General features: G+C 36.1%; 2 protein-coding genes across 6 annotated transcripts in view; one reads left to right on the top strand and one right to left on the bottom strand.

The window, feature by feature from the left end:
- Window positions 1–37,675, bottom strand: part of C9H12orf40 (chromosome 9 C12orf40 homolog) — a 140,500-nt gene extending 102,825 nt beyond the window's left edge. For 4 of the 5 annotated variants that reach the window (XR_004176040.1, XR_004176039.1, XR_004176041.1 and 1 more), the window contains exons 1-7: window positions 36,960–37,675; window positions 20,257–20,296; window positions 17,321–17,459; window positions 14,478–14,610; window positions 14,052–14,100; window positions 12,953–13,138; window positions 10,579–10,694 (exon numbers count right to left, since the gene is read on the bottom strand). Coding sequence is in view for 2 of the 5 variants with exons in the window: in XM_021922184.2 (XP_021777876.2) it covers window positions 10,579–10,694; window positions 12,953–13,138; window positions 14,052–14,100; window positions 14,478–14,610; window positions 17,321–17,459; window positions 20,257–20,296; window positions 36,960–36,982 (686 nt within the window). In the remaining 3 variants the exon portion in view is untranslated. The remainder of the gene's footprint in view (window positions 1–10,578; window positions 10,695–12,952; window positions 13,139–14,051; window positions 14,101–14,477; window positions 14,611–17,320; window positions 17,460–20,256; window positions 20,297–36,959) is intronic. The other variant, XM_021922185.2, reaches the window with a different exon arrangement.
- Window positions 37,676–43,569: 5,894 nt separating this feature from the next.
- ABCD2 (ATP binding cassette subfamily D member 2) lies at window positions 43,570–110,991 on the top strand. The gene is made up of 10 exons (XM_003906202.4): window positions 43,570–45,089; window positions 46,607–46,787; window positions 56,154–56,269; window positions 58,942–59,110; window positions 59,868–59,962; window positions 63,447–63,592; window positions 80,962–81,107; window positions 87,844–87,928; window positions 93,609–93,734; window positions 107,434–110,991. The coding sequence occupies exons 1-10, from the start codon at window positions 44,151–44,153 to the stop codon at window positions 107,651–107,653; spliced, it is 2,223 nt and encodes a 740-aa protein (XP_003906251.1). The 5' UTR covers window positions 43,570–44,150; the 3' UTR covers window positions 107,654–110,991.
- The last annotated feature ends 33,188 nt before the right edge of the window (window positions 110,992–144,179 follow it).

Genomic DNA, 144,179 nt, shown 5'->3' with positions numbered 1-144,179 from the left:
AGAAGAAATGGATAATTTCCTGGACACTTACACTCTTCCAAGACTAAACCAGGAAGAAGTTGAATTCCTGAATAGACCAATAGCAGGCTCTGAAATTGAGGCAATAATTAATAGCCTACCAACCAAAAAAAGTCCAGGACCAGATGGATTCACAGCTGAATTCTACCAGAGGTACAAGGAGGAGTTGGTACCATTCCTTCTGAAACTATTCCAATCAATAGAAAAAGAGGGAATCCTCCCTAACTCATTTTATGAGGCCAACATCATCCTGATACCAAAGCCTGGCAGAGATACAACAAAAAAAGAGAATTTTAGACCAATATCCCTGATGAACATCGATGCAAAAATCCTCAATAAAATACTGGCAAACCGGATTCAGCAACACATCAAAAAGCTTATCCACCATGATGAAGTGGGCTTCATCCCTGGGATGCAAGGCTGGTTCAACATTCGCAAATCAGTAAACATAATCCAGCATATAAACAGAACCAAAGACAAGAACCACATGATTATCTCAATAGATGCAGAAAAGGCTTTTGACAAAATTCAACAGCCCTTCATGCTAAAAACGCTCAATAAATTCGGTATTGATGGAACGTACCTCACAATAATAAGAGCTATTTATGACAAACCCACAGCCAATATCATACTGAATGGGCAAAAACTGGAAAAATTCCCTTTGAAAACTGGCACAAGACAGGGATGCCCTCTCTCACCACTCCTATTCAACATAGTGTTGGAAGTTCTGGCTAGGGCAATCAGGCAAGAGAAAGAAATCAAGGGTATTCAGTTAGGAAAAGAAGAAATCAAATTGTCCCTGTTTGCAGATGACATGATTGTATATTTAGAAAACCCCATTGTCTCAGCCCAAAATCTCCTTAAGCTGATAAGCAACTTCAGCAAAGTCTCAGGATACAAAATTAATGTGCAAAAATCACAAGCATTCTTATACACCAGTAACAGACAAACAGAGAGTCAAATCAGGAATGAACTTCCATTCATAATTGCTTCAAAGAGAATAAAATACCTAGGAATCCAACTTACAAGGGATGTAAAGGACCTCTTCAAGGAGAACTACAAACCACTGCTCAGTGAAATCAAAGAGGACACAAACAATTGGAAGAACATACCATGTTCATGGATAGGAAGAATCAATATCGTGAAAATGGCCATACTGCCCAAGGTAATTTATAGATTCAATGCCATCCCCATCAAGCTACCAATGAGTTTCTTCACAGAATTGGAAAAAACTGCTTTAAAGTTCATATGGAACCAAAAAAGAGCCCGCATCTCCAAGACAATCGTAAGTCAAAAGAACAAAGCTGGAGGCATCACGCTACCTGACTTCAAACTATACTACAAGGCTACAGTAACCAAAACAGCATGGTACTGGTACCAAAACAGAGATATAGACCAATGGAACAGAACAGAGTCCTCAGAAATAATACCACACATCTACAGCCATCTGATCTTTGACAAACCTGAGAAAAACAAGAAATGGGGAAAGGATTCCCTATTTAATAAATGGTGCTGGGAAAATTGGCTAGCCATCAGTAGAAAGCTGAAACTGGATCCTTTCCTTACTCCTTATACGAAAATTAATTCAAGATGGATTAGAGACTTAAATGTTAGACCTAATACCATAAAAATCCTAGAGGAAAACCTAGGTAGTACCATTCAGGACATAGGCATGGGCAAAGACTTCATGTCTAAAACACCAAAAGCAACGGCAGCAAAAGCCAAAATTGACAAATGGGATCTCATTAAACTAAAGAGCTTCTGCACAGCAAAAGAAACTACCATCAGAGTGAACAGGCAACCTACAGAATGGGAGAAAATTTTTGCAATCTACTCATCTGACAAAGGGCTAATATCCAGAACCTACAAAGAACTCCAACAAATTTACAAGAAAAAAACAAACAACCCCATCAAAAAGTGGGCAAAGGATATGAACAGACATTTCTCAAAAGAGGACATTCATACAGCCAACAGACATATGAAAAAATGCTCATCATCACTGGCCATCAGAGAAATGCAAATCAAAACCACAATGAGATACCATCTCACACCAGTTAGAATGGCGATCATTCAAAAGTCAGGAAACAACAGGTGCTGGAGAGGATGTGGAGAAATAGGAACACTTTTACACTGTTGGTGGGATTGTAAACTAGTTCAACCATTATGGAAAACAGTATGGCGATTCCTCAAGGATCTAGAACTAGATGTACCATATGACCCAGCCATCCCATTACTGGGTATATACCCAAAGGATTATAAATTATGCTGCTCTAAAGACACATGCACACGTATGTTTATTGCAGCACTATTCACAATAGCAAAGACTTGGAATCAACCCAAATGTCCATCAGTGACAGATTGGATTAAGAAAATGTGGCACATATACACCATGGAATACTATGCAGCCATAAAAAAGGATGAGTTTGTGTCCTTTGTAGGGACATGGATGCAGCTGGAATCCATCATTCTTAGCAAACTATCACAAGAACAGAAAACCAAACACCGCATGTTCTCACTCATAGGTGGGAACTGAACAATGAGATCACTTGGACTCAGGAAGGGGAACATCACACACCGGGGCCTATCATGGGGAGGGGGGAGGGGGGAGGGATTGCACTGGGAGTTATACCTGATGTAAATGATGAGTTGATGGGTGCAGCACACCAACAAGGCACAAGTATACATATGTAACAAACCTGCACGGTATGCACATGTACCCTACAACTTACAGTATAATAATAATAAATAAATTTAAAAAAAAATCTACATAAAATAAAGCAATGAGAGAAAAAAGACTGGAAAAAACAGTAAACTGAGATTTCAAGTAGACTAATTACCAATCTGAGTCCCCCAAGGAAAAGGAAAGGAGTCAGAAACAATATTTGAAGAAATAATGGCTATAAAAATTTCAAGTTTGATAAAAATAATAAGTACGCAAATCCAAGATCAACAAAACCCAAACACAAGAACTAGAAAGAAAATTAATATCTTAAAGAATAGAAATCAATGTTTAAAAAATCATGATAGAAAAATCATAAAAAAGATAAAAACTATATTATATGTACAGATATTAAGATAATGACAGCAAACTTTCAGTTGGAAACTACACGAAGTCAAAAGACATCTTTCAAAAACAGAAGCAAAATAAAGATTTGCAAATATACAAAGATTAGAGCATTAATCACCAGCAGATCTATGATATAAGAAATGTTAAGTCTTTCAAACAGAAAATGACACCAGATGGAAATCTAGATCTACACAAATAATGCAGACCACTAAAAATAATAACTGTGCTTAAATATAAGAAACATATTTTCTTATTTAGCTTTCTTTAAAACAAAACAACAATGCATTATGGGGTTTATAACATACATATAAATAAATGTGTGAATATAACACGAAGGCCAAAGGAGAGAAGAAATAAAAAGTATACTACTTTAAGATTCTTATACTATACTTCATGCTATAACTTGAAGATAATCTGTGATACATTAACATATATCCTATAAAGTCTAAAGCAATCAATAATAAAACAGAATTATAGCTAATAAACAAAAAAAGAGATCAAAAGAAGTCATAAAAATACTTAAATCAAATAAAAGTAGAAAAAGACGCAAAGTGACAGATAAAATACAAATAGCAAGAGGACAGACTTAAACCCAAACATATACATTATCATATTAAATGTAAACCATATTCTTAGCCACAGTACCAGTCTCAATAAATTTGTAATGATCAAATCATACAAAGTATGTTCCTTGTCCACAAAGGAATTAATTCAAAAAGATAATGGGAAAGTCTTAGTTTCTGGGAACCAAACACCAAATCTCTAAATAACTTACAGATTGAAAAAGAAATCCAAAGAAAGATTAGAATGTATTTTGATCTAGGCTGGGCACGGTGTCTCAAGCCTATAATCCCAGCACTTTGGGAGGCTGAGGCAGGTGGATCACTTGAGGTCAGGAGTTCGAGACCAATCTCTACTAAATCCCAACTCTACTAAAAATATTTTTTTAAATTAGCCAGGTGTGGTGGCAGGTGCCTGTAATCCCAGCTACTTGAGAGGTTGAGGCAGGAGAATCACCTGAACCAAGGGGGCAGAGGTTGAAGCGAGCCAACATCACACTACTGTACTCCAGTCTCAGCAACAGAACAAGACATCGTCTCAAAAAAAAAAAAAAAAAAAAAAAAAAAAAACAAAACTATTTTGATCTGAATAAAAATGAAAACATAGTATTTCAAAATTTGTAAGAAACAGCAGTTAGTAGAAAATGTATAGCCCTAAAATATGTATATTAGTAAAGAAGAATGGTTTCAAACCAATGACCTTACCTCTTAAAAAAACTAGAAAACACAGAGAAAATTAAATGCAAAATAAGCAGACAAAAGAAAATAAATAGAAAAGCAAAATTCAATTCAATTTTTAAAAATAGAAAAATAAAAGAACTGTGAAACTAAAAGATAATTCTGTGAGAACATAAAAATGTTCTGTGAGAACATAATTTTTTTTCTGACTATTCTGATATTGCTGTAATCAGAATAGTCAGAAAAAAATAGAGAATAACTAGGGAAAAATCATCTCATTAATGAGAGAGAAGACAGTGCTACAGATGGCAAAGATTTCAAACAAATAATAAGAGAATGTTATGAACAACCTTATGTCAATAAATTCTACAAGGTAGACAAAATAAATACATTCTTTGTATAACACAAACTACCAAAGCTCACTCAATAACAAATAATCTGATTGACGAGCCCTGTGTTTAGTAAAAACTTAAAACTGTAATAAAAATCCTTCCTACAAAAAAGAACACCAGTACTCACATGGCTTCACTGATTAACTTTACAATTTAAGTTAGAAATTACAATCATGTATCACTTTACAACAAGGATACATTTTGATAAATGTGTCGTTAGGCAATTTTGTCATTGTGGCAACATCATAGAATGTACTTACACAAACCTAGATGGGATAGCCCATTACACACCGAGGCTATACAGTATGGCCTAATGTTCCTAGGCTACAAACTATAATTGCCTACAGCACAATATTGTAGGCAAGTGTAACACGATATTTGTGTATCTAAACATAGAAAAGGTATAGTAAAAAAATACAGCATAAAAATTTTTTTAAAGGCACATCTGCAAAGGACACTTACCATGAATGGAGCTTGCAGGATGAAAGTTGTTTTGGGTAAGTCAGTGAGTGAGTGGTAAGTGAATGTGAAGGCCTAGAACATTACTATACACTACTGTAGACTTTATAAACACTCTACACTTACGCTTCACTAAATTTATTTTTTAAAATTTCTTTCATCAATAATAAATTAATCTTATCTTACTGTAGCTTTATGTTTTAATTTTTTAAACTTTTTGACTCTATTGTAACAACTTAGCTTAAAACAAACACATTGTACAGCTGTAAAAGATTTTTTCTTTTACAGCCTTATTCTATAAGCTTTTTTCTATCTTTAAATTTTAAAAAATGTTTTCCTTACTTTTAACCTTTTTTGTTAAAAACTAGGACATAAACATACATTAGCCTAGGTCCATACAGGGTCAGGATCATCAATATCACTGTCTTTCACCTCCCCATCTTGTCCCACTGGAAGGTCTTCAGGGGCACTGATTCGCAGGGAACTGTCATTTCTTATGATAACAATGCCTTCTTCTGGAATATCTCCTGAAGGACCTGCCTGAGCCTGTTTTACAATTAACTTTTTTTTTTAATAAGTAGAAAGAGCACACTCTAAAATAACAATAGTACAATAAATACATAAACCATTAACAAGTCATTTATTATCATTATCAATTATTATATATTATACATAATTGTATATGCTCTGCTTTTATATGACTGGCAGGTTTGTTAATACCAGCATCACCACAAACACATGAGTAATGAGTTGTGCTACTACATTACAACAGCTACGATGTCACTAAATGGTAGGAATTTTCCAGCTCCATTAGAATCTTATGGGACCATATATGCTGTTCATTGTTGACTGGAACATTGTTATGCAGCACATAACTGTGTATGCTTTCTATACAAATTCTTCCAGAAAAGTAAACATGATGGAATACTTCCCAGCTCATTCTATGACACTGGCATTATGCTGATCAAAACCAGACTAAGATATTATAAGAAAAGAAACCTACAAAATAATATTCCTCATGAAGACTGATGAATTTCCTAACAAAATGTTACCAAATCAAAACCAAGAATACATAACAAGAGTAACATATTGCGAAAGGTGAGATTTATCCCAGGAATATAAGGTTAGTTTAACTTAGAAAAAGAAAAAAAAAAAAAAGCCTGATGTGGCGCAGGACCTTCCGGGATGACAGAGTGAGCAATTTGGCAAATACTCTCCCACAAAATGCAATGTTAAAACCAGACAAAATGTGCAAAAACAACCATTTCAGAATGTATGAAGTAACCAAAGGCACACGAAGTACTGAGAAGCAGTACTTCAAGAAAACTACTGAGCCTTAGTAGAAATAGTAGGTGTCCATAGAGTTTTAGCCTGGAGCTGTCCCTTCCCTCCACCAGCTACACTAAACATGAAAAAAAGAGAGAGGGTGCATATCTAGAATTAAAGAAGTGATATAACCACCAACCTTACAGAAACTAAAAGGATTTCAAGGGTATACTATAAATAACTTCATGCTAACAAATCATGCAACTCAGATGAAATGGACAAATTCCTAGAAAAACACAAATTACCACAACTGACACAAGAACAAACTAGAAAATCTAAACAGACCATAACAAGTAAAGAAAATGAACTAGTAATTAAGTGTTCTCACTAAAAAAAGTCCACGTGCAGATGGCTTCACTGGTGAATTCTAAGAAAAACTTAGAAAATAAATAATACCAATCCTCTACAAATTCTTACATAAAACAGGAGGAAACACTTTCAACTTATTCTATGAGGCCAGTATTACCCTGATACCAAAGTCAAACAATCACAAAGAAATAAAAAATTCAGACAAATATTCTTCATAAATATAGACACAAAAACCATTAATAAAATATTAGCAAACCAAATACAACAACATATGGAGAACATTATACACCAAGCAGTTTTTACCCCATCAATACAAGGTGGTTTGACACCTGAAAATAAATTATTATATATTAACAGGTTAAAGGAAAAAAACAACATCATAATTTCAAGAGACATGAAAGGAACGCTTGACAAAATTCATGATAAAAACTCTCAATGCTCTAGAAACAGAAGATAACTTTCACAACCTGATAAAGGACGCTTACAAAAACACCTACAGCTAACATCATACTTACTGGTGGAAGACTGAATGCTTTTTCCCTAAAACTGAGAAGAATAAGCACATCTGCTCTTGCCACTGCTATTCAGCATTGTACTAGAGGTTCTAGTTAGCGAAGTTAAGCAAGAAAGGGAAGTCAAAATTGCTCCCTGGCCTTTTGGCTAAGATCACATTCAAAACGAAAAAAAAAAAAAAGGAAGAAGAAGGCATCCAGATTGAAAAGAGAGAGGTAAAAATATCTTTACTTAGGGACAATATATTCCACCATGATTTAAAAAAAACCCTACTCAACTATTACTAGAACTAATAATGAATTTGTCAAGGTCAAAAGATATAAGATTCATATACAAAAATCAATTGTATTTATATACACTACCAATGAATAATCCAAAATGAAATTGGGAAAGTAATTCCACTTACAATAGCATAAAAAGAATAAAATACTAGGAAGAAAGAAACAAGACTTATATCCTGAAAAGCATAATACATTATTGAAGAAATTAAAAAAGATGAAAGAGGAAAAACATTTTATGCTTGTGGACTGGCAAACTCACTATGCTACAGATAGATAGCAATTCTATCAAAATTAATCTATAAATTCAACATAATCTCTTAAAATCCAAATAGATTTGGTTTCTGGTTTTTGGTTTTGTTGCAGAAACTGACCAGCAGATCCTAAAATTTATATGGAAATGCAAAGGATTAAGAAGAGCCAAAACATTTTTGAAAAAAAAATGTTGGACTAATACACTTCTTTGATTTCAAAACTAGCAATAAAGCTACAGTAACCAAGACAGTTTGTTACTAACATAATCAACAGAACAGAATTGAGATTCCAGAAAAAAAAAATCCTTATATTTACAGTCAATTGATTTCTGACAAAGGTGCCAAAGCAATTAAGCAAGGAAAGAATATTCTTTTCCACAAATGTAAATAATGGATTCAGACCCTTACCACACCCAACACATAAAAACTAACTCAAAATGAAACACAGACCTACATAAAACAGAAGAAAATCTTCATGACCTTGGGTTAGGCAAAGATTTGTTGGTTTTGACACCATAAGCACAATTAATAAATGAAAAAATTAGTAAGTCGGACTTCATCAAATTAAGCCTTTTGCACTTCAAAAAGGTACCAGTAATAAAATGAAAAGGGTAAACATTTCACCAAAGAGTCACAAATGGCTAACATGCACATGAAAAGATGCCAAAATCATTAGTCATTAGGGAAATGCAAACTAAAAACATGAGATACTACTACACACTGACTAGAATGGGTTAAATTTTAAAAGACTGATTGTACCAAGTGTTGGCAAGGATGTGTTGCAATGTTCACACATTGTTGATGGGAACATAAAATGATACAAATACCACTGGAAAATAGTTCGGTAGTTTTTGTAAAACTTAAACATGCAGCTAACACATGATCCAGTCATTCCACTTGCACCCAGGAGAAATGAAGTATATGTAAAAACAAAGACTTATACATGAACTGTCACAGCAGGTATATTTGGAATAGCCAAAAACTGGGGAGAAACACCAAATACCCATGAACAGGTAAATGAATACGTTGTGCTATGTCCATACAATGAAATACTACTCTGCAATAAAAAGGAATGAACTATAGATACGGGCAACAACCAACATAGATGAATTTCAAAATAATTACGCTGAGACAGCAACACAAAGCAGATCAGTGGTTGCTTCGGGATAGGTGTAAAGGACATGAAGCAATAGAGAGAAGGGATTACCAAGGTACCCAAATAAACTACCAGGCATAATAAATGTGTTCATGTGTCATTATCTTTGACATTGTCAAAATTTATTAAAGTGCATATATTCATTATCATAGTTAAATAAGTTTAGTTTATGTCAATTGTACATTCATAAAACTGTTTTTAAAAAATGTATCTCAGAACAAAAAAGAACTATTATGTGGCATTACAACTCTCCAGGCAAGAAAGAATGATGTCATAGACTGGGATGGAACCCACAGAAACAGAAATGTAAGTAGATAATTTTAAAGTTTATTAAAATACAGAATTGACAGCACCTTTTTGGTGAAATGGATATTGAGAGTGGAAGGAAAGGAAGGAATCAAGGACAACTTTTATTTTGGCTTTGGCAACTGAGTGAATAGTGGTGCCATTTACTAAAATAAGGAAACTAGGATAGTATGACAGATTCAAGGTTTCTCATCACATCACCAGGAGTGGGTCAAACTGGTTTTACAAGCTTAATAGATTTTAAAACAACAAACTAGGGTTCACAGAATTCCCTATTACCCACAGTTTCACTTTCTGCAGTTTCTGCTTTCCGTGGTCTACAACCCACAGTCAATCATAGTCCAAAAATAGGTAAGTACAGTTTATATAGTAAGATACTTTGAGACCAAGAGAAGAGACCACACTCTTATAACTTTTAACAGTATATCATTATAATTGTTCTATTATTAGTTATTGTTGTTAATCTATTACTGTCCCTAACATAAATTAAACTTTACCGTAGGTATGTATGCATACAAAAAAACATAGCATATATAGGATTTGGCACTGTCTGCAATTTCGGGATTCCACTGGGCGTTTTGGAACGTATCTCCTGTGGATAAGGTGGCACTACTGTACTGTATCTACAGACATCTAGAAAATAAAAGTGGGATTCTATTCAACTACCACAAATGTGAAAAAGAAATCACGATTTTTGCAGAAAAAGAAAACAGTAATTCATGGAGATTACAAAATGTGCAAAATACCTTTGTCCAAAATAATTTTAAAACTAAATAAATGACTCTGGGAGGCTAAGTGGGCAGATCACTTGAGGCCAGAAGATTGAGACCAGCCTGGACAACATGGTGAAACCCCATCTCTACTAAAAATTCAAAAATTAGCCAACTGGCTGTGGTGACACACACCTGTAATCCCAGCTACTATGGTGCTAAGGCACAAGAATCACCTGAACTTAGGAGGCGTAGGTTGCAGTGAGCTGAGATAATTGTGCCACTGCACTCCAGCCTGGGTGAAAGAGTGAGACTTCTCAAAAAATAGAAAATAAACTTAAACAAATTAAAGGTAGATGTTCATGTTATAAAATAATTACTTACACTATTTTAATTAAATAATACATTTTACTTTGTGATTTTTTTTCTAGAAGTATTACTTAGGACTGTTTATATTTTTAACTAAAAATATTTGTGTCCATTAAAATCAAATTGCTAAGTGAAAGTACAGAATGCTACAGCTTCTTTATTTCCTTCAGCATCTTTGCTTACCTGTTTAATCTTTCAAATAATGTCCCAAATTGTGTAGTTTTATGTGATGGACTGAGAACATCTTGACTTTTATTTAACTTGGAAAGCAAGGAATCAGAACAGTTAACATTACTGAGCTGAAAAAAAAAAATTGAAGAAACTGCCAAAATAGTAAATGTACATATATAAAATTTAAATTATTTACCATAAAATGGCATGTAAATGAACTGCATTTATATTTTAAAATTGTAAAAATAGTCCAAAAGAAAGTAATTTTACTACTTATTGAAAACAAAATAAGTACTTTCCTAACAAAAAAAGTCAATACCAGTATTTGAGTCATTGTTAAAATAACAGAGTTGATACTACGGTAAGCTAACCATTTTCTCCAAATTAAAAAATAAAAATAAAAGAACAAAAAAACACCCAGGACATGAGGATCTTGAATAACTGTAAGTTAAATTTCTCTGACAGAAAATAATAATGTGTCCCAAGACAAGAGCTATAATTATCTCAGTTCTTCTATTTATTGAGTAACTTTAGATTGCTACTTTAATTTTTTTGAATATCAACATTATTCAGTTCAAAAGGGGGATAGTGTGTGAAGACTATTGTGAAAAGAATATAATCAATTTGTTAATGTGGAAAGTACTCTATAAATGTAACTTACTATATTGGCCCAACACTAATCTATTCAACAATGATTTTTATCTGTCATACATTTGATTTATAACTCATGAAACATAAATGAGAAGTCCAAACACAACCAATGATAGAATTGTCAGAAAAAAAAAAAAAAAAAAGAGCGAGAGCCAAAAAAAGACACTGAAAGTCTTTGGGGGAAAAAAAATGTACTAAAGTCAGAGAGAGCTTACACTAATGTCTCAGCTAACTAATACATCTGAGAGAGAGTGACAGAGGTGCAAAACATTATCCCTTAAAATAAGAAAGAAATCAAAAAGAGAAGAGAATATAGTATTTCATATTCAACAAATACTACTTAACTAAGGATCAGGAAACCCCAAGCCACTTTTTCTTCTAACTTGTTTTTCAACCCATTTTCTTTTGTATTTTATAATTTCATTGTAATTATTTTCACTTTTTTCGAAATTCCTCAAAGTACACTATTAAGTACTTCCCTAGTATTTCATGATGTGACACTATGATTGAAAAGGGACATTTTCTCTTTCCAGTCTTTTACCATGTTAAGTATAACATTATTTACCTCTCTGAGCGCATCATTAACCTGCAGTGTATAATATGTATAGGCAAGAAAGTTAAGTAGAGATTGCACAGATGTTTTATCCTTTATCTTTAAACTATTTAATAGAGCAAGGATGAGTTATAAGCTGATCTAGAATGCAGGTTTTTGTCTTACGAAATACAAACTGAATGGGTAATAGAATGTCTTTCATTGCATCATTCGAAAAGTATTGGGCCTTTATAATAAGGCTAGCATGGGTCACAGAAATGTAATACTTCATTTTCCCTTATCTGGGAAGTCTTTAATAAAAACTTTAACAAAATGGAATTACATATAACTATCATATGGCATATATATAACTGATATGCTATAATACATAGCTATAACTATAATATAATTTCTAAAATTTAGAACTATAAATTAATTATAAATTGATTCATAAATATATAAATGTCATAAAACCACTGCATGCTAAAAATAAGATAAATTCAAAACTAAGTATTCCTATTAACAAGACATAGTGTTTACATAAGCATTTTCCTAATTACCATTTAAATTTCATTTTTAGTAGATTATTTCCTGGTATGCTTTATGACAGATGTATTTTAGAATTTTAATATTTATATATTTTATATTTTTAACTTTAGAGCACACAATGATTGAACAACATTTTAGCACTACATATCTCTACATATTTGTATAGTGTTGATCAAAAAACAAACATAAAAACTTGTCATCTTTCAAATTATAAAAAGAATCAAGCCATCACAATTCACACTTTAAGACTACTATGACATCTCTGAAACTATATATTGCTTTCACAGGACACTTTCCATATCATGCATATTGGGTCATCATGACATCACCAACTAATCAATTACAGTGATTATAAACATCAACTACTATATAACACACTGAACTACTTTCAATTCTACTATCAATAGTTTTCTAATAGAATGATAAATTCCAAGATTTTTTTAAAAAAACACCCCAGCTCTGGGATTCACAATCTTCTACACTGCAAAGAATTAAGTTTTTGATCTAAAGGGAATTATCCTTAATTTATCTCCTAATTTTTTTATATCTATAGCAATTCAAAATGTAAATATTTTAAATCTATAAAAAGAGAAAAAAAGAGTTTCATGAAAATATAATGATATAAAATGCTAAGAAGTAATGATTCAAAGGTACCTGGTCATTCTGCTTTTTTTCATATGCAAGTTTCTGAGGAGTAGGTGCTATTCCGGGTGTGAAATTTAGTTTTGAAATATGTCTGTTAGAAGCTAACTCCACTGAAAAAGATGTTGGAGTGAAACTGCAGTTCTCTATTTTGCTGAACTGAGGGTCAAGCGTACTATATGAGTCCATGCCTTGTGACTATAGGAAAGAAGATAAAATCATTTACATTACCAAAATATGTAAACTAGAGAAGAGAAAAGTCAAAACAGTGAAATTAAAATAAGTGAAAAGGGCAGGGGTTACAAAAGAAAAAGTCCTAAGGCAAGGCAACCCATCAGTAATTGACAGAACTTACTAGGAAGAGAGTGGTTATTAGCGAAGGCTATATACTCAAGAGCACCTTTCCCTCTGCCTACCCTACTCCTGCTCCTCTCCACCCTCCGTTCCTGTAGGCTACCTTCTAAAGACAGGAAATCTGAGTTTCATTAACCCATAATCCAGGTGACAAGATTTCTAAGGGATTTTAGTATCATTGCCATTATCTTTCTGATCTAGCTTAACTCTGGCAATTCAAAGGAAGAAAAAATGATAGCTAACAAAATGACATTAGATGTTAAAGTTTCAAGCTTTAATTATATTCAATTATAATCTATGCATTTTCTAATTGATTAAAATTTTACTTGCTAAGAAAATTATTTGCTATACTTTGAAAGAGAAATCATCTTGGGATCCACGTGAGAGTTGGACATCACAATTTGATATAAAGTAATCTGGTTACTATGTTTGAACAGATGAATTGCTCAATAATCACGTGAACCCCAAGTAAGAATTCCTAAGTGAATTGTCCTTGGCAGCTCATCAGTAACAAGCAGAATCAAATGTTATGCAAACATAGGCATAGTCACATTACCAGTAGTCCAAAGGGATTCTCATAAGCAATCAATTAAAATATTCTCAAGGCATAGATTTCCCACCTGGAAAACTTTTAAAAGAATTAAAGACTCAAAATTTTCTTTAAAATGATTTTCTCCAGTATTCAGACATTTAGATCATTAGGCGGCATGTCACAATTGCTGAAATAACTTATAGAATTTTTTTTTTTAAATCTCACCTGGACTGGGCCAAGATCTTCCTTGCTACTTAGTCTTTGATAGTTTATGCTAATGAAAAGAAAAATTTAGGTTAAAAATATAAATGAAAATAAAATTGACTGTCCTTTCCTGTATTTAAAATTCATACTGCTCTACACAAAACACACAGAAACCTACATAAATCATTACAGGGTCATAATATTACTCAGTTTTATAAAAATTATATTAATACTAGAGATAGATATTTTTATGATAAGGTAAGTCAAACAAAGTGTACAAAATCTGGATCATTTGATAAAGGTCTTAATCATTGTATAATACTGTTAACAGCCAAACAAACAAAAACTGGAGGTAGAAGGTAAGTATTTTATACAGTTTCCAGTGAGTAAAAGTATTGATAATAACCAGTTTAAACATTAATAATATAAATCCTAGCTAAAACCTACTTGGTTTCTGTATCATCAAGGCAGAGTTTAGAAGGTACACAGTGAGGCGATATTGGGAGTTCTAAATTATGCCTTCTTAGGGGCATTTTTATGCCTCCATTCATGTTCACATGGGTTGGTTTCCTCACAGTTTCTACAATAAAAAATATATAATTATAATTTTAAAATAAGAGTAATAAAATCTTGTAAAAGTACTGCTTAATATATAATGTTCATTACATAAATGTACATCTAAGAAATTTTACTAAAATATTTACATTCTGTCTTAATAAATCATTACAATATAAACAACTATCACAGAGACTTTAAAACATATTTTTCTTCATTATCTTATATACTCATTATAGGTGCCCTATTAATTTAGTTCTACTTTTTCTTCCACCAAGATTTCTCCGATCTCCAAACTATATTAGATACTATGTTATATATTCCCACTGTACTTTATATTTTCCCTTTCTTTGGTCAGTACTTTCACCCACTGTATTTTTGTGATACACCCACCCCAACTATATACATAGTTATAGTGTAGATTTTATATCTTCTTATAAAACCCTGCCTCAAGCCAGGCACAGTGGCTCATGTCTGTAATCCCAGTTACTAAGGAGGCTGCAGTTGGAGGATTGCTTGAGGCCAAGAGTTCAAGACCAGCTTGGGCAACACAGTGAAACCCTGTCTTTAAAAACAAAACAAAATAAAACTCTTGCCTCTCTGGATAAAATACGTGATTTGGCAGTAGCCATCTGACTAAAGATGAACCAATAATAGCATCCCATTCTGCTAGTTATAAATGAAATTGTTTCACTATGAGATTGGTACCAGTAGCACAAGGCAACATTCTTACAGTGAAACCAGAGAAACAATTCTCAGTATTTCCTTGGTGGCAAAACTAGGAGGTGAGTAATATTAGTTTCTTAAGGCCATGTTTTGAGCCTCAATGATGAAGACAGTCTGAGAAAATAAAGTTAGTAACTGAAGTGAAAAAGAATCTTGATAGTATCCAAGTTCCTGTTTCGAGTCGTCTCTGAGGCCCACTGCACCATCACTCTTCCTGTTAAAGGAGTAAAAAGGTATCTGTTTTGAATTTCTGTCATTTGCAGCCACAAGTCCTGACTAATAAAGTTTGCTTTCTGTTTTATCCTCAGCACCCAATAGAGTACTTACAGTGGGTACCCAATAAAAATATGCTGAAGAAATACATGAAAAGAAAGTGCAGGGGTTCAGGACATTATCCCCAAATAAGACATCCTGCTATTTAAGAAAATAGCAGAAGCAAGAAGGTTACTCTCAGCTTCCCCCTGAAGCAGGTCATAAAACCCTCATTTGAGAGGTGCCCTGGTTATACTTGGAAGAAAATAATATCCCTATCTCTGAAGACACAGGGTCACAAAGAAGAATCTGAGCAAAGAGGTCTTGCTAAGATCCCCTTAGTTTATTACTATTAGATCATTCTTTTAAAAATCCAATCATACTTCTTGAGGACTATCCACTTTTTCATCAAACCTGACAAAAAAAATACACAAGTTTAGCCATTTCTTCCAATCTTAAGATATTAACTTTTTTATCAAGGCTCTTGTGTCACAGAAAACTTACTAAATAAATCTGTATGTTTTTATCCTGTTAATCTGTCTTTTGTTATTGAAGCTTTAGCCATAAACCTAGCAATGGATGAGGAAATATATTTTTATTACCCTACAACTGGGAATAAATAAAGGTAAATACATCAAAGAGATTTACAACAAAAAGTTTTATTCTCAAAGTCCATGAACAATGTATTTATTCCTTCTAAAGTATAACTAGATTTACTTGTGTAAACTGTTATCTATGGAGGGAGGAAAAAAATGACGGAGAAAGGAAATGAAATATTAACAATACTCTGATGAATTTCTATCCCTTCCTGATAAATTGTCTTATTTTTATGCTCTCATTTTTAGCAGTTGTTTTAAAACTTAAATATCATACACAAGTTCCTCTGAGAGAGGAAAAATATACTCTAATTAAGCTTTTTATTTACTTGAAGAATCAAAATATATGACAAAACGGACTTTATTTTGCAGTATTAGACTGCTATGATTAACATCCCAGTAAAGTGTAATAAATAATTCAAGTGATGGCATAGGAAACTAGTCATTGAGGCAAGAATGTTTCCAGATCTTCCTTTCATACCTATCCTCTAAATATAAAGAATAGTTAATTTGTTGACATGTATTAACATTTATTCCCTGCTCTCTAGCTAAACTTTGGTAACTACCTACCTGTATAGAATAATATAACAACTGTACTATAATAAGTTTAATGACACCTAATAAATTAGGTTTTTTTTTTGTTTTTTTTTTTAAGACGGAGTCTCGCGCTGTGTCACCCAGGCTGGAGCGCAGTGGCGCGATCTCGGCTCACTGCAAGCTCCGCCTCCCAGGTTCACGCCATTCTCCTGCCTCAGCCTCCGAGTAGCTGGGACTACAGGCGCCCGCCACCACGCCCGGCTAGTTTTTCGTATTTTTAGTAGAGACGGGGTTTCACCATGTTAGCCAGGATGGTCTCGATCTCCTGACCTCATGATCCACCCGCCTCGGCCTCCCAAAGTGCTGGGATTACAGGCTTGAGCCACCGCACCCGGCCATAAATTAGTTTTATATAACACATACACAACATAAAAATAAAAATAAATGGATTAAGCAACAAAACATTTAAGCAGATATTAACTAGGCATCTAATTTAAGAGAGCAACCAAATTTTAAAATTAATTTTCCACATGCTTTGAGCTCTAAAATTACAAACTAATTAGAAGGCTAAACATTATTATGATTACATCAAGTTCAAAACAGAATGCAATTGGAATGACTTACCAGGGATTTTCTTCTTGCAAGATATCTGATTTACCATATATAGGTTAAGAATGTCTAAGCTGACAGCAGAATTTTTGACAGGAGATAAAACTCCGAGTGATTTCATTTTTGATTTTAACCTGTGTTTTTCAAAATATTCCTAAAATAATTAAAAATTAAAAATAATGCAGCAAATATGTGGTTTTAAACAGAATTATAAATAATAAAAAGCAATCCTGTTATTAAGTCATTGACTTGATATTTTTATATTTTGTGACATCTTTATAGGTTTACAAATAAATTATAATTAATCATAACTTGCAGTTTGCCTAAAGACTAAATTTCACAGCCTTTTATGATCTTAAGCATAACCTTTAAAACAGAATGCTATAAAGCTATTCTCTGAAATCAAAAGATTAGAAATTATCTGTATATACAAAGTTAAAAAAAATCTAGTAACAGAACAACAATTCTGACAGGCCAAAATCTTGTTTTTCTACAAAGTATGCTATTCTGCAGATACAGAAAACCTTAAAAATATGTACAGCTGAGTGCCATTGAAAGTCAACAGAAATGAAGAAAAAAAAAGCTATGTGCAAATTAATCTGCAACCAAAGCCAATTTCATTTATTTGTTATCCCTCCAGGATTCCTAGATGTTTGTTTTTTAACCAGACTTGCACATAATTATCACTTTATCCAGTTTTTATTTTCTTTCTGTTTGAATTATTATTCTTTCTTATTGCCATTCTTTCTCTTTCAGGTTACATCATTAATTCATTTAAATAAAAATTAACTATTTAACATTTATTTATCAAGCCACTATTATGTGCTAGATATTAAGACACTGTGAAAACATCTTCTCTTCCATTATATAACTCATAATATAATGCTATAAATGTAATTATAAATGTGAAATTGTCAGAAATGAGAAAAAGCCAAGATGGCAAAATATTTAGTGCAAGAGGTCATAATCTGAAGAGGTTACATATCATATTTATTTTCAAGAAGTTGAGGCTCTTTCACAGTAACATCTCAGAATATTGTTAATTATAACTTTTAAGTTTGTAAAAATCTTGTAAGAACTATAAGAGACCTGCTAATGATCACACAAAAAAGTAAATGTTTTACAAAATAAATAATAGATAAAAGGATTTGTTCACATTTCATTTGAGTGATCTGGAACCCCAAATTAGACTAAAATGTATTTTTAAAGACTACACTATGGTTAAGCAATGAAATAACAGGATCTTCAGGATGTAAATATTTTTCCCCCTTGAAACAATAACTCAGTCATTGCTAGATCTTATAATTGATTGTGTCCTGGAATTAAGAACTTGTTAGTTCATCTGTACAAAGTACAAAGGCACTATACTTTGTGGTGGATAAGACCATAATGAGGGAGATGATGACACAAATAAATACAACTGACTGTGATTGGGGATGGTATCAAATCCTAGGAAAGGTATGTAAATTATTGTTTGGGGGTAGGGTGGGTACAGGGAAGGGAGGAGGACAAGGAAGATTTCTTAGGAAATGGGTTCTAAGATAGATAGATGAGTCAGAGCTATCCAAAGAGGGTAGGCATATAAGGTTCCAGGAATAAGGAAGAACAACACAAAGACTGTCAAAGGGACTAAGCCTTTATTCCAGGAAATATGTTGAAGAAGTCTGTCCCATATTCTCTAGCCATCATGATAGCATCTAATACCTGTTCCAAGAAAGAACAGAAGTACGTAACTAATTGATTCACTTGACAAGACTAAGCTCAATTTTTTTGTCAAGTCTCACTTGGTAAAAACAACTAGAAAACAATTTGAAAAGAATCAGAAAACTTTCAGAAACCAAGTAATCAAATTTTAACTTGAAAACAGTCATTAAAAAGGAACAACCAGAGAGACAGAAATAAAATCTGGAGAATGTACCGAAGAAAGAACAGAAAGAATTTGTTTCCAGATGAAAGGAATGGCAAACTGTGTAGGAGGAGATGGCAACATAATAAAATGAATTGGACTGACAAATATCCTTTCAATTGAACAACATAAAGTTCATTGTTGATGTTAGCAAAATGACTGAGAAATGAATGAGATACAATATAAAAGGGGATAGCTTGGGAAGGAAAAGAAAACATAGATGGTCACTATCCTGCTTTTATAATATCACTCCGTTTTCTTTAAACTTTACTACCTTTGATCATATTAACATTATTGGGTTTTTTTCTGTTTTAGAACTTTATATAAAGGAATCTTACTGCTTATATTCTGTGAGTTTCTTCTTTTGCTCAACATTGTGTATTTGAGATTCATCTGCATTAATTATATGCAGCTTATACATTTTCACTGCTATGCTATTACTGGATATGCCATAGTTTGTTTAACCATTCTACTATTCTACTGCTAATGGATGTTGGGGCAGTTTTCTTTCCCTCTCCTTCCTTCCCTTTGCCTGTCTTCTTTCTCCTTCTCTCTCTCTCTGTTTGCTATTTCAGCATAACAATGACTCAAGCAAATCTTGTACATATCCAAAAGGGCACATGTAGAAGAGTTTCTTTGCTCAGTTGTAAAGTATATACATGCTCAACCTTACTATGGAATGCAATCAGTGTAATAAAAAATAAAGACAAACTAAATGGAAGTAGTACACAGGTTATGACACCATTACTGTACATCATTTATTAGGTAATAAATGATTATTTAAATTAGAATACCAATACTCAGGTAGTGAGAAGTGGTCAGATTTGGGATACATTTTGGAACTAGAAGGACAGCAGTAATCAACAATGATCTTTAAGTCTCTGACTGAGCAAAATGAGTGGCTAATTAAGTATCAACAAGGATGTAGAAGAACAAAGGAAGGTGGCCTCCAGTTTCACTTAGGTGAATGTATTGGTGGTAGAAAAACACTTCAAGGTCATTGTTCTCATCAGGCTGACAAAAATAAAAACATTTTTTTCTTTACCTTTTGCTTTCTCCTTTCCTGCTTGATCAGAACCCTGGACCTGAAAAAGGAAGCAGAATAAAATATATAGTGATTAAAGAAATGACCTTTAAGACAATTGCCAGTTTAGCTTAATAGAAGATTTAGAGTTAAAATCTAAAAGTGTAGTATCATTGCATTTTTTTCTGAAAAGAAACTATAAAAATATTCTTAAAGTATTTACAGTATGTTTCACAAAATTTTCTTAGATAGGAAATCCAAGATCTAATTAAAAAAAAAACTGCATACTGATGATGAATAATTAAGTATAAAATAAATTTAAAAAAATGCATTGGAAAGAATATATCCCTGAAACATTCTTATCTGATAGCAATATTCTTGGTCAACATTCTTCTTTTTCTTTGTATTTCAACATTCTACTGAAATCAACAGAGAATAGAGAGGAAGTTGAAATCTACTTGGGATCTAAGGAAATGTGAAGTGTATTGCTAGAGCAACATCAGTTACATTAATATATCAGCTGTATTTACTTGAAATCTCATATCTATGTCTTAATCTGTTCAGGCTGCTATAACAAACTACCATAAAGCCAGGGAGCATACCAAGAAGATAAATTTATTCCTCACAGTTCTAGAGGCTAGGGAGTCCAAGATCAAGGCACCAACAGATTCGATGTCTGGTGAGGGCCCACTTTTTGGTTTACAGATGACATTTTTTGCAGTATCCTTATTTAGTAAAAGGGGTGAGCTAGCTCTATGCAACCTCTTTCACAAGGGTATGAATCTGAATCATGAAGACACTGCCCTTGTGACCCAATCACCTTCCAGAGCCACCCCCTCCTAATACCATCACCTTGGGAGTCAGGATTTTAACATATGAACTTGGGGGAAACACAAAAATACAGACAATAGCATCTTCTTTTAAAAAAAAAAAAAAAAAAAAAACCTAGTAGTTCTAGATGTGTTTTGTATCGATAATCCTTGAGCCAAATACAGCACTGAATACCAATGATAGTGCAGTATTTAATGGTTATATTTGTTCTATTAATAATAGTGGAACACTATAAAATATTCACGACAATATTACCAGATTTACATAACTTTTAGACATGCATAACACTATGGCCTCAAATTCAAGATTTATGTAAAAATAAGTAAAACGACACTGTGTCTTAACTATATAATATCTAATATCAAAATAATCATCGCTAATACTAAATACCATATATCTTTCACCATTCTAGATACTTCAGACACCTTACATGTATAAGCTCATTTAATTCCATGGCAACTCTGTAAGGTAGGTTCTATTGCTGTACCCACTTTACTGATGAGGAAACTAAGGCAAAGACAGGTTAATTAACTTCTCCAAGATCACACCGCTTATAAGTGGTAGAGGCAGAATTCAAATCCAGGGTGTCTGATATTGGAGTTCTTAGCCAAAACTGCCTTTCAAGTATATCAACTGAGAATATACAAAGTTGTTCATTTTTCCCAGTGATTTTCATAAACTTTACCAATGACAATTACTAAATACCCCAGACTTTGCAACTTATTGAATGTGTTCTTTAACATACTTCCCATTAACTTTGTTCCCCCATGCAAGAACTAACCAGGCCCAACTCTACTTAGTTTCTGAGATCAGGCACGTTCAGGGTGGACTCATTAGAATCCAGCTGACTCATTAGCTATGTCTCAACTGACCATTTGAACTCATTGAGCAAAGAACCCTATATATTCTGCTGCATGCAGCATCATAAGTGTACTGCTGCCATTCAAACTTTACAAAGAAAAATTTTTTAAAAATTCATTTTACTGACTTATTTGCTAAGACTAAGGAGGACCTGAGAAATTAGTTTATTCTCCATCATTTTAAAACTCACAAAGCTTATGCACAGAAAGTAAAGTGACTTTTCAAAGTTCAGAAATATAAAAAGTATAACAGAGCTGGCAGTATTACACAATCCAGACTAAAAAGAGTTAACAAAAATAAATGTTTATTGTATAAGCAGTTTCCATGTTATAGAGCTCAGTAAAACTAAGACATCGAAATAAATATGGTCTTCATATATGTATGCATTGTGTGATTTTATTCCAGGCTGATTTTCTCTTATCCAGGACATTCATGGCTATCACCAAATGCTACATACTACTTAATGCCCATCCCTATGTGCCTAAGAAAAAAATTAATTAGGAAGTTAAGACCAATATCTACATCAGCCTAGCAATCACTAGACTGCAGTGAAAATGAAAAAGGATTCTGACATATATGTCAAAGGTCATTTCTTAAACAGAACATTTTAGAGTATTAAGGCTATCACTGTTATTAAGAGAATGGTATGTCCACATAAACTAAATATTTTCCCGAATACAGTCACTCTCAATTATTTGCACTAAAGAAGAAGAGTGCGTCCGTCAGAATTCTTATAAGCAACAGAAAGTACATTTGGCTGATTCAAACAGAAAATAAATTTATTAAAAGAAAAATGGATAGCCAAACAGACCTGCTGAGAAGGCATGCTTGTCAAATGGCAAGAACAAGGAAGTCTAGGCAGTTTTGAGAATATGGCCAAAATCATGCAACAATCAGTCTCATAAGGATACCACTGCTGGCACTGGTGAATACTGGATACTACTGACTATACCATTTCCACTCCTGGACAGCACTTCCCCTGGCATCCTTGTCCCTGAAAATTCAATCCTGCTGCAGCTCCTACAATTGCCTACTACAAAAACAGATGAACTGCAGTCCCTATTTTCTTGGTTCACTAACTCTTGATTCAAAGTACAAGACAAGAGCACCAAAATTGAGCTTAGATCATGTACCCATTCACTAGCTGCAAAACAGACTAGGAAACAAGTATCTAGGCTTGTTTATTTGTTGTTGTTGTTGTTGTTGTTTTCAGCTTTACTATAGAGGAAGGTGGCCTGTACCTATCACCAAAACTCCTAAGGTGGTAGACAGATATACCACACATAAACAGGGGCCTCAGATACTGGTATGCCAAAGAACACAAATGTCTACTACACTGCTATAATAAAATGAAAATAGGTAATGATCCAAAAGTCATTTTTATTTGGCTATGTCAGGATATATGTACTCCTTAATAGTTGCTTCTTGTGGTTTGCTTAGGCCAATATAAAAATAAGACAACAGTGATAAGAGACTATATTCCCTAAGTAGTAGGGGAAACTAGCTGGAACTTTATATATGACAAAAATAAATTATAATTAAAAGGGCTTGCCAATGAATCCCTAGTAGTCATTGCTAAAAGCATTCCACACTGACTACTGCAGTATTATGTATGTAGTCAACTGTCATAATTACATTGTAAAGGGTCTCTTTGATTTTATGCAAATGTTCTCCAATATATTTTACTATATAAGTAACTGCTTTAAAACACACCTCTGATCATCATTTAGGGAGATGACTTCCATAGCATGCCCCTACTTAGCTTTCAGTGTTGTTTTACATTCTTCGACTTATGTACTACAACACTCAACCAAACTAAAATATGTGTTTCGCTAATTTTTGTCTTGAAATTTAAATTACTAGTGAATTGGGAGTGAGCTAGAAAGTGGGAATGAGGTTCATCTTTTTTAAACAGTAATTACTACGTTATTCTGGAAAATGAATTTTTAAAGAAATATGTACAACCATCTCCTTCAATGAAAGTTTGAATGAACAATATTAGTTGTCATTATAATAGGTATTGATTCAAAATCATTTTGTACTTAAAAGAAAATTGGTAGGTCATAACCTCTTCATAGAATCCTCCACAAGTTATCTATTCTAGATAGTAGTAACGTAAATATTTGTTACATTATTCTTTGCTAAGAAAGAAAAAAATTTAAAAACAAAAAAGTATAAAGGGGTTAAAGGAGAGAAGGGAGGGAGAAGGGAAGAGAAAGAGAAATGAGAAAAAAGGAGTAGAGGGAGAGGGAAAAACTACCATGCTAATTACAAAAACGCATGAGGGCATTTCTGCTCCTTGCTATTCCTTCTAGTAAGGAAAGGTTTAAAGGAAAATGCTAAAGAAATACTTCCTTTTTAAAAAAAAAATTAAAAAGACACAAATGCAATAAAGTTGCCAAAGAAATGTTTAAAAAAACACTAACACGTACATTTTACATGGAGTATGCAGGAACTATTAAAACTGTATTAGGAATTAAAAACTATGAGTGTCATATAAACTGACAGTTAATACTGTCAGTATTAACTTGTTCTTTTTTGCTTCCTTTGTTTTGTTTTGCTTTTTAGTTTCTTGATCAGTTTGTTTTCTTAGGGGCATCGTGCCATGCAAAAGAGACTGCTCCAGACTGTTAAGCTCTTATAATAATATCTTAAATTTGATGAAAAGTGGAAAATTTAAAGAAAATTAATAGACCAATAATTAGCAAATGAAAAACAGTATTTTATGGTTTGTGTCACACTGAAATTAATATTAACCTAAAACATCAAAATCTAACATTGTTTAGCTGGTAGACTTATTAACATTCAAGACAGTAACTAGCCTAGAAAAAGTACTTACATTGGCTTTCCACAAAACTAAAGCAGGTTGACCTGATGTGATAGGAATAGTAATGATACATGTTAGAATGTTATGGCTTTTAAGTAACTTCTCTTACAATGCAAAAGAAAAAATTTTCACATAAGTATGAATTACCAAAGAAAGGTATTAAGGGAAAAAGAACGTTAAACCAATAAAGCAAAACTTCATCTAATATTTAGAATACAGAGCCTGATTAAAATAAGTTCTCGGAGACCACATTCTTGCAGTATTTTCACACAGAAAACACTGTTCCACAGCTATAAGCTGTAATCATAAACATGAACAGCCATTTCCTGAGTCACACAGTGGAAGATATTTCAGAATGCAAATGACACTCCAACACAGAAGTATATTTCAAGCTATTTGCATTATCATTAGTTCAAGAAGAAAAAAATGAATATACTCATAGTTCCATTAGTACTATCTCTAAAATTTAGAAGTAGTCTTGAAACATTTAACATATTTTCATCAAAATAACTAAACTGGTTCTTAGATGCAATTTAGCAACTAATTTTATAGCTACAAACTTTGTAAGATTTCCACAAAAACATTCCTGATAGTCTTACAGGTAGCTAGACGTGGATTTGAATTTTAGTAAGCAATATTATAAATACCATAAAACCTCTACATCCCTAAAACAAACTTTTTTAATACTTTAAGTTCTAGGGTACATATGCACAACGTGCACGTTGCACAGCTATACACGTGCCATGTTGGTTTGCTGCGCCCACCAACTCGCCATTTACATTAGGTGTTTCTCCCAATGCTATCCCTGCCCCAGCCCCTCACCCACCGACAGGCCCCAGTGTGTGATGTTCCCTGTCCTGTGTCCATGTGTTCTCATTGTTCGACTCCCACCTATGAGTGAGAACATGTGGTGTTTGGTTTTCTGTTTTTGAGATAGTTTGCTTAGAACAATGGTTTCCAGTTTCAACCAGGTCCCTGCAAAGGACATAAACTCATCCTTTTCTATGGCTGCATAGCATTCCGTGGTGTATATGTACCACATTTTCTTAATTCAGTCTATCATTGATGGACATTTGGGTTGGTTCCAAGTCTTTTCTATTGTGAATAGCACCACAATAAACATACATGTGCATGTGTCTTTATCATAGAATGATTTATAATCCTTTGGGTATATGTCCAGTAATGGGATGGCTGGGTCAAATATATTTCTAGTTCTAGATCCTAGAGGAATCGCCACACTGTCTTCTACAATAGTTGAATTAATTTACATTCCTACCAACAGTGTAAAAGGTTTCCTATCTCTCCGCATCCTCCCCAGCATCTGTTGTTTCCTGACTTTTTAATGATCGCCATTCTAACTGGTGTGAGATGGTATCTCATTGTGGTTTTGATTTTCATTTCTCTGATGAACAGTAATGATGAGGATTTTTGCACATGTCTGTTGGCTGCATAAATGTCTTCTTTTGAGAAGTGTCTGTTCATATCCTTTGCCCACTTTTTGATGGGGTTGTTTTTTGTTTTTTGTTTTTTTTTCTTGTACATTTGTTTAGATTCTGGATATCAGCCCTTTGTCTGATGGGTAGATTGCAAAAATTTTCTCCCATTCTGTAGGTTGCCTGTTTTACACTGCTGATAGTTTCTTTTGCTGTGCAGAAGCTCTGTAGTTTAATTAGATCCCATTTGTCAATTTTGGCTTTTGTTGCCATTGCTTTTGGTGTTTTAGTCATGAAGTCTTTGTCTATGACTATGTTCTGAATGGTATTGCCTAGGTTTTCTTCTAGGGTTTTTATGTTGTTCGGTCTTACATTTAAGTCTTTAATCCACCTTGAGTTAATTTTTGTATACAGTGTAAGGAAGGGATCCAGTTTCAGCTTTCTACATATGGCTAGCCAGTTTTCCCAGCACCATCTATTAAATAGGGAATCCTTTCCCCATTGCTTGTTTTTGTCAGGTCTGTCAAAGATCAGATGGCTGTAGATGTGTGTGGTGTTATTTCTGAGGTCTCTGTTCTGTTCCATTGGTCTATATGTCTGTTTTGGTACCAGCACTATGCTGTTTTGGTTACTGTAACCTTGTAGTATAGTTTGAGGTCAGGCACCATGATGCCTCCAGCTGAAAACCCAATCATCTCAGCCTAAAATCTCCTTAAGCTGATAAGCAACTTCAGCAAAGTCTCAGGATACAAAATTAATGTGCAAAAATCACAAGCATTCCTATACACCAATAATAGACAAACAGCCAAATCATGAGTGAACTCCCATTCACAATTACTAAAAAGAGAATAAAACACCTAGGAATCCAACTTACAAGGGATGTGAAGGACCTCTTCAAGAATTACAAACCACTGCTCAACGAAATAAAAGAGGACACAAACAAATGGAAGAACATTCCAAGCTCCTGCATAGGAAGAATCAATATCATGAAAATGGCAATACTGCCCAAAGTAATTTATAGATTCAATGCTATCCCCCTCAAGCTACCACCGATTTTCTTTACAGAATTGGAAAAAACTACTTTAAAGTTCATATGGAACCATAAAAAACTTTTTAATATAAATCTTTTAAAATGTAACTATTGACAAGAAGAAAAAGGGTAGATAATGAACTGAGACTATTACAACGCTTACAGTTAAGTTTCAAGGAGTAAATAAAATCACACACTGCATAACGATGGTTGGGTCAAGGACAGGCAACTTATATTATACTACAGTGGTCCCATAAGAGTGTAATGATGCTGACACCTTCCTATCATCTAGTGATTGCCTAGTTGTCAGAACATGGTAGCAAACATTACTAACATGTTGTGGTGATCCTGGTATAAATAAACCTCCTGTACTGTAAGTGGTATAAAAGTATAGCACATACAATTATGTAGAGCCCATAATACTTGATAATGATGATAAAAGACTGTGTTACTGTTTTATGTATTTATTATTACTATACTTATTGTTATTTTAGCATATAGTCCTTCAGCTTATTAAAAAAAAAATAGTTAATTGTAGAACAGCCTCAGGCAGGCCCTTCAGAATGTGTTTCAGAAGAAGGCATTGTTATCATAGGAGATGACAGCTTCATTCATGTTATTGCCCTGAAGACCTTCCTGTGGAACAAGATGTAGAGGTGAAGACAATGAGATTGATGATCCCTAACCATGTGAGCCTAGATTAATGTGTATATTTGTGTTTTCATTTTTAATAAAAATCTTTGAAAAGTTTTAAGAAATTAAAAATAGAAAAAATCTTACACACTAAGGATATAGTCTCATAGCTGTTCAATGTGTTTGTGTTTTAAGCAAAGTGTTATTACGAAAGACTCAAAAAGAATTTAAAAGTTTATAAAGTAAAATATGTTCCATTAGCTTAAGGTTAATTTATTACTAAAGAAAGAAAAACATCTTTAAAAATAAATTTAGTGTAGCCTAAGGGTATAGTGTTTATAAAGTCTACAGTAGTATACAGTAATGTCCTAATGCTTCACATTCACTCACCATTCACTCACTGACTCACCCAGGTCAACTCCAGTACTGCAAGCTGCAGTCACGGTAAGTACCCTATATAGATGTACCATTTTTTATCTTTTATATGGGATTTTTACTGCATCCTTTCTATATTAAGATTTGTTTAGATACATAAACACTTACTGTTGTGTTATAATTACTGACAATATTCAGTACAGTAACATGCTGTATAGGTTTGTAGCTTAGGAGCAAAAGACTATGCCATATAGCATAGGTGTGTAGTAGGCTAGACCCCCTAGGTTTCTGTAAGCACAGTCTATGATGTTTACACAACAACAAAATTGTCTAATGGTACATTTCTCAGAATGTAACCCTGTCACTAAGCAACATGTAATTGTATATGTATGTACAAATGTGTATGTGTACGATACATGCATGTATCATACACATAAAAAGATATATGTATCTAAATATATACACATTTAAAATGTTATTTGTGGACGAAAATATTGGTTTCATTATGTTGTCAATCTCTAAAATATTTTATACAAAAACAATTTTCAAAAATAAACTTATTTGGCTAGGTGCAGTGGCTCATGCCTATAATCCCAGCACTTTCGGAGGCCGAGGTGGGAGGATCACCTGAGGTCAGGAATTCAAGACCAGTCTTGCCAATATGGTGAAACCCTGTTTCTACTAAAAATACAAAAAATTAGCCGGGCATGGTTGTCAGGTGCCTGTAATCCCAGCTACTCGGAAGGCTGAGGCAAGAGAATCACTTGAACCCGGGAGTCAGAGGTTGCAGTGAGTCGAGATGGCACCAGTGCACTCCAGCCTGGGAAACATAGAGATATTTCATCTCAAAAAATAAAAAATATAAATAAACTTATTTCGTAAGTTAAAACTATATATATATATTTACACATATATATGTAAATCTGGGAACATTAAAGCAAAAACAGTTCTTTACATCAGTTACCAGAAGGTTAAACAAAAAGTATAAGCAGAAATATTTATTGTATACATGTGCTATCATCAATTACTTAAACTGCATATGTCTCTAACAATATGTCACTCATAGTTTTCAGAAGAAAGCAGTTTTTCAGTATTAATTCCTTATATTTAAATTCTCTTCATAAAACTGCCTGCAATGTTTAAAATTGCATTTGGTTAATAAATTTAAAACTGTTGAACTTTCAATCAACACTCTGCATAATTCACATTAACTGAGAAAATACTTTCTCTACAGATAATGAAGTACCTGGTAAGCTCAGAACAAATTTTGCCAAATGGAAGATACTATCCAATTTTTGTTTTTATATAAGTATTTAGTCCAAATATTTTCACAAGTACTCTTTGTCATTCCATTTATACCTTATTTTCTACAAGATAAAACTTGACAAATAAGCAGCAATATCTGATTCTTTTAAATATTTATCTAATTGTAGATGCTATAAAACTGTAGACTCCTTCAATTGCATTCTGTTCTTCTAAAAAAAAAAAAATTAACCAATTAAAAGTAGGCACTCCATCAAAACCTTTGTACCAGTCACAATATTCCAATATATCTGAATACCAAAAATATATTTTCAAAGTTAAATCTTGTGCAGAATTCAATTTTAAAAGCCTTATCTTCAATAATTACAATTTACTATGAGCTTCAAAAGTTGAATTTTTGATCAGGCCATTCATGGAATGTTTAAAATAAAAATTTCCAACTGTTTTTGAATAATTTGCCATCAAAGTATAGAGTACCTGCTTATAAAAATGTTCAATAGGCCGGGTACAGTGGCTCACGTCTGTAATCCCAGCACTCTGGGAAGCCGAGGTGGGTGGATCACCTGAGATCAGGAGTTTAAGACCAGCCTGGCCAATATGGCAAAACCGCGTCTCTACTAAAAACACAAAAAATTAGCTGGGCATGGTGGCAGGTGCCTGTAATTGCAGCTACTCAGGAGGCTGAGGTAAGCTAATCGCTTGAACCTGGGAGGTGGAAGTTGCAGTGAGGTGAGATCGCGCCACTGCACTCCAGCCTGGGCAACGAGAGCGAAACTCCGCCTCAAAAAAACAAAAACAAAAACAAAACAAAACAAAAAAAAACCAGTTCATTAACACTGTAAGACCCACAGATTAATTTATAACATAATTATTCAAAGATTCAAGTGTTCATGAAATTCAATTAATGAAAAGAAGCAAAGAGAAGAAGCTTATAACAACATACTAAAGCATTCCTTTATATACAACATCAGTTTTACTCAAAATACTATAGCTCAGTTACATTACTGAATATCTATAGAATAATTCATAAGTTTTTGACAACTGTAGTTTCTATATGGTAAAATATCGAACTTCTTTTGATACAACCACAACCAATTATGAGTATATCTCAGCTTCACAGGTTACTTAATTTAGTAAGAACTCCATTTTAACCATTATACTATGGTCCACAAAATTTGTATCCATATTGCAGAAATAATTTTATCTTCAATGATGAACTTAACTAAATTCACAATTGCATTAATGATAATATTGGATGTTTCACCTTTGACAGAAAGAACTTTTAAGAAATTTTTTTGATTCCATAAATTAGATGAAAAACTTATTGGAATTAGCTTATTTTCTGTTTGCGGCATTGATTACCCTGATAAAATTGGCATCATTCAACTGTTTATGAATTTCTGCTAATAAAAGATACATTTACAGCTATCACTCTTATTTTTGAAAATACACAAGAAAAAATTAAATTAAAATAAGTGGAATTAATTTAAAAGCCATTTGATGTAAATGAAAACTCATACTTCACAGATTAATTGGGCCTTCTACAGTTATATATATTATATTGTTATCTGCAGGTATAATCTCCTCAAAAATAACTACTGAATTTGAAAGTAAATTCTGATGCTTTTTCAGTAGATTTGTGTCTTCAGAGTTTCATGTGGCCAGTAACATAACCATGGGAATGCTATATATTGGCAAACATTTTGTGCACGATTTACAGGTTCGTCATCAACATCCTTGAAAAACAAAGTATCAGTAGTCAAATTTTCATCATACATTAACTTTTCCTTTATTTGAGCTCTCTGCTCCCAAAAAGATTTATTGCAAAAGTATTATCAAACAATGAGAAAAACAGTTGTTGACAAACCCACTATAGCAACAGCCTTCACACTATTCTTTGTATCTTGACAGGCCTGATAAGCCTCTATTCTCTACAAACACTTCATTTACTCCTAATCTAAAATTCCCCACATCTCCTATTGACCCCAACCCAAGCATAGGAGCTATTAGCTTGCATTCATGTAACTAGCTGGTACACTAAGTGGCCAGTAGAGACAGCAGCAATAAATACTTTTCCCACCGTACCTAGCAAGTTAGTTGTCTCTAGCTGCTCATGTCCCAGCACACTTCCATTTTATGAGCAAGGGCCCATCATGCAATCTTTAAAAGGAGTTGTTTGTTAATTTCCATTTGGAAAATATCAGGAAAAGAGAGCTGGATTACCACTGGATGTCTTCCAGATTTAACCTCATGTTAAAGTGAGAACTCTCTTCACTGCACATATGGCTCACACACTAATAGAACCAGGCAGAGGATTTAAAAAAAAAAAAAAAAAGATTGTTCATTGATTCTATCTGGGCTCATTTTAACAGAATTATTAATGGTAGTTTATATTTAGTTAAAAAAACAAACACTCTGAGACAAATGCTAAACTGGGCATGCTACTAGGACCACAGGCATAAACCTTGACCATTTCAGGCAAACTAGGATGATGTTCGCGGTACATTTAAGCACTACCCACATTTAACACATGAAGAAAGAAACATAGAGAAGCATAGAGACAGAGGCTAGTTTACTGTAACGCTAATTAAGCTTAAGCTTCATGGTCCTTCACCTGAATGTGCCCCTTCCAAGGCCCTGTATCTAATTTTGTAGTCACAATTTTGTATTCTTTTTCCACAATCAGGGCTCTGCACAACCTGGATCTGCTCCTGTATGGAAAAATTTAATAATTAACCAAAATTTACACAGCCTGTGATCTGTACAAAACGAAATTAGGACTTGTGTGGATTGAGTTTCAAGAACAAAGTTATATCTGAAAATGGAAAAATAGTATTACATTTTTTTCCTACCAGAATCCTAACTGGTATCACTATTTTGGAGTCTCTCCCCACTATATTCCAACCTAAATACCACTAACACCACAAACTAATAGTCATAAGATACAATTTTCACTATGTGACTTCTGAATTTGAATGACTCCTCAATAACATAAATGTTCAACGTCTTTGTCTAGCTTACAAACTCACCATCAAGCAGACATATGCAGACATTATCTCCAACTATTCAAGTAATGCTTTTATTTTTTGTTTTTCTCCATCAAACCTTCTTTTGTCCTTGCCTCTGAGTAGCCAAACTCTCAGCTAAACCTATCCTATGTTCTACTATGGTTCACATTATCTACTTTTTATATCCTATTTTGGCCTCTGACATTAAATATTTTCTAACTTAATGGCAAACCATACTTTTCTTCCCCAATACACTAAAACCTTATAGAAAAAGACTAAATTTCAGTTACTTTGTACTTACACCTGCCACAGTGCTTGGTACACAGCACTGAATAATATTTTGCTTAGATGAACTAAGTCTAGGCCTACATTTACAAATGGTAACCTCTCCCTCACCTAAAGAACTTTGGCTAGGTCTTTCTTATGACATTGATTGCATTCTCCAATCTGAATTATAAAAATAAACTCCCTAATTTAAAAATATCTTATGCTGCATGTATAGTGGTATATTTATAGATCTATAACCGATGTGATTCTGAATAGCATTTTGCGGACCAAAGTCTGGTTATATGTTATCTTCCTCCTTTCTTACTACCACCTTCATACCTGAAGTAAGTATGAATTTGGTGAAACTAGTCATTAATAAACAAGAAAATAAAACAATCTTTTCAAAATTAAAAACAAATCAGTGCTTACATATGTTGTCTCTCAAATCTGCACTTCAACCTGATTAGAAAAATACACGGTCTCAGGGGTGACTTCTAGCAAATATGAAATAAATGTGAGAGGTGTAGGTCACTAATTCCCAGATTAGTCAAAAAAAAAAAAAAAAATTTAACTGGTGGGACTGACAATAGATTGATATTTTAATTTTGTCAAAAAAGGATTAAAAATAAAAGGGGGCATTTTAGTATCAAAAAACTTAACAAGGATATAACTTCAGAACAAAAGAAAAAAGAGTCTACTAAATTGAAAAACTTGCTATTATCATTGATTATCAAGTCTCAAAGAGACAGTAGCTTGGGAACTCCTATCATATACATGTAAATTAATTTCTTAGATCAATTTCTTTGCCCTCAATGAGGCCTTGGTTTGAAATGCACTGTTATGATATCTTGCAAAGATGGCCAAAAACCAAAACACTAAAGCCAAACTAAGTAAGCAACTAAAAAAGGAAAATAAGGGAAGCTTATTTCTTCCCCAATCACCAGCTCTTTCCATTACAAAACGATATTTTATGTATGACTGGTAAAGTCCCTAAATTGAAGAGCAGCAAAAGGTCAAATGCCCAGTTTCGTTTTTACAAGAAAAGCTATAAAGATCTTTGCAACTGTAAAACTGTAAAGATATTCCTATCAAATGATTCTGCAACTAAACTCAATAATTATCAGGTTTCTATATACAAGAACAATCTACTTCAAATTAGTGTAAGTAATCTGGTTGCTATTACTAAAACATAGATTTGCTTCATTCATTCACTTGAGAAAAGTATACAGAGAGCCCTTTATTAACTGTTTAAGTGTCTTAATGCAGACTTACCTAGTATCACAAACTAACATTTTTCAAGTTCTTTAATACCTTCCATTGCAACTCATCTTTCCCTTTCCTAAGAAGCCTGGCTGAAACCTAGGTCTCCAATTTGATCAAGTATTTATTTCACCTCCATTTTAATTTTAAGAACCAGTGTTTCATTGTTTCCCTTTGGTGCTTGCTCTGTGCACTATTTCTGTCCTTCAAGGCTTAGGGGAACTTCCTGTTTCTTCTTTCTCTGAATTTTCACAGCCCTTTTTCGTGATACTTTTATTTACTTTATTTGTGGCACTCATCTTTCTATACAGCATAGCATGGAGAGTAAGCACATTGGGCTCAAATCCTAACTCTGTCATTCACTAGCTGGGTGACTCTACTCCAGTCACTTAACATTAACTAACTATGCTTCAGCTTCCCCATCAGTAGAATGGGAATAATATTTGTATATAAATCATAGCATTCTTAAGAGCAAATGAATAAGAAGCACTTAGAACAGTGCTTGCGACAATATTAAGTCCTATTTAAATATCTATTATTACAGTGATTTACCTAATTTTAATCTCTTCTTTCTCTCATAGGTTCTTTTTGTGGACCAGATGTATTTTTCTTTTCTGAATCCCCCTCTACATCTTACCAATTCCCTAAAAAGGTAGTCATGTAAAAAATATATTTGCTGAATTACTTACTGTTGAATACTCCGGAATTGTTCTGAAGGAACTTTAGAATTGTTCTCCAATCACTTCACTTGTCTGTATTTTAAGTTCCTAATAGTTCTTAAAATGTTTAACCAAAACATCCCTAACAATGGAGGGGGGTAAAAAGTACTCCAGGATGGTTTGGGATAAAGATTAAAATTTCTATTCTATTAGCTCCAATCACCTGCCACTGGTTGCTAAAAGCACTATTTCAGATTGAGGCCCTTTAGGACACTATGAGTGCCAAGATCAACTAATCTTGTCTACCCTTGCCTGACAGTCGAAAATGGAGATACTCATTTTTTTTTTTTAATTACCAATCTGGGGCTTTACCGTAAGAAGAACATCCCTCCACGTAAAATTTATTTAAAATTGCAGTTTATCTGAACATTTCACAAGAGTTTTTCATTTCACTCGACAATGCATCCATGTTTGTGTGAAGGTTGATCACACAAATTGAGTCATTCTTGCATTGTCCAACCACATCAGAGTTGAGAAGCCAGGAGGCAAAAGCACTCAGGGCACAGAGCATTGCTCCAAAAACGTGATTCTCTGCAAGCCAAGCTGCTGAAACTGCCTAGGACCAGTTATACCAAATAACTACTAAAATGAACTTCCAGGAATCTATGACTAATTTTTAACTACCACCATCACCCACCAATCAGAGCTTGCCAGCTCCTCACAACTTTACTACTGTCAATGAACTTTCTTTCAAAACCATATGTAACATTTCTCTTTTTTTGTAAAATCCCCACCCTTTTCTTTGTTCTTCAGACATACCAAAGACACACTTTGTGTATGCCCTGAATTGCAATCCAAATAAAACATTAAATTTAGATATTTGTCTCTATATTTTATTTTGACTTTGACGTTTATATAAATTTAAACACATAATTTTTTTCCCTAATCTCTGATTAAAACTGATGCTTCGGAGAGATGTAACCATGTTTCTTAAACCCCCAGTACCTAGTATCTCCAGATGCTGCACCTCCAGTTGCTGTACCTCATTTTCAGAAACATAATCCTAGAGTACATGTTTCCTGCAGTATATTGTTTTTGCATCCTCCCAATAGCAACTAAATTAGTCCCAAAATAGCCATAAAAGTTTGTGATATATGACAGAATAATAGCAACATCTACATTTTAATAGTGCTAAGCATTTGTAAAATTATTTCATATAATCCTATTTAATATTTTAAAGAATATTAAATTCAAAAACATCACATTATAATCATGTATCAACTCAATCCTGTTGAAGCCTGTAAATAAATTTTTACTTTTCTCCAAAGTACAAGTCTGCTCCCAAAACACTAGCCAGAAGTAATTCAAGTAAATTGCTAAAATACAATGCTAGCATATTCAACAGGATAAAAGTGCATGCTAAAATTATCAGGCATAGTTACGATACTTAGTGAATACAAAAGCTGTCTTTCCTCCAATAAATTCTTTAGAACTTAAACGCATTATAATCTAACCACATAATTACTGTCCTGGGTCTACTTGTGACAAAAAAAATTACATGTAATGGCTTCTTGTTTCAGTCAAAACAATTCTTCTCATCAAGAATTTTGATCAAATGAAATTACAGGCCCACATGATCTCCCCTCAGCTGGACTTTAAGGTCAATAACAAAGAATAGGTTATATAAAACTAAATTGTCAATCTATCACGCTTTATGTGATCAATTCTAAATACAAAATAAATGGCACATTCTCTCAAGTTACTCAAGTAAAAACGGTTCACTTTACTTCCCTTTAAAATACAAACTACAATTTGGATTTATGGTGATACTGCTGCCCCGCCATTGATTTAAGTGCAGCTGGGACTGGTCACAATAATTTCCAAATTCCAAATGTAAAGACTATGTATCAACTCAGAAGAACCTAAAAGAGGGGCAGACACGGAAAAAAGGCAGTAGGGGAGGGCTCAGGTGCTAAAAGGCCTCATTAGAGTAACAGCGCATAGAACATGGAGAAGGGGAGGAGGGGCAGCAGGGAAGGTTGCTCACGGGGCCTCCACAGGTGAAGCCTTTGTAAAGGCAGTGGGAAGAAGCTGAGTTCGTTTTGTTTTGGGAACAGAGACATGGTTATAGAGTCTCCATCGCGATTTGGATAACAATAAAAAGACCCTTTCCTACCAAGTTCTTTCCAACTAAGGCTGTGACCTCTCCGCCGGAAAGTAGAAAGAGGTGTCGTAGGAATGAATGTCCCAGTCTCAAACTCCAGCTGCACAACTTACCGGGACCCCCCGACCCAATTCATCTTCGCAAATCTTTTGACACCGAGGTCCCTGCGTCTAGAGCTCAGACATCTCAGCTCTGCGCCAAATCGCAGCTTCAACTGGATCCCCCAGGGCCTCCTGACAGTCTCAGAGCCTGAAGAAGCTCCTTCTGGTCCAAGGCCTGAGGCCCAACCTCCCAACAGCCTCTGCGGCTTCTGCGTGTTGCTTCCGGTCCTGATAGGGCCGCAAGGGGACGCTGTGGCAAAGCAGCCGGCCTGGCTGACAACGTTTTCATCGCGGAGGCAAGGCAAGCCTAAATAAATGGAAGCCTAACTATCTGACAGGGGCCACAGGATTCGTGTTTCAAAATATCTCCTTCATAATTTTACCTAGTTCTGACAGGTCTCTGACGTCTTTTTCGAATCAGAGACCAGACTTGAGAAAGAAAAAGAAGGCAAGGACACAGTTAAGGATCACTAACGCTAAAAATGATGTTTCCATTCCCATTAATTACCCCATACCCAAATTCCTTAAATATTCTTCACGTGCAGTTTTAATACTCCGTAAACAGGTGTTTATAAGAAACATAGCACTGTAGTAAGTTACCATTCTGTGCATTGAGTTGCTAAGAGAGCTTGATCAGGCCGGACGCGGTGGCTCACACCTGTAATCCCAGCGCTTTGGGAGGCCGAGGTGGGCAGATCATGAGGTCAGGAGATCAAGACCATCCTAGCTAACGCGGTGAAACCCCGTTTCTACTAAGGATACAAAAAATTACCCGGACGTGGTGGGACACGCCTGTAGTCCCAGCTACTCAGGAGTCTGAGGCAGGAGAATCGCTTCAACCTAGGAGGCAGAGGTTGCAGTGAGTTGAGATACTCCAACCTGGACAACAGAGCAGACTCCGCTAAAAAAAAAAAAAAAAAAAAAAAAAAAAGCTTGATCAAAACTTAATTAGATGTAAAGGTCCAAACATGTTAAAATCCTTACTGAAGAAAAAAATCTCAAAACAAAAATTGAATTATGCTATTTGTTTCTGTATTATGTTTGTATATCCTTACAAAACAATTATCTTACAAGCTGTCCTATAATATTTTGGTTAGAAACTAGGCATCTCTTCTTCCAAATAAGTGCACAAAGTATATTTTTCTTGGGGTCTGTTACCGTCACAGAACATAATCGAAGATTTCCTACAATTTGATAGAGGAGTAATCAATTTTTGAGACAGTCTCGCTTTTCTTCATACCCAGGCTGGATGCAGTGCTCTGATCTCAGTCACACTGTAGCTCCGCCTCCCGGTTCCCGCCATTCTTCCTGGGTCTCTTCAGCCTCCTGGTAGCTGGGACCACAGGCGCTACCTCGGCCTGCGGGTTAGTTTTGTATTTTTAATAGACGGGTTTCACCGGTAAACAGCGGATGAAGTCTCGATTCTCTCGATCTCGCGATCCCGCCTGCCCTGCCTCCCCAGTGCGCTGGGATGCCATAGGCTTGAGCCCACGCCCGCCCTAGTGTGAATTACTTTTTGCTGTTACAGTATTTAGAATAGGATTATGTCCCCAGGTAGACATCTTGTTTGATCGTTGGTGCATCCCCTGATTTCATGACAAATCGCCTGGCGGTGGCGTCAAATTGAATTAGACCGTATGAATTCGTTACTCGTAGAATATTAGATCTAATAACGGAGTTGCTTTTCAGTAACAAAACCATACAGGCAAGCAGCGGTTAGCCGCCCCGTGTATTGTACCTTCCCTACTAAACACTAAAACATATTGACTAAAATTAACTGGGTGCTGTAAGCCAATTGCTAAGGGATTAACTAATTTTACGTATAAAGGACATAAGCGAGGCCGACCGCTGCTGAGCAAAGAATGAGAGCCTGGCACTACTTGGTGGGCGCCAAAAAATTCTCAAAGTTCCACCGAACTAATGGGATAGAGAGAGTAGAGGATGGTTACCGGAGGCTGGTATGCCAGAGGACGGGGAGTGGTGTCGGTTACGGGTTAAAATATATTCAGATGTGAAGAATAACATATAGTTTTGATAGCACAATGGTAGGTCGATTAAAAGCAGTTTAAGCCGATTTATTACACATTTTAAATCAACTAAAAAGAGAAGCCATCGGGAACATGTTTTACAACAATAAAAGAAATAATAAATGCCTGAAGTTATGGATACTTCATTTTCCCTGAAAGATTATTATGTATTATATGCCTGTATCAAAATATTTCATGGACCCCATAAACATATGCTGTAATCTACTATGTAATCTATTAAAAAATAAAAAGAAAATATTATAGGGAAGAAGACGTACCTTTATGACAGGCAATATGTTAGTTTTACTTTATGAGGAGAAACATAGAAATGAGATTTAGGTCGTAACATTCTCTCAGCTATTGGGCACATAACTGCCTTTACCTAGTTCTTACTAGAACTGAGAGCTGGATGGGCCATTTCTTCTCCCTTACTAGAGTCATTTCTTTCCTTCCAGTCACAAGGAGGCAGTGAATTAGGCTAAGGAAAGAGTAACCTATGAGATGCATGTTCAGACAAGATATTTACTGGGTTTTCCTTTCACAGAAAAAGACATTTCCTTGTGAACCAGGTAATAGATAGTTATGTGTAATAGCTGAAATGTTGACCTAAAATCTCATATTCCATGCTGTTTATGAAGTCACAGAGTAAGGCTATAATATCGGATAGTTGGTTGGCAAGAGAGTCCAACGCTGTGTTATCAGAAAATGCAGGAGCAATTAGGGTAATTCCTGGGGTCAGGAAAACAGTTCCGGGTTGAAAGCAATATAAAGTGTAGCCAGATGAAATACTATTAAGCATTTATTGAGAAGGAAATCCATTCAAAATTCTCAAACCTTTAACAATTTATCTTTACCTATTTCTAAAAGTATTTACTTTCTGGATATTCATAATCTGAACATGCAACACATATATATGTTATGTATACATTTATGTATATACATGTATATATAATTCTTTTATTACAAAAATAATTTCTGATGTTTTACAGTTCATAAAACATATATAGTCTCTAATTTGTATTTTCTATATATATAAACTCCATTTAATCCATCTCTTTCATGGATATCGGTAGTGTATGTGAGAATATCACACTTGAGAGCACAGTGATTTGAGAATTATTGATTTTTAAAATTATTCTCATTGTTTCTCAAGATCTTTTCTAAGACGATTTCTCCCCTCTTAAGAAAATTTCAGTATTTTCCCATATAAACACACATAAAGTTGAGATGTCTGTGTGGAAAGTAGGCCTATATATGTTTTTTACTACAGTAACAAATGATTTTTTTCTCCTCTTTCTTTCCCAGTTTGGAATTCAAACTAAATTAACATTCTCTTAGCTTTAATTGCACACTGCCAATAGAAAAAAACTGAAAGAAGGCCGGGCGCTGTGGCTCACGCCTGTGATCTCAGCGCTTTGGGAGGCCGAGGCAGGTGGATCACCTGAAGTCAGGAGTTCGAGACCAGCCTGGTCAATATGACAAAACCTCATCTCTACTAAAAATATAAAAATTAGCTGGGCATGGTGGTGGGCACCTGTGATCTCAGCTACTCGAGAGACTGAGGCAGGAGAATCACTTGAACCTGGGAGGCAGAGGTTGCAGTGAGCCTAGATTGTGCCATTGCACTCCAGCCTGGCAACAGAGTGAGGCTCCATCCCCCCCAAGAAAAGAAAGAAAGAAAGAAAAGAAAAAGAAAAAACTGAAAGAAATATCTTGACATTCTTAGTTTTTTACTTACATGCCATATATTTTTACTTACGTGCCATATAGACTCAATTGTCTATACGGCTTCCTGTCTTCTTGAATCCTTTCTCTTCCTTATCTGAAGGCTTATGCCTAGTCTCAGACACTAGGACCGACTCTTACCCTTGAGATCAGGGTGAGGTGAATGGTGGGGGCGAAATTTAGGTGGTTAGAGTTAGGTCTTCACCTAAGTGGCTCAACATCAAATCAAATCTCACATTGGTGTTTTCCACAGTTCAAGTAACTCACTTTCAACCTTCCTTGTACCATGATTCAGGTAACAAAATTTCTGTCTTGATCATTTTCCTGATAAACAATTCTTCATTCTCACAAGTCTCTCACTCCAGATGCTAAAAGCTTGTTTCTGTACTACAACCTCATTATCAGTTGGTAAACTGACCTACCTCCACCTAAGTCGTGTTTGAATCTCTAGTGTCCTTTGCTTCTAAATTTCTCACTGCCATGCTCCTCCCCAATATAGCTGCCTCTGGTTGTATGAATTGCAAACCACTTGCCTCAACTTTCAGCTACTGTCTGACCCATGCGTCCTTCTGTGTACCATGTTCTGCCTAACAACATCCTGCCATCACCCCCAGTTAGGTTTACCCTGGCCTTTAACCTGTCCTGTCGCTGCTAACCCTTTTGTGTTTAGCTGTTAGGAAATGTGACAAAAATGAAAGGCAACCTTACCTTGCATACAACAAAAGCAAGAGATTAGGAAGAAAAGAGTTTGACAATAACTTCCATTACCACTATGATCTGTACAGACAGGCTTAAAAGGTCTTAATGGGATGATGGAGTGTGCTACTAATATGGCCAGTTATCAAAAAAACTTGCATGAGTTTGACACTCATGTGTCAGTCAATCTGCTGAATTGAATGCAAACAAATGAAGAGATATGTGATGACTGTCAGAATTAATATAACTACATAAGAAAGAAGTTTTAAAAACTTAAAAATATGATTACTTATAAAAGTGAGGACAGTTCTTTATTTGTGATAAACTCAGTAATGAAGATCATTTAATGCTGAGATGGATTTTATATTCCAGCACAGAGGTTTGCAAACTTCTCTAAAGGGCCAAATAGTATCTATTTTAGACTTTGTTGCATCCACCACTGTGGCTTGAAAAAAGCCATAGGCAGAGAATAAATGAATGGGTGTGACTGTTTTCCAATAAAACTTTCTTTATAAACACAAAAATAAGAATTTTATATAAATTTCACAGGACAAAATATTCCTCTTTTGATGTATTTTCAACCACTTTAAAAATGTAAAAATCATTCCTAGCTTAAGGGTCATATAAAATTAAGTGGCAGGCTAGATTTGGCCCACCAGTTGTAATTTGCCAACTTCTGTTCTAGCTTAATGCATATTTTCCTAAGGTTCTAATTGACTGGAAATGTGTATGTATGTTGGGGGCCAGCTGCTGGCAAACAAAACTGGCTATAGCTACTGAGTATGCTCAGTGTCACTTAGAAATCCCCAGAAGTTTCAGAATATACATCACTTCTGTAAGATTTCAGTAGATACCACAAGCAAAGGAGCAAGCAGAATGGGAGTTTTCCGAGAGTTTTAATGAGATGGGGGCGGGGAGAGTGGAGAGCAAAAAAGTGGTTTTTGCATATCCAAAAATATACTCAGCCTTGACTTAAAAAATGCTCTTGGCTGGGCGTGGTGGCCCACGTCTATAATCCAAGCACTTTGGGAGGTTAAGGCAGGTGGATCACTTGAGGCCAGGAGGTTGAGACCAGCCTGGCAAACATGGCAAGACCCATCTCTACTAAAACTACAGAAATTAGCCAGGTATGGTGGCGCACACTTGTAATCCCAGCTACTCGGGCTGCTGAGGCACCAACCTGGGAGGTGGAGGCTGCAGTAAGCCAAGATCGTGCCACTGCACTCCAGCCTGGGTGACAAAGAGAGACTGTCTCAAAAACAAAACAAAACAAAACAAAAGCTTTTTACATTTTTTAAAATATGCAGAATTGTCCTTGACTGTTGAACAGTTTAAATCCTCCATTATGGATGTGAAGAAATTTAAGACTCTTAGTTTTTATCAAATAACCAAATAGAAATAGGAAGTAGCCAGTAGATTATCTCTACAGCTAAACAAAACAAACAAAAAAGACACTTGCAAAAGACAAGGAATTCCTGAAAAATGAAGTAAGGTCCTAGAGAAGTTATTTCCATCATCCAACACCAGCTGAATTCCCAAATGGTTAAACTTTGACTATAAGTGCTACCCGCCTCGAAGTAAAAACTACCTAACACATGGGAGTAGTAAAAATGAAACATTGATCTCATTTACTTAATAGTCGCCTCCTTGTAAATAAATATAAGTACATCAGATCTCCAGTTATGGGGCTGGAAGATTTTTATCATAAGGACAAGTAGGATGGAGGGGAAAAAGGGAGAATGTCTAGAGGCATAGCAAATAATTATTTTCTGTAACACGGAAGACTTTTATCCTATTTATTTACAAGGGATGCCCTCAATTACAACTTGTCTATTAGGTTCTGAGACCTTATGTGAAATAAGACCCCCAAAAAAGCCGGGGGTGGGGGGACGGAAAAACAGATCCAAGTGTTTGTATTTGATATTTGGCATTCTCCAGTGTCCCTCCCACTTATCACTTTCTTTTCTGATCCCTTTCAGATTCTTTCCATGCTTTTTCCATATTCATTTTATGTTGATCCTCTTGTCCCTCCTCCCTCATTTCCGTGGTTCCTTCTCCCTCCTCGTCTCGTTAAAACTCTTGGAAATCTCCCTTTCTGCTTGCTCTTGTTTGCGGTAGCTACTGAAATCTTACCGAAGCGATGTATATTCTGAAACTTCTGCGGGTTTCTAAGTGACACTGAACATGCTCAGTAGCTAGAGACGGTTTTGTTCGCTTGGAAATCTCCCTTTCTGCTTGCTCTTCTGTTTGCTGTAGCTACTGAAATCTTACCGAAGTGATGTATATTCTGAAACTTCTGCGGGTTTCTAAGTGACACTGAGCATGCTCAGTAGCTAGAGCGGTTTTGTTCGCCAGCAGATGGCCTGATTCGACCTCTCCAAAAATAGACATTTAACTCTCTGAACTCCTGTTTAAGGAAGGATGTAATTCGTTTTGCTCTCTCCTCATTTTCAAGGTTCAAAGGGAAGCTGCTAAGATTCCAAGGGCCCACCGCCCTCACAGCCAATGAGGGGCCTGGGAGGGAGGAGCTTGGTGCAGCTGGAGCTTCTGAGAGAATCATTCCCGGTAGATGCAGCGGAGTCTGAGCTCTGCTGCATCTGTCACAGCAGAACAAAATTAAAAACAAAACAGTGGAAGAGAAACGCTGCAGACTATGGGACGCTGTAGGACTTTCTGAAACATTTGCTGGGGATTTCTGTGAAGCATGATCTTTTAAAACGAATTCTTTTGGAAGCCGGTTTGGGTAACTGGGAAAATGACACATATGCTAAATGCAGCAGCTGATCGAGTGAAATGGACCAGATCGAGTGCTGCTAAGAGGACTGCCTGCCTGGTGGCTGCGGCATATGCTCTGAAAACCCTCTATCCCATCATTGGCAAGCGTTTAAAGCAATCTGGCCACGGGAAGAAAAAAGAAGCAGCTTACCCTGCTGCAGAGAACACAGAAATACTGCATTGCACCGAGACCGTTTGTAAAATACCTTCGCCTGGAGTGAATGCAGATTTCTTCAAACAGCTACTAGAACTTCGGAAAATTTTGTTTCCAAAACTTGTGACCACTGAAACAGGGTGGCTCTGCCTGCACTCAGTGGCTCTAATCTCAAGAACCTTTCTGTCTATCTATGTGGCTGGTCTGGATGGAAAAATCGTGAAAAGCATTGTGGAAAAGAAGCCTCGGACTTTCATCATCAAATTAATCAAGTGGCTTATGATTGCCATCCCTGCTACCTTCGTCAACAGTGCAATAAGGTACCTGGAATGCAAATTGGCTTTGGCCTTCAGAACTCGCCTAGTAGATCATGCCTATGAAACCTATTTTACAAATCAGACTTATTATAAAGTGATCAATATGGATGGGAGGCTGGCAAACCCTGACCAATCTCTTACAGAGGATATTATGATGTTCTCCCAATCTGTGGCTCACTTGTATTCTAATCTGACCAAACCTATTTTAGATGTAATCCTGACCTCCTATACACTCATTCAAACTGCTACATCCAGAGGAGCAAGCCCAACTGGGCCCACCCTATTAGCAGGACTTGTGGTATATGCCACTGCTAAAGTGTTGAAAGCCTGTTCTCCCAAATTTGGCAAACTGGTGGCAGAGGAAGCTCATAGAAAAGGCTATTTGCGGTATGTGCACTCCAGAATTATAGCCAATGTAGAAGAAATTGCCTTTTACAGAGGACATAAGGTAAGATAGAAATTAAGGTGATGGGTGAAATGTGAGACTGTTCAAGCTGCCACTGAAGTGCCAGATACCATCTGTTGTCCTGTCGATGGACCCACTTCTTTAGTGTCTTAGATTCCTCTGACATCTAAACCTGTATTAAAATATATGCTTCATTACCCCTTTTAACCGTAACCAGTTAAAGAATTATAGGGTGCAAACTTTTCTAAAGTTTCATGAGAATAAAATTTGCAACACTCTGAAAAAGCCTACTTAGCCTCAGTTACTCAAATATGGTCAGAATTATTTCTAACGTGTTTTCTTAAAACTTAAATCCCAACTTGGTAGGTGGCCCTAGAGCACCTACCAGAAGAAAATATATATTTGGAAACTAAGACTAAACATGTTTCCATTGAAATGGAAAATTTAGAATGATATTCTTTGTTGTTCCTTTGTTGTCGAAGGAGGGGGGGGAACCAGGATTTCTTACAGAAGACATTTTTAACAATTTTGCATGTCTGATCAATATGGAGCGTCCCCATTCCCAAGAAGCATAGGAAAGTGTCTCACAAAATGGCATTTCTACTACTCTTAGTTCATGTTCAGCACTATATTTTGACAAAATGAAAAGAGGAAGTGAAATGAAATTTTGTCCAGCTTTGAAAAAAAAAAGCTGAGATTAGAGAAGAAATGAGGAGTACAAAAGGAGTTTCAGAATGTTTTCAATTATTGAAGATTTTCAACATTAAGCAGATCCCTAAAACAATTAGCCCAATTATACATACTCATAGTGTATGAAGGTAACTTCAGAATATGAAATAAGACAGAAATTTTAAAGGCAATGCAATCTTAATTTAAATGACTTGGTGAATAAAATAAAGTATTCTACTGTTGAAGACGGCATGTCAATCACCAAGCAGAATTATTTAATTTTTAAAGCATCAGTAATTATCAGTGTCTTTTTTAATAGCAGTAGCAACCTGAAAAAGAATATTTAAAGTAAATTTAGGACTCTTGTTCCCACTTGAAAATTACCTCATATATTGTATTATATCATATTGATTTGTGATTCTTCTTGAACTATTGAATTCAATGATATAAATTATAGTGTGTTTAGACTTCTTGCATAAAAGACAAAATCCAACAAAGTGAGTCAGTTCAAAAGTAGTCTATACATATATATGTCGTGTCCATTTTCAGGTATTTTTGGTGTAATCAACAAGGACAAGGCTCTAACAATTGTTTATTCATATCTTACATAATATCATTTAATTTTAACATCTCATGCATAAAATTTAAATATCATAACTATAAATTACTTATATGTATTTTATACCCAACATTATGTCCACTGAGTAGCATAAACTTTTAAAAATAATACACATGTGACCAAAACTAAATAATAACTAATACTGGTATTAATCTGCATTTATTGGTTGTTAAGACACATAGATAATGCCATACTAAAAAAAAAAAAAAAAAAAAAAAAGAATATGTATATGTCTTTAAGGAAAGTCCTCAACTCTTTTTCCTCTCTATAGGTAGAAATGAAACAACTTCAGAAAAGTTACAAAGCTTTAGCGGATCAGATGAACCTCATTTTATCCAAACGTTTGTGGTACATCATGATAGAACAATTCCTGATGAAGTATGTTTGGAGCAGCAGTGGACTAATTATGGTGGCTATACCTATTATCACTGCGACTGGCTTTGCAGATGGTGGTAATGACATTTATGCTTAATCTCAAATATATGTTTAACATTATTTCTTTTGAAGGTGCCATTGCTAGTTTTATGTGGGCTAAACTGTGTACATAGTCATTATTCTAGTTAATAATAGTCCAAAACAATGGCAGACTTTACAGCATCCAGTAATAAGACCAGCAGTATGAAAAATAAGACAGTGGCTCAAAGACGTTTCCAGTTCTGAGCTATTTCAGAGATCTCTGATGCAGTGTTTCTGGGAGTTGACCTTGAGCAATTTTAACTATATTGCCTAATATAGGATGATTCTCTAGTTCACACTTAACCTCAGAACAAGTCATTACCCTCAGAAAGAGTATAACACAAGCTTTCCTTGTGTGTTATAAACGTTAGTTCTACACATCCCATACATTTAGTCTATAAATATTCTATAACTGAATTTGCCCTGTTTTGTGATTTGAAAAGTCAATTGACTACAGTGGGCAAGCAGGAATATTGCTTCAAGGAATGCTTAAATGCCATGGAACAAGGGCTCCTCTACTTGTGAATAACATAGATAACCTCTTATGCAGCATGATTTGGTGGTTTTGTAGGAATGGTGGTTGTCACGCTGCAGCTGGCTAATTCTATCCTATCACTGTCTCAACAGTTTTTAATAACAGTTTTCATTCTTTGGAATAACAAAGAAAGATAAAGGCAAGGAAGAAAAACCAATGTTAAAATGTTGTATCATCCTTGGATGGGAGTTTGGATCTTAATCTGTTGGAACAGAGAAGAATTAACTGAAGAAGTATTTTCTACTCTTTTCCTAAAATAAGACATCCCTCCTTAAAAATCGCAGGACTAAAATTGGCCATGGTGTTTAAGGAGCTAGACAAAAGCATAGGCTTTGTAGTGAAATAGAGTTTTGTTCAACTTTTGGTTCTCCCTCTTCCTACTTGTATCCTCTTAGTCTGTTTAATTAGAGTTGATTAAACTCTCTATACCTTAGTTCCCCATTTGTAAAATGAGAACCAGAAAGGCTACTTCAGAGAATTGTTGTGAGGATTTAACTGAATAATGTTTATGAAGTACAGAACATGTTATACTTGATATGTGGTGACAATTATTACCTAGAAAATAAAAGGTGACAATTATTACCTAGAAAACTAAGAATATTGTTACAGAATCTATACTGTTTTATAGTTATTTTGTGTAGAATTAAGGATTAATAGCTATTTGTTTGAAGTGATCTAATAAAAACAATAATTACAATATGCCTAAATGTTTTGAAACAGTTCTTCAATGTTTTAACTAATGCTTACAAAAACACTTGTCAAAGTTGAGTTATCCTTAACATAAATATGTTCATTTTAGTAAGTTAGTATTTGTCAGCCTTTCTCTGTGGCAAGTGGTATACATATATCAATTATACTTCACAACTGAACTGTGTAATAGACAGTGTATGTAGACCACCGAGAAAATTGAATTTTATATGGTTTTATGTTTCAAAATTTACTAAAAATAATTTAATTTTAAAAAGTTTATATTGAAAAAGGTATTGTTAGTAATAGTATTTTAGACATAATCCTTTCATAATGAAATAAAATTACTTTTTCAAAAGAGTATTAGAGAGAAAGACACTTTAAAATCTACGGTTTTAATATTAGTTTTACCAAAAAAAAAGCCAAAACTATCCGATATTCACTTAAAAAGTCATTTCTTAAAATAACAATTCTCGGCCGGGCGCGGTGGCTCAAGCCTGTAATCCCAGCACTTTGGGAGGCCGAGACGGGCGGATCACGAGGTCAGGAGATCGAGACCATGCTGGCTAACACGGTGAAACCCCGTTTCTACTAAAAAATACAAAAAATTAGCCGGGCGAGGTGGCGGGCGCCTGTAGTCCCAGCTACTGCGGAGGCTGAGGCAGGAGAATGGCGTGAACCCAGGAGGCGGAGCTTGCAGCGAGCTGAGATCCGGCCACTGCACTCCAGCCTGGGCGACAGAGTGAGACTCCGTCTCAAAAAAAAAAAAAAAAAACAATTCTCATTTAAAAAATTTAATATATAATGTACATTAGAGAAAACTCTATAGACAAGATTATGATGTAGTTTTGTTAGTCAGAGCTTGGACACACTGGTGTGATTAGAAAACCCAGGAGTATTCAGCATAGAACAACAAAAATGCAGCTATTAAGTGGTGACAAATTAATCCCACAGAGACCAGTAAAAAGTAAACAATGTATAGAAAGAATCTAACAAGCTTATTTAACAAGATGTAATAATATATTTAAAAATAAATCCTACAAATCCTGAAAATACCATGTTAAATTAAAGAAACATTAAAATTTTAGATTGAAATATAATAACCTCATTGAGGCAAGTGAAACAAAGTATTTTTTAAAGCTTCTTTCAAAAGAAAATTTTTGTATAGAGAAAAGTAATGTAAGAATTTCATAGACAGGAAAATGAATTCATATGACAGAATACTGAGAATGTTCTTCAAAATCTGTAATATTAAGGATTACTATCTGTGCTTGTAATGTTTGCAGATATATGTATGTATTTACCAAATACATTCATCATACAAAGACTTAACACATGAAAATACCAAGTGACTTTACTCAGCCAAAATAATTTTTTAAAGATAATAGTATATCTTTAAGGTTTTAGTTCTTGAAATTACATGCCATGTATTCTAATCTAATCTTCAGTCATTTAGTTGTCCCTTACGTTAAAGTGCATGATGCTATATATTTTAAGGCAAAAAAAAAAAAAAAAAAAAAAGGTGGAAAAATAGGTGAGTCAGGAAGAAATGGCAAGGGGAAAATGTGAAGTAGAGGGGGGACAAAAGGGAATAGAATAAAGAAAAAAGAAAGTTGCTCTTCAAATGTTGGCTCTGCTATTTAATAGTTATCCTTTCTGGGAAAGTTACATACACTTTATGTACATCAGTTTTCTATCTTAAGTATAGAGATAATTATACACATCTTTCAAAATTTTTATGAAATTACATGTAACATACTTAATGTGCTTTGAAACAGTCCTTGGCTAAATAAGAACCTAGGCAGAAGCAACTGTTAATATTTATCATATTCTTACCCTGTGGCTCCTGAGTCAGATTTCCTGGATCTTACGCTGGCTTTTTTGCTTTCTAGACTGTGACCCTGGGCAAATCATGTAATCTTTTGTCCTTCAATTTCCACATCTCCGAAATAAGAGAAATGATAGCAGGGTTGTTACAAGCATTAAATAAGATCAGATATGTAAAACTTAGAACAAGGCCTGGCTCACATATATTCAATAGATGTTTGCTAATATGATCATTGCTGTAGTTTAAAGGAGCAAGTTTGAAAGTGGATTAGGAATTCAGAAGTGAAAATGGAGATAGGAAGAACCTGCACAATTTTTGTTGGAAGGGAAAGGAAAAATAATTCTATAGCAGATTTGCTGTACTATCCACCTAAAACTTTAAGTGAAATCTTATGGTAAGGACAGGATTATATTTGTATTTGAATTCTCATAATAAAATTACATATAGAACATGACATTTTCACATCAAAAGAGGAGTTTAAAGGCCATCTGGTCTAGAGCCCCAGCTTTGCCTAAAGTCACACAGGTAGTTAGCGGAAGCCCTAAGGATGGAGGGCGTTCTGTAACTCCAGATGCACTGCTTTTTTCTACTGCATCATACTGCCACCATATTAGCTACATTGGAACTTACTCTGTAAGGAACGTGGGTAAGCTTGAGGCAGATTAATCATGGGACCAAATGGTTGGCAAAGAGGCATTGAAGTAGTTAGTTATGTAGAATTTCTATTACATTATTTTTAAAGACTACCACCCCTTTATTTACTTAGTATTAAGAGAATGACTGAAATTATGTGAAGAAAATAGTTACCTGAGGTCTACAACCTCAATTCTTTAACATTAGTAGGCTGCCTTTCTTCTCTTGATATCAAAAGCTGTTCTGGGCAAGGAGGCCAGTGAAAGCTATGAGGTTCCTCTGTCAATATCTTATCACAGACACCTAACGAGCAGGAAAAAAGAACGTCTAAGCTACTAGCACTGCCAGTAATGTCCACATGTTTGTGATCTGTGAGTGTGAAGTAGAATATCAGGAGTAGCTGAAAGACACTGCATGCACTCTAGTAGCATTAGTGAATGCTTTTATTCCTAAAATGTACTACCAATAAGATTATATCCATAGCTTCAGCTTCTGCTGCATTATTGTCTCTCATTCCAATGTCAAATCATTGAAATATTATTTTATATTGTGGGCCAGTTTGGATATAATTGTACTCTTTTTGACCAATGAACATAGCAGTATTATCAATACATATCAAAGGCATACTTTAAAACTCTAATTAGGTATGCATATAAGTGACTATAATTGTTTAAAGTACAGTATATATGCCAATATGGGCATAATCATTAGTGTACCAGTTAATGAGTTGTCACAAAGTATACTGACCTTCTCACTACCAAGTAGTATTTGCTAGTTTGAAAATTACATAAATAGTATTATGTAATACATACTCTTTTATGACTAGCTTCTTTCACCCAGTATTATGCTTATGAGCTTCATCAGTGTTACCAAGTATAACCATAGTATATTTATTCTCATTGCTATATAGCATCCCATTGTATGACTATACCATTTTATTTAACCATTCTGTTGTTAGTAGACATTAGATTGTATCCAGTTTGGTGCGTATTAGTAATAGTGCTGCTAAGAGCATTTTTGTCCATATCTTTTGGTGTATACATACATATCTGTGGGTACTTAACTAGAAGTAGAACTGCTAGATTACAGCCTATGCATAGGTTCAGCTTTAGCAGATTTTGTAAAACAGTTTTCCAAAAAAAGTTCTTTCAATTTACATTCCCAACAGCAATGTGTAAGGGTTCTAGTTCCTCCACATCATCTTTGTCTGGCTTTTTCGTTTTAGACATTCTCATGAGTGTATAGTGGTACTTCACTGTGGTCTTAGTTTGCATTTCTCTAATGACTAATGAGGTTGAGTACTTTTATTTATTCATTGGACATTTGGATAGCCTTTGTTATGACGTGCCTGTAAGTCTTTTGCTCATTTTTACATTGGTTTATCAGTTTTTTCATATTGATTTGTAAAAGTTTTTATGTATTATGTAATGAGTCGTTTGTTGGATATATAATATACATGCACACCACACACACACACACACGCACACACACACTTAATCTCAAATATATTTTCCCATTCTACATCTTGCCTTTTTACTCTCTTAATGGTGTCTAATAGAAATTCATACTTTTAATATAGCTTAATTCATCAATAATTTTCTTTATGGTTAGTGATTTTATGTCCTATTTAAGAAATATTTGACTAACTCAACATAATAAAGACATTCCTTATTGTATCTTCTAGAAATTTCCTTGGTTTTTCATTTCATATTCAAATCTTCAATCATTTAGAATGGATGTTTATATGTGGTGGAGGATAGGCACAGGTTGTAAATTTTGTCAAGATTTGTCAAGATGACAAAGAGAAAGATAATGAAGAGAAATAAACTCAGATGATAAGTTTGAAAAAAGTAGAAGAATAAACTTACTTTTTATTTTTAAAAAATAATATACCTTATTTCTTTAGATAGGTTTTAAGTTTACAAAAATTGATCAGAAGGTACAGTGGTCCTAAATACCCTCTCGAGATCCCCATAGTTTCCCCAATGCCTTATATCTTGTATTAGTGTGGAACTTTCATTACAACTGATGAACCAATATTTATTTCTTATTAACCAAAGTTCATAATTTACATTAGGCTTCACTCTTTGTGATGTATAGTTCCAAGGTTTATGATAAATATATAAGGCATACCTTAAGTTTAAAATTCTTTCCTGTCTTTTCTGTGAAATAACAAGACATGTGACCAATTTTTAATATGCACTTGTTACTATCAGAGCTCAAAAGTAGCAGTAAAATGAACAGGTATCGTGTTAAATATGAAATCCTTAAATGAGGAACTTTTGACAAAATAGCTAAAAAAATATTTAGTGAAGACAAAAAGAATGTATTGACCTAGAATAAAAACTGCTTAGTATTTTAGGTCATGGATTTATATCTCTGACACTAAGGAATCTGGCCCTGTCCTAGAGGTCAGGCAATTGGCTGTTGGGTGCCTGACAAAATACTACTGGCAATGCTCTCACAGTACCTGCCAAAGAAGAACTAGTAGAATAAAAAGCCACATAAAATCTGGAGGAAGTTTTTGTTATTTTATTTCTAAAAACACGAAGAAGACCCAATAGGCATTAATCTGCCACAGCAAGACAGAAATTATCATGCCATATGAAACGCCAGTCCATCTGTGCAAATGTCTTTTCCTCTTAACAGAGGCTGTTGATGAAAACTACTATTCAAATCCCTTTTAACCCAAATTCATAAAATTCCATAATTATTTTAGATTGTCAGCTGGATTTTCTATGAGCCAAAACTATTCTTAGCATTTTAACTGATTTAGCAATTTACTATTTCGGTACTCTTTTTGTGGCTATCTAAATTTTATCACACATTTACATGTCTTTAAGAATATCTGTAGTCTGTTCCCAGTCTATTTATGTAATCACATCTTTCGCTTCTCCCTTATACCAATGCTCATGAGCCTTTTTGTTTTCCTTCTTTAGGCAAACTAACTAATTAACTTCAAGGGGACTAACAGTAGTTCTCTAGAGCAGTGATTATCAGTAGGGCTAGGAGAGGACACATTGGACTATGGTAAAACATCTCCATTAACTCATGGTGCTTCTGATAGTCCATGAAATCAGTGCTTGACATCAACTCATACTGTAAACTTAACCAATTTGTCATTCAATTAGCATTACTTGACATGTCCCTTCTCTGTGCCATTGCCTACGCGGTACTTTTAATCTATTAAAATTGTATGCCATCTTCAAGACGTCTCTCAAAATCTACTCCTCCATGAAACATTTTCTGTCTCTTGCAGCAAGTAATAATTTTTGCCCTCTCCAAACACCTTGCATTAACTTATCCAGACTTCACTACATAATTGTTTAGGAATTTGACATCTCTCTTCTACCAAGCTATAAGCCCCCTCGGGAAAATAAAATCTGAAAATCACATTTCTTCCTGTTGTGTCCTGCAGTATCTTGCCTAATTTCTTGCACGTCTAGGTGTCCAGTAAATACTTGCTGGGTGAATTTTACCTTATGTTGTGCAGGTATCCCTTTCAAAATAAGTTGAGCTATGTGCAAAAAAAGTAAAAATATCTGATAATTACAACAAGGCATAAAATATATATTTGCACTGAAATCCTTTGAGATAAATTAGAGTGAACTAAATATCAAAACGGGCATGGGGCTATCTATATCACTGCTACTTTCTTCCTTAATTTATAATATCTAGCTTGGAAATTTGAAGATAATCTATAGAAAGACCAGCTAGAGAATCAAAGTGATAAAAAGATTAAAGTAACAACCTGGAGAATGTAATTTTGAATACTAAAACAAAAATTGAGTGGATATACAATAATAGCAACGACAACTAGAAAAAATAATAACTGCTGATATTTAGAGCACTTACTGTGGGCCACGTATTAGACTAGCACTTTATTTGGTTTTCACCAATAACTCTTAGAACTCTAAGAGATAGAGCTGTTTGAGATAGTTATGTACCTCATTTTACAGGTGAGAAAATAGGTGTGGAGAAGTGTCTTGCCTACTTACCTTACTACTTGCTCATGAGGAGTAAAGCCTAGATTCAGACCTAGTCTGATTCCTAGCTCTTAACCATAATTCTCCATTGACAGTAATTTTGGATGTTCATCCATCCATCCATCCATCCATCCATCCATCCATCCATCCATCCATCTACTCATCCATCCATTCAATACACATTAAGGAGTACTATGTGTTAGACACTATGCTGAATACTAGGAATAAAGAATAAAACACACAGTCTTGACTTTCGAAGAAATTAAAGTTCACTGAAAGAGACAAGGATTCCTAGGAAAACCTTTAGTAAAGTGTTAACTCTTAAAGAAGGAGAAAAAGTTAAGCAAGAAAGGAAGGAAAATATATTAAAGTCCAAAGAAATCACATATACAAATGCCAGAGGATTAACAGAGTATGTCATGTATGGGGTGCTGCTGGAGCATAGGGTGAAGGATGGTTGAGAAAGGTAGACAGAGACTATATTATGAGAATCAGCTAATTTACATTTCTATTAAAGAAACCACACCACAAATATTTGCTTATTAGTTAGTAGTATTAATATTTAATTACCAGATCAATACTATTTTATTGCCCAGTAAGTATTTTATTTTATTTTATTTTATTTTATTTTAATTTTGAGGCAACGTCTCTCTCTGTCACCCAGGTTGGAGTGTAGTGGCGTGATCTCTGCTCACTGCAACCTTTGCCTCCCAGGTTCAAGCAATTCTTGTGCCTCAGCCTCCCAAGGAGCTGAGATTACAGGGATCTGCCATCACGCCCAGCTAATTTTCATGTTTTCAGTAGAGATAGGGTTTCACCGTGTTGACCAGGCTGGTCTCAAACTCCTGGCCTCAAGTGATCTGCCTGCCTCGGACTCCCAGAGTGCCAGGACTACAGGCATGAGCCACCACACCAGTCTGCCCAGTGGTACTTTATTGCACCCTCCTCAGGGCAGGGAGTCCAATATGGAAAGGGTTGAAAGAATGCTAAATGAAAATAGTCTTAGTTCCTTTTGATTTATTTGTACCAAGTCTCATTTTGGAAAAGTAATAAAACAAGAGGAATTTTAAACAAAATCTGATACAAACACTGTTATTTCTCTCCTCTCCTCTCCTCTCCTCTCTGCTCCTCTCTCTTCCTTTCTTTTCCCCTTCCCTTCCCTTCCCCCTCCCTTCCCCCTCCCTTCCCCCCTCCCCTTCCCCCTCCCCTTTCCTTCCCCTTCCCTTCCCTTCCCTCTTTTGAGACAGGGTCTCACTCTGTGGCCCAGGCTGGAGTCCAGTGGCATGATCTCGGCTCGCTGCAACCTCCACCTCCCAGGTTCAAGTGATCCTCCTGCCTCAGCCTCCCAAGGAGCTGGGACTACAAGCACATGCCACCACGTCTGGCTTATTTTTGTATTTTTAGTAGAGACAGGGTTTCACCATATTGGCCAGGCTAGTCTCGAATTCCTGACCTCAAGTGATCCGCCCACCTAGGCCGCTCAAAGTGCTGGGATTAGAGGCGTGAGCCACTGCACTGGGCCCAAACACTGAATTTTCAATGATTCATTATATTTCTAGAAAATTGCTACTACTAACGAAAAATTAATATGTGGTTGTTTTAGCCACAATTTAGTTTGTATAATATAAAACATTAAGTTACTAAAAAAAAAAAAACAAAACTCAATAGTTTTGTAATTTGCTTTTATATCTAGAGGATGGCCAAAAGCAAGTTATGGTTAGTGAACGGACAGAAGCCTTTACCACTGCTCGAAATTTACTGGCCTCTGGAGCTGATGCTATTGAAAGGATTATGTCTTCATACAAAGAGGTACTTGCATTTCTTATTGTCAATTCGATTAAAATAAAATTTATGAAAATCAAGCAAAATGTCAATTACCAAGTATACTTAGTATTTTGGAAATATATCTTTTCTCTGCCAAAATTGCTGAGTATAATCAAGATTAAGGGCAGCAACTCCCCAGTGTAATGCTGCTAATATCCTTTGTTTTTTATACTATCAATTGTTACTTCTCTTTGTCTCTCTATAGTATGTTATCTTTGTTTTACATTGTAAAGAAACCCTTAGGTATGAACTCCGGAGGCAGAGTGCCTAAATTTTCATTTTTGCTCCAGTATTTACAAATTATGTGACCTTAGCTCAAGTTCCCTAACGTGTCTGTGTCTCTGTTTCTTCATCTATAAAATGGGGATAATGATAACACTGACTTGTGGGGTTGTTGTGAGCTGATACATGTAGAATATTTAAAACAGCACATATTAAACACACTCAATAAATGTTAGCTAATAACATTTCTTATATATCTTGCAAGCTTTTACCTTTCCTTTGTTAAATGGGTAATACCTTCTTACCATTCCGCATTCCTCCTGCAGAGTTTGAGTCTTCCTCTTTTGTGTCCATCTCAGTGTATATCTGATGTTTCACCACATTATAACTGTCTATATTGCCTGCATCACACCACTCAGCTCCTTGAAGCAGGAACTGTCTTACTCATCTTTACATTCCTAATATCCATTTTCATACTTGCAATACTGTATATGGTTAATAAATATTTGTTGACAAAATAATAATAAGACCTGCAGATACCACAGGACCAACGTTAAAATTACTTAATTGAATTCAGATATTATATAATCTTCCCATAAAAGTTATTCTCACTACCAATTACTCTTACGGCTATCATATTAATATAAATTCTAGAACATCATTATAAATTTAGCTGCATATTAAGTCAGCCTTGAATAAACTATATAAAAAAGTTACAAAGGGCTAGCAAGCAACTCAATTTTTTAAAAAAGTTCAAATAGTAATGTTGATAATCTGGAGACAGTCTTTGGGATAGATTTGTTGATGTAATAAATTACTTAATATTAAAATTAAATGACAAATCAAGATTTTATTTATCGCACATTAAAACATTGTGCTATCTAAGTTAGAGAAATGATATCAATTAGTTTTTCTAAACTGTCTCCAACTCAACAAATTATTGCATTTTGCCTTATTTTGCTTGAATTGACTTTTAATCATAAAACGTTCACTTCTAAAAATTCTTGTACTGCTGTGACGGCACATGACAGCACCCACCATGTCTTCTCTGCTAGCACCAGAGGGACCAAGTTTCCTTTGTAGAGTTAGGGTTCTAAGACAAATTCCCTGTCTTGTACCCCAAAGTAATTTGTCTACCGGCACATTCTTAGTTTTTTTCAGACACTTCTGCTGTCTTCACACTCCATCATGGTCCACTGATTCATTGCCTCCTGCCTTTCTTGAATTGACCTCTACTTGTGGTTTTGGAATTCTTTTCTATGCAAATATTTATATTTGCCCAGGTTTCACTTGAATCCATATTTTGTTAATCTTTAAATTTGTTTTCCTCTACTTGGCAACTAAGAGGTTCTTCTAGATAACATTAGAAATCATTTAAATAGCTATAACATTAACATACAGAAATGAAATAATAGTGTAATTACAGATCTCTCAGTAGAGATGTGTGGTAGAAGGCTTTTAATAATAATACCTATACATTTACTGCTTACGTTTTGCATACACAGAAATTTTACACAAATGTCGACATTGTTGTATTCTGCAATTTATTAAGAAATATTTATTTCTGAGATGTCTTGATTATTCTTGTGCGTTCTTGTGCAAGAACTATCCTTAGTTCTTGTGCATTCTTTTTCACTGAGACACATGTTCTTGATAAGAAATGAGTCACCTTTCACAGTACCCTGATAACAAGGTGTTCTTTTAATAGAAAAACAGCAGTAGGTTAACCAAAGTAAACAGCTGAAAGAATAGGAACAAGGCACCATTCCATTGAGCTTTGTGGACTAAAGTAGAGATTTAGCTCATCTTATAATCTTACCTAGAAAAAAAAGAATATATTTAATGTTTTTCTTTGGGCATATAAATCATGTTTGGCTTCAAAAGAAGCTGGATTCTGGGAATTATACTGAAAAGGATTTGAAGCTTTTCATTGAGCTTGCTCTCAATATTGGTATCCTTCCAAATATAGTAATTTTGACAGTCAATTTGGCTCGGAAACATTCATTTCATAATAGGACAAAAGGTACTTTTCTCCTACTTAAAATCTTCTATTTTAAATAGAAAAAAAGATACAAAAAATAAAAGATTATAATTTAATTGAATGACCTTAAGCTTTCCACAAAATTTTTAATTTATTGGAAATGAATTTCATCATGTAAACAGAGGCCAAATCAGAAATTTGACTGAATGATCCTTAACTCTCATTAATATTCTAAAATCTGTGTATTATGTTTTATAATTTCAATCAAACATGTTATGGTGTTATAGTGCTCTTTTGTACTGTCATTTGTTTTAGTTTTCAGATGTGTTATATATCTCATGTATAATACGATAGGATCTTCAACATTAAGTCAAGAAACTTATATGATTACATATTTATTTATTTATTGTCTTGGGTCTAGTAACTCTATTTTATCTCTCTGCATTGCTTTCAGGTAACTGAATTAGCAGGCTACACTGCTCGAGTGTACAATATGTTTTGGGTCTTTGATGAAGTAAAAAGAGGCATTTATAAGAGAACTGCTGTCATTCAAGAGTCTGAAAGCCATAGCAAGAATGGAGCTAATGTAGAATTACCGCTCAGTGACACATTGGCAATTAAAGGTATTAAACTCAAGTGCTTTTGCATTTTCCTACATGTAAGTGTTTATCAACAGAACCAAAGTTTAAGAAGATAGCTTTTAGTAGTTACAAGGAACCAACATTTAAATAACCAACATTATTTAAACAGCAATCCCTAATATTAGTGCTGCAATTTGAGGGGTGGTGACTGATATTACCACAAAAACACAGTGTTATGCTACTTTTATTTAGGACACAAATTTCCAAATTATTTTTGGAAACTGAACATATGGCATAATGAATCATTTGCTTTTAAAATTCAACTAACAAATAGAATTCGATCTAATGTCATGTTGTTCTTCATAATACTGTTTCTAAACTTAAGTTTGGTTACATATTTTTTTAAATTGCATTATTCTCTGTCGTAATTCCCTTTTTTGCAGCACTGTGGTTTTTTTTCTATAGAAATGTTAATTTAGGGAAATAGAGTATTTGTCAAAATTAGGGCTGGGTTATTTCAGATTGTATAGCTTTGCTATTGTAATGATGTTGACATTCGATTATTATAAAATAATGTTTCTCAGAAAGATATTCCAAGTAGATGTGTCAATATGTACAAATTTGCATTACATTAAACCTTGCCTCAGGTCTGGATATCTATATTTACATTTGTTTCTATAATTTACTACTGTGAATTATCTTTATAATTGAAATTACCTGTTAGACTCCATTATAATTTAAGTTATTTAATCAGAAACCCATGATAATGTTTGTATCTTACACTTTTTCTTAATTACAGGAAAAGTTATCGATGTGGATCATGGAATTATTTGTGAAAATGTTCCCATAATTACACCAGCAGGAGAAGTGGTGGCTTCCAGGCTAAACTTCAAAGTAAGATGATATTCAAGAATCTTCTGATTGTTGCCATCACACTAATACAAACAACTCAGAATTCATGTACCTTATGTTAAATACTTGGAGGAGCATTTGGAAAGGGGAAATCAAGAAAGGTATGCACAGTGGCTCAATTACAGAAGCAGTTACCCCTCAGAAAGCAGAGAGAAAAGAGAAATTTGATTTCTACTGCTTTATTGCCAGGTCGAAAATCAAAATTATAGTGCACAAGGTAATTTTGGGGAACAATAGGAAATTTCATCAGAAATTTGTATCTGGAAATAAATTTTCATTTTTTGCCCTATAGAAATTACTTTTTAAAAAGCCTATACTGTAATATATTTACTAAAATATGAATAGATGTCATTAGCAAGTTTAATTTTGTCAATATACATTCTGTGACTTAAATTTTTAAAATAAATTACATGTACTAATGTACAATTATAATCAGAAGATCTATGGATTGGAATTTAGTTTTTAATTCTGTTGACAATAATTTCTTATTCTTGTGTACTGATTACAAAAACTAAAAAGTAAAAGTATCCAATAAACCTGAGTCTCTGACTTAAGGCATTATAAAATTCAAACACACATTTTGGGATTGAAGCACAAAATAATTTGCTGACAAGTATTAATGACTATAATATAGCAAGTTGAGCTAGGTTCAAACAAAGAAATGATTTGACTTGATAAAATAATTGCAAACATGACAAACATATGCTAATTAATGATTTTAGTATGGACTTTAGTCAAGGTTTAATTATTAAAGATGTATTTGCAAATGTTTTGGGTTACTGAGAGTTGAAAGGAGAGGATGAGTAGCATCGAACAGGGTAAAATCCTGTGTCAGTAAATTTAAAGAAATTGTATTTTAGCTGCAATTTGGTCAGACTTTATTTTTCCATGTATAGACCTATAGGGTGGTCTAATTACTAGGATCTGAACACAAGTACCAATTAGGTACTAATGGCATACATAGAGTATTTAACTATTTATTAATGGTTTCACAGTTTATAGTTTATGATTTTATAGAGAGGGTTTTTTTTTTGGTCAGGATAGGTTTTATAATATCAACTCTTGTTGCTCTATTTATTAAATAAATAGTGTACGTGTCTTGAGCTTTGCTTACTAACTACATTAGTGTGGGCATATCACACTCTTTCTGCAGAAAAATATAGAGAAGTTTCTTTTATATAAAATTAACTAAACTAAAAATACTCAATCTAGTGAAAGTATCTTAGAAGATTTGAAGTTGTACAAAGATATGTGTTAGTAAAGTACACTTTCTTCATAATTACTTATTTCTAACTCAGAGAATTATATTTAAATTCTCAGGTACCTAAAATATAATAGGAAGTTCTGTATCCTCTCCATAGATTGAAAAATAAGTTTCTAGAGGAAAGGATCTCATACCTTTGTTAGCCTTCAGGATTAAAAAATCATTTGCAGGCCAGGCATGGTGGCTCATGCCTGTAATCTCAGCACTTTGAGAGGCTGAGGTGGGCAGATCAGCTGAGGTCAGGAGTTCAAGACCAGCCTGGCCAACATGGTGAAACCCTGTCTCTGCTAAAAACACAAAAATTAGCCGGGCATTGTGGCAGGCACCTGCAATCCCAGCTACTCAGGAGTCTGAGGCACAAGAATCGCTTGAACCCAGGAAGCAGAAGTTGTAGTGAGCCAAGATCATGCCACTGTACTCCAGCCTGAGACAGAATAAGACTCAGTCTCAAAAAATAAATAAATATATATATGAATTTTTAAAAGTTTAAAAATTATTTGCAGAAGAAAAGTTAGTGAGTGTGAGACAAAAGAATTCTAAGCATCAGAGAACTTTATGCTGAGAAAATATTAATATTAATGTAGAAAGTCTCCAATTACCCCTCAAAATGTGTTAAATTTCTGAGAATTCCTAATAGAGAATGGCCTTATTAAAATATTTTGCCAATGTGCTTTTCATCATGGTATATATGTTTTTAAAAATTCATTTGGAAAATATTTACGCTTCTACAAAATTTAACTTTTCTCTAGTGGAAGCTTTTTCTCTAGTGGAAGAGCACAGGCAGATAACAAATTAATTTTTTCTAGCTTCTTCCTGAGATTTTCTTGGTATGCTAGCAATATAATACTCTTTCATCTTTGAGTTTCAGTATAATATATTCTACATTATTGATACTTGAATATTGGTGTCCATTCTAAACAAAGCTAGATCTACAGCCATCCTGTAAATTTCTGATATTTATTTTTTGGGTATCACTGATTATAAAATTTCGTTTGCTCTTGGTAGAAGTAAATATAAATTTTAAATGGTGTTTCTATTGCTTGTTCTTCACTATACCCTTTAAATAACGTAATAAGACAACTTCTTCATCCTATTATGTGGAATGGAAACTCATGAAATTTAACAGTTTAAATGTCAATAATAAGAGAAAATAAACGGAATCATCCAATAAATAATAAATAAATAACCTCTGTTTTATTTATGAATATTATATATATTATTCATATATACGTAATGTTCTATATGTGTGTGTTTTAATTCATCCCTAGACATGAGACTAAAATACAATCCTCTTTCTTTCCTCTATCCTTGGTTTGTTAAAGGTATTTCCTCCATCTGTGAATAAAGCAGAATTTGAATCATCTTCTCTCTCTGATTACGGGCTTTTGTGATTTTTGTAGCATTTCAGACGGCTGAAGTATAAAACTAAACAACCCAGCTGACTCCTTGGATAACTGTGATTTGTAGCTATTAACTGCAGTTAATTTTCAGTTGTATTTGAATTCAATGTAAATTTAATCCAATATTAATGTCAAAATATAATGTAATATATTTTTATTTAATTTTTTTTTTTTTTTTTTTTTTTAGAAACAGAGTCTCTCTCTGTCGCCCAGGCTGGAGTGCAGTGGCCTGATTTCGGCTCACTGCAAGCTCTGCCTCCCGGGTTCACGCCATTCTCCTGCCACAGCCTCCGGAATAGCTGGGACTACAGGCTCCTGCCACCACGCCCAGCTAATTTTTTGTATTTTTAGTAGAAACAGGTTTCACCCTGTTAGCCAGGATGGTCTCGATCTCTTGACCTCGTGATCCGCCCGCCTCGGCCTCCCAAAGTGCTGGGATTACAGGCGTGAGCCACTACATCCCACATTTTTATTTAAATTTTTATGATTTGTCTTATTTCTCAAGCAGTTGTTTTTCTCTATGTGTATGTGGTATCTGATAACAAATTATAATTTTGGAAAGCCAGTGCCCATTTCGAGAAGATTCATTTCCTTTGGAATTGAATTATGTAATGATGCTTTTAGCTTCAGAGAATAGTCAAAAGCCAAACTTTTTCTCAACCCTGAAATATTTTTCCTTGATCTCTTGCCCATTCTGGGTTATCATGTGTTTGAACATTTAAAAAAAATAATTCACTTTTAGGTGCTGCCAAAAGAAATCATTTTAAACTATTGCAGTTTGTAATTTTATTTCTTACTTTAGGTAGAAGAAGGAATGCATCTTTTGATAACTGGTCCCAATGGTTGTGGGAAAAGTTCTCTCTTCAGAATTCTAAGTGGGCTCTGGCCTGTGTATGAAGGAGTCCTCTATAAACCACCTCCTCAACATATGTTTTATATTCCACAAAGGTAAGTATATCTTTTTACATTACAAGAAACAATGTCCTTTTGCTCTTGAATTGTCTTGATTCCTCAAGCTCCTCAGTTTATATATCTTTAAGAATGTTTTTATTAAGAGAAGCTATTAAGGAAATAAAAATTCACTTAGCCCAACATATTTTATTACTGCTTTGATTGTAATACTCTCTAGGACAATAGCACTTCTTTTCATTTTCACGTCTGTCTAGATGGAATAAATACACAGAGACTGCAGATGTTAGTCTCAAGGAATAACAAGCAGGCTGTTCCAGAGAACGATTAGATTGCATGAGATGTCAGATTATCTCTTCTCACAGAAAAAAAATAACACCTGGATAAGTATACAGCTCTCTCCATCAAGCTGCATACATTCATATATTCTAAAATTGTTCATTTCTATTTGAGCCTCCATAAAATAGGCTTTACAATTATGCTATATGATTATTTAATGATTTATAACTTTCTTAAGTAAAATTTTTTTACTGTAAGAATGAGAATCATGTAAACATAGAAAAAGAACATTATTTCTTCAGAGCTCTTCAGCTGTCGTCTTCCCTGAGAACAATTAGAAAGGTCTAAAATTAAAAGTTATACACTGAGAATTTGGAATATTCATTGTGGATAAGAGAAGATGAAGTTTGAAGAACTTCCTCATGTTAATTGGACCCAGTAATTTTTCCATCTGTCATCATCCTGGTTACATAGACATTCCATAGAGCACTCCTACTATGTCAGAGGACTGTTTTGTGGAATCTAACAAGCACCTAGGCTGGAAGTATAGTACAAACACAAACATAAAAGTCACATCAAGTATGGTGCTCTCATATGTCTCTTTTGTCCCTGTGCCTTTGCCTGAATGTACTGTACAATCCTGTGTACTGGTCTAATTTTTAGACCAGACATAGTAGTTAGGCAGATGAGGTTTTGTGGACTTTTTTCTTTAAAGTAAGACCTATGGTGGTAGTAGGAAGCTGCCTGGAATATAGGAAAATGAAGAACTCCATTGGCTGAAAATGCTGGACATAAGCAATGACATAGATATTTGTATTTAACACAAAATAGATAACATCTTGTGACACCAGAAATATTGTCCCTTTCTGTCTATGCTTTCAATTCCTTTGGGAAACATTCTGATTCTGAAAGCTAAATTATACTGCCAAAAGTTTCTGTTTTAGACATTAATATGCTTGGCTGACTTTACTTTTTTATTTAGGTTAGAAGGCATAGAATTATGAAGAAAATTTTCTATTATATCATATAATTTGATTCTCTCGATGCAAGTAAAAGTACATAAATAAATTAGATATTTTTAGCTATAGTTGTTGTATATAACTTTGACCTGAACAGTATAAGACATTTTCAGAGAATACGAAAGTGAAGAAATTCTAGCCTTTGCTTGCAGAGATACTCGACCATGTTACTTTGCAACAAACATAAATTACTAGGAAACTTTTCCTTAATTAGGAAATTTACTGTTGCCTAAGCAAATAAATCAACTACAATCTAGTTAAGGAGAAAAATAACAATGAGAACTCTACTTTTTTTTTTTTTTTTTTTTTTTGAGACGGAGTCTCGCTCTGTCGCCCAGGCTGGAGTGCAGTGGCCGGATCTCAGCTCACTGCAAGCTCCGCCTCCCGGGTTCAGGCCATTCTCCTGCCTCAGCCTCCCGAGTAGCTGGGACTACAGGCGCCCGCCACCTCGCCCGGCTAGTTTTTTTTTTTGTATTTTGTAGTAGAGACGGGGTTTCACCGTGTTAGCCAGGATGGTCTCGATCTCCTGACCTCGTGATCCGCCCGTCTCGGCCTCCCAAAGTGCTGGGATTACAGGCTTGAGCCACCGCGCCCGGCCGAGAACTCTACTTTTAAGGCTAAAATGTATTTTAATAATTACAGTTAAAAGTCATTTACCTTGATTCTATGGCTTTTAGAAACATGAACATTTGGGTATATGTTGAAAGTTTTATGGGACCATTATCCTTGCAAAAACCATACAATTTATTTAAATGCATATGTAAACTGAGAATCTAAATGTAGTCTTTGTTTCTTACATTCTAAAAGCTGCTGATTTTTTCAAGTAAATTTTAAAAATAATCTTACATATGTTTATGGTGTAAAAGAAAGCTGCTATGCAATGTATTTCAAAATATTTGTTGGTAGGTAACTGCCTTCTGATATTCTCATTAGTAAATATTATAATCTGGCTGGGTGCAGTGGCTCACGCCTGTAATCCTAGCACTTTGGGAGGCCGAGGTGGGTGGATCACCTGAGGTCAGGAGTGCAAGACCAGCCTGACCAACATGGAGAAACCCCGTCTCTACTAAGAACACAAAATTATCCGGGCATGGTGGCACATGTCTGTAATCCCAGCTACTTGGGAGGCTGAGGCAGAAGAATCATTTGAATCCAGGAGGTGGAGGTTGCAGTGAGCTGAGATCACGCCATTGCACTCCAGCCTGGGCAATAAGAGTGAAACTCCACCATACACACACACACACACACACACACACACACACACACACACACACACATATATAAATATAAATATATTTGTATACAAATATTTATATATTAAAATATATATTATATATTTATATATAATCTAACTTATTGCATTAATTCATAATAATTGAATATAAGTTAACTACTAGTTTAGCAGCAAAAAAATAAAATTTCAATATAGAATTGAGACTTATGTATGTCATAAAACTTTCCTTTACAATAATCCTCCTGTATTCACTTTTTGTGATTGAAAGACTTCTGGGTAGAGGATGAATCTCTTTATAGATTGATCAGAATGTATGTTAATTGTTACTTCCATGGAAGAAAAATAGAGTATATTTTGTAAAAGTAGATTTATAATGATGTCATGTAGTGCACAGAAGAAAGAAGTGAACCACTAAGGAAAAGTTCTAATTAACTATATTAGGCAATTTATTTTTTTAACCAAATCTTCACAAAGAATGCTGCTATAGCTCAGTTCATAAGCTTGGAAACCTGAATTCCTAAGAAATTATAAAACCACCTCAATGTTTTCTCAGCTAGTGTTATGTAGTATTTTAGCAGTGTTAATAATGAGAACCAGATAAAAGAAAATCTTGGCTTTCGTTGAAAAATACACACACACAAAAACGTTGGCAGATAAATTAGTTTCAAAACAGCTTCCCCTTATCCTATCTTTATTAATGATGACATATGATCATTAGTGGAGCATCAGATACATTTTTGGAAAGAAATGTTTCATCAAAATATAGATTAACCATTCTAAATCTATGGAATGGTGTATGTTAAAATGCTTAGTATTTCTCAGCTAATACTTTAAATGAGTATTCTGGAAATTTTAGGCTGTTTGAGTTTCTGAGCCATGTGAATGTACTCCTTAAGGTGATGACTGAAACCCATTGCTCTCTCCTATATTAGCCATACCTGACCTCAGGAAAAGTCTTTCATTTGGACATAGATCCTGAATTTCTTCTGTCAATTCTTGTTGCAGTTTATCTGTCTTCCCAATCCCTAAGGAGAGATTTGCGATCCCCTGCTCTCACTTTCACAAATCCACTAATTTATGGTCTATTTGTTACTTCCTAATCCCCTGGTAAGTTTCTGTCTTCATCCATGACAGCCCTAAACCTACCCTTTTATTTGTTTATTTTGTTCACCTGCTAACAAAATTTTATAGTATGCTAACAATCACCAAAATAATAAATTGGAATATTTAGTGGGAGTTGGGAGTAGAGAGAGAGTGGGAGAGAAGCAACAGAGGAAGGGAGGGAAGGAAGAAAGTTAGATGATAATAGATATTTGCTGACAAAATATATTTTGCTCAGAGCAAAATCTTGCTTTCTTTTGTACTAGTTTTTAAAAATAATACTCCAGAAGATAATTTGGATACATCACATTACAGTCGGGCCTCTGTATCTGCAGCTTCCACATCCTTGGATTCAACCCACCATGAATAAAAAATATTTTTAAAATAAACACTAAAAACAACAACATAACAATAAAAAATCATACAAACAGAAAACCAATGCATAGTATTTGTATTGTCGTAGGTATTACAAGTAATCTAAATATGATTTAAAGTATATAAGGGGATGTGTGTAGGTTATGTGCAAATACTATGGCCATTTTATATAAAGGCATCTGTGGATTTTGGTGTTTTCTGGGGTCCTGGAAACAGTTCCACCATGGGCACCAACCTATCATGTAATTCTAACACTTATGCTCTTACTACCTACCCTTCCTTGGCAGAAATATCTTGAAAAAGAAATTTTAATCATAATTCTTACTATTCAGACTTATTATACAGGCCCAAATACTAAGGCCCACAAGATCTGAAATAGATTCAGGCTTCCCATAATGGTGTACAAAAAGGTAACGTATACACTTCTGCCCATCCATGACTTTGGAGTCTGAGAAGCAAAAGGTTAGGAAAGTGAAAGAAGGATTATAAGTATAGAATTAAATCTGATCAAATTTTTTTAAAAGAAAGAAAAAGAAAAAAGGGGGAGAAATAGCTGGGGTATTGTGCTTCATGTCAGAGAAATACAATTTTTTTCATTTAGTCTTTTTAGGATAGACAATAATTAGGATATAGTCTCATTATGATGTTCATGTATCATTTAGTTATAAATAAAAACATTCAACTAACTGAAATAAAAACCAGAAATAAGTGCCTCAAGAAAGGCAAGAAATGCTATGGATGTTCAAAATGAGGAAAAAATAGAACAGTGTGTCAATTTGACCTGAGTTTTGAAAGTAACTCAGGATTTGAACAGTTGCCATGGATTGCATCAGTTTCTCAAATTTCTAAATAGGTAAGAAATACCACAGATTCAAGTAAGCAGAAGTTTTTGGTTTTTTTGGACACTTTTGGATAGCATACTGTTCTTTCCCACTCTCCTCTAACACATGATGCTGAGAAAAGAAAGCATTTATTAGACTCATCCCCACTAATAAGAAGTCGTCAGTACATACTGGAAATAATAGTGCTCATCCTCTCGGTCCTTACTCATTGCTGCGCAGTTTCTTTTAGCTGAAGTTCTTTGATTTAATTTTTTAAGTTTTTTTTAGTACTTTGGATGTTTGCCATTTTCCCAGTCTCTCGCTAAGGAGCTCAATCTGCTCTCTAGAAGTAAGTGACACAATTTTATATGTTAAATTGCTTCTGAAAAAGCATAATAAAAGATGACGGTAGCTTTTGCGTCCTCAACACTCATTATTTTTTGTTTCCTTTTTACAGAAGATGTTCTGAAATTATGAGTAACATTTTACTTATCAGCTCAATATGCGTTTACTTCTAGCTATTAACTACTACTTCATTCCCAGGGTTGTATGCTCAAGTACCATGTTACTTTATCTCCTTGATTATATATAAATACTACTTAATAAATAAAGTTATGAATCACATTTTAAAGTTTTATGCAACATAAAAACATTTTATGCAACATAAAAGTCTTAAATTTGATTGTAAGCAGGAATGGTAATATCACTAATTAGATTGTATAGGAAATTAAATATAGATAATAACTTTATTTCTATCTTGTTATGCATGAATAATACATATTAATTATTTTCTGCATAAGTTATGCTAAATAGAGTATTTTTAAGTAATTAAATTGAATTTCAAAGGGATTATAGACTTTACTTAGCATTATATGGAATTTCAGAGCCAGAGTTAGACTATACCAAGTCTTTGAATACAAATCTTCTGTACTCACTGCCTATCATTTTCAGATTAATAAGATTATCTTATTTAAGCATCTTCTTATGATGAAAAAAACCCTACTGCTTTTTATCTTAAATATTTTCTCAGATAATCATAATAAAGTCTCTATTACTTTCCCAATTTTCTGAGGAATAACAAAATATCTTTATTTATAATTTGTCTTCACTTTTCAAAAATGTCTGTATTCTTAACCGTTTTCTTTTTTCTTTTTCTTTTTTTGAGACAGAGCGTCACTCTGTCACCCAGGCTGGAGTGCAGTGGCGCAATCTCAGCTCACTGCAGCCTCCACCTCCTGGGTTCACCATGGTACCACCATGCACGGCTAATTTTTTATTATTTGTACTGACAGGGTATTCCTATGTTGCCAGGCCTAATTTTGAACTCCTGGTCTCAAGTGATCATCCCACCTCAGCTTCCCAAGTAGCTGGGATTACAGGCACCCACCACCAAACCCAGATAATTTTTGTGTTTTTAGTAGAGTCGGGGTTTCACCGTGTTGGCCAGGCTGTTCTTGAACTCCTGGCCTCAAGTGATCCACCCGCGTTGGCCTCCCAAAGTGCTGGGATTAAACGCATGAGCCACTGTACCTGGCCATTGTATTCTTCAACTGTTTTTCTAAGGAAGAAGAGCTATGACATGAAATCTCAGCCTTTACAAGTACTAGTATATTTATGTTTTCTTTGATATCTTTATTTGATATCCATATTTTCTTTGATGGCATTGCCGCTTCTTCCCTTTAATGATATAGTGTGTGTGGTTTAAAAATTACGTGAATTAAAATTGATTTTATCTTGAGGATGTTGTGACCTCTTGAGATAACTGATGGGTCCTCGGCATCTTGAACCAGGATTGAGCGTCTCTAGGGCATTGTTATTTTTTATAATTAACAATGTGTCAAACAATTAGTGTGTGCTAGTCACAGTTCTACATATATTATGTAAGTTTCTTATTTTTCTATATGACAACCTATAAAGTTGGTATTAGTTCCCTATTTTGTGAGAAAAAGAGGTTTAAGTCCTCCAGTGGATAAATCCTGGAGCTAGAATATGAACTCAGGTGTGTCTTACCCTAAAGTCATTTTGCCTTATTGGTATCAACAGGGGCATGTGTATGAAAAATTACTATTCTTTATCCTGACCTTGCAAGTATTGCCAGCTAACGTTGTTTTCTTGGTGTGCTGATCTGTACTAATATCAAACTGTGGTTTGGAGGCAGAGGTCTTCACAATCCTGGATGTACAGGGCAATTAAGTCAATTTTAACATACATTTTAGCATATGTTAAGGTGAAAGAAGCCATCATTCAGATATGTTAAGGTGAAAGAAGCTATATTCTCATATGAAAGTGAAATTTTAAAAAATGTAATGGTGTTCAATTCATTTTCAAATTGAATTATATTCTCTACTCTTTCCTATTCTTCTAAAATTCATTTCTCTATAAATATTTAAAGAATTTTTCAAAAATAGTCCCTTAATTTTAAATTAGGATTCTTGTTGAGATATAAAACAAGCAAACCTTAATTTTCAGGATGCATTATGGCATAAAAAAATAGTGACTTACCCTTTACGTCATCAAAAAGAGATTGTTTCTTGCAACAGAGTGAAGACTGTGTTTTGTTTCAGGAAGTTCTGCAGAAAGGGCTTGATACATTGACACAACTGTCCTGTGCACTAAGAAGTACTTGCACCAAATAAGCCTTTTGGATATTTTAAAATATGAAGTTCTGGGTTGGGCCTGGTGGCTCATGCCTGTAATCCCAGCCCTTTGAGAGGCTGAGGTTGGATAATCACTTGAGGCCAGGAGTTCAGATTAGCCCTGGCAACATAGGGGGACCCTGTCAATACAAACAATAAAAAACTAGCCGGGCATGGTGGTACTTGCCTATAGTCTCAGCAACTTAAGAGGCTGAGGTGGGAGGATTGCTTGAGTCTGGGAAGTTGAGGCTGCAGTGAGCCATGACTGTACCACTGCACTCTGGCCTGGGCAATAGAGTGAGATGCTATCTCAAAAGAATAAACATAAAAATAAGCCAAAAAAATAAAAACTATGACGTTCCATTTTCTATTGTTTCTATATGAATGACTTCCAAATCCAAGATTTCTTCTTTGTAGGGATCAGGGAACTCTATGTTATATATCAACATTGTTTAACCCACACATATAAAACCAGATGATGACTATTAACTAGAAAGCACATGAGATCAGGTCAGAAGAACTGATTTGCCTCTTTTCTCTATGGAGGAAAGAAAGGGTGCTGGTAAAGTATTCTCAGTAAGATCCTTGCTTTTTTTCTTTTTATCCAAGATCTCAGATTTTAAAAATGAGGATGTGGTCTGGAAAAGGATCTAAGCAAGAATCTGGGGAATGCTATTTTAAATATCTTAATCTCATTTTTCCTATAGGTCTCTAGCTTTTGGACCTGTAGATTCCTGATGAATATCTAGCTGCCAAAAGGCAAACAGGGTGCACCTCTTGAGGACAAGGAGTGTGTTTATTTAAGAAAGAGGCAGGTTAGCAGACCACTGGCTGAGTGGAATATGGGTCTATAAAAGCCACTGGAATAAAGGAGGAATGTGATGTGGCTTAATCCAGAGCTTCTCACAGAACTCTATACCTATGTACTGTGCCAATGTATATGTAGGTTACATATCCATTGTCCTGCTGCCCTCAAAGCAAAGAAATCTGGTTTGGGGAATAGGGGTTGTACTGGAACAGACTTTGCCCATGTTGAGTCACTGTTGAACAAACTTTTATAGATTAAATGCTAGAAAAGGCATCCACATGTCTCTGTATAGCACTGGCAGGATCCTAGTAAATATATCGTAATTGTGCAATAAATATCTGATAAGTGATTGAATGAATGAATGAACGTCTCCATAGATTTGGTTTCTACTGCCAAGTCAGTCTGGTACCTTACACTAATTATGAGCAATCTATTTATTTTGCTGCTTGCAGTAGGTATGTTGCAAAATCCTCTTTATGATGAGGATAAATATCTGTCATTTAACATGTCCTTTTTTAGAAAATTATTTTCACCACAAGGAAGGCTTAGTAGCATTGCTGTAGCAAATTGACTTCTATTCCTTACTTTCTGACTGTTAGACTTACAGCCAGGTAACCTTTGTATAAATAACTTTGGGCAGTCAGTTGACAGAAATATAGCTTGTACATTTTAGTTCCTCCTGTGTAGTAGTTGGTACAGTTCAGTTTTTTAAAATCTTTTAATAAATGTAAACACAAATTTCCATAGCTTTCTATTGCTGGGAAAAATGCTAAAGATACATCTTAAAATCTTTAACTTTCTGAGGGCTCATTTATAAAACTAATAATGAAAACAACTCCCTTCTCACTCAAAAGTTTTTCTCATTTTATGAGTATTATTACATTAAACCATATGGAACTGCAATTTTTATAGGTCAAATATCAGCAATTTAAATGATAATCTGATATAATGATAAATACTCTTAAAGTTGACTTTTAGAGAATTTGCATTTTTAACAGCTTAGCAATACTTTAATAATCCTTCCACTAATTTTATTTATTTATTTATTTATTTATTTATTGAGACAGTGTATCAATCTATCACCCAGGTTGGAGTGCAGTGGCACAATCTTGGCTCATCGCAACCTCTGTCCTCAGGGTTCAAGAGATTTTCGTGCCTCAGCCTCCCAAGTAGCTGGAATTACAGGTGTGTGCCACCCACCACACCTGGCTAATTTTTGTATTTTTAGTAGAGACGGGTTTCACCATGTTGAGCAGGCTGGTTTCAAATTCCTGACCTCAGGTGATTCACCCACCTTGGCCTCCCAAAGTACTGGGATTACAGGCATGAGACACTGCACCTGGCCTAATATTATTTTTTTTACTTGGAAATAAACCTTTTCCCTGCTCTTAAGAGGCTATTCTCATCTCTATTTTGGAACCTAGAAATATCTTATCCAAAAGATATAATTTAAGTAATAGTAAATGTCTATTTTCACTTGACTATTTCTTATTATCACATTTTTTTAAAGAATATTATAAATGACCCAAATCTAGTTCTTTCTATGCATGAAAAAACCTGATGCCATGATTGGCTCCAGCATGTATAGTTATACGAATTATTGTTAGCTAAATTTTATGCCTTTCAGATTGCTAACTTCTTATTGCTATGACAACACAGCAGTACTTAGTGGTACATTATTCTTAAACTTAACACATCTCATGCCTTAAATACAGTTAACATTGTTGAAAAATTTTTATCACTATTGTTCCAATTAAATTTTATATTATTATTTTAAGAATTTTGTTTCCTCTGTATATAGACCTTTCATGTTACACTTTCCTCCTCTGGATTTGAGTTGGTCTTTTGCTCTCAACTTAAGAAATATTTAGAATTTTGTGTCATTCAGAGGCTCCAAGCACAAAGATATAACTAACATTTCTCAATGCTTTCCCCTTCTTTGTAGCTTTGTCTTAGAGAATAATAAAAAAGTAACTCTAACAAACATCAACACATTTTACCAAAAAAGTCATCACTGTCAGATTACTTAAATGTTAATGCAGAAAAGTGGGAATATAATGCAAAGTATAAAAGTACCTTGAGACATTAGTAACACAACTATAAAAAAACCATAATCATGGGGAATGAATTTTATCTCAAATAATTTTACTATTGTAATTGAATTTTAACTCTGTATACATTTGAAAGAATTTTAGATTCCCAAGAAAAAACAATTATTATAATTGTTTAAATAAGGATTATTTGTTAAATGATCTTTGACACCTATGGATTTATTCTGCTTTCTTTTCCATAACATGTAGAGATGATTCTGGGTTTTACTTATAGAAAGTAAATTAAAAATAGTCAATGTTTCTTTTTTGAAAGCTACTAATTAGGAGCAATCTGACCATTTCTTCTGTTGCTTATGTTAGATATGTTGCATGATCTCCTTTTTAATGAGCCAGAGCCAGTGAGCCAGTAACATTGTGATGTGGTAATTGATCTACCTGAAATATTTAGAAGATTACCTGAATAGGTCTATATATCTAGAAAGGAAAGTTTAGTAAAGGGCACTTTGAGTGCTTATCTATTATGTATAACTTTGGTAGGACTACAGAAACGAACTGACTCAAAATGTTAAATTCTAGACCTTTGAGCTGGAAAGAGAATCACATGCAAATTAATTATATAAACATTGGATATAGGGTCCTCCATTTCCTTGTGTTTTCAAATTGAGTAAATGTCATCCGAATTTTTTTGACAGTCTCCCCAGAGAATTCAGTGGTGGCTTAAACATTATAATAATATTTTAAAATCATTATATTAATAATACCCTAAGTGTCATTAGTTGCTATGTACATCAAACATATATAGAATGTATTATTTTCACCGTTTCACATGATCATAAAACAATAATTGACAGAAAATTGAAATGTAATAAAACAATATTTGATGAGTCCTCCATAAATATATAAGCTTATGAATATTTTTATATATATTCATCAACATTCTCATTCACATCAGTTTTCAAAGTGAGCAATTTTTATAATTTGCTACATTATTTAAATAACAATAGCTCAGATAGGGCCGGGCGCAGTGGCTCACGCCTATAATCCCAGCACTTTGGGAGGCCAAGGCGGGCAGAATACGAGGTCAGGAGATCAAGACCATCCTGGCTAACATGGTGAAACCCTGTCTCTACCAAAAATACAGAAAATTAGCCGGACGTGGTGAAGGGTGCCTATAGTCCCAGTTACTCGGGAGGCTGAGGCAGGAGAAAGGAGTGAACCCGGGAGGCGGAGCTTGCAGTGAGCCGAGATTGTGCCACTGCACTCCAGCCTGGGCCACAGAGCGAGACTCTGTCTCAGAAAAAAAAAAAAAAAAAAAAAAAAACTCAGATAACAAATAATGTGGGCACATTTGCAGTTCTTTTAGCATCATATTATGACTTGGCATTTTATTGAAATCTTGTCCTGATTACATTTTTTTAAAAGGTAGCTAAATTTTTTTTCTTTTTTTTTGTTTTGGTTTGATTTTTTTAATTACAGGAGTATATATTTAAGATATTATTAGGCTTTTATAAATTCAATAAGAAATTAAGCATTGCAAAACCATAATTTAATTATTTTGCTTTGCCTTATAATTAAAATCCCTTATGAGAAAAATGTCCATATCTGTTCATTAAAGAAAACTGTCTGGCCGGGCGCGGTGGCTCAAGCCTGTAATCCCAGCACTTTGGGAGGCCGAGACGGGTGGATCATGAGGTCAGGAGATCGAGACCATCCTGGCTAACACGGTGAAACCCCCTCTCTACTAAAAAATACAAAAAACTTAGCCGGGCGAGGTGGCGGGCACCTGTAGTCCCAGCTACTCGGGAGGCTGAGGCAGGAGAATGGCATAAACCCGGGAGGCGGAGCTTGCAGTGAGCCGAGATCTGGCCACTGCACTTCAGCCTGGGTGACAGAGCAAGACTCCGTCTCAAAAAAAAAAAAAAAAAAAAAGAAAACTGTCTGATTTCAAAAGGCCCTAGGAAATTAAAAATAGTATTAAACTAAACTTTTGAAGAAATTACACAGTTTTGCTTCTCCAAATTCCTGTTACAAAGAAAACACTTGGCATCCTGGAACATTTTGATACTTTTGAGGCCCCATAAATTGCTCCAGTAAACTATTAATACATGGTGTTCCAAGCAGTTTTTAAAAAATGCTTCTAGGTGAACGAGGTATTCTCATGAGTACTTAACAGAATATAATCTAAAATCTACATATCTAGGTACTTAATTCTTAATCATGTCAAGAACAATAAAAATTTACTATGGAATAAAAACCACCAGTATCTTGTCTGGCTTAATAGAAATCTTTTTTATTCATTCTTTTTTAAGATGTTACATTTTCGCCTAAGTAGAGAACATAAGCATAAGTAGAAATGAACTTATTTGTCTTCATAATGCCATTTATTGAGTGCCTACTATGTGCCTGTACTATAATAAGTGATCTGAGTACATTGCTTCACTTAGCTTCATAAAAACCCACTCCTTCATTTAGTCCTCATAACAAATGAAATTATTAAAATAAGTTGTTTTACAAATGAGGTACTAGTTTGGAATTTGGGTGATATTACAATGAATCCCCAGAATCATTTCTCCAAAACCAGTTATCACAATCATGATTCTATAGTGCTTGCTTTTTCTGAAATATAGATATAAAACCGAATTTCATTGTCAAATATGCCAATTAATCAAATTTTCTGGTAGAATCCTATAGAAACGCATGTGAAATGAATGCACTGATGTATTTTTATCACTGTGGTCTCAGTTGTGTATTGTGTCATGGCTACTCTTGGGACCTAATAACGTAGGGGTTTTATGCTACAGGAGGAGAATATCTGTGCTACTGATTCATATTAAGTTGGAGCTGATGTCACCTTGGAAGGCAACAAAAGAACTCTCCCCTGAGATTCTATGTATTTCTCCCTCTGAGTAGACTCAGAGTACCTAATTAAAACTGTTCAGTGGCTCTAATGACTAATTTCTATTTTATGCTATTATTATATGATATTAATTTAAGATAATGTCATATTATATGAGTGCTTAAGACAATCTACCCAAACAAATAACTATGTATCCTATTTTTTAAATAAAGTTAGACTGGAGAGGAAAAAATAAAGAATAGGGCAGGAGGGAAAGCCTTGGAGAGAGATATGATGCAAGAAATGTGACCAGAAATGGTATAGCCACTTTGGAAAAACAGTCTGGCAATTTCTCTAAAAATTATATGCTTCAGTATTTTCATTCATTGGCATATATCCATCATTCGTAACACAAAAAAGTGAAAACAACTGAAATATCCCTCACCCAATGAGTGGATTATTCAAATATGGCCTACAGTGAAATATTATTCAGCTAAAAAAAAGGAACCGTTACATGCTACAGCATGGATGAACCTGAAAACATTAAACTAATGGAAAAAAGGCAGTCACAAGGGACTGCATATTGTATGGTTCCATATATTTGAGATGTCCACAACAGGCAAATCCATGGAGACAGAAAATAGATTAATGGTTGCCAGGGGTTGAGAGGAAGGAGGAATAGGTAATGTCTGCTATTGGGTATGGGGTTTTTTTCTGGAGTGAAGAAAATGATCTGGAATCAGTGGTGATGTTTACATAACCTTGCGAATACACTAAAAACCACTGAATTGTATGCTTTCAAAGGGTGAATTGTATGATATGTGAACTATATCTCAATTTAAAAACAAGATCAGGCCAGGCGCAATAGCTCACGCCTGTAATCTCAGCACTTTGGAAGGCTGGGGCGGGCGGATCACGAGGTCAGGAGATCAAGACCATCCTGGCTAACATGGTGGAAACCCCGTCTCTACTAAAAATACAAAAAATTAGCTGGGCATGGTGGCAGGCGCCTGTAGTCCCAGCTACTCGGGAGGCTGAGGCAGGAGAATAGCGTGAACCCCGGAGGCAGAGCTTGCAGTGAGCCAAGATTGGGCCACTGCACTCCAGCCTGGGTGACAGAGTGAAACTCTGTCTCCAAAAAAAAAGACCAGAGATTCCTTATATTTGTAATTATTTCATTGCAAAATCTTCTTATATGAACATACACATGTACGAGTAAAATACAAACATTTTGAATTCAAATAATAATTAAATATATTATAAAATAAGCTTGTGCTGTCTATCCTTCAATCTAATGGCTTGTGTACCATAGGAAAATAGGTAGATATTGTGTACCGTGAGAAAATAGGTAGATAATTCGTCCATAAAACACATTTTGTATTTTAAAATCTCTCCTTCTCTTTCTCTGTCCAGGCACACACACACAATATACACCTTATATTTTTTAATCAATTTGCAGTAATCATAAATCTTTACCCCTAACTAATTTAGGGTATGTTTTCAAAGAATAGGGATATTCTCTTAGGTAACTACAGTATACTTATCAAATTAAGGAAATTTGACATTGATATAATATTAATATCTAAAGTACAGTCCATATTCAAATTTTGGCAATTGTCATAACACTGTACTTTAGAGCAACTTGTTTTTCCCAATGCATTGTCTTGTACTGCATGTAGTTGCCATGTCTATTTATTACAGTTTGTTTTATTCAGAAGAATTTCTCGGCATTTCTTTATTTTTTATGACATTGATATTTTTAAAGAGTGCAAGACTACTGCATTTTTTTTTTTAAGAGAATACCTCAATTTAGGTTTGTCTGATAGTTTCTGCATGATGTGATTCAGGTTATGAACTTTTTACAGAAATACTACTTGTATTAGTTTCTAAGGGCTACAAATTACCGAACACTTGCTGGTTTCAACAACAGAAATTTATTTTCTCACATTTCTGAATACCAGAAGTCAAAGTATTGGCAATCCACACCCTCTGAAGTCTCTTGGAAAGAATTATTTCCTGCCTCTTTTCCAGCTTCTGGTGGTGCCAAGCATTCCTTGGTTTGTGGCACCATAACTTCCATCTCTGTCTCCATGTGGCTTTCTTTTCTTTCCTGGGTTTCTTCTCATTTGATAAGGGCATTTATTGGATTTAGGGCTCATCTGGTTAATCCAGGATGATCTTGTCTCAAGAACTTTAATTAATTCTGCAAAGACTCTGTTTCTAAATAAGGTTTCATTTACAGATATGGGGGGGGGGATCTGGATTAAGATGGATCTTTTTGGGTCCACAATTGAATTTATTGCATTGCTGAAATGATGTGTGCTTCACAAAGGATAATATTAGAATGTTCCAGATGTAGATAGGACTAGAATTTTTTTATTAAAAATCATAAATTCATACTGATACTCAAATTCAAATTAAATAGTAGAGTTTTTCTCTTGCCTTCCCACATAGTATGTTTGTGTCTTTCTTCTTCCACAGTGAGAACCCTTGCTCCTAACATTACCAAACCATTTATTTACTTAACCAATCCTACAATATACATAAAATGGTTTCAGAATTGCTACCCCTATATCATTACCAAAAATAAATTTGCAAGTAAGCTTCAAGATTTCCACATGATTCTTTCTGTCCTTGACTGAAATTATGTAGCCAAGTTCAAAAGTCACATGGATTAATTCATCCCCACCTCCATCCCCCTTGCTGTGTGGTTACTTTATCCTTTGGATATACTGTTCAGTTAAATTGTTTCTGTTTGTATTCAATTTTAAGGTTTCTTCCTTCATTCTTGTTGGTTTAATTTTGTTTATTTATTGAATAGTAACACTTTAAGGGATTCCAAAAGTAAAAACTTCATTAATAGAAAGGATACTTAGGCCTTTTCCTGCCTGTCCATTCCACCTTGTTCCTCCCACCTCCTGTAGCTAACCAACTTCACTAGTTTCAGGTTTACTCTTCCTGTGTTTCCTTTTTTAAATATAAATGGGTATGTCTATACTTCATTTTGCTTTCTTTTTACATAGAAGTGGTTCTCCACTGGGAAGATTTTGTCCCCCAGAGATATTTGGCAATATCTGGAGACAATTATTTTTGTTCACTACAGGAAGGGGTGCTACTGACATCTAGTGGGTAGACATCAGGTATAATGCTAAACATCCTACTATACACAGGGTAGCCCTCGACAACAAACAATTATCTGGTTCAATAAGCCAAAGTGCCGTTGTTGAGAACCCCTGCTATAAGTCTACTTTTGCATTTTGCTTTTCAACTTAACAATATATCATAGAAATCACTTTATATCAGTTTATAGAGGTTTTCCTCATCCTTTTTTTTATAGCTGCATAGTGGATGTACTATAGTTTATTCCGTCAGTCTTCTTTGTATGGGTATTTATGTTGCATTTCAATATTTTGCTATTACAAATAAGTTGTAATGAATAACTGCATGCATCTTTTTTTGTATTTTTAGAAGTATATTTTCAGAGTAAATTCCAAGAAGTGGGTCAAAGGGCAAATGCTCTGTCAGTTTGCCAAATCCCCTCTGTAAGAGTTGTATGATTCTGCATTTTCACTGCAGTATGAGAACACTCCTTTACCCATAGGCCTGCCACTGGAGTGAGTTATCAAGTTGTCGAATTTTTGCCAATCTGAAAAGCAAGAAACTCAATGTAATTTGTGTTTTTCTTACTATGAATTACATTTTTTTGTTTTGTTTGTTCACATTGCTGGGTCAAAACCCAAATTGCATAATATGTAACCCAAATAATTATAGATGAATTACAGAAGCAATATTTATCAAATACAGTGAAACAAAGTATATACAGTATTTTTCTGCTGAAAATGTTAAATGTGGCTGGGTTCTGTGGCTTACAACTGTAATCCCAGTGCTTTGCGAGGCCAAGTTAGGAGGAACCACTTGAGGCAGGTGTTTGAGACTAGCTTGGGGAAACATATCAAGACCCTGTCTCTACAAAATATAAAATAAAATAAAATTTTTTAGAAAAAAGAAATGTCAGATGATTTCTTAGAGAAGCTTTTCTTGTGTCCATGTGCCAGTAAGTTTTTATGTAAACATAATGGTATCGTTTAGCAGTGCCTGAGGGAGAAGTACTCATCACCAGGTAACAAATATCATCCTGGAAATGTAGTGTTTAAAGTCTTCACTGATGTTTTCATACTACCAAGATGTCACACTGAGTAAGTTATCATGACTTTCCACTAGGATTCTTGTGTGCTTGGTGTTTTACAGGCCATATATGTCTCTTGGAAGTCTTCGAGATCAAGTCATTTACCCTGATTCAGTGGATGATATGCATGATAAAGGTTGTACAGACCAAGATCTGGAACGTATCCTACACAATGTCCATCTCTATCACATAGTTCAAAGAGAAGGAGGTAAAGTCCATCATTCTTTTTTAATGCATTTAACTTCACTTTTAAAAAGTAACCTTGGGTATATATTTAGTGTGTGGTTTAATTTGAATGTATGCTATAATCGGAAATAAGCACATAAGTGTAAAGATGGAGTTTTATTGCTGTTCCATTATTTGTATTTCTTTTTCTGCTTGTGTTATGTTTAATGCAGCACATTAAGTTTTTATCAAGTCTCCGTGTCAGTGCAGCTAACATTTAAAAAAAGCTTTTTTCTTCTATATTTGAATGTACAAAGTCCCTGAGGCCATTGTCAGTCTAGATGTATGTAAACTCTGTGACAGAAATATTAGCCTTACAAGCCCTCAGCTTACATTAAATTAAATAATTTGAGAAGTAGATACCACAGAACTTATTTTTTTTTTTGGTTTCAGACCCACAATCTTATCAGTATCTTTTTTTTGCTCTCAAGCAGCACACAGATAATTAAAGTCAGAAACTTCTGTATTGTGTTTTTTCAGCATAAAACATTTTTGAAAGAGTATAAATAACATTTGTACATATAAGCTTAAAATAGAATTATTGTCTAATAATACTCTCTGTGTTTAGTGATACTTTCAAATAATTTAATAATAATAATCTCACTTTAGCTAGAGCAGTCAGGCAAGAGAAAGAAATAAAGGGCATTCATATAGGAAGAGAGGAAGTCAAACTATCCCTGCTTGCAGACACATGATTCTATATCTAAAAAGCCCCATAGTCTCAGTTCAAAATCTCCTTCAGCTGATAAACAACTTCAGCAAATTTGCAATATACAAAATCAACATACAAAGATCACTAAATTTCTATACACTAACAACAGCCAAGCCAAGAGCCAAATCAGGAAGACAATCTCCTTCACAATTGCCACAAAAAGAATGAAATACCTAGGAATATAGCTAACCAGGAAGGTGAAAGATCTCTACATTGAGAATTACAAGACACTGCTCAAAGAAATCAGAGAAGACACAAATGGAAAAGCATCCCATGTTCATGGATAGGAAGAATCAATATCATTAAAATGGCTATGCTGCCCAAAGCAATTTACATATTTAATGCTAGTCCTATCAAACTACCAATGACATTCTTCACAGAACTAGAAAAAAACTATTTCAAAATTTATATGGAACCAAGAAAGAACCTGAATAGCCAAGGTAATCCTAAGCAAAAGGAACAAAGCTGGAGGCATCATACTGCCCCACTTCAAACTATACTACAGGTCTGCAGTAACCAAAATAGTATAGTACTGATACAAAAACAGACACAGAGACCAATGAAACAGAATGGAGACTGCAGAAATAAGGCCATACATCTACAACCATCTAATCTTCAACAAAGCTGAAAAAATAAGCAATAGGGGAAAAGACTCTCTATTCAATAAATGGTGCTGGGATAACTGGCTAGCCATATGCAGAAGACTGAAGCTGGACCCCTTCTTTATACCATATACAAAAATCAACACAAGATGGATTAGAGACTTAAATGTGAAACCCCAAACCATAAAAACCCTGGAAGACAACCTAGGCAATACTATCCTGGACATGGAAACAGACAAAGACTTCATGACAAAGATACCAAAAGCAATCATAATGAAAGCAAAAATTGACAAGTGAGATCTAATTAAACTTAAGAGCTTCTGCACAGCAAAAGAAACTATCAACAGAGTACACAGACAGCCTACACAATGGGAGAAAATATTTGCAAACTATGCATCTGAAAAAGGTCTAATATCCAGCATCTATAAGGAGCTTAAACAAATTTACAAGAGAAAAACAACACCATTACAAAGTGGGAAAAGGACATGAACAGACACTTTTCAAAAGAAGACATATATGCAGCCAACAAGCATATGAAGAAAGCTCAATATCACTGATCATTAGAGAATGCACATCAAAACCACAATGAAATACCATCTCACACCAGTCAAAATGACTATTATTAAAACATCAAAAAATAGCAGATGTCGACAAGGTTGTAGGAAAAAGGGAACACTTATACACTGTTGGTGGGAGTGTAAATCAGTTCAGCCACAGTGCGGCAATTCCTCAAAGAGCTAAAAACAGAACTTCCATTTCACCCAATAATCTCATTACTAGGTTTATACTCAGAGGAATATAAATCATCTACCACAAAGACACATTCACACAAATGTTCATCACAGCACCATTCACAATAGCAAAAACATGGAATCAACGTAAATGCCCATCAACGATAGATTAAATAAAAGTGTGGTACAGGTACACCATGGAATATTATGCAGCTATAAAAAAAGAATGAGCTCACATATTTCGTGGAAACATGAATGGAGCTGGAGGCAATCATCTTTAGCAAACTAATGCAGGAACAGAAAACCATATACTGCATGTTCTCACTTACAAGTAGGAGCTAAGTGATAAGATCTTACAAGCACAAAGAAGGGAACAACGGAGACTCAGGTCTACTTGAAGGTTGGAGGGTGGGAGGAGGGAGAGGAGCAAAAAGAAAAGCATTGGGTACTGGGTTTAATACCTGGATTATGAAATAATATGTACAACAAACCCCTGTGAAATGTGTTTACCTATGTAAGAAACCTTCACATGTGCCCCCAAGCCTAAAAGTTAAAAAATAAAATAAAACAAAAAATAATATTCACACTTTCAAATAATGTAATAATTCATATAATTTGATAGTCTAGAAAAATGACTGAAATAACAAATGAGACACCAAGATTAATTTTAAATGGATTTTATGTTCTGTTTCACAGCCCGCTTACATTATTAGAAGTAGAGTAGTAGTACAGTGATTGAGAATATGGACTTTTAACTCAGAGTTCTGGAATTAAATCTTGATTAGCCCTGTTCTCTGTATCTTCAACTGTAAAATGAGGTTAAATATCTACCTTACAAGTTTTTTGTAAAGATCAAATAAGACTGTATGTAAAACATTAGCAAAATGGCATATGAGTACACAAGAATTAGTAGCTGGCCCTGTCTGACAGCTCACATCTGTCATCCCAGAACTTTGGGAGACCGAGAAGGGTAAATAGCTTAATAGCTTGAACCTAGGAGATTGAAACCAGCCTGGACAACATGGTGAAACCACTTCTCTATAAAAAATACAAAAATTAGCTGGGAACGGTGGCACACCCCTGTTGTCTCAGCTATTTGGGAGGCTGAGGTGGGAGAATCATCTGAGCCCGCAAAGTCAAGGTTGCAGTGAGCTGTGATTGCGTCACTGCACTCCAGCCCAGGCAACAAGAGTGAGACCCTGTCTAAAAAAAAAAAGAAAAAAAAGAATTAGTAGCTAATGGTAATATTAGTAGTTGTAATATTGATACTATATTTTGTCTTTGTGTGATAATGCTTGAAGTTTTATATAACAATATCACATACATTATTTCATTTGATCCTTACAATAAACAAATAAGGCAGGCAAGAAAAATACTTTTAATTTTTGGTATTTGTCATTCCTACTATATATGGAAAGCAGATTGGTTTTTTGTTTCATGTGGTCAACTCCTTGGAGTTTCAGAAGGCTGTGGTAGAATAAATGCTACATGTTTATCTTGGGCAAGTTATTTTGAGGAAGTTTGAAATCTAATGATCCAAATAGAAATTTAGAATAAAGATGAAATAGTCTATTCTTTTAGAAGTCATCAAGAAGGTCTAGAACTCTTTCCAAGAATTTTCCAAACTTAAAAATGTAATCATAATTGTTATGGGTTATTGAGTGCTTACTATGTAGAATTTACATATATCATCTTATTGAATACCCATAATCGTCCAGTGATGTAGGTTTTACTATCTTCATCTTAAAAATTAATTTCAGAAATTTAGTAACTTAGAGTCCCATGGCAAGTTGTGGGACAGGGATTCAAGCACAGATCTGACTTGAAAGTCAGTGTTCTATGCTAGAGTATGCGACTGTACTATGGTAACTCCTAGCTTTTTAAACAATAATAAAAACTATTATACCCTTGAACATAAAAAAAACCACAAAACTTCAAGGAAATCTGTTTTACTTGCTTAATTCTTAAACCTGAGATATTTAAGCAAGGCAAGAAAACACTTCCATTTGCAAGTACATTAGTTAATTTGAAAGATGCCTACTGAAGTCGTGTTTAGACTAGCTAATCATTTGGTTGGTATAATAAAAATGGAATTAAAAACTACATTCCATTCCATCAACTAGGTTACAAAACAGGAAAGCATAAAAGGGTTAACAAAGGGACATGAACTAAAGAAGCATATGCATCTCCAGGAAGCAGGAAAATCATTCTCTTCTTTGCTGACTTTGTCTCACTAAATCAGGGTCAGAGGCAACATTATGACTCAGAGTTTTGATTTATGTGTTCCGTGATCATGCAATATTGCCTGCCTACAAAAACTTTGGGTTTAGTAGAACAAAGAACATGATTTATTAAAATATATAAAAGTTAAAAAGTCCTTTGACCCAAATAGTTTTCTCTTGTGCCATGCTTTCAGGGAGCAGGGAAAAAAAAAGTTAAGCTCAGAATATTTCTCCACTGCATAGTAATCCAAGTCTATTTCTCAAATCATCACTTATATTTCATAAGTACTATGAAATTCAATCACAGGGAAAGTTTTATTTCAACAGTTTTCCCTAGAAGCAAGAACTCTAAATCAGATGGTATTTTAAGATTATTTTTCCTAACATAAAATTTTAAGGATTTGTCTATTTCCTATGTGCATTTTCTTATTTAAAAAATGACAATTTCTGGAAGCTTACCCAATAAAATGAACAGTGATTCCCTCTAGGGAGTGAGACTTCAGGTGTCACTGGGAAATAGGAAAAGTCTCCTTTTCACTCCAGGTAATTTTTATTGGCAATTTTTCATCTGTTGTATTACCTTTATTGTATGTCTTTGCTTATTTAATTTTTGGAGTAACACTTTCACATAATTCATAAATGAAAAGGCATTTTTAAATGTATTGTAAAAGATTCTTCTGATTCCTGTTTCCTTCCATCCAGTTATCACCTATCCCCGTCAGGCAACCATTGTTTTTAGTTTCTTTTTTATGCTTTTATACATTTTTTTAATGCCATGTACTCTGTAGTGGTAATTTTAAAGGAAGAAGATGGTAAGAAACATAAAGATTCATTTTATGCTTAACAATTAATATATATTATTTCATCAAAGTCTCTGAACTTTTGGATTTCAAAAACAAGTCCAGGCCGGGCGCGGTGGCTCAAGCCTGTAATCCCAGCACTTTGGGGAGGCTGAGACGGGCTGGATCAGAGGTCAGGAGATGAGACCATCTTGGCTGCTAACACGGTGTGAAACCCTGCCCCTACTAAAAATACAAAAACTAGCCAGGCAAGGTGGCGCTCTGCAGTCCCAGCTACTCTGGGAGGCTGAGGCAGGAATGGCGTGATCCCGGGAGGCGGAGCTGCAGTGAGCTGGAGATCCTGCCACTGCACTCCAGCCTGGCGATAGAGCAATTCGCCCCCAGAAAGAAAAAAAAAAAAAAAAGTCCAAATTTTTCTTCTGACCAGCAAAAGAATCGAATAATCATTTTTGATAATTTGACTTTTCAGATACACAGTTCACATAAAGCAAAGAAGACTACACTTTCTACTTTCTTTCCTATTGACCAAGATTACTTCAAAAATTTAGTGGCAAAAATTTCAAAATTTTAATGGCAAAATTCAGCTGATCAAGTAAAAAGATGACAGAGAACGTGGATTTTTCCAAAGAAGAGAGTTAACCCCTGAACACTTAGGCTTTAGAAATTTTGCTCTAAGTATCTGTCAGGTTTTGGCAGTCATTTTCTTCCTTGAAAATCAGACTCTCCAGTAGTGGAACTATGGTTTTATTTTTAAGTAATCTTTAAAAAATCTAATTATAAAATTAAAGTAGGCTTATTATAAAATGTTCAAATTTTTAAAAAATGTATAACTTAGGAAATGAATCTAATTCTGTTCCTGGAAATATATGTGTATGTGTTTATTTACAGAAAGATGATGATATATACAATTCTGAAACTTGATTTTTAATATACAGATATTCTGGGCACATATTCATATTAATATTGCAAGACCTACTCTCTTTGTAAGAAAAATAGAATCCTTGCGTTTTGAATAAATATCAAACAGAAAGTCAATAGTTAAGATGTTTTAAGAGATAGCATGCATGGAAAAACTATAAAAGCATCAGATAGACCTAAACATAAATCCCAGTTCTGACATCTAATATTGTAAACCTAGACAAGTCAATTACTCCAGGAACTGTAGGTTGCTCACTTATAAAATGCAAGAAATAAAATCTATCTTACAAAACTGTGAAATATATGATGAGAAAACTCACATAAAGTGCTAGGCACAGGGGAGCCACCTAAATTAGTTCCTTTCTTAGCCTTTGTAGACTTTGTACTTGACGTATGAAAATTTACTGGGTCTTTTCTCCCATCTCCCTCCAAGATAAGTGTAAGCCTATCAATCCACTGGAGACACTGAGAAACAAACACAGTTTTTAAAGTGTCAGTGTTTAAAATTCTTGTAAGATCATTTGTCAGTATAAGAAGTTATTACCATCAAAAGAATATCAAATCTAAAACAAAATGCTTATATATGAGGCTCTGTAGTTTATCCAAGCATATATTCTATAAAATATCAAGTTCTTCATGTTGACAATTTGAATCTGGAATCACTTGTCTAGGGTAGAAACAGTAACAATTAAACAAATGATTTATACGAATGTATATTTCTTTATTTTCTTAAGGATGGGATGCTGTTATGGACTGGAAAGATGTCCTGTCAGGAGGGGAAAAGCAAAGAATGGGCATGGCTCGTATGTTTTATCATAAGTAAGTATACTAAATTCAGGTAACTACTAGTCCATTGCTGTAACCAAACCAAACAACAATAACAAGTGTTTGGACAGGATTTATTGTCCTCATGTTTAGTTTAAAAATATCTTACTATAAAATTAGTGCATAGAGTTCACAGATGGTTTTATTGTTTTTTGTTTGTTTTGTTTTTGAGACAGAGTCTCATTCTGTCAGCTAGGCTGCAGTTCTGTGGCATGATCTTGGCTCACCGCAACCTCCGTCTCCCAGGCTCAAGCATTTCTCCTGCCTCAGCCTCCTGAGTAGCTGAAATTACAGGCGTGTGTCACCACGCCTAGCTAATTTTTATGTTTTTAGTAGAGATGGGGTTTCACCGTGTTTGACCAGGCTGGTCTTGAACTCCTGACTTCAGGTGATCCGCCCACCTTGGCCTCCCAAAGTGCAGGCATGAGCCACTGTGCCTGGCCAAATTATTTTTTCTTATAGTAGAATCTCCAAATATTTGTTTTTCTATTTCTTTCATGTTAAGTAATGTTAGATGAAATAATATGTACAAAGGACTAAATTAAATTTTTGTGTATCCTAAGTTTGAAATAATGATTATTAATTGTAAAATATGAAGACTATACAATCACTATGATACTTGTGTAAATCCAACAGGTAGACATTCAGTAAAACTTTCTGACTTAAATTATTAAATTCAAAGTAAACCAACTTTTTAACCGTTCAGCAGCCTATTACACCAGTAATGCTCTCCCCCTTGAAATTCAAAGGTATAGCCAATGGAAAAAGGGACCATTCTGCATAGGTTTCCATGAACTGAGAAAAATTGAGAGGCAGGAAATAATTGCTTCTGATAAAACATTTTTAATTGTAACCAGCTTCATAGCCTTTTGAGTTTAAGGATATCAAGCACAAGACGTAGGAAGGAAATATTAAAGCCCTTCTGATTCTCCTGATTCTTTCCATTCTTCCTCCCAACCCCCTTAGATCTCTGGCAATGAGAACCTGAGTTGTGCAGCCCAGGAGGTTGCCAGAAACTATGTTACTCACTTTTTATAATTAAGTCTTAGGAAAAAAGGACCAAATAGTTACATACATGAATTCGTGAATGGCCATAAATGATGGCAGATGCAGCACTCTTGAGTGAGTTGCAGTGAAAGCGGTAACATTTTTGTAGAGAATTTTAAAAATTAAATCAAGTATGTATTATTGAACATCTAGCAATTAGTTGGCCCACACTAAGCACTCACTTGGCTATTCATTTTTTTAAAGCCTTTAATTTTGGGAAAAAAGTCAAATGTCATCATAAAAGAGAAATTGTTCTAAGAACCCCATATTCTCATTACACTGATTTAACAAGTCTAATGTTTTGTTACACTTGATTTATCTACTCATTTTTTTAAGTTTCTAAAGTATTTTAAAGCAAATCACAGGTATTACGATATTTTTCCCTGAATACTTTGAGAACGGTCTCTGAAACATTAGGATATAGTCTTAGATAATAACATGTCACAATAATACCTAATTAAATTGGTAATAATTATTTAAAGTTATTTAATATATATATGGTTCATATCCAAAGTTTCCCTGATTGTCTCAAAAATATCTTTTTACACTTGATTTCTTCAAACCTGGATCTAAACAAGTTTCACACATTGCATTTTTATTGTTACACCTCTTAATTCCTTTTTAATCTAAAGAGTCTTTCCTCCGCCCAGGGCTCACCTACCTTTTATACCTTTGACTTGTTGAAGGAACTGGGTTAATTGTCCTGTAGAATGTTGCCTGTTCTAGATTTATCTCATTGCTACCTTATCAGGTAAATCTAGGTAGGGGTCCTTTATCTTGTTTCCCAATCTCCCATTTTTTTTCTGTAAACTGGAGATTAGAGCAAAGAGCTTGATGAGATTTAGGTTCAGCCTTTTTAATAAGAACGTAGCATAAAAATGATTTATAGAATTTTATTAAAATATAATTATGTTCATTTTATAAAAGTAGAAAATGTATATAAGTAAAAAGAAGAAAAAATCTATTATCTCATTAGCAATTATCTCACTAGCTGTTATCTTATTAGCACTGTTAAAATTTTGGACATTTTAAATTATTCAAATTTTAAATTACTGTAACATTTAAACACTGTTAAAACTTTGGGATTTTTTTCCCAGTCTTGGTAATATGCAAAAGTTGGTTGTTATTCGTATTATTTTAATGTAGCTATTTTCATAAAGCATATTATAATTTATATCCTTTTTATTTCATATGTAATTATGTGCTTTTCTGTATTAATATATAATAGTTAACCAGGGCTTATTGTTATTGTACTAAAATTTATATACCAAAAACACAGATTTTAGGTATACAATTGGATGACTTTTATGAATGTTTCTACATTATGTAACCAATACCCCAATCAAGATAAAAAAACATTTCTGTTACCCTAGGAAGTTTATTCATCCTCCTTTCCAATCCAGTCCCCTCTAGACATTTCTGTTCTGATTTCTATCACCATAAATTAGTTTTGCTTGTTGTATAACTTCAGGTAAATTAAATCACACTCTAAATATTATTTTTGTGTTTAGCTGGGATTTTTAGTGAGAAAAATTATTAGTTGTGTTCACAATATATTATTTATAACAATGTAATTTAAGAATGTGGCTAACTAAAAATATAAACTAAATTTTGCTAATTTGGGATTTTTAGTGACGTGTATTTTTGGATACCCGTTTCTCAGAGGATGTGGTGAAATTCAAGAGTAAACTTTACAGCTTGGGGCCGGGTGCAGTGGATCACTCCTATAATCCCAGCACTTTGGGAGGGCAAGGCGGGCAGCAACTCCTTCTCTACAAAAATAAAAAAAAATTAGCCGGGCGTGGTGGCGGGCGCCTATAGTGCCAGCTACTTGGTAGGCTGAGGCAGGAGAATCACTTGAACCCAGGAGGCAGAGCTTGCAGTGAGCCGAGATGGCGTCACTGCACTCCAGCCTGGCAACAGAGTGAGACTCCGTCTCAAAAACAACAACAACAACAACAACTTTACAGCTTGGCATTTATGACCAGCTGTTACCCACTATCACCCTGACTCTGTTTGGGTCTAGGCCATAAGTATCCAGTAATATGATCATCAGCTTAGAAATATAATATGGAGGAATATAAAATTTAGCTATAAATTTCTCACTGTATCAGTGTGTTAATAAAATAAACTTTGTAATAAATAACAAGTGGCATTAATAAATGTTGTTAACCCAAAGAGATTTCACATATCTGTAACCTGAAATAAATACGTGGTGTTTGTGTATCTAAAATATTTTGGATATAATGTGATAATGAGTGAATTAAGTCACAAGTATATCAATGGAAAGAAAATTTAGTGAGCCATACAAAGATCAATGAAGAAGAGCAAATAGTTGAAAAGCACAATCTGTTGACAAAAGATACAAGGAATTTTAGGTATTCAATCTAGTGAAGAGAAAGTTTAACAATCGGAAACTGCCTTCCCTCATTCTCAAAGGATTTAAAGTTTGAGTTGTGATGTGAAAGACTTGAGCTGGCAAAAATGAAGAACTTCAGCAGGAAGTACTAAGCATCGCAATAGTATTCTCTTTTTGAGAGGATTTTAAATGTTTTAATATCTCAAGAATGATTGAAAAACTCCTGTCTTAAGGGGGGTAGATTAAATCTTTCACAAAGCCCATTCTACTGATGACATACAAAACACAAAGGAAAGGAAATCTGAGAAACAATGTTACCCAATGCTTTGTTTACTTATATTAGTATCAGATTCTAGCTATTGCTTGATATATTCAAGTACACACATAAACACACACACACGCACACACACATACACACACACCCCAATCCTGCCAAGGAAACTAAAGCGTGTGATCTTACATCTGCTAGACTAGAGGTTGCTATGACAACAGAGTGTGAGATGCATACATTTTTCTAATTCTAAAATGGCATATTTTCTCTATTTCGATCAAGGCACTCTGAAAAATAAGCCAAAATGCAATAAACATGTTAATCACTGGAAAGAACTTTATACAAAAGGAAAATTTTACTCAACCTTTCATTTATACTTCCTTTACTTCTTCCTCTTGTTCACTTAAAAATATCATCCACAAAACAGAAAATAACTCTGAGACAAAGAAGTAATGCTTAATATTTAAATCAGAACAGTAACCAAAGGTCAACCAGTGACACTAATTCCATTGATGTTGTCATGAAGAACATGCACTGATCTTTTATTCTTTGCATAGAGACCAGTTTTAGAGTCTTTGACTCCTGTGTCTATTAGCCCTGACTACCTGACCTACATGTAGTAGGTAACTGGATTCTATTAATAAGCAAATCCATTTTAGAACGGTAACTTAACAGGGCAAATAATTATTTAGTCTGGTAAGAAATTACTGATTTTTATTTTCTTAAACTTTTTTGTCATTTTATTTTTAAAAATCAAAATATATTTTGTAAAGGAAATTGTCCTGGCAAATACTTGATACTAATTTTCAACTCCAAATTGAATAGTAAATGACAGTGTAAGAGTTGACTTTGTTCCCATTAACTAAGCTAAGTCATGCTACGTACCAACAGTCCAGAGGGACTTGAAAGAAGAAAGGGAAAGGACAAAGAAAAGTAAGAGCAGGGGGTGAGATGAGAGGGAGAAAGGATAAGCAGAGGGAAACAATGGCAAGTGATGGGATGCCTCTGATAACAGACAGGCATTATCAAAGTAAAAATTAATCTTAGAAAATTGTCCAATATACTTAGAAAAATAACTTACTTTTTCTCCTAAGAATTTGATTCTGGAGTATGGTTCCAATATTATGAGGTTAAATGTCTGCTATAAATTTTTAAGATGAGCCATATTCACTCTCACAGTCTTATAGTGATGAAATTCCATTAGTAATGCTTAGGTAGTCACAATGCTGATAAAATAATCTTCTCATTGCATCTTTGCTAACAGGGCTGTGGCCTGTTTGATCATTAGCCACTGCAATGTATTTTTCATGTAGTTAGTCAGACCCTTCTCACCAAGAATGAACCTGCTTTCTGCAGGAAAATGTACTCAGTGACCTGCCTCATCTTTCCTGTGCCTCGTATTTATGATTCATTCATCTACAAAACAATAAAGCTTATTGTATTATTAGAAAGCATCAGAAAATCTATTTAAATTTATTAAAAATGTGATATTATAGTCCAAAGAGGGGGATAACTACTTTTTTGCTTTATCATTTATTGCCTTTAATAATGTCATATTCTTGGCCAGGCGCGGTGGCTCACGCCTGTAATCCCAGCACTTTGGGAGGCCGAGGCGGGCGGATCACAAGGTCAGGAGATCGAGACCACAGTGAAACCCCGTCTCTACTAAAAATACAAAAAATTAGCCGGGCGCGGTGGCGGGCGCCTGTAGTCCCAGCTACTCAGGAGGCTGAGGCAGGAGAATGGCGTGAACCCGGGAGGCGGAGCTTGCAGTGAGCTGAGATCGCGCCACTGCACTCCAGCCTCGGCGACAGAGCGAGACTCTGTCTCAAAATAATAATAATAGTAGTAGTAATAATAATAATAATAATAATAGTAATAATGTCATATTCTTTTTAGTTGCTTTAAAATTGTTAGCAATGCAACTCATATTGTCCAAAGAAAAACTTATAATTCATATAGCAAAATAATTAATTTTTGTGTGCACTTTTTAAAAGACCAAAATATGCCTTGCTGGATGAATGTACCAGTGCTGTCAGCATTGATGTCGAAGGAAAGATATTTCAGGCTGCAAAAGGGGCTGGAATTTCCTTACTGTCTATAACACACAGGCCTTCTCTTTGGTAAGTATTTCCAGTGCTAATTTGTGATAGATGGTTTTTCCTTAAATTTCTCAAAAAATAACTTTGCTAAATTTTTTGCAGTAGAGGGTAGGGTATTTCACTTACTTTCTACCCATATTTCTCTTAAGTTGCACATTAGTAGCTTAGATATTCCCTACCTAATACGATTAACATATTATTTTAATTATCATCACTTTCCAGTAATTCTTAAAAGACATGGAAAAATCCAGTGATTTATTTTAGTGGAAAATATTTATCATACCCAGTAAGACATACTGGGAAAAATATATTTATATATTTGTACATCATTCTTTTAGTCTTTTCTTTAAAACCCAGCAAAGTAAAATCCAGGGAAAAAAAATATATACACACAATTTGATATTCCCTCAAAGGATTAAGTGGAGAAAACACGGGTGGCGGGGGGGCCGGGGAAGGGCTTATCTTTAGTTGGTTTAAAGAAAAATGAGCTAAATCTTTTTAGAAATAATATCTCATAAAACCATATAGAATTTTCCCTTCAAATAAAGATGTTAATTTTACAATTCCCCTACTTTTCCATTGATTCATCATCATCATAATAGTTGAACACTTATTCTGTTCCAGGCACATCTTATTTAAGTTTCACAACAACCCTATGGAGTTTAGGACATCTAATCTTCCTATTTTACAGATGAAGAAACTGAGAATTAGAAAAGTGATATTTGCATGATCACACACTCTGTACTACAGCAAACTGCTCTCATTATAAGGAACTCAAAGTATATCTCATGCATGAGCCATAAATACTACATTCTCTACTTTTGTATTTCTATTTAATCAATGAAAATTTTTTCTTTTGACTTCTTAGTAACTATAACTGCCTCTATATATGCTTTGGCCTCCTGTTTTCTAAAGGACTACACAGGATTCCTCCTCTCTCTCTTTCTGGCTGCAGCATTCTGTGGCAGGTGGCTCATCAGATTTCATGCCAAAGTTGTCATCATGTACATGGCTTCAAATCTAGTCTAATAGCAAGCATTATTGGAATTAATCCTTGAAGCCCTTCTAGACCTTTGACCTTATAAAAAATGTTTACATTAAAGTTGTTAGCAAACAGTATTCATCTAATTAGGCTTTTATTGTTCAAAATTCTTTGACTCTGAGTTTCATTTATATTGAAAAGATAATCTATTTTCCCACTCAATTTAAACATTCAGATTTTTCAGAATTTTTTAAAAATATACTTTCTGGATCTAGTCCAGCATGAGTTAGGATCCATGCCAATGAATATGCTTCCTCCGACTTTTATCCTGAGGAAGACCAACAGGACCTAGATTTTTAAGACAATAACGACATTTGCCTGTAAATCCTGTGAATCAAGGACAACACAGAGCTAGGCCAGAACTCTTGAGCACTTTTTGGTATGAACCTTAATTTCCAAACTTTCTCCCAAATTAATCACATGTTGGGATATTAAAAGTTTTTCTGACCTGTGTTGATGGATTTGTTATGCTATCCTGCCATTCAGTTCCTTACTCAAGTAGCCTTAGGAGGCATTGAAAGCATATATAGCCATTGTTTCCTCAATCGAGGGAACAAATAGTCTTTTAAGTAAATAACAAAATCTGTAAGGCTATGCCTTTTGACAAGAAGCACATTTAATTGCAGCTACCCAAGTACATTTCTCCACAAAACAAAACACCATGTTAGTTCTGATTTTTTATTTAGTTTTGCCATTTTAGGTTGTCATTTCTGATTATTCTTTCTCTTAGGGAAAATGAAATTTGTATTTTCCCTGAATAGATTTCAGAAGTGGGGAAAGATGTATCATATTTTTTCCCATAACAACAAATGAGTAATTGTTGATTGTAAAGATTAAAATCAATACTAGTGTCTGAAGAAGTAAAAATTTATAGAAGCTTATTAAAATTTTTGATTCCTGGATAGAATTATAGCTGTATAACCATCACTTTCCTAAGCTTTTTCCTACTTGTGAAGGAAGTTTAAAGATTATCTCAAATGAGTTTCAGTTAAAATAGAAATTTCTTTTCAATTCCTCTAAGATAAACCCTGAAATATTATCTCAGCTTGTAATGTAGAACACGCCTTTGCATCTCAGGATATGAAACACCTACACAGTTGGTTCCTCCCATGTAGAAATCAAATAATGTTGTAAGACCAGAGTGATGAGCCAAACCATCATTATACATCGAAGGTGGGGTTTGCCCAATATATGAATGCCCATGTATGAGTGAGATCATGTGGTACTTGTCTTTCTGTCCCTAGCTTATTTCACTTACTATAATGTCCTCCAGGTTCTTCCATATTTTTGTAAGTGGCAGGATTTTATTCTTTTTTATTGTGGAGTAGTATTCCATCATGTATATATATAACATTCTTTATCTTTTCATCCACTGATGGGCACTAGGGTTGATTCCATATGTTGGCTGTATAAATAGTGCTGCAACAAACATGGGAGTGCAGTTATCTCTTTGACATACTGAGATCATTTCCTTTGCATATATTTCCAGTGGGGGATTGCTGGATCATTTTGTAGTTCTATTTTTAGTATTTCAAGGAACCTCCTTACTGTTTTCCATGATGGCTGTACTAATATATATGTACTCCTTATATACCAAAGGTGGGAATATAAGGTTTTTTCCACATCCTCACCAACACTTTCTGTCATTTTCTTAATAGCCATTCTAACAAGAGTGAGGTGATTTGAATTTACCTAATGATTAGTGTTGTTGAACATTTTTGATATGCCTGTTGGTCATTCGTGTATATCTTCTTTTGAAGATATCTTCTTTTGAGAAATGTTCATTCAGATCTTCTGTCCATTTTGTAATTAGGTTATTCATTTTCTTGCTATTTAGTTGTTTGAATTCCTTATATATATTGGCTATTAGTCCCTTATCAGATGTATAGTTTCCAAATATTTTCTCCAATTTGATAGGTATCTCTTCATTCTGTTGATTGTTTTCTTTGTTGCACAGAAGCTTTTGAGTTTGATGTAATCCCATTTGTCTAATTTTTCTTTTGTTGCCTATGCTCTTGAGGTCATATCCAAAACTCATTGCCCAAATTCCATTGTCATTTCAAATTTATATCCACATTTCTTTGTCATGAAATTTTTGCCCTATGTATTCTTCTAATAATTTCAGGTCTTGCATTGAAGTCTTTAATCCATTTTGAGTTGATTTTTGTATATGGTGAACAATAAGGGTCAAATTTCATTCTTCTCCTTGTGGATATCCAGTTTCCCACAATTTATTGAGGGTACTGCCCTTTCCCAATAGTGTGTTCTTGGCAGCTTTGTTGAAAATCAGTTGACTGTAAGTACAAGGATTTATTTCTGGGTTCTCTATTCTATTCCTTAAGTCTGTGTGTCTGTTTTTGTGTCAGTACCATGCTATTTGGGTTGCTATAGTTTTATAGTATATTTTGACACCAGGTAGTGTGATGGCTCCAGCTTCGTACTTTTTGCTCAAGAATTTTTTCACTATTCTGGGTGTTTTGCAGTTGCACACAAATTTTAGAATTTTTTTTCAATTTCTCCGAAGACTATCATTGGCATTTTCTTGGGATTAAATTGAATATGTACATCACTTCAGGTAGTATGGACATTTTAGCAATATTAATTCTTCCAATTCATAAACATGCGATATCATTTTATTTGTGTATATGTGTCTTCTTTGATTGCTTACATTAATGTTTTATAGTTTCATTGTAGAGACCTTACACCTCCTTGCTTGTATTCATGCCTAAGTGCTTAACTTTTTCTAGCTATTGTAAATGAGATTGTTTTCTTGATTTTTTTTCACATAATTTGCTGTCAGTGTAGACAAATGCTACTAATTTTTACATACTGATTTTGTGTCTTTCAACTTTACTGAATTCATTTATAAATCTAATGTTTTTTGATGGAGTCTTTAGGGCTTTCTATATATAAATGTGATACGTAACATTAACAAAATGAAGGATAAGAACATGTTATCTGCAGCCAGGGAAAATTTATATTTTTCCTTTATTTAACTCTTTCGTTTATTTATCTTTTTCCTTTCAAATTCAGATGTCTTTTGTTTCTTTTTCTTGCCTAATTGCTCTGGGTAGGACTTTCAGTAGTACACTGAATGTAAGTGGCAAAAGTGAGCGTTCGTATTCTTATTTTGTTCCATATCTTACAGAAAACATTTTATTTTTGTTTGTTTGTTTGCTTAGAGTCAAGGTCTCACTCTGTCGCCCAGGCTGGACTACAGTGGTGTGATCATATCTCACTGCAACCAAAAAACTCCTAGGGTCAAGTGATCTTCCCACCTTGGCCTCCCAAAGTACTAGGATATACAGGCATGAGCCACCATGCCTGGTTGTAGAGGGAAAGTTTTAAATTTTTCCCTTTTCAGTATAGATGCTAGCTGTGGGCTTGTCATGTATGGTCTTTATCATGTTGAGATATGTTCCTCCTATGCTTAGTTTGTTGAATGTTTTTATCATAAAAGGATGTTCAATTTTATCAAATGCTTGTTCTCTGTCAATTAAGATAAACATTTTTTTGTCCTTCATTTTGTTAATGTTATGTACCACATTTATTGCTTTGCATATGTTCAACTGTACTTGCATCTCCAGGATGAATTCCATGTGATCATGGTGAATGATCTTTTTAAAGTGCTGTTGAATTCAGTTTGCTGGTATTTTTTGGATGATTTTTGCATCTATGTTCATCAAGGATATTGGCCTGTAGTCTTCTTTTTCTTGTTGTTGTCTTTTTGTTTGGTTTCAGTATCAGGGTAATGCTGGCCTTATAGAATAAGTTTTGAAGTATTCCTTCCTTTTTAATTTTTGGAATAGTTTGAGACTAATATTATTTCTTTAAATATTTGGTAGAATTTGGTAGTTAAGCCATCAGATTGTGGGCCTTTCTTTGATGTGATTCCATTTCCTTACTTGTTATTTGTCTGTTGACATTTTCTGTTTCTTCATAGTTCAATCTTTGCAGGTTGTATGTGTTCAAAATGTATTCATTTCTTCTAGGTTAATCAATTTGTTGGTTTATAATTATTTACAACAGTCTCATCATTCTTCGCGTTTCTATAGTATGAGTTGTAATTTCTCTTTTTTCATCTCTGAATTTATTTATTTGAATCTTCTTTCTTTTTTCTTATTCTAGATAAACATTTGTCAAATTTGGTTATCTATGAAAAAATCAATTATTCATTTTTGCTGATATTTTATGTTTTTTTCCAGGCTCTATTTTATTTGTTTCCACTCTGATGTATATTATTTCCTTTCTTTTACTAGTTTTGGTTTGGATTTGTTCTTGTTTTCCAGTTCCTTGACCTACAACATTAGGTTGTTTATTCAACATTTTTAATCTATTTTGATTCAGGTATTTATTGCTATAAATTTTCCTCTTTAAATTGTTTTTGCTATATTCTACAGATTTTGGTATGTTATGTTTCCATTTTTTTTTTTCTCAGAAGAAAATTTTTAAAATTTTTCTTTTAATTTCTTTATTGACCCATTGGTTAATCAATATCATGTTGTTTAATTTCCATGTATTTGTAAGTTTCCAAAGTTCTTCTTTTTTATTGATTTCTAGGTTTATATCATTGAGGAGAGAAAAGATACTTGATATAATTTCAATCTTCTTAAATTTTTGAAGACTTGTTTTATGGCATTACATATGATCTATCCTGGAGAATGTTTCATGTGTAGTTGAGAATATATATTCTGAAGCTTTCTGATGAAATTCTCTATAAATTTTTAGAATATTGGTTTAGAAATTTGGTTTAGAATATAGCTTAAATCTGGTGTTTCTTGATTTTCTGTCTGGGTGATCTAATTACTGAAAGTAGGGTGTTGAGGTCTCCTACTCTTATTGTATTGCAGTTCACTTCTTTCAGATCTAGGAGTATTTGACTTGTATATGTATGTGCTCTGATGTTAGGTTCAAATATATTCAGAATTATCATATCTTCTTGCTGAATTGACCCTTTTATATAATAACATTCTTGGCCTCTTTTATAGCTTTCACTTAAAGTCTATTTTACCTGACATGAGTATAGCTACTCCTGATGCCTTTTAGCTTTCATTTGGATAGAATATCTTTTGCATTCCTTCACTTTTAGTCTGTATTGTCCTTGCAGATGAAGTGAGTCTCTTGTAGGCAGCACACAGTTGGGTCTTGCTTTTAATCCAGATATTCTTTTTTTTTTTTTGAGACAGAGTCTTGCTTTGAAGCCCAGGCTGGAGTGCAGTGGTGTGATCTCAGCTCACTGCAACCTCTGCTTCCCAGGTTCAAGTGATTCTCCTGCCTCAGCCTCCTGAGTAGGTAGAATTACAGGGGCCCACCACAACACCCGGCTAATTTTTGTATTTTTTTTTTTTTACGTAGAGATGGGGTTTCACCATGTTGGCCAGGCTGGTCTCAAACTCCTGACCTCAAGTGATCTGCCCGCCTCGGCCTCCAAAAGTGCTGAGATTACAGACGTGAGCCACTGCACCTGGCCCAGACACTCTGTGTTTTAATTGGAGAACTTAATCCATTAACATTCAAGGTAATTATTAATAGGTAAGGAATTACTCCTGTCATTTTGTTAATTGCTTCCTAGTTGTTTTGTATATATTTTCTTCCTTTTTTCCTCTCACAGTCTTTCTTTGTGGGTAAGTGATTTTCTTTACTAATATGTTTTGATTCCTTGCTTTTTATTTTTAGTGTGTCTACTACAGGTTTTTGCTCTGTGGTTACCATGAGGCTTACAAAAAACATCTTATAGTTAAACATGTTATTTTTGTACCTATGTTTTTGCTTCATGGTTAACATGAGGCTTACAAAAACATCTTATAACATGCTATTTTAAGTTCATAACAACTTTAATTTAATTGCAAAAAAGGCACAAATTTTACCCTTTATCTCCCATTTTGAATTTTTAATATCACAATTTACATCTTTTTATATTGTATATACATTAATAAATTATTTTAGTTATTAAAGTATATACAAATTGCAAAAAAACACAACCTTTATGCTTTATTTCCCCATTTTGAATTTTTAGTATTACAATTTACATATTTTTATATTGTATATACTTTAACAAATTATTTTAGTGCTTATTGTTTTTAGTAGTTTTGTCTTTTTACCTTCACACTAAATAAATAAGTGATTTACATACCCCCATTACATTATTTGAGTATTCTGAATTTGACTGCGTACTTGCTTTTACCAGTGAGTTTTATACTTTCGAATGTTTTCTTATTACCCATTAGCATCATTCTTTCAATGTGAAGAACTCCCTTTAGTACTCATTGTAAGACATGTCTGGTGGTGATAAAGCCCCTCAGCTTTGGTTTGTGTGGGAAAGTCTATCTCTTTCATTTCCAAAGGACAATTTTGCTAAGAACAGAATTCTTGGTTGAAAGGTTTTTTTTCCTTCAGCACTTTGAATATGTAATCCCATTCTCTCCTAGCCAGTGAAGTTTCTACTGAAAAAGTTGATAACAGACATATTAGAACTCCCTTATATGTTATTTTCTTCTTGCTTTCAGCTTTCTCTCTTTGTCTTTGGTTTTTGGCAGTTTGATTGTAATATATCATAAGGTAGTCTTACTTGGATTGAATATGATTGAAGACTTTTGACCTTCCTGTACCTCTGTACCTAGATATTTATATCTGTCTCCAGATTTTGAAATGTTTCTGCTATGATTTATTTAAATAAGCTTTATAAATCTTTATGTTTCTTAACTCCTTCTTGAATACCAACAACTCATGTATTTGCTCTATTTTTTTTTTTTTTTTTTGGAACTGGCGTCTCATTCTTGTCACCCAGGCTGGAGTGCGATGGCATGATCTTAGCTCACTGCAACCTCCGCTTCCTGGGTTCAAGCAATTCTCCTGTCTCAGCATCCCAAGTAGCTGAGAGTACAGGCACACACCACCAGGCTGGGCTAAATTTGTATTTTCAGTAGAGATGGGGTTTCACCAGGTTGGTCAGGCTAGTCTTGAACTCCTGACCTCATATTATCCACCCACCTCAGCCTCCCTAAGCAATAGGATTACAGGCATGAGCCACCACATCCAGGCGATATTTGTTCTTCTGATGCTATTTCATAAGTCCTATAAGCTTTCCTTATTCCTTTTCATTCTTTTTTCATATCATACTGTAAGTTTGCAAGTAATCTGTTTTCAAGTTCACATATTTTTTTCTTCTGTTTGATAAATTCTGCTGTTGATGTCTCTATTGCATTTTTATTTTTTTCATTGTATTTTTCAGCTCCAGTATTTCTGGCTTTTTCCCCATTATTTCATATCTATTGCTTTTCTCTAATTTCTGAATTGTTTCTCTGTATTTTATTGAAGTTCGCTGTATTAGTCCATTTTCATACTGCTATAAAGAACTGCCTGAGACTGTGTAATTTATAAAGAAAAGAAGCTTAATTGACTCACAGTTCAACATGGCTGGAGAGGCCTCAGAAAACGTATAATAATGGCAGAAGGTGAGGGGGAAGCAAGGCACCTTATTCACAAGGTGGCAGGAAGGAGAATGAACTGAGGAGGAACTACCAAACACTTATAATACCATCAAATCTCATGAGAATTCAATCACTGTCATGAGAACAACATGGGGGAACCCCATCATGATCCAATTGCCTCCACCTGGTCTTTCCCTTGACACATGGAGATTATGGGGAATACAACTCAAGATGAGATTTTGGGTAGGGACACAGCCAAACTATCATTTTGCCCTGGCCCCTCCCAAATCTCAATTCCTCACTTTCAAAACACAATCATGCCCTTCCAAAAGCCCCTCAAAGTCTTAACTCATTCCAGTATTAACTCAAGAGTCCAAGCCCAAAGTTAGTTACTTCCTAGATACAACAGGGGTACATGCAGTGAGCAAATACACCCTTTCCAAATAGGAGAAATTGGCCAAAGTGAAGGGGCTACAGGCCCTGTGCAAATCCTAAATCCAGTGGATCAGTCAAATATTAAAGCTCTGAAATAATCTTTGACTCCACGTCTCACATACATGTGATGCTGATGCAAGAGGTGGGCTCCTATAGCCTTGGTCTGCTCACCCCTGTAGCTTTGCAGGGTATGGCTGCTTTCATGGGCTGGCATTGAGTGTCTGCTGCTTTTCCAGGACATGGTGCAAGCTGTTTATGGATCTACTATTCTGGGGTCTGGAGGATGGTGGCCCTCTTCTCACAGCTCTACCAGGCAATGCCCCAGTGGGGACTCTGTGTTGGGGCTCTGACATCACATTTTCCTTCTGCACTGCCCTAGCAATGGTTCTCCATGAGGGCTCTGACCCTGCAGCAAACTTCTGCCTGGATATCCAGGTGTTTCCATACATCCTCTGAAATCTAGGCAGAGCTTCCCAAACCTCGATTCTTGACTTCTGTGCACCACAGGTCTAACACCACATGTAAACCACCAAGGATTGGGGCTTGTCCCCTCAGAAGCAATGGCCTGAGCTGTACATTGGCCCATTTTAACCACAGCTGGGACACAGGGCACTGAGTCCTGAGACTGTACAAAGCAGAAAGTTCCTGGACCTGGCCCAGGAAACCATTTTTACCTCCTATGCCTCCAGTACTGCCATGAAGACCACTTACATGCCTTGGACACCTTTTCCCCCTTGTCTTGGTGATTAACATTTCTTATTACTTATGCAAATTTCTGCAGCTGGTTTGAATTTCTCCCAAGAAAATGGTTTTTTCTTTTCCATTGCATCATCAGGCTATAAATTTTCTAAACTTTTATGCTCTGCTTTCCTTTTAAACATAAGTTCCAATTCCAAATCATCTCTCTGTGAAGCATAAAACTGAAAACTTTTAAGAGCACCCAGGTTACATCCTAAATGCTTTGCTGCTTAGAAATTTCTTCTGCCTAAATCATCTCTCTCAAATCCAAAGTTCCACAGATCTCTAGGGCAGGGCCAAAATGTCACCAGTCTCTGCTAAAACATAGCAAGAGTCACCTTTGCTCTAGTTCCCAAGAAGTTTCTCATCTTCATCTGAGACTAATTCAGCCTGGACTTCATTGCCCATATTACTGTCAGCATTTTGGTCAATGCAATTCAATAAGTCCCTAGGAAGTTCCAAACTTTCCCACATCTTCCCATCTTCTTCTGAGCCCTCAAAACTGTTTCAGTCTCTGCCTGTTATCCAGTTCCAAAGTCACTTCTACACTTTTGGGTATCTTTTTTTTTTTTTTTTGAGACAGAGTCTCACTCTGTCACCCAGATTGGAGTGCAGTGGTGCAATCTCAGCTCACTGCAACATCTGCCTCCTGGGTTCAAGCAATTCCCTGCCTCAGCCTCCTGAATAGCTGGGATTATAGGCACCCACCATCATGCCCAGCTAATTTTTGTATTTTTGTAGAGATGGGGTTTCACCATCTTGACCAGGTTGGTCTTGAACTCCTGACCTCGTGATTCACCTGCCTCAGACTCCCAAAGTGCTGGGATTACAGGCATGAGCCACCATGCTAGGCCTGGGTATCTTTATAGCAGTACCCCACTCTACCAGTACCAATTTACTGTATTAGTCTGTTTTCATATTGCTATAAAGAACTGCCCTAGACTGGATAATTTATAAAGGAAAAATGATTTAATTGACTCACAGTTCAGCATGGTTGGGGAGGCCTCAGGAAACTTACAATCATGGTGGAAGGTGAAAGGGAAGCAAGGCACCTTCTTCACAAGGCAGCAGGAAAGAGAATGAACACAGGAGGAACTACCAAACACTTATAAAGCCGCAAGATCTCATGAGAACTCACTCATTATTATGAGAACAGCATGGGGAAAGCCACCCCCATGATCCAACTGCTTACACCTTGTCTCTTCCTTGACACATGGGGCTTGTGGGGATTACAATTCAAAATGAGATTTTGGGTGAGGATGCAGACAAACCATATTATTCACTGAACTTACTTAAAAAACAACTATTTTAATTTTTTTGCCAGGCAGGTCATATGTCTCCATCTTTTTAGAGTCAGTCACTGACACTTTATTCTATCCATTTGGTGAGTCCCATTTCCCTGATTGTTCTTGATCCTTGTGGTCATGAGTTGATGTCTACACATTAAAGAACTAGAAATTTATTCCAGTTTGCATAGTCTAGCTTTGTCTGGGAAAGTTCTTTGACAGTAAGGCTATCCAGAAATTCTAGGCAGGTCACCTGCTGTGGTTTCTAAGATAGTGATTGCTGCAACTATTGTAACACCAAGAGCACTCTAATCCCAGGACCATGGTGGATGGTGCAGTGCCAGGGTGGAATCCCTTGGCCACCAAGGCTGGCACAGTGCTGAGCTGAAATCTGAGCCCCCAGCCATTGAGTCCTGCCTGCCACTGTGGGCTGTTTGGAGCCCATGGCTTCTATAGTTAGTTGGTTAGTGGTGATGCAGACCAGAAATTGAGGTTGTCTGACAGGGACAACAGGTTTCTGTCTGGCACTGAGGCAGGTTCAGAGGCTCAGTCTGCAGGTACCAGCAGAAGCGAGGGGCTGTAGGGGTCTGTCTAGTGCTGGGTTTTACTGTGGCAGGCCTGGTAGTGTGTTCCAATGCAAAGTCTTACATCCCTCTCTTTTCCCCAAGTAGATGGTATTTCTCTCTGAGCTCTGCACTTTGTGGTTGGGACATGGGTGACTTGGGGAATGTAAAACTGCACTTCCTACCCACTTCAATGACTATTTTCTTATTATTATTCCTTTTTTTTTTTTTTTTTTTTTGAGACAGAGTCTCGTTCTGTCACCCAGGCTGGAGTGCAGTGGCATGATCTTGGCCCACTGCACGCTCCATCTCCTGGGTTCACGCCATTCTCCTGCCTCAGCCTCCCAAGTAGCTGGGACTACAGGCAGCTGCCACTGCACCCAGCTAATTTTTTTTTGTATTTTTAGTAGAGACGGGGTTTCACCGGGTTAGCCAGGCTGGTCTTAATCTCCTGACCTCATGATCCACCCGCCTCAGCCTCCCAAAGTGCTGGGATTACAGGCATGAGCCATGGTGCCCGGCCTATTTTCTTATTATTATTCTATAACCAGATACTGTGAACTCTTGCCTGGTTTCCTTAACTCCTGTAGGGGTATTTTTATATGTAGATGGTTGCTCAATTTGATGTTTTCCTGCAAGGAGATGATCACTGGAGAGTACTATTCCACCATCTTCCTTCACCCTCTGTCCCTTGAAATCATTTTTATAAGCAAAAGAAGTCCGTCACAAAAGGCCACATATTCTATAATTCCATGTATATGAAATATCTATAATAGAGAAATCTATAGAGACAGAGAATAGATTAGTGGTTGTCAGGAGCTAAGGGAAAGGGAAATGGAGAAGGACTGCTAATGGGTAATGGGTTTCTTTTGGGGTTGAAGAGAATGTTCTGAAATTACTGGTGATGGTTGCATGAGCTTGTGATTATGCTAAGAATCACTGAATTTTACGCTTCAAAGGATGAACTTGTGGTATGTGAATTATATCTCAATTTTTTAAAAAGCAGGAGGAAACTGCTTGAAAAAAGCCCACCAATCATAGTTAATAATGACAGATGAGATCTTGAAAGGAAACAAGAAGTGAGAAAAACTATAGGGGAAGGCAGAAAAATTGAGGACATATAAGAATATAGGCCAGTTCAGCAGTGACAAAATGCAGGTGGCTCAGCTATGCAGGACCAGCTCTGCCAACTTTTCTCTCACCAAATATCCCCGACAAAGCCCACGGAATGGTGACCTCAGCCTCCTTTAGGGCAAAGTGGATCATCTCCTATCTCATCAGTAAAATAATCTCTGTACCTCTGTGAAGCTCCTAATTATGAAACTGAGCCATGAGAAAGAGATTAAATTATATAAAAATGTGGAAGTATCTTAAAAATATTTCCTCTATGAAAGAGTTGTTTTTAAAAATGTTTTTAAACTATGTTTGTTATAGAGAAACTTTTACTTATGTAGAAGAACTCATTCCCAAAGGATGGTATATTAATGAATTGCTATTGTATTTCCTTTATTTTCCTTAGCTTTTCTCTCTGTGACCTTTTAATGTTGATTTTCTTTCCTCAGCTTCCTTTCCTTACTCCCATTCTAAGTATGCCTTACTATTTATTCAGGAGCCATATTGAATTATGAAGATAAATTAAATACATGCAACAGCATGTCTGCCTTTACAGTTAATATGCATTCAGAATATGAAAAAAAAAATAATATCTTGCCGGGCGCGGTGGCTCAAGCCTGTAATCCCAGCACTTTGGGAGGCCGAGACGGGCGGATCACGAGGTCAGGAGATCGAGACCATCCTGGCTAACACGGTGAAACCCCGTCTCTACTAAAAATACAAAAAACTAGCCGGGCGAGGTGGCGGGCGCCTGTAGTCCCAGCTACTCAGGAGGCTGAGGCAGGAGAATGGCGTGAACCCGGGAGACAGAGCTTGCAGTGAGCTGAGATCCGGCCACTGTACTCCAGCCTGGGTGACAGAGCGAGACTCCGTCTCAAAAAAAAAAAAAAATAATAATAATAATAATAATAATATCTTCCTAAACATCAGATTAGTGGCTTTTGGGGTTTAAAAAATCACAGTATTTAACTTCTTGATATGTCCTTAAAACTCAAATGGAAAATAGCACCTACTTAAAATTTGCCTTTGGGTATCAATTTGAATGAAAAACATACATATAAAACGATTTTTCAAAATTATGGCTAATAATATTATTTCATTTTAATTATGCAGGAAATACCACACACATTTATTACAGTTTGATGGTGAAGGAGGTTGGCGCTTTGAACAATTGGATACTGCTATCCGTTTGACATTGAGTGAAGAAAAGCAAAAGCTAGAATCTCAGCTAGCTGGAATTCCCAAAATGCAGCAGAGACTCAATGAACTATGTAAAATTTTGGGAGAAGACTCAGTGCTGAAAACAATTAAAAATGAAGATGAGACTTCTTAATTTGTTTTGACATATTTTAAAAGTTAATTATTAGATAAAGGCTCAAAGACACTCTGTTATACTGCATGAATTATGTTAAGCTAAGCACAGAGAAGAAAAGGCAGCAAGACATGTTTTATAAGATTTTAGCATTAAGGAAGTATATGATCTGACTTTTCAGAAGAAAATAAACAAATGCATTATGTAAGATCAGTCATTATGACTTACACTAATTCCTAGTGAAGGCCTAATGCACTTGTAAAACAGGATTTTCTAGGTGAATTCATGATGAGTACCAGATTTACTATGAATATGTGGTGTGTCTGAAGTTCTTAACAAACATGGGAGGCATTCTGGAAATGAAACAACTTAAGAGCAGCATTTGGGTTGATACCAAGTGTATAAAATTCGAACTTTGAGTGACATTTAGTCCATTTATGGTTGATATTAGGTTTAACAGCTAGAATTCAAATTGATCATTGCTAGTGGCCAACTAAACCTGTACAAAATAGCTGATAGTTTTATAAATAATTTCAATATAAAAATTGTTTTAATGGCATTAGTTGAAAGAAAAAAGCATGGCTAAAATGTATAAAATGCCATGTTTTTAAATGTTGGACTTTAAGCATCTTAATGAGGGCATATAACAAATTAATTTCAGTAAGAATCTTAAATATTTTTAAATAAACCCTTTCATTTTAAAAAGAGAGTTGCCAATACGGAAAAGGAGTATCCAAACAATGTCTCAACCTGATAATTTGCTTAGCAGAATTATCTATTGCAGCTTCTGTTCAGAAATACACAGCTTATTTTTTTGCCCAAGGATGAGTCCACATATTAAGAACTGTCGTGGCATAAAAGAACTTAAGGATTCTGAGAATCATAGTAATAACATACATTGCAATAGTACCTTATAATTTACAATCCCCATTTACATCATTTCACCTTAATGTTTATGACAATGTTTTGAGACAAATGCTATTTTTCCTACTTTGCTTTTGAGAAAATTGACACTCAGACTCGCCCTAATCATGCACTTTACTTAAGGAAAGATCGAGAAATCAAATGAAGTTCTCCTGACTCCCTGGTTTAGTGCTCTTTTGTTATTATCCTTTAAATCAAACTGGGTTATAATAGCAATAAAAGTTAGATGAGGTGTAGAAAATAAAATAAATTTAGTAATGTTAGTGTTATTGTTATTTGATTATTGTTTACAAGAAATGAAAATTAAGTACAAAGTGCAAAGATCATTATTCTGTCATTTAAAATGAATGAAGAAAGTTAGTAAATCATTCAGCAACTATGCAGTCTTACTCAATATTAATGTACCACTAAGGCATTAGCAATGAGAAGGGCAAATAATTATGGTTTTGGTAAATTTAATATTTATTGAGCACAATGAGAAATAGTCTATATGGACTAGCCGTATGAAATAGATTTTATTCTATTTGTGTACACTGGAGTTGGAAGTACAAAAGCCAAGACTGAAACTTTATCTCTTGCTGCCTATGATACCACGTTGATATACCAGAAGAATATTGGAATGATCAGTTGTTAGTGGCCTAGGATTTTTGTTTGCCTATTGAGGCACAGCCATAATAGATGTTAAGTCTGTGATTCTTAGACCTTTTCAGGTGATAGAGTACCTGAAAGTCATTCATAATGATCGTTATAGAACATCAAAACATTTCTACATTTTCAATTCTGACATGATAATCAGTGCATTTTTAATTGTCAATAAATGTAACCAACTTAAATGAAGGAATGCAATGTAAAATTATAATCAGTACATTTGTCCAGCGTTTTCTGTTAGTATCATCACCTACTTATTCATCAGTGACAACTTCCTGTTAGAAAAGTGAGGCAGGAATTAAAGATTTTTTTAAGAAGCATGGAACCAAAACTTAAACTTGCTAAAAATTATTCATTAATCTTTTCTATGTAAGTGATTATCCAGTTTATACTGCTACAAGGGGAAAAGTCTGAGGCAAGAGTTTTAAGTTAATTTTTACAGGTACAAGAAGAGAATGAAAAATCCTCATGTGAAAGATGTGTATAATTTTCATGCCTTAATTTTCATAATATAAAATATATATATAATATAAAAATAAAACATTGAAAAGAATGCCAAAACAAATATTAGATTTGTAATTAGTCATTATTAAATATATTTTACCCATGAACTAAAGCAAAAAAGACTCATTATTTGTAATGTACAGGATTCAAAGATGCCTAAAATTCTGTATTAAAAACTATATACACTGCAATTTAAATGTTAAAGTTCTAACGTGAACATGTTTTCCATGAGCTTTTTGTGCCTTTTTGTTTTCTGAATTTATTTTTCAGGACCAATATCTTTAACTTGGAGGGGAAAAAATCTCTGATTTGAACTTGTGTTTATGTACCCTTCAATTGTTTCCAAATGGTCCAGTGGGTATACCATATTTTACTACTCTTATATTTTATGAAAAACATGAAAAAGACTGAGAAACTAGCCATTTTTGAATATAGCAAGGGATAGATGAGGAAAGGAAAAGAGAAATAATATTTCAAGTTTCAAACTGATTTTACCATGTTATATCTATTTGCCCAAACGTTTGACATATTTTTGGTGAAACAAAAAGCTATAAGTTTATGGAGCTTGATTTTAAAATGTGCATTCTTCAGGTTAACTCTTAAACTTGAAAAATAAGTTGCATTCTACGAAAATGTTGCATTATATTTCTACAGCATGTAATGTTATGACAAGCATGAGTCTGAAACAGTTTGTGTTCTTGTAAGCAGGATAATGTGTAATAATCCCTCTCAAATAATCTCAAGAAGAATGATATACCTTAAAACTCAACTCAAGTTTACATTTGTTTACAGTGGGAATGGTTTTCTATTGATAGAAATTTGGTTTTTGTCTCAAATTTTGGTCTGTCAGTAAAGGCATAAATGAATATGTTAATTTTTATTTGAAACATGGTTCCAAGTATAATTTCATATTTGGCATTAGATTCATCCTATTATAATCTGTTTGGAATAGCTTTTTGATTCAATAAGTCTGGAAAAATCTGTTACACATTGAAACCCAAATCCAGAGAATGTTACATACTTCTGATATATGCATAAAATGATGGTAAAGGTTATTAAATCATTGATTTAAAAAGATGACTTTGATATAATTACTTTATGGGCAAAATTGTCCTCATTTAGAAGTGAAAAGTACTTTCACATAGCCTAGGCTATTTACAGTTCTGATTATACACATTTAGATATGTCGAATATGTTTGGGGATTGTACTTCTAATGTTTGCCACATGAGCGCTTTCAGGTGGATGTATAAAATATTTTTATTAAAAACCAATTTCTTCTTCATTGTTGATGCTTTTCCTGATTACCAAGTTCAGGGCTGGTTTACATTTCATGTTGTGAAATTTTCAAAACCAATGGTCTATTTATAAGCCAGAGTTGTATTAATGAAAATGAATGAGAAAAATGTCCTTAAAGGTAAAAATCATTGTGTAGCTAAATGAGATTATGACTGTGTGTGAGTACATTATAATATAATTTCCATCTGATATGTATTTACCTGAGTTCATCATTCCTTAGGAATTCCTTAACCATTAAGAAAAAGACTAGATTAATCAAAGGAATTACAAATTATTCCATTGGTACAAAATACCCTATTTCTATACTTTAAATGGCCATGTTGGGTATATGTCTATATATACCCTACTTATATATTGAATTGTATATAACCGTGTGTAGAACTATAGACAATAGTCACCAGTTATTTGAATATTAATTTTCTTTATTAATACAACACATTTGTTAAGTAACTACCTATGCCAGGTACTGTGCTAAGTTCTATTACTAAATAAAATGTGTTCCCTGTCCAAAGATGCTATGACCATTGAAAATCAGGAAAATGAATGCCATCAGTCAGATAAAAAGTCAACAGCTGTATTTATTATTAATATTTACCAAGTAGGCAAAAAGCGTTGCATTTACAGACTCACCAAATCTTCACAAAATGCTAATTTAATGAAAGAGGAAAATGAGGAGAGAAAGGTTAAGTAATTCATCCAACCTCATATAATACCCAAACTATAAAGCTGAAATTTGACATGAGCAATATTTGTTTATAAAGCCTATGCAACTCCACATAACCTTTTAGTTAGTTTAGAACATTTTTCATTATTACTATTTTTAACATAAATATTAAATATAATTTTGGTTTTGTCTCAAATTATACTGACTCAAGGCTTCTGGTTAACCAAACAGATAGATGCACTTTTCATCTAAAAAAGAAATTTATGTTACACATTATATTTTTATTATTTTATTTTAAATTATGGGTGTAGTCCTATGGGTGAGGGAGAACATGAGGCAAATTTTCAAAGGTTTTGAGACCCTGGTTGTCATTATTCATTCACTGGTTCAGTAAATACTTATTGACACTTCCAGGTACCAGTCACTATGCTAGGGATTCAGAGATTAGCAAGACAGTCCTTGTCAGAGCCCTCATGAAATATTTTAGTATATCAATATTAAACAAATGTATGCCTGTTAGATGTTGTGACTCCATATAAATGACTTACTTGTTTTGTAGTATCTTCTCAGCTCTTGTATTTTCTAAGACCACTCTGTTGCAATTTAAGTGATAAGCATATTCTGGCAGCAGGATTCCCTCAATAAGACACTTTTGGGTTTCACAATCCTCATGATCTTCAACTTGGGCTATTAAAAGTTCCAATAAAACCAGTCCATAGGACTATACATCCTTCACCAGTAGATGGTCCCATATATTTAGCATGTTGTCTTGAAACATAAGAAACAGCTTCTCAAGTTCAGATCATGTAAAATGAACCAGTTTTATACATTCAAAGGTATGTCTCTTATGTTACCACAAAATGCAGATAAACAGCAGGAAAGTTCTAAAAAGCAAAAGAAAAATAAACATTATAATTGTACAATAAACAATAATTCCAAAGTTAATCATATTTAAAGTTACATAATTTGTCTCGGTACTTGTGACACAGTATAGAAACAAGGAGATTAAGTATTCACCTATGAGTTTTTATGTGATTTAATATTATACCTAAAAATAGATTATGTCGCAATGAAGCAATGAAATATTGATAAACATGAAATAACATTAACTTGGCTATAGCATTTAATTTTAGTCAGTTTAATCCATATAAATAAGGGATAACCCTATATATGAAGTATATTTAATTTTTATATATTAAATATATTAACTTTAATTAAAATGCATTGAACCTACCAATGTATAAAATTAAAGAATTGTCTGGGGACTCACCTGGGAAGGTAAAAAAGAGGTCTTATAATCAGGAGACATCTTATTGGAGAGCTAATATAATGAGACCTTTTTGAACATGCAGATACTGATATTTCCAGAGTGATAAAGACTGATGAAGTAATTGTCAAAGTCTCTTTGTTTAGGATAGCTCATTGTTTATATGAGACGAGTTTCCAAGACTTACATAGGTAGGGTATAGATAAATGAGGTTAATGTAGATCCAAGCAGATGCAGATGCTCCTTGACTTAAGATGGGGTTACATTTTGATAAACACATAGTAGGCTGAAAATATTGTAAATCAAAAGTACATTTAATGTACCTAACCTACAAAATATCGTAGCTTAAATGTGCTCCATTATATTACATTAGCCTACAGTTGGGCAAAATCATCTAGCATCATAGTGCACTGTAGAGTATTAGTTGTTTACCCTTCTGATGAGTGGCTGACTGGGAACTGAGGCTCACTGACCCTGCCTAGCAGTGCAAGAGAGTATCATACTGCATATCTCTAGCCCAGGAAAAGATCAAATTTCAAAATTGGAAACTGGAAGTACGGTTTCCACTGGATGCATATCACTTCCATACAATGGTAAAGTTGAAAAATCAGAGGTCAGACTCTCCTAAGGCAGGGACCTTCTATACATATATTTTACTACAACCTAACACACATACACACATGCACATGCACACACACACACACACAACCCCTTAGAAGTTTATTACAAAGCAGCATAAATATTTTGAGGACTTAAGTTAATGAATTATTTTTTATTTTGGCAAAAAACACGTAACATAAAATTTACCACCTTTAACATTTTTATGTGTACAGTTCAGTAATGTTAACTACATTCATATTGTTGTGAAGTAGATGTTCAGAACTTTATCTTGCAGATCTGAAATTCTATGTCCATTAAACTCTCCTTTTTCTCCAATCCGTAGTTCCAAGTAACCACCAGTCTACTTTCTGTTTTTATGAATTTGACAACTTTGCATACATTACATAAGTGGAATCGTACAGTATTTGCTTTTTTGTGACTGACTTATTTCGTTTAGCATAATGACCACAAGACTCCTCCATGTTGTAGCATGTGATAGAATTTCTTTCCTTTTTAAAGCTGAATAACAGTCCAGTACATGTATATACCATATTTTGCCTAATCATTTACTTGGGTTGCTTCAGCCTCTTGGCTATTGTGAGTAGTGCTGTGTGAATGTGGTTGCACAATTATCTCTTTGAGACCATGTTTTCAGTTCTTTCAGATATACACCTAGAGGTGAATTGCTGAGTTTTTATTTTTTGTGTGTGTGTGGAATCTCCGTACTGTTTTTCCTAGGGGCTGCACTGTTTTACAGTCCTACCAACAGTGCACAAGAGCTCCAAATTCTCCACATCCTCACCAACACTTGTTATTTTCTACTTTTTGGATAGGAGCCAACCTAATAAGTATGATGTGATACCTCATTGTAGTTTTGATTTGCATTTCTCTCATGATTAGTGATATTGAGCATCCTTTCATATACTGTTGGCCATTTGTATATCATCTTTAGAGAAAAGTCTTTTCAAGTCTTAGCCTGAAAAATTTTTTTTTAATTAAAACTCGTTTCATGGTATTTAAAGCCCACCATGATCTGGCCTCAGTTTGTTTTCTCTGCTTCCAAATAGCTGTTTTCCCCATCCCTCCTCCATTCTGTCATGTGCATCCATGTGAAGAGACCACCAAACAGGCTTTGTGTGAGCAATAAAGCTTTTTAATCACCTGGGTGCAGGCGGGCTGAGTCCGAAAAGAGAGTCAGCGAAGGGAGATAAGGGTAGGGCCATTTTATAGGATTTGGGTAGGTAAAGGAAAATTACAGTCAAAGGGTGGTTGTTCTCTGGTGGGCAGGAGTGGGGGTCACAAGGTGCTCAGTGGGGGAGCTTTTTGAGCCAGGATGAGCCAGGAAAAGGAATTTCACAAGATAATGTCATTGCTTAAGGCAAGAACTGGCCATTTTCACTTCTTTTGTGGTGGAATGTCATCAGTTAAGGTGGGGCAGGGCATTTGCACTTCTTTTGTGATTCTTCAGTTACTTCAGGCCATCTGGGCATATATGTGCAAGTTACAGGGGATGTGATGGCTTGGCTTGGGCTCAGAGGCCTGACATTTCTGCCTTCTTATATTAATAAGAAAAATAAAACAAAATAGTGTTGAAGTGTTGAGGCAGTGAAAAATTTATGGGGGTGTGGTATGGAGAGAGAATAGGCGATGTTTCTCAGGGCTGCTTCAAGTGGGATTAGGGGCGGCATGGGAACCTAGAGTGAGAGAGATTAAGCTGAAGGAAGATTTTGTGGTAAGGGGTGATATTGTGGGGTTGTTAGAAGAAATATTTGTCGTATTGAATGATTGGTGATGGCCTGGATGCGGTTTTGTATGAATTGAAAAACTAAACGGAAGACACAAGGTAAGAGAAGGAGAAAAAACAGGTATTGAAGGACTAAGAATTGGGAGGACCTAGGACATCTAATTAGAGAGTGCCAAGGGAGGTTCAGCATAGCCTTGCCAGCAGAGATTATTTATTTACTTTAAGAGGGAATTTAGAGTGGCGGTTTGGGATAGCACTAGGAGATATCAGCTGTGATGGCTTGGAGAAACAGTGTAAACCAGCAGTGGAAACACGAGCAGGGCATTTATGAGTAGTTGAGAACGGTGAATAGGAGTATGACTAGACAGAAGATAGTACGGATGACAAGTTTTTTGGGTGCAGTCCAAGTTGGGCTGGTGTCTGGAATGAGACTGGGGCTTAATAAAAAGGAGTGTCCACACAGGAGCTCAAATGGGCTGTAACCTGTAGCATTCCGAGGACAGGCCTGAATTTTGAGAAAGGAAAGTGGTAAAAGTATTGTCTAGTCCTTCTGAAGTTGGTGACTGAGCTTGGTGAGGTGTGTTTTTAAAAGGCTATTAGTCTGTTCTACCTTTCCTGAAGATTGAGGATGGTAAAGGATATAAAGGTTTCACTGAATACTAAGAGCCTGAGAAACTGCCTGGGTGATTTGACTATTAAAGGCTGGTCTGTTATCAGACTGTATAGAAGTAGGAAGGCCAAACTGAGGAATTATGTCTGAAATGACTGCGGTGGCCTTCTCAGACCCTGTGGGAAAGGCCTCTACTTATCCAGTGAAAGTGTCTACCTAGACCAAGAGGTATTTTAGTTTTCTGACTCAGGGCATGTGAGTAAAGTCAATTTGCCAGTCCTGGGCAGGGGCAAATCCCCAAGCTTGATGTGTAGGAACGGGAGGGGGCCTGAAGAATCCCTGAGGGGTAGTAGAATAGCAGATGGAACACTAAGAAGTGATCGCCTTGAGGATAGATTTCTAGGATGGAAAGGAAATGAGAGGTTCTAAGAGATAGGCTAGCGGTTTGTAACCTAGATGGAAGAGGTTATGAAATGATGACAGAATAGAATGGGCCTGTGAGACTGGAAGGAGATATTTTCCTTGGTCTAAGAACCATTTGCCTTGTGTGGGAAGAGATTGATAGGTGGAAGTTTCAGCGGGGGGGGGGGGGGGGGTGGGAGTGGCCAATGTGAAGGAGGAAAACTGCCGTGAGGGATAGAAGTTGGAGTGCTAACTGCTTTTTTAGCTAACTTATCAGCTTAAGCATTGTCCTGAGCGATGGTTGGGGGAAGAAAATGGATTTTGGAAGTTATGAGAACTGTAGAGAGTTGCGCATAGTTTGTGATTTTTAAGGCCTCTAACAGTATTAAAGCAGTGGCAGCTGCTGCGCACAGACATGAGGGCTAGGCTAAAACAGTAAGGTCAAGTTGTTTGGACAGAAAGGCTACAGGACGCAGTCCTGGTTCTTGTGTAAGAATTCTGTCCGCACTAACCATGCCTAGGAAGGATAGGAGTTGTCGTTTTGTAGAAGGGATTTGGGTTTGGGAGATTAGCCAGACATGATCAGCAGGGAGAGTAAGTGTGTATTTATGAGAATTATGCCAAGATAGGTAACAGATGAGGAAGAAATTTGGGCTTTACTGAAGTAATGGGGGCTGTCTGTGAAGCCTTGCGGCAGTACAGCCCAGGTAGTTTGCTGAGTCTGATGGGTATCAGAGTCAGTTCAAGTGAAAGCGAAGAGAGGCTGGGATGAAGGGTGTAAAGGAATAGTAAAGAAAGTATGTTTGAGATCCAGAACAGAATAATGGGTTGTGGAGGGAGGTATTGAGGATAGGAGAGTATATGGGTTTGGCACTATGGGGTGGATAGGCAAGACAATTTGGTTGATAAGGTGCAGATCTTGAACTAATCTGTAAGACTTGTCTAGTTTTTGGACAGGTAAAATGGGGAAATTGTAAGGAGTGTTTATAGGTTTTAAAAGCCCATGCTGTAGCAGGTGAGTGATAACAGGCTTTAATCCTTTTAAAGCATGCTGTGGGATGGGATATTGGCATTGAGCAGTTACCCTGTGATTGAGTTTTAATGGGATAGTAATGGGCATGTGATCGGTTGCCAGAGAGGGAGTGGAGGTGTCCCATACTTGTGAGTTAGGGTGGGGGGATACGAGGGGAGGATGTGAAGGAGGCTTTGAACTGGGAGCAAAGGTGGCAATGAGGTGTGACTGTATCCTAGGAATAGTCAGGGAAGCAGATAATTTAGCAGATAAGTTAAAATGTCTCAACCTAATAAGGGAGCTGGGCAGGTGGGGATAACTAAAAAGGAGTGTATAAAAGAATGTTGTCCAAGTTGGCATCAGAGTTGGGGAATTTTAAGAAGTTTTGAAGCCTGGCCATCAACACCCACAATAGTTTTGGAGGCAAGGGAAACAGGCCCTTGAAAAGAAGGTAATGTGGCATGGGTAGCCTCCATATTGATTAAGAAGGGGACGGACTTACCCTCCACTGTAAGAGTTACCCAAAGCGTCTGTGATGGTCCAGGAGGCTTCCGAGGCAATGGGGCAGCATCAGTCTTCAGCCGCTAAGCCGAGAAGATCTGAGAAGGAGTCAGTCAGAGAGCCTTGGGCCAGAGCTCCAGGGGCTCTGGGAGTGGCTGCTGGGTGAGTTGGACAGTCCGATTTCCAGTGGGGTCCTGCACAGATGGGAGACAGCTTAGGAGTAATCCCAGGCTGAGGGCATTCCTTGGCACAGTGACCAGATTTCCGGCACTTGTAGCAAGCTTCTGGGGGAGGAGGTTCTGGAGGAACTCCTGGCAGCTGTGGTTCAGACATGCACTTAGAGTTTTGTGCTGGAGGCGTGGCTGGGCTTTGTCTCACAGTGGAAGCAAGGAATTGCAACTCAGAAATAAGTTGCTACTTGATGCCTCTACTCTATTACTGTACACTTTGAAGGCAAGGTTCATTAAGTCCTGTTGTAGGGTTTGAGGGCTGGAATTTAATTTTTGGAGCTTTATTTAATGTCAGGAGCAGACTGGGTAATAAAATAAAATGCATATTGAGAATAAGATGGCCTTTTGACCTTTCAGGGTCTAGGGCTGAAAAGTGTCTCAGGGTTGCTGCTAAATGGGCCATAAACTGGACTGGGTTTTTCATATTAGATGAAAAAGAGCCTAAACGCTAACTGATTTGTGAGAGGTCAGATAAAGAAAAAGGAACATTAACCTTGACTATGCCTTTAGCTCTAGCCACTTTTTTACGAGGAAATTGCTGGGCAGGTGGGGGAGGGCTAGTCTCCGAAAGAAACTGTAAGCCAGACCGGGTGTGAGGAGGGGAGGTGATAAAAGGATTATAGGGTGGGGGAGCAAAGGCTGAGGAAAAATTGGGACTTGGCTTGGCCTGGCAAGGAGGGGAGAAGTCAGATGGGTCTGTAGAAAAGGAAGATTAGAAAGACTCAGCGACACTTGGGGTTGGGACTGAGGGGACAGGCGGGAGGGAAAGAAGGAAGATTTGGGACAAGTTGCATTGGGAAGAGAGACCAGGGAGGATCGATGTGTAAAAGAATGCCTGGACATCAGGCACCTCAGACCATTCGCCCATTTTACGACAAGAATTATTTAGGTCTTGTAGGATGGAGAAATTGAAAGTGCTGTTTTCTGGCTATTTGGAACTACTGTCAAGTTTGTATTGGAGTTAAGCAGCATTGTAGAAGAAAATAAGGCATTTAGGTTTTAGGTCAGGTGTGAGTTGAAGAGGTTTTAAGTTCTTGAGAACACAGGCTAAGGGAGAAGAAGAAGGAATGGAGACAGTAGAGATACGGAGAGAAGGAGTTTGGGGTTCTTGCCCTCTGGAAAGGTGGGAAAGGGGTTGGGGTGTGGAAGTAAGGGATTGGAGCACAAAAATAAGAGGTGGGGGTGCAAAAATAAGGTTGGGACACAAAAATAAGAGGTTGGGGCACAAAAATAAGAGGTTGGGGTTCTTGCCCCTCCCCCAGAAAAGCAGAGAAGGGGTAGAGACAGGGAGAGAACGGGCCGGGGTGCTTGCCGCTCCCCCAGAAATGTGGGACTTGCCGCTAAAGGCGAAGGATCAAGGCAGGCGTCCCTACAGCGTGGTCAGACACCTCTGAAATGTGGGTGAGTAATCAGAGAGGTGTCCCTGCAATGATTAAACACCAAAGGAAGGCTGCCTTCCCCAGTCCGTGAATGGTGCTGGTGTTTTGGGTCTACGGATAAAACATGTCTCCTTTGTCTCTACCAGAAAATGAAAGGAATTGAAATTAAGAGAAGGGAGAGTTCGAAAGGTGGCGCCAAGATTGAAAGGAGAAAGAGGTCGAGGGATAGTAAGAGAGGTTGGAGAAGAGAGTAAAAAGAGACCTTTGACCCAATTTAAAATTGGTGAGATGTTCCTTGGGCTGGTTGGTCTGACGACCAGAGGTGTTAGGTGGATCTCTCTCACGGAGCAAAGAGCAGGAGGACAGGGGATTGATCTCCCACGGGAGGTCCCCCAATCTGAGTCATGACACCAAAATGTCATGCGCGTCCATGTGAAGAGACCACCAAACAGGCTTTGTGTGAGCAATAAAGCTTTTTAATCACCTGGGTGCAGGCGGGCTGAGTCTGAAAAGAGAGCCAGCGAAGGGAGATAAGGGTGGAGCCGTTTTATAGGATTTGGGTAGGTAAAGGAAAATTACAGTCAAAGGGTGGTTGTTCTCTGGTGGGCAGGAGTGGGGGTCACAAGGTGCTCAGTGGGGGAGCTTTTTGAGCCAGGATGAGCCAGGAAAAAGAATTTCACAAGATAATATCATCGCTTAAGGCAAAGACTGGCCATTTTCACTTCTTTTGTGGTGGAATGTCATCAGTTAAGGTGGGGCAGGGCATTTGCACTTCTTTTGTGATTCTTCAGTTACTTCAGGCCATCTGGGCATATACGTGCAAGTTACAGGGGATGCAATGGCTTGGCTTGGGCTCAGAGGCCTGACACATTCCTCTGTTATTCATTCCTTTAACTAGACACAGTGGGTATTCCCTTTTGCTTTTCCTCTTACTCATTTTATTTTCTCAACCAACAATGCCCTTACCCTACCATCTTCATCCATCAAAACCCTATCTAGCTTCAAGGACATTTAAAATTCTTTTCAGTTATATATTTTCCTTTATTGAGACTATAGAGGACTTTATTTGAAATCTTACCATTACATTTATCATATGTTACCTTTTATCATTTGTGTGCACCCATGTATCTTCCCTGATCACTCATTCATTCATTGAATCATTATTTACTCATCACATAATCTTCTCAGACTATTCAATCTAAAATAGTCCCCCAACCAGTCCCTCTTCAACACATCACCCAGTTATTTTTCATGTAACTTATGATCTCCATTTGCCTTATTTATTTATATGACAATTGAATCTAACTTCATATAACCTCCACCCTTCTTAGACTATAAGCTCTGTGGGGTAGGAATCTTGCTTGTCTTATTTACTTAGTATTCATGGCACCTAGAACAATACATGGCAGATAGGGGGACACTTGAAATGTATTTATTCAATAGGTGCTTAAATGCATGAGTGAACAAATGAATACGAATGGAGCAAAAAGTAAAAACGTGAATGAAAAAATAAAGGTTAATTTGTGAGAATTAATAAAATTACTGCAGGAGAGGAATATTAAAAAGTGCACTCACTCTTTCATATCATTGTGTATTAAACCCACACTATTAGGTAAAATTATATTGTGCAGTTTTTTTTTCTTTTCTGCTGAACAGAAAAATGAAGCATCTTGGGAATTTCATATTATTTATTTCATCTACTTTCTTTCCTCCTTGCCAGAATAAATTAAGAATTAATCCACTGGCTTAAATCTTCCCAACAGGATGGTGATAATAAAAGTTTTACAAACATTTCTTCTAATTCCTTGATTTAATAGAAATTAGATATTACAGTAACTATCTAAGTAGACTACCTAGCTCCATGTTTTTCTCTCTCTTTGAGTTCCCAAACTGTATATCCTTCCTCTTTCTGCTTCTTCGGGTACCTCTCAACATCCCTCAAGTCAGGTGAACTAGGTCCAGAAATTCATAGATGCTATACTCTTACTATTATCAAGTCAAAGACCATAGAGATCTTTCTTCAAATTACAGTCTTTTACTTTCTTTTTATGTTTATATAAAAAACTCAATGCCAACAGAACAACCCTACCCTAATGGCCACAAGACCTGATTGTAAGAATGAAATGGCCAATTCACAACAGAAAGCAAATTTTCACTAATAATAGAGCCTGTTAGAAATCAGCACTTCTTCTCACCTCCAGCCTTAGGTATCAGCTTGAGTGATGATTAGGAACATTAGCTCTGAAGAAAGACTGCTTGGTGGGGTCCTGCCTCTGTCATCTCCCTGCTGAGGATGTTATATAACCTCTCCATGCCTCAGGTTTCTCATTTTTAAAATGGAGATAATAATGGCACTTCATAGCATGTTGTGGGGACTAAAAGTATAAATACTTATACAGGAGAGAGAAGTTGGCATATGGTTATAGTTATTTGGGTCCCAAGTTATCTTGGGACCTCAAGATGAGAGGAATTTGCCCAACTCATAGGTATTTGAGGGTACAAACCCATGGCTTGGCTCAGCTTTTGAAAAGTCTTATCTGAGATTCTTCATGGAACAGAGTTCTATCAAAGCCAATTTAAAAAGCCAAAGTGAAAAATAATTATTCTTGCTGCACTTCATGCAAATAATCAGGCCAAATACAGTAAGACTAAAGTTTATTTTGTAAACAAATCAGTTCTATCATGATTTGTTTTTAATAAAAACAGGGATTGCAGAGAGAAAAAATATGCTTCAAAAGAAAAACTATAGGCCGGGCGCGGTGGCTCAAGCCTGTAATCCCAGCACTTTGGGCGGCCGAGACGGGCGGATCACAAGGTCAGGAGATCGAGACCATCCTGGCTAACACGGCGAAACCCCGTCTCTACTAAAAACACAAAAATTAGCCGGGCGCAGGTGGCGGCGCCTGTAGTCCCAGCTACTCGAGGCTGAGGCAGGAGAATGCTGGAACCCCGGGAGGCGGAGCTTGCAGTGAGCTGAGATCCGCCACTGCACTCCAGCCTGGGCGACAGAGCGAGATTCCGTCTCAAAAAAAAAAAAAAAAAAAGAAAACTATGATATACTGCTGTTAACGTTCTTGAGGTTTGTTCTGCAGTTTAGGCTAAATTCTAAATTCTTTGTGGGTTAGAAATCCTCAGACTAATGCTTTCAAATCTTTGCTTTTAAAATCAGCAATTGTACTCCTCATCCTAGGACTTGTTATTTACCTTACAGTAGGCTGTTCACTTAAATACTGTAGTAAAACTGTAGATGAGTTTACTAATGTTTTTGCCATGGAAGCCTTGGAAGCTCAACCAGGCCTACAGGAGTACACTCAGACAGTTGCAAAGTGGTTCCACTCTTCTTACCTTGGGGATTACTGCCATTCCTACTATATTTCCTGTCAGCAGGAAGAATCCAGAGCAATCCATGGCCTTTACCTGCCTTCATAACCTACATCTTAAGATTAAGGCATTATAAAACCCAAAGGGAGGGATTAAAACTGCCTTTGCCAATTATGACTGACACAGTGAAGATCTAACTGACTCCATCTTCCTTCTAACCTCCAACCTGTCCTTGTTCATTCCTGGGTGTAGGTTGAACTAATTTGGGAGAAACTTAGTTTATAGTTAATACTTTAAACAAAGACAGTAACAGCCCTTTCCCAAAGCAGACCTCTTTCTTGCCTGGGGACTAGATTGCCTTTGTAGGATGAACATTACAAGATTAGAAATTGGCCGGGCGCGGTGGCTCAAGCCTGTAATCCCAGCACTTTGGGAGGCCGAGAGGGGTGGATCACGAGGTCAGGAGATCGAGACCATCCTGGCTAACACGGTGAAACCCTGTCTCTACTAAAAAATATATTAAAAAAAACTAGCCAGGCGAGGTGGCGGTCACCTGTAGTCCCAACTACTCGGGAGGCTGAGGCAAGAGAATGGTGTAAACCCGGGAGGCGGAGCTTGCAGTGAGCCGAGATTGCGCCATTGCACTCCAGCCTGGGCGACGAGTGAGACTCTGTCTCAAAAAAAAAAAAAAAAAAGATTAGAAATTATGGTTTAGGATTCATGCAGCTGCAGGTTGCAAGATTCTGACCCTTCCTAAAGTGTTCCTAAGATCAATGCTTGAGACATTTTGCAGACCCTGAACTTGATGTATCAGCTGGAATCACCCAGATCAATAAACTGGCTCATCTAATCTTGTGTTCCCCACCCAGGAACTGACTCAGCACAAGAAGACAGCTTTGATTCTCTATGATTTCAACCCTGACCAATCAGCATTCTTGGCTCACTGGCTTCCCCCAACCCACTAAGTTATCCTTAAAAACTCTGCTCCCTGAATGCTTGGGGAACCTGATTTGAGTAATAATAAAACTCTGGTCTCCTGCACAGCTGGCTGTTTGTTAATTACTCTTTCTCTGTTGTAATTCCCCTGTCTTGATGAATTTGCTCTGTCTAGGCAGTGGGCAAGGTGAACCACTTGAGACGTTAAAAATGTGGGGGCTCGCCTGGGATTATCCTTGTGGCTACCTGCCCATGGTTCAGTGGCCCCACTTCAGTGATGGATCCAGAAGCAGCCAAAGTGGCCGCTTTATTCTCTTGGACTGGGGGCTGACCCTGGTACTCTCTCTACTTGTGGGTTGCTGCCACCCAATATGCATGAATTTAATTGCAATGGAGAAATAGTCATGGGGAAACATCCCTTAATTGTAGCCCTATCACAGGGTGTCTGTCTATAGCTCCAGGGTAGGGTGTCTGGATTGATGAGTATCCTAGGCACTGCCAATGCCTCCTTCCTTTTCCCGACTGGTTCTGTAGCCCTATGGTGGTGTGTCTGCAGCTCCATTGGGGGGTGCTTGTTTGTAGTTCTACCATGGTGTGTCTGTGTCTGTAACCCCATTGCAGGGTATCTGCTCAGCTCCTGTGGGGTCTCAGTTAGCTCTTTCTAACTAGTAGGAAAGGTCCTCGTTTCAGAGACTTCTCTTCAATCAGGAAGATTTCTAGGAGGATTCTCAGATGGAGATTAGGAAGATAGTTTGGCAGAGACACTCTTGGAGTTCTTGGTTAGGGATCTGATTTGGAAGGCTTTCTGTCCATGTGTGTTTGTGTGGGAGGGATCTCAAAGGGGGTTGCTGATGGAAGTCCAGCAGGCCTAACTCAGAGAAACCTCCTTATTTGTCTGCTCAAATTCGATGAGCCCTAAAGAAAGCTCAACAGGCTTGTCTCTTGGGGTGACTATCTGCTCTTCACCTTGCCAGAGACCCCATTGTGAATTACCATTTGGAGGTTGTCCCATCCCACCTGGAATGAATCAAAGACAACAGGGACCAACAGGGAAAAGTTTGACCTTTGCCAGGCTGATACTGGGTGCTGAACGAGGTGACTAATACTTGTTTTGTTATGTGTGTTTTGCTGGGATGGAAAATGTTAATTTGGTTCCCCATGCAGCCTGTTGGGCAGCATCTTGCAAATTATGAATCTTGCCTATGATTCCATGAAACAGGAAAGTGTGATTTTCTCTTGTAAAGTGGCTTGAACCCCACAGCTATAGCACAAGCGAGCTGGGTGATCAGAAGCTGCTCCATTCTTCTGAAAGCTGCGGAGAAAGGGAGCCCAGAAACCTGGTATGCCAGCAAAAAAGGTTAAGAAATTCTTACCAGCCAAGTTCTGGTCTCTCTCTTTCCCTGTCTGGGTAAATGGTAAACATCACTATTTGTCTCTCTGCAAGGGTTTGATTACTAGAAAAAGGATTTGGCAGGGTGCGGTGGCTCATGCCTGTAATCCCAGCACTTTGGAAGGCCAAGGCAGGTCAATCACAGTTCAAGAGATTGAGACCATCCTGGCCAACATAGTGAAACCCCGTCTCCACAAAAATTAGCCGGGCATGGTGGTGTGCACCTGTAGTCCCAGCTACTTGGGAGGCTGAGGCAGGAGAACTGCTTGAACATGGGAGGCAGAATTTGCAGTGAACCAAGATCATGCCACTGAACTCCAGCCTGGTGACAGAGCAAAACTCTGTTAAAAAAAAAAAAAGAAAGAAAGAAAGAAAGAAAGAAAGAAAGAAAGAAAGAAAGAAAGAAAGAAAGAAAGAAAGAAAGAAAGAAAGAAAGAAAGAAAGAGAGAGGATTTATTTGTGAGGCTAGTCTTAGGCGGTAGCAAATCTGGTAGCAAAACACAGAGTTTGTCTTTCTGTGTTCTGTAATGGAGAAAGGAGTATCACAGGATAAATTGTGTATTTAGAATCCCTATAGGCTCCCTTTTCAAGTCAGCCTGACAGACTGGTCAGTTAAAAACTTTGCTACAGGTCCCTGAAACCAATACTGTAGGAAATTTCTCCATCTTGTTTTGTGTCCTTAAGAGCTTAACCTTGGCTGGGCATGGTGGCTGAAGTCTTTAATCACAGCTCTTTGGGAGGCCGAGGCGGGGGTGAATCACCTGAGGTCAGGAGTTTGAGACCAGCCTGACCAACATGGAGAAATGCTATCTCTACTAAAAATACAAAAAATTAGCCGATCGTTGTGGCACATGCCTGTAATCCCAGCTACTTGTGAGGCTGAGGCAGGAGAACTGCTTGAACCCAGGAAGCAGAGGTTGTGATGAGCTGAGATGATGCCATTGCACTCTAGCTTGGCCAACAAGAGCAAAACTTTGCCAAAAAAAAAAAAAAAAGCTTAACCTTTTGACCATGTAGGGATACTTTCTCTTGGTTTCCACCATCCAGAAGACAGGAATTTTGAGGATCATGTCATAGTTAGCCCTAAAAATTATCTTGAGTGATTAAAAGCCTTTGCAAGCTTAAATTGGCTTCTCTAGGCTTCTTCTGCGAAGAACAATAGAAACCGCTCATTGCTCTAACTCAGTAGTTAAGGTTTTGCTTTTTGACAATGGCAGCCTGGTTCAATTCTTGGCTTTTGGAATGATTCCTTTCTGGTTTTTTATTTATGTAACTTTGCCATTTACTGAGGTTTTTCTCCCTGATGGATAGCTTCTGATTTCCTATGTTGAGTTTTCCTTTCTCTAAACAACCCTGAGTGAGATTCTAAATGTTATTAAAAAAATAAAAGACGAAGAAGAAGAAGAAGAAACTTCTTACCATCTCTTTGAGACACTTATGTGTCTGTGGTTAAGTTATAACCTTAGTTAAAACTTATTAATTTCATGTGCGAAATTACCTGTGGTAGAATTCAAAAGCCAAAATTATTGGCTACTTGGTGTGGCTAAAGTTGGGTAATAAAATAATTTTAAAGAATTTTTTAAGAGCACTATGGTTAAAAGTCAGCTTAATTAAAAGTGGATAAACAAGCTATAGGTATATTTAAAAGGCCTTTATGTTTTTCTCTTCTTGTAACTTGTTTTTCTGGAAAAAGGTTTTTTCTTCTCAGTCTACTGAATTATTTTTCTCCATTTTGTTTTTTGTCTTTCCACTCTTAATGCACAGATGAGGGGCCCTAAGATAACTTCTGGTATCCTGGGACTCATTGGGAAAAACAGAGGAGGCACCACAGGCCCTGTTTTGGGAAAAAACCTCTGTTTTCCTCTGGAAACTCCAGGAATTAAAAGTGAATAGATCACTCTCAAAATCAAAGGCTCTATTCGGTTTTGCATTGTGTAATCTGAAGGTTTTGAGTTTTGGGGTTATCAGAAATTACTTTGTATTATGAGAAAACTTTGGTGTGTAATAACTAGGTAGGAAATAAACTTTAAGAGATGGCTAATAGTAGTTATGGAGGGATACTTGACTCTTTGCACACCGGATCAGAGAAGAATGCTCTTGGCGACCTGGAAGATAAGGAAACATCCACACCCCACACTGAGGGATGAGACTCCCATGAGGGATGTGCTGATCACAAAATGGGCTGATTGGCTTTGGGTTGACTTGCAATAAAATGCAGTCAGTAAAAGCACTACACTCTCTTCTCCTGTAGTATTTCCCTTCTTTGGGGGGTCCAGGATCTGGTATAAAATGGCACCCTTAATTTTCGGGATACATCTTTGCCTTCAGCTGCTTATTTGCCACTTATTTGGCCTTAGAAATGCATGCTTTCCTGGCCTTGTTCCTCCAAGGGCTCCACCCTGAAGCAAGTAATCCAATTAAGAAACTGGCAGATGAAAAATCTCACAAGTGTCGAATCTTATCTGTCTGTATTTATATGTGTATTTTGTGTGTGAGATGTTTATATATAAAAGAACTCTGATTAATTGGCTTAGAAAAATAAGTGCTTAGCCACTTATTTTATCTCATCCCTATAATACCAGCATTTTGAGAGGCCAAGGTGGGTGGATCACCTGAGGTCATGAGTTCGAGACCAACCTGACCAACATGAAGAAACCCTGCCTCTACTAAAAATACAAAATTAGCCGGTGTGGGGGCATGTACCTGTAATCCTAGCTACTCAGAAGGCTGAGGCAGGAGAATTGCTTGAACCTGGGAGGCGGAGATTGTGGTGAGCCAAGATCACACCACTGCACTCCAGCCTGGGCAACAAGAGCGAAACTCCATCGCAAAAAAAAAAAAAAAAAAAAAAGAGAGAGAGAGAGAGAGAAAAGAAAAGAAAAATAAGTGCTTAAATCAAATATTTTGTCAGAAGAAATAGAAACTTTAATGCCTTTGTTCACATGACTTCAGTACTTTTTTGGAAATAAAGGCAGTTTTACAGATTATTGGTAAAATAAAATGTCTTGAAAATGTAGACATTTGGTCTAAATTAAGGTCAGATATTAGATTTAATAAATGCTTTAAGGTCAAACTGTTTCTTTGACTTTTGAAAACTGTTCTATTTGCCTACTTTGGAGTATTAGATTATAGATAAGGTCTGTGGACAAATGGAGAGCCATGCCTGCTAGCTGTACTAAAAAGAGTCAGACCTTGTCTTCATTTTCTGTCTGATGTCCTAGACTCCACCCCTTGTATATAATTAAAATTGTTTACTTATCAGGTTTTTCACTAAAAATAAAAGTTGCTAAGAGTTAGCATTGTAACATGTAATTGAGACTACTGGGGAAACAGATTTTTTTTTTTATTATTATACTTTAAGTTCTAGGGTACATGTGCACAACATGCAGGTTTGCTACATATGCATACATGTACCATGTTGGTGTGCTGCACCCATTAACTCGTCATTTACATTAGGTATATCTCCTAATGCTATCCCTCCCTACTACCTGCTTCCCCAATAATAGACCCGGTGTGTGATGTTCCCCTTCCTGTGTCCAAGTGATCTCATTGTTCATTTCCCACCCATGAGGAGAACATGTGGTGTTTGGTTTTCTGTCCTTGAGATAGTTTGCTGAGAATGATGCTTTCCCAACTGGCATCCATGTCCCCACAAAGACACACAAACTCATCCTTTTTATGGCTGCATAGTATTCCATGGTGTTTATGTGCCACATTTTCTTAATCCAGTCTGTCACTGATGGACATTTGGGTTGATTCCAAGTTATTAGAATAGTGCCGCAATAAAACATACATGCATGTGTCTTTTGCAGCATAACTTATAATCCTTTTTGCATATATCCCCAGTAACGGATGGCTGGATCAAATGGTATTTCTAGTTCTAGATCCTGAGGAATCACCACACTGTCTTCCCACAATGGTTGAACTAGTGTACAGTAACTCAACAGTGTAAAAGTGTTCCTATTTCTCCACATCCCTCCAGCACCTGTTGTTTCCGGATTTTTTAATGATTGCCATTCAACTGGTGAGATGGCATCTCATTGTGGTTTGGATTTGCATTTCTCTGATGGTGAGTGATGATGAGCATTTTTTTCATGTGTCTGTTGGCTGTATGAATGTCTTCTTTTGAGAAGTGTTCGTTCATATCCTTGCCCACTTTTTGATGTAGGTGGTTTTTTCTTGCAAATTTGATTGAGTTCTTTTATAGGTCCTGATATTAGCCCTTTGTCAGATGAGGATTGCAAAATTTTTTCTTCCATTCTGTAGGTTGCCTGTTCACTCTGATGGTAGTTTTCTTTGCTGTGCAGAAGCTCTTTATTTAATTAGATCCCATTTGTCATCAATTTTGGCTTTTGTTGCCATTGCTTTGGTGTTTTAGGACATGAAGTCCTTGCCCATGCCTATGTCCTGAATGGTATTAATTTTAGGTTTCTTCTAGGTTTTTATGGTATTAGGTCTAACATTTATGTCTCTAATCCATCTTGAATTAATTTTCGTATAAAGAGTAAGGAAAGTGATCCAGTTTCAGCTTTCTACTTATGGCTAGCCAATTTTCCCAGCACCATTTATTAAATAGGAATCTTTTCCCCATTTCTTTGTTTTGTCTGGTTTATCAAAGTTCAGATGACTGTAGATGTGTAGTATTGTTTCTGAGGGCTCTGTTTCTTCCATTGGTCTATATATCTCTGTTTTGGTACCTCAGTACCATGCTGTTTTGGTTACTGCAGCCTTGTAGTATAGTTTGAAGTCAGGTAGCCAGTGGATGCCTCCAGCTTTGTTCTTTTGGCTTAGGATTGTTCCTACAATATGGGTCTTTTGGTTCCATTTTTTTCCAATTCTGTGAAGAAAGTCATTGGTGGCTTCATGGGGATGGCATTGAATCTATAAATTACCTTTGGGCAGTATGGCCATTTTCACCATATTGATTCTTCCTATCCATGAGAGCATGGCACGCTCTCCATTTGTTTGTGTCCTCTTTATTTCACTGGAGCAGTATTTGTGAAGTTCTCCTTGAAGAGGTCCTTTACATCCCTTGTAGGTTGAATTCTGAGGTATTTTATTCTCTTTGAAGCTATTGTGAATGGGAGTTCATTCATGATTTGGCTTCTGTTTGTCTGTTACTGGTGTATAAGAATGCTTTGTGATTTTGCATTGATTTTGTATCCTGAGACTTTTGTTGAAGTTGCTTATCAGCTTAAGGAGATTTTTGCTGAGACAATGGGGTTTCTAAATATACAATCATGTCATCTGCAAACAGGGACACTTGATCTCTTTTCTTCTTTGCCAGATTGCCCTAGCTTTAATTTTCCAACTCTCTATACTGACAGGAGCGCTGAGAGAGGCATCCCTGTCTTGTGCCACTTTTCAAAGGAATGCTTCAGTTTTTGCCCATTCAGTATGATATTGGCTGTGGATTTGTCATAAATAGCTCTTTATGATTTTGAGATATGTTCCATCAATACCAAATTTATTGAGCCGCTTTTAGCATGAAGGGGCTGAATTTTGTCAAAGGCCTTTTGTGCATTTATTGAGATAATCCCTGTGGTTTTTGTCTGGTTCTGTTTACATGCTGATTACATTTATTAATTGGCTTATGTTGAACCAGCTTGCATCCCAGGATGAAGCCCACTTTGATCATGGTGGATAAGCTTTTGATGTGCTGCTGATCCAAGGTTTGCCAGTGTTTTATTGGAGGATTTTTGCATCAATGTTCATCAGGATATTGTCTAAAATTTCTTTTGTTGCATCTCTGCCAGACTTTGGTATCAGGATGATGTTGGCCTCAGAAAATGAGTTAGGAGGATTCCCTCTTTTTCTATTGATTGAATAGTTTCAGAGAAGGAATGGTACCAGCTCCTCCTTGTACCTCTGGTAGAATTCGGCTGTGAACTATCTGGTCCTGACTCTTTTTGGTTGGTGGTAGGCTATTAATTATTGCCTCAATTTCAGAGCCTGCTATTGGTCTATTCAGGGATTGAACTTCTTCCCGGTTTGGGGTCTTTGGGAGAGTGTAAGTGTTCAGGAAATTATCTTATTTTCAGGTTTTCTGGTTTATTTGCATAGTAGTGCTTATAGGCATTCTCTGATGGTAGTTTGTGTTTCTGTGGGGTTGGTATGCATATCCCTTTTATCACTTTTTATTGTGTCTATTTGATTCTTCGCTTTTGTTCTTTATTAGTGTTGCTAGTGGTCTGTCAATTTTGTTGATCTTTTTCAAAACCAGCTCCTGGATTTGTTGATTTTTGAGGGTTTTGTGTCTCTATCTCCTTCAGTTCTACTCTGATCTTGTTATTTTTGCCTTCTGCTATTAGTTTTTATCGTGTTTGCCCTTGTTTTCAGGAAAGTGAGCCATCCCTATCAGTTCTTTTTAAGGATCTCTACATTGGTTATTCTAGTTAGCCATTTGTCAACCTTTTTCAAGGTTTTAGCTTTGTGCTGGTTATGTAGTTCCTCCTTTAGCTCTGAGAAGTGTGATCAACTGAGCCTTCTTCTCTCAACTCCTCAATAAAGTCATTCTCCATCCCACTTTGTTCCATTGGTGATGTGCTTTCAAGGCCTTTGAGAGGGAGATAGCGCTCTGATTGTTTGCAGAATTTCCAGCTTTTCTGCACTGCTTTTTCCCCCATCTTTGTGGTTTTCTGACTTGGTCTTTGATGATGGTGATGTACTGACGGGCTTTGGTGTAGGTGTCCTTTTCTGTTTGTTAAGCTTCCTTCTAACAGTCAGGATCCTCAGCTGCAGGTCTGGAGCTTGCTTGGAGGACCATCCATCTCATGTTTGCCTGGGTATCAGCAGCAGAGGCTGCAGAAGATAGAATATTGCTGAACAGTGATTGTTAAGCACCTGATTCTTACTCTGGAAGCTTCTGTCTCAGGGGTGTAGCCTGCCATATGAGGTGCGTTAGGTGCTGGTCTGCACCTAGTGGGGATATTCAGTTAGGCTACTCAGGGTCAGGGACCCACTTGAGCAGGCAGACTGTCCATTCTCAGATCTCAACCACTGTGCTGGGAGATCCACTGCTCTTCAGCTGTCAGACAGGGACATTACTTCTGCTGAGGTTTCTGCTGCTTTTGTTTAGCTATGCCCTGGGTCCCCAGAGGTGAAGTTCACAGGAGGAAGGCAGGCCTCCTTGAGCTGTGGTGTGGGTCCACTCCACCCGAGCTTCTCCCAGCAGCTTTGTTTTCACCTACTTAAGCCTCAGCAATGGTGGGCACCACTCCCCAGGCTTGCTGCTGCCTTGCAGTTAGATCTCAGACTGCTGTGCTAGGGCAATGAGGGAGGCCCATGGGTGTGGGACCCTCTGTGCCAGGTGGGATATAATCTCCTGGTGTGCCATTTGCTAAGACCCTTGGTAAAGTGCAGTATTAGTGTGGGAGTTACCAGATTTTCCAGGTGTTGTGTGTCTGAATTTCCTTTGGCTAAGAAAAATGAATTCTTCCCCATCTTCCCAGGTGAGGCAATGCCTCATCCTGCTTCAGGTCTTGCTGGTCAGGCTGCACCCGGTGGACTTCAGCACCAACGGTCCGGACACTTCCCAGTGAGATGAACCCAGTACCTCAGTTGAAAATGCAAAATTGGCCGGGCTGCCGTGGCTCAAGCCTGTAATCCCAGCACTTTGGGAGGCCGAGACGGGCGATCACGGTCAGGAGATCAGGACCATCCTGGCTAACACGGGTGAAACCCCTCGCCTCTACTAAAAAAAATACAAAACTAGCCGGGCGAGGTGGCGGGAGCCTGTAGTCCCAGCTACCGAGGCTGGAGGCAGGAGAATGGCTGAACCCTCGGGAGGCAGAGCTTGCAGTGAGCCGAGATCCGCCACTGCACTTCCAGCCTGGGCGACAGAGCCAGACCGGCCTCTCAAAAAAAAAAAAAAACAAAATGCAAAATCAATCTGGCCTTCTGTGTCACCATGCTGGGAGCTGGAGGCTGGAGCTGTTCCTATTCAGCCATCTTGGGCACTACTTCCAGGAAAACAAGCCTACATACAAGGTATACAGGAAATGTGTTTTGGTAAAAGATTTTAAGAAGGCATGGGAATATGGCTTTGATAAAGGGAATGTAATTTGTCCAGTTCAGAGGGTTTTAAGATTGCTTAACCTACAAGAGTAACAGAACAAAACTAAAGGTTTCAGCAAAGTGAAAAGGGTTTGTAAAGGGTTAATCTTATAAAAAAATTCTGTGGGTATAAACGAGTTGGCTAAGATTTTAAAGAAGAAATTATTTCTCTAGTTTTTTTTCTGTAGGTTAAACATTAAAATGATACTGTTATGGGGACCAGAATCTGGGCATGCATGTCCAAATAACAGGGTTTTCTACAAAATTGATCTGCTGTTTGATGGAAAATTGTAAAGGGTTGTAAAAAGTTTATGAAAACCTTTACCTTTTATGGTAAAACATAAAAACTGGATAGGGAGACAAAATTTTATTTAAGAAAACTAGCCTTTACTTTAAAATACACTAATGCAAACATTAAATTTGGTTTTCTCTCTTTGAAGATGATTTTTTATGTAATGTTAAAGGATAATGAAAGGCTTTTGTTTTCCTTTGGGTAAATGGCAGATCAAAAGGAGAAGAGAGAAGAGACAAATGTAATTAGCCCCATGCTATCTTTATTGGTTCTTGTTTGAAAGCTAAGTTCCTATCAGAGTGTTTTCTTCAAAATTCTTTTGAGTCATCATTTTGGCCAAATTAATGACTTATTGTGAACCGAATTCTAGTTTTTGATATCCAGCATTTAAACCTTTTGATATTTGACAACCTTTCCAAAAATTAAATTGTAAACATGTCTCTTTCTAACCTAATATTTTAGATATTACATCCTCTAAAAGTCCAAAAATGACATTTGGCTTATTTGGTACAAAAACATACAGGAAGCATCATCAAATATGAAATAATGTTTGGCTTTCTTTGTCTACATTTGTGTAAATGTTTGTTGGCATACATTTCAAAATTAAGTAAAAGCTGCTATAATTTAATATGACTTAATATATGTTACCAGTAATAATCATAATTATTATGTTAAATGACTGTGTGTGCCACAGAGGTAAACTGCCTTTGTCAATTGTGCTCTTTAACTTGCCTCCCTTAAAATATTTTTTATCCACAGACAATTGTTGTCTCATTTCAGTCCCTTTTTAAAATGATCCTATAATCAGCTATGTAAATTTAACAGATGTTTTAAATGCAGGTTTCTGATTAATAACTGTGGGAGATTGTGACATTAAAATAGAAAAAATCTTTTTGAATAGAAAAGTGAATGGTGTTTGGTTTTCTTTGGACAGTACTTGTATAAATATGTTATTGGTGTATATTCCAAAATTATGGAAACTTCTATAATGTTGATATAATTTAATGTATATTACCAATAATTATAATTGTTATATAAAATGGTTGTATGCCACAGAAGTAACCAAAATTCCTAGTCAACTGTACCTTTATAGTGGCTAGAGGCTTTTGTCATCCACAGACATTTTGTCTTGCTTTGATCCTTTTCACAAGGCAGTTTTATAATTTGATATAGACTCTTGAGTGCAGGTCTCAGATAATTTTAAAAAGTTGTGCTATTGGAATGGAGGAAAACAAACTTCTAGGACTCTCATGGAGCACACTAATGTGTTAAACATTGCTAAACCTTTTGTTTTCAGGAGTCAAGAGAGCCGTATTTATTTAGAGCTATTTGAAACTTTAACAAGTGAGTAAAATACATACTCTGTGAAAAATTTAGATCATATTTGTTCCTCTCTACCTGATTTCTCCAGAATTTGGAAACTATTTGTGATCATTCTCAATTTATGGCATTATCGCACTGCATAAGTACAATAAGAATCTGTTTTCTTTGTAACAGGGCACAATTAAGAAATTAGTTATTTTTACCAAGGCTTTGAATGGAATATACCTTCAAAGAATCAAAGTTGACTTACAGAGCCACAATTAAAAGCCTCCGTTGTGGCATCTGACTACACACCTTTATCCAAACAGAGTCTCTGTACAAGGTTCCTACCTGTGGTAAGTAAAGAATGTCACTTTCTAACAGGCCCAGGAACCCCAAGTTATCTTGGGACCTCAAGAGGAGAGGAATTTATCTAAATCAAAGGAATTTGAGGGTACAAACCCATGCCTGGTCTCAACTTTTAAAAAGTCTTATCTGAGATTCTTCATGGAAAAAGAGTTCTAGTAAAGCCAATTTAAAAGCCAAAGTGACAAATAATTATTCTTTGCTGTACTCTTATAAATAATCAGCCCAAGTACAGTAAGACTGAAATTTATTTTGTAAACAAATCAATTTAATCATCATTTTTTAATAAAAAAATGGGGACTGGAGAAAAAATATGCTTCAGAAGAAAAAACTATAGCACACTGTTGTTAGTTGTTCTTGAGGTTTGTTCTGCAATTTAGGCTAAATTCTAAATTCTTTGTGGGTTAGAAGTCCCCTGACTGATGCTTTCAACCTTTACTTTTAAAATTGGGAATTGTAACCCTCATCCCAGGACTCATTATTTACCTTACAGTAGGCTGTTCACTTAAACACCGTAGTAAACTGTAGATGAGAGTACTATCACTTGGCCATGCAAGCCTTGAAGCTCAACCAGGCCAGCATGAATACACTCCAGACAATTGCAAAATGGTTCCCCTCTTTCTCACCTTTGGGGTTTACTCCCATTCTCGACTACATCCCCTATAGCAGGAAAAAGCAAGAGTGATTGACAGCCTTTTCCTGTCTTCATAACCTACAGCTTAAGATTAAGGTGTTATAAAACCCAAAGGGAGTGATTGGAAACCGCCTTTGCAAAACTATGACTGAGATGGCAGGAAAGAGATTTTAACTTAACTGACTCCCTTGCTTCTAACCTCCAAGCTGTCCTTGTTCATTCCTGCAAAGAACTCTATGATTTCATCCCCTGATCAATCAGCACTCTTGCTCACTGGCTTCCCCCTGCCCATAAAATTATCCTTAAAACTCTGCCCCTGAGTGCTTGGGGACTGATTTGAGTAATAATAAAACTGCGGGAGGCTGAGGCAGGAAATGGCATGAACCCAGGTGGACCTGGGACCTTTGCAGTGAGCTGAGATTGCACCACTGCACTCCAGCCTGGGCAACAGTGTAAGACTCCATCTCAAAAATAAATAAATAAATAAATAAATAAATAAATAAATAAATAACCTCCAGTCTTCCAAGACAGCTGGCTCTGCATGAATTACTTTTCTATTGCAATTTCCCTGTCTTGATGAATTGGCTCTGTCTAGGCAGTGGAAAGGTGAACGCCTTGGGTGGCTATATCATTGAAGAGAGAAGGATAATTTTGTAGGAGAGGTAGTCCTTTGGGTTAAAAAGCCCCCAAGTGTGAAAGTTGATAGAGATACTGAGCTAGTGCTCATTATTCGATGCATAGTAGTTACTTAAGATATGTTTGTGGAATAAGTAACAGAATGACTGAATGAATCCATAAATAAAGTATTAACAAAAGAAAGGGAAAAGGGGACAGGCACATGCCAATAATAAAATTGCTTTCTTTGCAATTGGGTCAAGGTTCCAAATGTCCGATGGCATGTTGCTGAAATTGTATGAACTTTCTGTCTTTGCAATGGATCCTACTGGTTACTAAAGCCTGATTGTATGTAAAATAATGTGTCCAAAAAGCTGAAACATGAAGTTATTCTCAATTCAGTTTCTCTAGACCCAAATTTGCTGGTGTTCCTACACAATTTTAATGTGTCCACTTCCATGTTTATATTTTTTGCACAATCCCCACAAAGAAAAAGGACATAAGAGAGAAAGAGACTTGAAAAAAAAAAAAAAGAATAATAAATATAAAGATAAGGAAAGGAAAGAGAGATGGTAATATGTAACCGCAGTGGCAATAGAAATTATGCTTTCTAGAGAGGAGAGAGGAGTAATTCTGGAGACCTATGGCCTATGACTTAAGGGGTCCAAAATGTCACACTGACTCCCCTCATCTCTGTCTCCATCTTCTCAGGTGAATTTCCATGTTCTTGGGGAACTCTGATCAGATGAATATTCAAAATTCTTTTGTCCTTATAATGGAATGGAAAATTGGGTTTTATCACAATCTTTCTCACTGATATTTTGACTTTAATATGATAAGTTAAAACTATACTGATCATACCCATCTGACAAAATTCCAATCACGGTGATCCTAATCACTGGTTCTCTTCATATCTGAAAAGAGCAGCTGAGTGTTGCCAGAGCAAGTCACTGAGGCAGAAATGTTCACTATAAATTCACGATGATCAACTTCAAAAGAGTTGTCAGCATTATTCAGCATCCTCCCATGAGCCCTTCACTATCTCCACTCTTGTACACTGGCTCCTCAACTTCTGCTCTCTGAAAGCCCAGTCCTCCCTCCCCTTCACCGTGATCATTATTGACCCTTTACATTTCTGCCACCAAACATAAAACTTACCCTATCCTTTCATTCATTCTGTACTTACCCTTATCGCCATTCATTCTATACTTTGTCCCTTTTCATAAACACAGCACTGCTTTTCCACGACCCAGTCATCCCTTTAGAATCATCCATGACACCTCCTCATCCTTCTTCATACTCCACAACCAATTCACCACCAACTTGTTCATTAGGATCTCTAAATACCAAGCCCTTGAATAAGTCCTCTCCATCACATATCAAGATCCGCGAATAACTGCTTTCTCCGACCTGGACTATTGCCATTGTTTTCTAACCACCTCTCTACATCCATTCAATAACTCTACCAACTTATTTTTATTTTTATTTTTTGAGCCAAAAGTCTTGCTCTGTCACCCAGGCTGGAGTGCAGTGGCACACCAGCTTTTGTTGCAACCTTCTGCTTCCCCAGGCCTGCTACCTCTTGCTTCAGCCCCTCCCAAGCAGCTGGGACTACAGGTGTATGCCACCACACCTATCTAATTTTTTTTTGTATTTTTAATAGAGATGGGTTTCACCCATGTTAGCCAGGATGATCTTTGATCTCCAGACCTCGCGGATCTGCCCACCTCGGCCTCCCCAAAGTGCTGGGATTACAGGCGCGGAGCCACCGTGTTCGGCAGTTTATTCTTTAAATTTTCTAAATATTTTAAATGTTATATTACACATATATACTGAAAACTTCATAAACAGAAACATCCAGCTCAATGCATTATCACAAATCCTGCTTAACTACCACCCAGGCAAAGAGCATTTGCCAGCACTGCAGAGGCCCCCATGCTGCTTTCCTTTCAATTACTAGCCCTTCCTACTCCTAGTGTCATCACTATCCTGTCTCTAACGCCAATTTGTTTTGCTCTGCTTTTAACTTTTATACAGATAGGATCACATTGTTTACATCTTTCTGTCTTCGTATTCTTTTACTTAATGTTACGTGCATGAAGTTCATTCATGTTGTAGTGTGTAGCTGTTTGTTCATTCATAATACATGGTAATACTTTCACAGCACAATGTATTTATTCACTCTACTCTTTGATAATCCTTTTGATCTTGTTATAGTTCAGGGCTACTAAGAGCAGCATACCGTTGTGAACATTTTTATTCATATGTCATGCTGCACATGTGCACCCATTTCTCTTTTGAGCCTATCCATTCCAGTCGCAGTAGCCAGTGACCTTTTCCCAATACAAATTCATCCTGTGGTTCTTTTCTCTCACTATTTTTCATAACTCTGGGGAAAGACTAAAATCTTAACTTTGTCCATAGCCCCTGGCCAGAATCTTAATTTCCTTCTTCCCAAGCCTCTTCACCCACACTTTCTTTTCCTATCCTGAAATGGAGATGCTCCTCGCGATTGCAGAGTAGCAATACGTAACTGAACGAAGTGTTGATGGCATTTGGCTTTAGATTTTTTCCTAGCCTTTTGCTTAGTCCATAGTAGGAACTCAAGAAATATTTGTTCAATTGTTTATGAAAAGAGTCAAACTCTGTAAAATATTTGAAGAGATTTATTCTGAGCCAAATATGAGTGACCATGGCCCATGACAGAATCTTCAGGAGGTCCTGAGAACATGTGCCCAAGCTGGTTGGGGTGTAGCTTGGTTTTATACATTTTAGGGAGGCATGAGCCATCAATCAAGTAGATTTAAGAAATACATTGGTTTGGTCCAGAAAGGTGGGACAATTTAAGGTGGTGGGGGAAGGGAAGGTGTTTAGGTAATTTAAACATTTTCTGGTTGACAATCAGTTGAGTTTGTCTAAATACCTGGAATCACAGAAAAGAAATGTTCAGGGTAAGATAAAAGATTGTGGAGACCAAAGTTCTTTGAAGTCTCACAGTGGCTGCCCTTAGAGACAATAGATGACAAATGTTTCCTATTTTGAACTTTAAAAAATGCTAGACTATCAGCTAATCTCTTTTTTTTTTTTTTGAGACGGAGTCTGGCTCTGCCACCGGGCTGGGTGCAGTGGGCCGGATTCAGCTCACTGCAAGCTCCACCAGCCTGGCTTATGCCATTCTCCGCCTTCAGCCTCCCGAAGGCTGGGACTCAGGCGCAGGCCACTCTCACCTGCTGTTTTATTTTTAGTAGAGAGGGGTTTACCCAGTAGCCAGGATGGTCTCGGGACCCCTGACTCAGGATCCGTCTCACTGGGTTCCTTCCAGGAGGGTTGGGATTACAGGCTTGAGCCTCACGTCTGCCAGCTAATCTCTTTAGAACTGGGAGGGCCTGGAAGAAAAATATCTAGTGCTGTCAATAGAGATTCTTTACAGATGCATTTTTTTTTTCCCACAAAGCACAGCTTTGTAGGGCCATTTCAAAATATCACAAAGAAACATGTTTTGAGGTAGAATAATTTGATTTTCTTCTTTGCTAGAGTAAGATCAGAAAGTAAGTCAGGATATATAGGGTTAAATAAAAGCCATCTGATGAGGAATATATAGTTTGTAGGGTATGACTCCCCAGACCTCTTAGATAGGAATTTGGGCAAGATAAGAAAAATCAGAGCTTAGTCCTCAGAATGGATGAATTAATCAAATTACCACTCTTCACTATGTGCAAGGGCTATAAGTAAGAATTAAGGTTAAATATCAGAGAATTGGTGTAGAGTCACTAAAATGTTTTCTAAGGGGATTATTAAACACAACAACAACAGTCCTTGCTGGATGGCCAGCTGTTAGGTGGGCCAGATGACGCAGCCTGACAGACCAACTGTCTGTGAGCTCTCAGTGCACAGGAAGCCTGGGGCAATGCTCCACAGAAGCAGGGTACAGGCAATACGGTATCAGGTGAACCTGGATTTCAGTCATCACTGTTCCACTTAATCTCTGTGTGACTTTAGAAAAATTAGAAGGCAGGAAACCTTGGTGGCAAAATAAACTGGGATGTGGTTCTTGACTGTAGCTGTCAGTGTGTTATAATGCTGTCCAGTACCAACCTGGCTGCTGGAACTCCCAGTAGTAAAGTTAAATCGTCAAGGCTCCCTAGCACAGACAATGGCTACATTGACCTTGAGCTTAAGAAAAGCCCTCCTATGATCTCTTATAAGGCACTGCTCTTGGCATTGTGCTGTTTTTGATTAATGCCTTCTCATTATCATAGGCTCCCCCCTGCTGGTCCACTACATCAGCAAGGGTGGGGCAAGTGTCGTTCCAGTCCTGCTCCTTGGCATTCTGGTGTTCCCACTGAGATTTTAACTCCTACAATAACATTCCAGATTTTGATGACTAGCACCCACCTCAGTCCTGAAGAAAAGAGTCTCAGTGGGACTGCCCCAACTTTAAGATATTGAGCAGAAACTATAGCCAAAGGGCTAAGGAATCCTGTAGTTTGCATATGTTTAACAAAACAATAACCAGACTTTACGGGCCCATCCCAAAGATATTAACTGAGCTTATAATTAGCTAATTAGAATGTGTTCTGTTTTCCATCTCTTGGCCTTGGCAAAAGCTCCTGACAAGTTTTTCAATAGGAATATGCATGATGGAAATACAAAAACTGGCGGGCGTGGTGGGAAGCCTGTAGTCCCTGCTGCACCGGTGAGGCAGGAGAATGCGGCAGACCTGGGAGGCTGGAGCTTGCGGCAGAGCGAGGAATCAGAAGCGCCCTGCAGCCTGGGGCTGAGCAGAACTCAAATTAAAAAGAAAAAATAGGAATATGCATGATGGAAGAACAGAAATATTAACTATGAAAATGAGAAGTTATTCTGTAGTCAAAAGTGTTGCTGTCACCATCCTCTTTAGAGTTAAGCATTTCTTTTAGTCTGTTCTGTCAATCTGTTTTTGTACCAAATGGAAGAATGCAATATGTCTAATTTCTTATTATGAGGTAACTGATTTTTGAAATATCTAAGTATCTTATTGAGGGTTCTTGTATCAGTTCGAAACCTGAGAGTGTGCCAGGTTGGCACGAGGTGGTGTGGAGCAACAAGCTGTTTTAATGAGTGCCTGGGTGCAGGTGGGCTGAGGCCTAAAATGGCGTCAGCCCCAAGTGAGGATGGGACAGGATTTTATAGTCCTCTGTAAACAGGAAGTGTCCCAGTCTGACGTGACTGCTACATAGTACCTGGATGGCCTCTTTCTCTATCTTCAGGGTTACGTGACTTCCAGCCAGGGTGGGTGTCTTCCTGCCAGCTCTCTTTCCTCTTCTGCTGTCTTGCTGATGCACCCTGCTGAGGCAAGTGGCCTTGTGTCTTGGGACTGGGACTGCGAAGGGAGGAGTTACTCTTCCCTTCAAGCTTTCAGGCCCCAGGGAGAATCTTTCACTTATCCCCTATACTTATCTCTACCTTCATGTTTTAGTGGAAGACCTTGGCAAAATCAAGTATCAGTGTGGGTTTGTTATAAGTGGAAGGTGTCCAGGTTCTTGGTGTCTTGAACAACAAATTGAATAAAATGCACAAACAAAGCAAGGAAAGAATGAAGCAACAAAAGCAGAGATTCATTGAAAATGAAAGTACATATGCCTGTAATCCCAGCACTTGAGAGGCCAAGGCAGACAGATCACTCGGGGCCAGGAGTTTTGAGACCAGACTGGCCAACATGGCAAAACCCCATCTCTACTAAAAATAAAAAATAAAAAATAAATAGCCAGGCATGGTGGCAGGTGCCTGTAGTCCTAGCTACTTGGGAGGTTGAGACAGGAGAACTGCTTGAACCCCCAGGTGGAGGTTGCAGTGAGACGAGATGGCTCCACTGAACTCCAGCTCGGGTGACACAGTGAGACTCCATCTCAAAAAAAAAAAAAAAAAAAAGAAAGAAAGAAAGAAAATGAAAGTACACTCCACAGTGTGGGAGTGGCCCAAGCATAGGGGCTCAAGAGCCCTGTTACAGAATTTTGGGGGATTTAAATACCCTCTAGAGGTTTCCACTGGCTACTTAGTATACACCCTGTGTAAATGGAGAGGATATTTCCTATCATAGCTGAAGTGTTTCCATTTGATTTAGTTATAGGAAGTCCTTAGGTTCCCTGCCTCCAGACCCTATTTTCCTGCCTCATTTTGATTCATCTGTAATATTTTTTACTTACTTTCTTATTGATAGCAACCAGGAATTTTTTAACCCACACAGCAAGTTTTTAAAATGTAAACACTTTCTCTGTTTACCAGTTCATGATCAGCTCTGGATCTGGTCCACCAATAGGTTGGACAACATATAATTTGCATCATTTTGTCCTTTGTAAATCAAGATGTTCTGTAGATCATGCATTTAAGGACTGGACTTTTGGTTGTTTCCTAATGAAAAAAATGTAGTTAAGTGGTTATAATTCTGAGTGTATAACCTTATTGCTAGCACCTTGTTTTATGATATCATTCTGATAATGATTGAAAGACTCAGCCTGGATCTTTGGATCCCTGGAGGACCAGATTGCTTTATTTTGATTCTGTTTCTTAGCTTGTAAAAAAGTGACATATTCAAAGGAAATGAAAATGTTAAAATCTAAATCCTAGATTTAAAATGAGTTAACTTTAAACATTTCAGACATCATTTTAATGATTTTATGATATATTCAATTCTAATATCCAAATCTATCTTCATTTTTAGGTAGCTGGGATTATGGGTCACAATCTGCTTTCCAGTCATTCTTTACTCAGGTTATAGACTTGCACAACTAGAAGCCTGGATATACCATCAACTGATATTGGAAGGCTATGGTAGAGCAAGTTTTAGGGGGAAGATGAGTTCAGTTTCGGACAAGCTTTATTTTAGGTGTCTACTTGATATCCAAGTGGAGCTTTTGAAGAGGTAGGGGCAATGCATGTGTGTGTCTAGAGTGCTGAGGGGGGTCTAGGAAATTTGGACAATTTCCTAAGAGTCAGGGGGCAGGATGAGATTACCGGTGGAGTGAGTGCGACACAGAGAAAAAAAAGAGGACTCAGGAAATGAGGCACAAAGAGAGGGAGGCCTGAAGCAGCCTCCTAGTTTAGGCACATTTGGTAATGGAGGGTAGCCTGAGGAATCCAGTATTAGTCACATCTGCTTGACAACGAAGATGTGAGATAATATACATAAAACTATCATGGGTAGCTTTTGCAATGCAAGGCTCAAACCAGAAGGTTTTTAGCCTAACCAAATTATCTGGTCATTTCTATAAAGGTGATGCTGCTGGCCAAAAACCAAACACACATATTCAATCAAAATGGAACACAGGGGTATAAAATGAAAAGTAAACATTTAAGGGCATGGAGATTGAACATTTTCTCTTTCAGCTCACCTCTCAAGGTTGTCCAATTAAGTTTCTTATATACAATTCCTAAAATGCTCTAAGCACCTAAACATATATCTGTTTAACAACAACAACAACAAAAACCTCTCCTCCTCATTTTACTAAAGCCAAGAATTCCACAGTATAGTCATTGGTTCCCGTTAAAATCAGAATTTAACTTGTTCAATGTATATAAAAGTGTTAGCTTAATTTTGTCAATTGTAAGAACCAGTTTATGAACAGTTTATATGTGCCTTTTCTTAAAATATAGTTTAAGCATGAGAATATATTTGAACCTTCCATATTTGGGAGCTTCTGGCTGCTCAGGCCCCTCTAGTGCAGATCTAAGACACAGACAAAACTCTCACTGCCACAAGAGTTTCTGCGGTAGAATTGTCTGGGGTCTGATATATTCTCAAAAATATCAAAGCAACATTTTTTAAATGAGAGAATGATATAGGGAACAAACAAAAGTGAAATAGAAAACATCTTT

This window comes from Papio anubis, chromosome 9, assembly GCF_008728515.1.
Source record: "Papio anubis isolate 15944 chromosome 9, Panubis1.0, whole genome shotgun sequence".
NCBI classification, from domain to species: Eukaryota; Metazoa; Chordata; class Mammalia; order Primates; family Cercopithecidae; genus Papio; species Papio anubis.
This window is presented reverse-complemented; position numbering and strand designations above follow the sequence as displayed.

What these genes read in the sequence shown, in the direction of transcription:
- ABCD2 (XM_003906202.4), top strand. Translation starts at nt 44,151, where the DNA reads ATGACACATATGCTAAATGCAGCAGCTGATCGAGTGAAATGGACCAGA. An exon ending in GACTGGCTTTGCAGATGGTG is followed by an intron (nt 46,788 to 56,153) that starts GTAATGACATTT and finishes TTTTATATCTAG; the next exon opens with AGGATGGCCAAAAGCAAGTT. An exon ending in TGACACATTGGCAATTAAAG is followed by an intron (nt 59,111 to 59,867) that starts GTATTAAACTCA and finishes TCTTAATTACAG; the next exon opens with GAAAAGTTATCGATGTGGAT.